This window comes from Ruditapes philippinarum, unplaced genomic scaffold, assembly GCF_026571515.1.
Source record: "Ruditapes philippinarum isolate M1 unplaced genomic scaffold, ASM2657151v2 ctg1149_1_1_1_1, whole genome shotgun sequence".
NCBI classification, from domain to species: domain Eukaryota; kingdom Metazoa; phylum Mollusca; class Bivalvia; order Venerida; family Veneridae; genus Ruditapes; species Ruditapes philippinarum.
Window position 1 is genome coordinate 230,005 of NW_026854950.1, and position 143,444 is coordinate 373,448.

Genomic DNA, 143,444 nt, shown 5'->3' on the forward strand with positions numbered 1-143,444 from the left:
ATTATAATTATGTTTGTATTCAAAAAGTTTGATGACAAAAAAGCGATTTTGATATGACGATTTTAACGATTTTTTAATAAAAATCAATAATTTACAAAGGAATTTTTTCAAATATATTTTTTATGAAGATCAAAGACATTAAATACACAAAATTTAAATAAATAACAATTATTACAAAACATAAGTTGGTTTAAATGACATTTATGGTAGTACCATGGAAATTGGCTATTTAAACTCATTATACACTTATGTTTTTAATTAATATTGAAAATACAACGTAAAACGAAACAAAAGTGTTGTCTATTTCAAGTATCTAAAATATTATAACAAGATATAACTGTAATTCTGTGACATACGAATAAGTCTGAGGAGATAACTTTGTGTATTTTTTTTACATTGATTATAATGTCAGTTTTGATTTTGACAATTCATAATATGTTAACAAGATATTGATTTATTTATAATTCATGAATTGAAAAGAATACTATATCGGAAACAGCAAATTGCAAACAACTTATATTAATTGTTGTTTTATTTGTGAAAATATCACTTACCTTTGTTAAATAATCACCAAAAGCTTTTATTACCTAGTGACTATATATGGTTAATGATAAGTAAATATTGAATTATTTCCATATCAAGCAAGACATGCAAGTAAATATTTGATATATTTTGTTATAAATCGCAATTCATTCAGACAGTTGGAAAATATTTTGTTCGAATGGGCTTACATTGTAAGCATCACAGGTGTTCTTGTTTCATTATTTTCTTTTTGTTTAGTAGATTCAGTACCAGATGAGGTTGCAAGTGACCCAAGAACAAGAGAACTCTATCAAAAAGCATTAGAGAAAGGCACAGAAAAAGACAACACTATTAGAGTTATGGTTATTGGATGTTTTGAACAAGGCAAAACGTCATTAGTTAGGAATTTATTAAAACAGTCAATTGATGGAGTTGAAACAACAAACGGTATTGAATTGCATAAATGTACGGTTATCAACGATGAGGAATGGAAGAAGTTAGACAATGAAGATCTTAATAAAGAGACAATTAAGCGCTTGGTTAATATTGCTCTAAAAGAAAAATATGACGAAACAACCTCAGTTGTTTCCAAAGAAGAAAAATGTCTGCCTGGCGAGGACACATTAATATCTAGTTCAACAACGGATATCTTAACAACAAGGAATGAAAGTGTATCTTTTCCAAAGAGTGGCCTCGAAAACAATGCTAAATGTGATGAGTACGATGGCAAAAGAAAGGAAGGAATTCAAGTTAGCAAATTTCAAATTGCTGTTGCTGCTAAATCAATAGTTAGGAATGAAAAAGTCAGTTACGAAAACTTAACTTCATTCCATACTGAATTAGAAATATCTGAATCCATTCAGGGTAAAATAAACCTTGAAAACAACGTCACGTTAAATATATGGGACTTCGGAGGACAGTTTGTTTTTTATGCTACTCATCAAATATTTCATTCACAACAAGCTGTTTATCTGCTTGTTTTTAATCTAAGCATTTCTCTTGACACAGTTATTGAAGATAAGGAGTTTCCATTACACAAAAAGACAATGAGAGACTATTTAAAATTCTGGGTTGCTTCTGTAAACTCTTTTGTTGGGAGTAGTGATGGAATGAAACCCGCAATTGTTTTAGTGGGAACGCACAGGGACAAATTGGATGCAGGAAACAATAGCGAGGACTATTTTGAGCAGGTAAGACAACTCTTTGACCACAGTATATGTATTAATCATATTCAGCCTGAGCACTTTGCTATTGCAAACACAAGTGGATCAGAAAGCGAAATCAATTCTTTACGAACATATATATCACGTTTAGGGCAACGACAATTAGAAACAATAATGCCGGCTAAATGGATTCTACTTGAGAAGGCACTTAAAATAAACAAACAGAAAAAAATTATAACAATTGATAAACTCAAACAAATAGACAGTGAAACGGATAGTCCAATACAAACTGACAACTCAACAGATACCATGGAACAGATCAAACTATTTTTGTCCTATCATCATGCAAAGGGAACATTCTGTTATTTTGATGAGGACAATTTGTCAAACCACGTTGTCTTAGATCCACAATTCCTTGTTGACGCTTTCAGGTGCGTTATTACATCTGAAAAGTTTTGCATAGTGCGTCCGAAATTGAGAAACGTTTGGAAGGAATTGTGTAATACAGCAATTTTACGCCCAGAACTTTTTGACGAGGTTTGGGGGCAAGACAAGGATAACAATTTTTATGAATTCAAACACTTACTGATAGAGTACATGCAAAAACATCATATTTTAGCTGAGGCTCTAGCTTATAAACTTGATTCTGAGCCGGCCGTGAGACGATTAGGGTATTTCATTGTTCCAAGTTTACTGAAGACATCATCATTATCTGATGACACTATCAGATCATATCTAGAAGGAAAACAATTGTCAACTGTTTCTTTGTGCTACAGGTTCGAAAATGAAACGCTGACCCCCTTTATTTTCCAGGCTTGTTTAGCCGGTATTATAGGACGATGGCCACTTGCAAAGTACATCAAAACCCATGTGTTGTTTGATCACGTAGCTGCATGTGATATAGAGCGAAGACATGCTGGTGTATTGATGCTGTCGGAAAACAAACTCGAGCTACTTGTTGTTAGTCTTTGTCCTCCCGACAATGTCAAAGCTGATGTCTGTGACATGTTTCGACGATACGTAGAGGTGGTTATGATGAAAAGAATGCACAAATTGCCTACCGATAAGCATGAAGGGCATTTTTTCAGTCGTCGGGCGAGGTGTTTGCATAAAGATCATGGAACCAAAGGAAGTCATGGAACATTTGATATTGATGCTATTGACAATATACAATCATGGAATGGTGAGAAAATACCATGTCCAGACAGAAACAGTCACTGCTTGCAGATGCGCAGTATTGTTAAGGAATGGTTCATGCTGAATATTGATCAAAATAAAGTTCCAAAGAGAAAATTATCAAAAAAAGAGTATAGCACTCTTGCAATGTCAATTGGAAACGGTTGGAAACTGATTGGATTGCAACTTGGTCTTGATAACATAATTTTAGATCATATTTGTATGAATGAAAATGATGCTTGCACGCGCATATATAACATGTTTTTGAAATGGGATAACATGGAGGGTGACCAAGCTACACTAGACGTTATTGTACAAGCAATAGAAAAATGCAACCCGGAACAAGTACATGTTAAATTGGATGTTTTAAAAAATATTATCAACGGCTTCTGAACCTATAAATTCGCAAAATTTATGTGTATAAACAAACCACAAAAATTCAAAATGAAATGTTTGTATCAATAACAAAATTTTATTGAATTTTCAATAGTGATTTCATACTACGTGATAATCTTATATATATATTTGTATGAAAATATCGGTGAAAATGATTACATACACGTTACTTTTAAACATGCATTCAATTCACGTTTTAATATGTTGATTAAATTTTTTTTCTTGTTTTTATTTTTTTGGCTGTGTTCAGTAAAATTTTGCAAAAAGCAAAAATTTTCCTAAAAACTCAAATATGTTTATTTTCAATGTTTTGACGTTATACCGTTGTAAGAATTGTGTTTTACAATGTAAATATAATTTTGTCTGAGAAAAAGACTTACTATATTTTTGAGTTGCAATTCTATATGGAAACACATCGTTTGTATCAGCATATCTTTGGTTGCTGATTACTTTAGCGGCTTTCCATACTTACTTGTGAAAGAAGACATCAAGACCTCTTTTTTCTTGAATATTTTTTAACATTTTTCGTTTTGTTTCGCATTACATCAACGGCCGGTCCATCTTAATGGCTCCCTTAATAACTAAACGGTAATTACTAACGTATCGGTAATGATCGTTTACTTATCCTCATTACTTAATCAGCCTAGAATGTGAGATTAGAAATCATGCATCATTCGAGAAATTGCTAATTGCAGGTTAGATATTCAGGAAGATCTGTCGACAACCAGCTTACAATTACTTAAAAAGCTATGTTCCTTATATTTTGAATATGACAAACAATCCACCATCTAGATTAGTGGATATATATCGGCTCCTTATTGGGTCAATTGAATTGATTACTAAATGATTGAAAGGGGTAATGTTTCAATCCTTTATTATTACAGTTATTATACATATGTATAAGTTTTGATATCATCACCTTAAAACAATTTTACATACATGTAGTGGAGAACTTTTAAAAGAAAACAATATCGCAGATAAACAAGAACAGTTTCTGAATAATCTAAATATACACAATGTTCATAAAGTTAGCCAGACATCTGTCCTGTCCGGCTGTTCATGCTAGCCGGAATCCGGTTCCGGCCTATATAGATAAACCTGTGCAAAATAGTTGGTCAATTCAAAAATGTAGTTTCAAATTATTTATCATCTCGACGTCGACATCCGCCTAGGCAGAATAGGGGTAATAGAAACGACTAATCAAGAGTGTATGTATGGACTTTTAATGGCCATAGCAAATCGTACCCAACATTTCAAGCTGGTCATTGTAAAAGTCCGGGTTCTATTCTGCAAAACATAATAAGTGGTGGTGGCTAGTGGTTTTGGTCATGTATACTTGTATGGGCCGGTTCGTCGGGAATATTCTGGTATTTTGCCGACGCTGAGTTCAATATCGAGCCGAAAATGGTCATTTCAGTTCATTTCTCGCCAATTACTGCTGGTCCGCGTAAAACAGGGCTCAATTCAAGATACCATGTATATGTTCGTGAAATTAGCTAGACAGCAGGTGCAGCCTGAAAACATTATTGGCTTTCCTGGCTTCTCCGCTGAACAAGCTTTTCAAAGATAATACAGAACAACTTGTGCAAAATACCATTGGTTTGTCCATAATCTACTTTAAAATTACTTATCATCTCGATCTCCGGATATTCTTGCTAGGCAGAATAAACGAAATCACGACCACTTAACATGAAAACGACGACAAATTCGAGAATATTAGCTGCGTCACATATCTAGACTAGATCTAGACTAGCATGCGTATCCGCATCAGTTTCTCTACTTGTTATAGGGTTTGTAAGCGAAGAGCATGGATCCTGATCAGACTGCCCAGATGCGCAGGCTGGTCTGGATCGATGCTGGTCGCAAACCCATTATGTTGGTTTTGTCGTGACGTTGCTCATATGTGTGCCGTGCATCGTGTGACCGTGTGACCGCTGGTGTAGCTGTGCACGTCGGGAAAACTAGTATTTTGCCAACGTTGAGCCGAAAATCGTAAATAGTACTGATCTTAGCCTTTAAAGGTAGATTTGAAGTTATGTTTACTATAAGTAGATGGTCATTTAGGCTGTTAGGACATCGTTTTAATCAGTCATAATTAAATTTATTTTCAAAATATGTCTTGATCTGTTCACTGTCTTGATCAAACCACGTCTTATTTTTTTTTGCATACTTTTTTATGTAATGAAATGATTTTATTCTCAAACAAATAGCATTCTGTAATTAAAAAAATGAATAATTTTACATTTGATTCTTTATCATCTATCAGCTGTATCAAAGCACCCATGTTATCCATTTCAAGTTATACACTGTAGATATTCGTTACAATTGGTTTTGATTAAAATTAAAAAAACAATGAACATAATTACTTCCTTCTTCAACCTATCTGTAGCTAACTTTAGGGTTGACAATAAAGGACCACTGGTCAAAGTTTCAAATTTCCGGACATTTCTAACAAATTCTTAGAAACAATAAAAATCAATTGTGTTCACTTATTCTGGTTGACAAATGTGAACTCATCACTACTGTTAGCGCTGTATAAACCACAAGTAAATGGAAATGCAAACAACCCCACGCACGAAGGACATCTCGCCACTTAAATAATCTAAATTTATTTCACTTTTGCAAAAGTCCCTATAATCGCTCTGGCACATTCTTTATATTGTTCACCTACTCGTTTGGCAAATGATATTGTATCAGAAATAAGATTATCCTCATCACTTCAACCAGAAAGTATATACGTAGTCTAGTTGGTAATTCGAACTATGCATGTTTTCCCTAAAAAGTACTTTTCCGAAATTAACATAACGCATATACGAGGTGAGTGCTAAAAGTTCAAGGAGACGTTTGCTTTCAATTTTTATAAAAGTTCATAAAACTAACTTGGTTGATATGAACCGAACGGGTGTCTTTATTTCTAAAAGAAGATTCTCTTTATTCGAACACATTTATTTCCTTTACGAACTATGTGCGCTTTAATAACCATGGTAATGCAACATCGGATTATGTCTAAATGTTCATACAACATTTAAATATCAACAACTGATGAATAAATTGAACGGTAATTTAATGATGAAAAAGCGGGTGAACATGTATTAATATTTGAATGACATAAATTTGAAATTTGCCGTCATTTGGTCGTTAAATAATTAAACAAATAAGTTTTAGCAATTAAATTGCGAAGTATGAAGCCCGTTTAAAAGCCCGTTTAAAACATAGAAATTCCATCTTTGGGAAAGTTTTGCCAACAAAGCTAGAACATTTCTTTATCTTCATGTGAGGTGGTTCAATTAACGGAGGGCAATGAATCGATGAGCAAGTCTCAGGTTTGAGGTGGCGCAAGCGACTCAAAGACGGCGAATACATGATCACAGACAGAAAAGAGGCAGTGAGAATTCGGCAAATTGCCAAGACGTTTTAAACGTCAATTGCACAAGAACTACAGGAAGATTGACAGCATGAAAGGTTTGCGAACGTCGCCCTAATTCCATAATGATGTCGTATTTTTACCATTTTGAGAAAATCGACTTCAAAGTTTTAACAGGCTATATCTTCACACTTACTCAACCAATTTTAATATAAAATATATCATAGAGTGCAGAATTATTTTAACTTTTACGCTTTTAATTACGAAGAAGTTCCTGTAGGTAGTTTTTTTAAAAATCAAAATAAAAAAAATGAAAAATCACTGAAAAATATATTTTATTGACAAAAATACAAGAACCAGAATGCTGTATTCAGTTACAGCAATGTGACCCTAAAATATCATTACGTTTAGGAGTTACAACAGTGTGAAATAATGACTATTTAACTGTTTTATACTGAAATTATATTAAATTTAGACGTAACTAGAAATTGAATGCTTTAACGAATAGTCTGGATCCACATTTATTTAGGCACCACAGAGCAGGATCAAAACAGTAAATTTAGTCTTAAAAGTCAATAATAGAAATCCAGACAATGCGGTGAAGTGTGAATAGCCACGAACAGGCATTTTAAGGTTGAAATTGAACTCGGGCTTCATTATCTTATGACCATTTACATGAAATAGTGAGCCTTGCAAATGAACAAAAAATAAGATATTACTGATTTTGTAAATGTATCACATTGAGTTAAACAAAACGAAAACAAAATTTAGAAACATCGTCATTGTATTGATATTTACCACATTAAATAGCAAAACTTTTATCATATGATATGCTATTTTTACATTAAGACTGTACATACACTATAAAATATTTGGAATTCAGATTTACTTTTGGTTTCGTTTATTATATCATTAATTCATTCCAAATTCAATTTTGAATACCTGCATGTAGCTTGCAGACAAACAGCATGTTGAACATAATTTGACTTACAAAACACACAAAAATGTTTGTAAGATGTAACTGTTTAAGCTTTGAAAAACAACATCAACAATGAGTTCCTTTCTCTGTAACATAAATAAACCTATGTATTTTACTTTTCGAAGAACAGCATTACTTAATGTTTTGTTTAAAAAAATGAAAAATATGAAACACAACTCAAAGCTCACAAATTTTCAAAGATGCTACAGATCTGGATATGGTGTTTCAATGAACTACTGTACTTCAATTACTACATGTATTTATATATAAAGTGGCATACAACTTCTTTACATACAATAACAATTAAGTATACGTTTGCTTTTAATGTTTTTAACTGAACTGTTTATTCGTATAAAAGCAATGCTCAATATCTAAGAGTTTCAGTCAAATGTTAATTCTATTTTACTTCAACAAACGTTTGATGAAACAAATATGACAATTTAAAGATTTCTTAATGTTTTTTATATGGTCTTAAGACTTGGTACATTTCTTCACAAAAACATTCTTTTCTACGTTTCAATCAAATGAAAATTTTTAACCATACATTTTTTTTCTTTTTAAAAAGTGTTTGTAATGGATAATTTTCAGTTCAAAGGTTCAAATCACTTGATATTTACAGGTAGTATTACCCTACGAGTTGGAAGTAGATATACAAGAATTAATTTTAACTTAGAAACTTAGATTAATTTTGCTTTGCATGTTCCAATTACATAATAGATTTCAGCATAAGATTGAAAATGATTATGTTGACAAAAAGGTATAGACTGACACCCTGTTGATTTATGCAAAATAGCTGAGTAGGTGGCATTTTGTATGATAAGTATTTGTTGTGCAAATGACGTCTCTTATTCAACGCTAAATGGTGCATCTGAGACAACTCTCAGCTTTTAAACTTTTGTTATAGGAATATTGTCAACTTTAACCCACCATATATAGTCTTTGACGTTTGAACGTACTGTTTTAAGAACACAAACGAGTGATGTAGGACTGAACACTTCTGCCATTTTAAAAGTGTTTTGTCTTTCTTTCTATATGACAGTGGGTATTGTTAACCAGTCTAGATTGCATAATGCCTTGGACAGCAAAACTTTTGATAATTGTGATCGTTATATGAAAGTGCAGAATTTTGAAATTATGAAAATTATGAAATTATGAATTATGAAATAAACATGAAGTAAACACTAATTTAACATCAGTTATGAGTGGTAAAGTTATATGTGTAAATTTTATTCGAATCACTTAGCACCAGTACGGTAATTTGTCTTATATAGTTAAAGACAAAATGTAACAATGGCAGTAGTATGTTTCCCATTTGATGAGTTTTGTTTGTAAGTTAAAAGTATAAACAATCTTATGCAAAACCTGATTGTACGTATTTAATCTGAATATGTACAAGGTAACATTGATCAATCAATCATATAATCAATCACATATCAAGTTATGAACAGCTGATACTTGTGAATATTGAAAGTTTGTATCATTTTATCCGATTTCCATGCTATCCGAATTTCATAACACAGCATGGTGCTTTGAATTTAGCTCAAGTGTTAAGAGTAGTTATTATTTATTGTTAAGGTTTGAAACAGTTCAATAAAATATTAATCTATAGATAATTAGATAACATCTAAAGCAAAACACTTACATGTTATCAAGAAATATAAAACGTTAAATGTCATTCCTGATACCTTGAAAAATCTGCCATTTTGTCAAAACAGCATCACGTGACTAGAATCTTAACAAACTATTGGTTCAGAAGTGGACTGTATTTTTATCACAATTTTTGGACTTACAGCACTCTGACCCATTCATTATATTGTTACAGGCAAGAACCAGAGTGATGTTGTTCTTACCATTAGATAGAGCAAAAAATTACGAACATTTTGATACCAAACACTCATTTTTTTCAAAATTGGAGTTACGACACTCTGGAATTACTGTTCGACATGTATAATTTCTGGGTCTTCCCATTCCGTTTTGACGAAACAATTGAATTAAAATAATATTTTATTTTACCCATCAGGATATGTGACTATTTACAATAAATAAATGTAGTTAATGTTTGTATTACATATTCCAAACATATTGTAATTTGATACTATAAATCACAAATTTCATTAACTATATAAGACTGTCCGTTAACTATCGAGATAAATCAAAAATCCCGATAAAGTGCGGAAAGTGGCCGGCTATCGAACACGTTTGTGGAGAATTGAGCGAAAAGGTGACCGTTTTTAATATTTTAAGAAAGGAATCGTGAATTTTCTATAAAAGTCACTGCCATAATAACGGATAGCAGATTCCAGAAATATCAATCGGAACACATCATAATAATCTCGGACTAAATACAGATTGAAGTATTTTATAGCGTGGCTAAAGATGTTAACAAGAACAGATGATAAAATACTTGTATAGTGTATGACGTATATATTTGAACTTAAAAGGATAGAAAAAATGTCTGACAATCATAATATACATAATAAAATAAACGCTCAGTCATACAATCATGTACAATTATAACCGAATTCCACACAGGCATACTTTTTGTACGGAAGGGCATAGAAGATGCGATTGAACAAATATTTCAATTTTACGACAGTTAACGGAACAATGGCTACTTTGTGGTAACTATTAGTTACCAGATCATAACCCGAAGTTTCCACGCCAGTCGTCATTTCATATAAAGTCTAATAACGTAATAAAGTAGCTGCAAAATTGTGGTACACTGTTCACTCGCTCATATAACTACGGTGTTCCGTTACGGCCAGCACGGTTTCGCGCTGTCGTCCTAAGGGCAAAATCGCGAAAACACGATGCATTGACTTGAAAACACGATGTTATAAGCGAAAACACGATAAGAGATCGCGAAAACACCATGCAAAAATATCGCGTTATCGTGCTATTAATATCGTGTTTTCGCTTTTTCGCCCTCGATCTCCCATCGTGTTTTCGCGTTTACGCCTTCGCAGTCAGTAGGGCGAAAACGATAAAACGCGGTATCAATGGCGCGAAAACGCAATATTTTCGGCATCGTGTTATCGCGATCTCATATAGTCTTTCGCGTTTTCGCCCTCTCAACCGCGAAGACGAAAGCGCGAAAACATGATGCTTTTATATCGATCTTTTGTCTCAATCGCAACTACTCGGCCCTTTCCGTCAGTCTTCGGATAAGGACCTCGAACACAATAGTATGAATACACAGAACGGATGCGGTATTTCGGTCTAACCTACGCTAAGAAACTGAACATGTAAACAAATAGTAATTTAATGCTGGGAGTTGTTTACAAGTTTATTTTCAATATATGTAGTAAAGGTTCACCTAAAATAAGTGATATCATAGGTACAAAAGCAAAAAAATAATTATTTATATATTTATTATTATGGTTGTAGAAACCGAAAGTACAAAAAACCAACCTGTTGACATTTCGTCAGATTTGTTTAAAATTGAACATCAGTGGGCATATTTAAAGTACAAATTGTTGTCAGACATATTTTCAAGCAAAAGAGTACCGAAACAGGCGTTAGATGTCAAATATATACATTCGTTTTACATTATCTCTGTTTTTGTTTACATCAGTAAACCACGTGGTAGAACTACTTTCAATCCGTATTGTTTCCGAGGTCAATATTGTAGATAATGGCCGAGGCAGTTCCGAATGCTTTTGTCTTCCGGTTGAACATTGGCCTGTTTAAAACACGGACGACTAAAGCGGACAATATAAACATTTTGAGAAAACGCCGACAATATAGACAAAGCGGAAAAAGGCGGACGATGTAGATAATTATATACATGTAGTGTAGACTGATTGATGATTATTTTGGGCATTCATGAAGTTTATAAAAATGATGTGTAATTGGATTTATACTTTAATATATAGAAAATATAACTAATTAGCAAATTGGGAGAAATATAAAAGTAATTTATGATTGAAAGTCAATGAATTTTATTACGTTCTATGACACATTTTTGGACTTTCTAAACATGGAAAACTAATATATGAAAAAAAATGGATCAAATGAATTTGTCTTAAAAATATAATGATTGTACTAAATTGACAACAGCTGTATGTTATTAAGTATGTGTATTTAATTTTGCTATGTTTTTGCCTGTCTTTATGTGCAGTAGGTGGACAAAATTTGTGTTTGCAAAATAAAAAAAAATCATCGGTATTTCAAAATCAAAATTTTGAAAAAGTATTTTTAAATCATATAGTCAATTGATATAATTAAATAAGTAAAGACAGGCTGTTGTTTTTTATTGATACAATATAGACGAACGCGTGCTGCAATTTAACGTAATTATAAAAGTGTGAACAACGTGCTACTTATTAATCGTGTTGGCACTTAGATAGAGATATCATGATACGCATTTTGCGGACAATATAAATATAACGATAAAGATATAGAGGAAAAAAGCGGGCGATATAGAAATTTAGAGTAGCCTTATTGATGATGAGGCGGGAATCAATGAACTTTATAGAAATGCTGTATAAAAGAATAATATACCATAATATTTATAAATTATTATATATTCATATACGTAAAACTTAATGGCAAATAGGATAATATATTTTTAAAAAATACGAATGATACTAAATTGACCACATTTTATGACAAAAATAAGGATAAAAAATTTTAATTCAAATTTGTACAATAATTTTTGGACAAAAACACTATCTTATTTATAAATTCAAGTGTTTAATGTAGTTGTAAAGTTTAAAGGTCGTTGATAAAAAGAAGTAAAAAGAAGGCATGCACGTCTACTGGTGTGACGGGCACGCGTTCGGCAAATTAACGACAATTAAGTGTCAACAACATGCTACCTGATTAAGCCTGTCGGTTCTTTGCCCTATAACATGATATGCATTTTGCGGACAATATAAATATATAGAGAAAACGCGGACGATATAGGTATAGAGGAAAAAAGCGGGCGTTATAGATTTAGAGTGTGTAGAATGATATGTGAAGTAACTGACATTGATAAAATTATAAAAGAATACATAATGATAGTGTATTGTAATAATTTTTTCGAGCAATAAAAACGAAGATAAAGAATGAACTTCATTGCAATTTTATTCAAGAAATATAACACATTCGGTACATGAATTTATTTTACACATAAAATAATAATAATTATCAAAGTAACAACTTAATATATGTATATAACTATAAAGAATATTACATTCATATATTTAACCGAATCCCTTAAGGTACTTAAGACAACCATATTAAGTGAGAAAATGTAATACACGTTTTAAGAAAAACGATGACAATATATACAAAGCGGAAAAAGCTGGCCAAAATAGATAACATTTAATTCATAATAAGTATATTTTTAAATATAATAACTATAATGAGATTGATATATTTTAAATTAAAATGATAAAATCAAAAATTATATTTTCAGACTGCAAATAAAATTGGTCATAATTGAAGTATTGTAAAATATATTAACAAATAGTTCGTTTTCCCTCTAACAACATAAACCACAATCAAAATCATTATCAATGGATGACACATCAATGGGAGTATTAATACAATTTTTATGGATCCATCTACAACATTGTTTGTTATGTCAGAATAGGGATTATATAATTTGCTTTCCTAAAGTATCCATTGTCCGGAATATTGTATTATTGTGTCATAAATATTGTCATCAAAGTAATTAAGAAATGCTTCACTCCAAGATTGTTTAAGTTCGTGGTATTTCGTATCAGATATTTGGCGCGATTGTAAGTGTAATAAATCTCGAACATGCGTGTCATATACTTTTTTATTATCGCTGGTTCCGCCGTGTTTGTTAACCCAAAAATTGATATCACTAAATATGTGGTTCCAGCATACAAGAATTTTGCTGTTTGGCAGACATTTTTCAAATGCATTGAGAATACGCTGTTCTCTGTCCATAATTATGTTCACCGGTTTTTCTTTTAGTTTTAGATTTTTGTCCTTAAGTATTTCAATAAAACTTTCATGACAGTTTTGGAATTTTCTCTCGAGCAACATACATGCTATTGGTACAGTTGGTCTTTCCTTGAACATAGGGTGCTGACACACTAGCGTAGAAACGTAGAAATCGCCTAAATTGAATGTAGTGTCATAGTTAAGCTCCACGTTTTGATCGTTCAACTGTAACAATCTATTTAATTAATGTAACATTTCACTATTTATAATATAACCTCAAGATCCGGGGTAGTCTTTATGCTTAATATATAATTTTCCAGTTGTTCAACTAAAATGTACTGTACAATGAATCATGACTTAATTTATTCTCAGTTCTAAGTTTTGCTTGAATATTTCTTATCTGTTTATCGTCCGCTTTCTCACTATATGTCTATATTGTCCGCGTTTCTGTAGCCACTTTATTAAATATACAAGAGTGAGGTGTATGATTACTTGAATTATACAAGTGTAGGTGCGTGATTAAGTCAAATACACAAGTGACACGTGGATACTTGAATCAGTTGTTTTTTTAGTTACTTAATGGATAAAATATCAATAAAACTACAAAAAAGCTAACATTTTAATTGATATAACTTGATTATATACATGGTAGAAGCCAGATTTTATTTTCTTTATACCAGTTTTCTATTCTCCCGTTTTATAAAATTAATTCGTCAAAGTTTTCCCTCTACAATAATATCGTCCGTTTTTCACTCTATGTCTATATTGCCGCGTTTTCGATATCGACTTGATAAAATATATTATAAAGTATCATGCGTATGATTATCTTATACATTAAAGTGCCACGTTCAGAACTAATTCTGTTTGAAATTCACTTGTATCGTGTTTGTTTTGCGGTCAGTACGGCGAAAACACGATACAAGATCGCGAATACACAATGTGAAAACCCTACTGACCGCGAAGGCGAAAACACGTTGGGATATCGAGGGCGATATCGCGAAACCACGATATTAATAGCGCGAAAACGCGATATTTTTCGCATCGTGTTTTCGCGTCAATGCATCGTCTTTTCGCGATTTCGTCCTTAGGGCGACAGCGCGAAACCACGATGGCCCTAACGAAATTCCGTATGTATTGATATATCGCTTTATACACTTTAAGAGAGAACTGCCCAATTAGTGTCCAACAATATTGACATGTCAATCTTTCATTTGATCTCATAGTCGGTGAATTCCGTAAACGTAAGTTCGATCTTCATGTTAATCAATGGATGTTTATTACCCTTCCAGATTTTTTCCGCCTTTTTGATTGGATATTGATCACCCGAAAGAAATTGATATTACCGAGCCAGACGGGTAATATACACACTAAATTTCCCCGTTGGGTACCCCTAGTTCTAAACAACATGCGCTGTGGCGATGCGCGTACGGTTTGATTTTACGCGATGTAAAGTCCGATTTACAAGCACTTTTTAACTGTCAAATGATAAATATTTACCAAAATAGAGTAATCATACTTATTCCCATTAGTATTGAAAACAAATATGACCTTGTGAAAGCTTGATATTAATTCCAAAAAAGTGCGTTCAACAGACTAATCCTTTTCTCTTGTTTACATTCGTTAGGTTCGAAAGAAAATACGTCATGTATTTATGTGACGTCATGTAGTGGTGAAGAGGTACACTAAAGGGAATCGTATTTTGACGTTTCTTTTGGATTAGCAATGATTTATTTTAAAATCGTTTTAACTCGACAGATGAATGGTAATAAAATTATTATTTTGGTTTTGGAGTGATATATGTGGATATATTACCTGCCAAGATAACATATCACACTCGCCTGACGGCTCGGGTGATGTAAAATCTTGACAGGTAATATATCCACATATACAGTATCACTCCAAAACCAAAATAACATATAATACAGGGGCGTACCTACCGATACGCCAATACGCACAGTCGTATAAAAAGAAAAGAGCTTCGAAAAAGTAAAATATCAAAAATGAAATCAATAATTTGGGCGTAGATTGATCAACATATTCGTAGCTGCTAATTGATTCTATAGGTATACTTAGGATGTTACCTTATTCGAATATGCGTTAACAATCAAGAAATCAATTATAAGAAAAGGGAGAAAGCACATATGAGCAAATTAAAATAAAACAATTGCTTCTGTATATCAACAGGAAGCCATTTTAGAGAGAATTATTCTATTGTTGTGTCAGTCTCGAATCCGAGAAATCAGTGTTTATAAGGGGGTATGGTTTGAATTATCTTTAAAATTTCAGTTTATACCACCCTATGCTAAAGATGAGACTCAGAAAACAAAATATTTGGCCTTTCAACAGAAACTTGGAGTGACGTACACAATGTAAATATATGATATAAACAATTTCTTTGGAATTTTCTTTTTTTTCAGATTGAATTAAGCTTTAAAGAATCAATGTTTTAATGCTAATAAACCTCGCCAAAATCAAAATTATGATAAGAAATTGTCCAATTTATTGCAATCATTTTTTTTCAGAAGGATCAAAATCAGTGAAAACTAAACATTTATTTAATGTTTTACATCTAGATCTATATGCAAAATTAAGATCTTGTCTGCAACTTAGAGTTTGCGGAGTTAGCTGTATGGAATTTACCTTGTAGCTATAAGCCAGTATATTATTTGTTAATTTAGTAACATTCGTTAATCATATATTCATTTCAAATTGTGTAGAATAGTTTGGGCCCTATGAATCAGATCTTTGCCAGCATCTGTCGTTAAAAACCGATTTAACCGTAAAAATGAATACATGTATTTATAAAATATATCACTACAGAAAGATGTTTCTACTGTATTATTTTAGTGTGTATAGAAATAAGTTGCATACTTCTGCAAACTATTCTTTAGTATACATAGTCTCATCTATACATATTTAAAACATAGACAAATATACAACGAACACAATGTATAGTCATATAAGACACATCATGTACGTCCCAATTCTTTTATTTTCAACAACTTTAGATAACGAGTTGGCGAGCTTCCTTTTATGTGCGTGAGGCATTTAACTTCCTGATCAAATATCTTAAATATTTGGAATGAAAACTGAAAGAGTAGAGTTGAGAATAAAAACTGTTAAAGACAATATTTGTTGTCTTCAACACTGACATAATACGCATTTAAAAATATTTTAATCGTGCGATACTACTTGTTAGCTGATTAATACTATAACATTTTGTTACACTAAAACATTAAAGCTGTTGTGTTTGTATTAAAGTCATACAAATCATTTTAAAGCAAATTTTTCCTTGATTGTATTTCATGTTAAGTTATGATGAAACAAAAGAAGAATAACAAAGAAAAAACTTGTTAAACATTTCTATTACAATAGAGTAACACATGGCTATGTTTTGTTTTTCTAATAGTAAATATCTTTTGAACTTTTTAAAACATTGTCAATCACGGTGCATATCCATATCGGTACCCTCTTTGCGAAATCTGCTCAAACGGGACCCTCTTTGAACATGCACAGGTCATTCTCTGCTAAAAACAAACCAGCGACGGATAACAATCCAGTAAAATTCCATGGTAATAAGGAAAGGAGGTATGACACGTAGTAATGTGCGTTAATTGCTAAGTATGTAATATTTACATAAAAGTAAGAAATATTACATACATACCTAACGATTAACGCAAATAAAAGCATATATCGTGCTTTGAGGGTACCTATATGTGTTAAAAAATGAGAGGGTACCTGTGATATAAAAATTCAAATGAAGAGAGGTAGCCCGTGCCGCTGCAAAACCGAAAGTAGGGTGTTTTTATGAATTTTACATTTATTTTTGACAATATACTGCCATTGAAGATGATATGTATATGAACATATTAAATATGTATGCTGCATATATAATCAAGCCACAGGTTCATTTTAGCCCGAAAAATATGTCGAGGTGATGGGCGAGGCAAGACATGTCGATTTTTTGTAGCTTATTGTGAAGTTGCAGTACATGAAAATCGGGTAATGACAAATCAGCACATCAATAAAACATTCTAGTGTTCCGTGGTATACATCTTTTCTACGTGTCATACCTCCATTCCTTATTACCATGAAATTTTACTGGATTGTTATTCATCGCTGGTTTGTTTTTAGCAGAGAATGACCTGTGCATGTTCAAAGAGGGTACCGTTTGAGCAGATTTCGCAAGGAGGGTACCGATATGGACATGCACCGTGTTAGACTTCGTGAAATATCTCTTACTTTCACTGCATGTACTTGATGTTAATTTCATAACTATAGATAAAGACAATAGAAGTACAATTAGCTTAGATGTCCCCTAAATCTCTTATTTTAGCACATCTAGCTATATATATTTTATATAATATATTATATCACTGGCGACCCTTAGGCCAAAGACCTGCACTAGGCGTACACTCAAAATAAGCCGAGGTACGCCCCTGTAATATAACAAGTTGTTAAATGGGAACGATTCAGAATTCCTCTCAGCGAAGTAGTTGAAGGTCTACCACTTCAGGAGTTCAAACCTAAACTCGGAGGTTTGAATCCTGAATCAGCCACTGTTATTTCTCTTCTTATTTTAAAATTGCCATTCTCTTAACGCTCGTGCTTTTTTGTGTTGTATTTTTGTGTATACAATCTATATAGTGTATTTACTATCTGCATACGTCATACACTAGCCATAGCTTTCGCAGAAGCAGTGGAACCATCGCAAAGGCGGTGAAATATTCGTCGCAGAAACGGTGGATGAAAATGGCCGTTTTCTCTATTGTTTATGACTGAATTTTACTTTATGTTTGAATGTTTTACGGAAACAGGAGCCCACATATATACTATTCCAACTAATTACACGTACACAGTGAAATTCATTGCCATTGCCACAAAACATTTCATGTGAGGAAGCTATCCAGCTAGCTTACGGAACGTCGGTGGTTCTACTCGGGTGCCCGTCCGTGCCTGAAAAATGCACCGAGGGGCACTTGAGGTATTTCTTCACGAGTAAAGCTGGAACGTCGCCAAATGACCTATGACGTAAAACCCAAATCAAACAAACAAACAAACAAACACAAAACATTTGTGCGCAAAACGACCCCTTAATACACCACGTCAAGAATCACATCGTATGTATGATACTTGCACAAAACAACCATATTTTGGGACTTTTGGAAATTGTTATTGCTTTTTTATAAAAGAAAAATGACAAAAAAATGATTACAGCGCAGACGGCGGTGGATTCGATTGCAACACAGTGCAATATGACCGTCTCGTAGAACTGGCAGGAAAATACAATTTTTTTTCTCAAATGTTAAATGCAAAACTTGTTAAATAAACCATTATGCTTAAAAGACCATGAGGCATACATATACACAAACATTATGACAGTCACACAGTTTATACAAATAATATATAACAATAATTTCATTAAAGCAATATATCTTGCAAACAAAATTTACTTTGTAGATAGATATTTTAATCTTATTCACCACAACCAATTGTGACATATTTCGAACTAAATTTCAGGTTACCTTATTCTTTACGATATATTCATTGTGCCAAGTCATGTTTATTATTTGAAAAACTGTGATGGCAATATGACTAAGATTACCTATAACCGAAACTGAAATCTTGCTTATTTCAGAGGTAGTGATTAACAAAAAGTTATAGTTTTTATAATAATTTCACAATACAAGCTATATATATATGTAAAGTGTAATCACGATAACGTCTAAACACTCAAACATTCAAGTGAGAAAAGAAGCAGTGTATATCACATTACTTCTTATTTAAATATAAATAAAATTGAATACCCAACTAAAAAGCTAAAACTAAAATATAAAATACTACTTGTAGCAAACCAACCAGAAATATGATACATGTAGTGACGTGTTTACTCATACGTAATATATATAAATAGAAAAAGTCCTGACGTGTTTGAATTTCATTGGTTTTAAACGAGAGATCTTAAATATGCTATAGTTTTTTGTACAGGATAAGCAAAAGATAGGATTTTTATTAATGATTATAGACATTCGTGTATGAATATTGTAATTTTTTGAGTGCTTATATAATGTGTAGTGACTTCAAAACAACATTTTAAAATTGACGTTTACAATTTGGGAAATGGCACATAGAATCAGAAGACATATATTACATTTGTATATAGATCTGTGCTAAAATACGCGTGGATCGGATAACTGTCCTGACGACGGTATTTTTTCATATATCTTTTTATAAATCTTTGGTAATGAGAAATGGGGTCTTTTGTGTATTGACAGACATACATATGTCACAGAGTGAGAAAAATGTGCAGCCTGACCGGGACTCGAACCCGGGACCCCCGGAATAACCGTTTCCGCCTGCTCTACCGACGGAGCTATCCCGTCGCTACATTTTTCCCCCTCCTAAATAAGTGAACAGTTCTGACCGTGGACATACTCCCCTGCTATAAATTGGAATTCTTCCTCAAATTTACAAAGTTACAGAGCAACGTAAATTAAACTCTAGCTATATCAGTCAACGTGGCCATGTTTTCCGCCACAAGGTGAAATAAATGTTGCAGCCTACCGGGACTCGAACCCGGACCCTCGGAATACCCTCCGCGCTCTACCGACTGAAGCTATCGGCCGCTCCCCTAATTAGTTTTCGTTTTTTTTTGTTTTTTTGGGGGGTTTTACGTCACATCGACACAGTATAGGTAAATATCGCGACGTTCCAGCTTTAACTGGTGGAGGAAGACCTCAGGTGCCCTTCCGTGCATTATTTCAGGCACGAACGGGCACCTGAGTAGAACCACCGACTTCCGTAAGCTAGCTGATTAGCTTCCTCACATGAAAGAATCCAAAGTCCCCTTCGGGATTCAACCCACAGCCGAGTGAGGGGAAGTGGTTTGAAGTAAACGACCTTAACCACTCGGCCACATCTATATAATCGTCTTTTAAAAAAGGAAATACATAGATTCGTGAAGACGAAACATATTACAATAACATGTTTTGAAACGGCAATATGAAATGCTGATGTTTTAAATGAGATTTTGCATGTAGTTGTCAACTTCTAATTGTTTTAAATTTTGACTAGACACGTTTTGCTTAGATGTCTGTCTTTCTGAAATATTATCATATAATTTTTTGCAATATTATCCAAGTTATATTCACGGGGTTAAAATTGACACGCTCCGCTTAGCACATACTTTGTAGAGATAATTTAAGCCCATTGTGCCTTTGAAATTCTATCATTTTAGTTTTCAGAAACCTTTTTATACTTGGAATCTTGTTACAGATCCGAAAAAAATCTCATTTTATGATAAAAATAACCTATCTTTTGCTTCTTTGCTTCTGTTTGCAATTAGTATAATTATAGCGAATAAGAATTCTGTATGTAAATCAAAATATTACTTTGTTTACATTTTGCTACCTTTACGATAAATCAGTGCATGGTAAACGCTACTTTCTTTGGTTGTTAACCATCTAACATGCAGTAAAGCCATTGTCAAATCATTATTAAACACATTTTTGACATTTCTATAGACTTCAAAGGCATAATGTGCCTTTAATATATGATATATAACTAATCATTGTTTCTCTACTATCCTCATATATCCCAAATAGTGCGCTGCTGAGGAAATTAAAGTATACGTCCAAAAATATATTCAATGATTTTTATAACACGGGTAAGATATCTTAATGAGAAATAATAAAGTTGACATTGAAAAATGTTTACTATCGCGGTTAATTAAACAGACTAGCCTGTTACAAAAAACAAAACATGAGCACCGAGAATGCATAAATGTAAAACGTGAAATTCCTCGTAAGCATGAATCACAAAAAAATTACACGAAAATCGCAGAGTCGGTTTGATGGGGGATAATAAAAAGGTGCAACATCCCTCACGCCCTCTAGCACCGGATTGAGTGGTATTAAAATTTAACACTTAAATTTTCCCGATGGACCATAAAAATACAACACTGAAGTGAGGTACTAGACAACTTATTACAGTTTTCAACAGTTTAACAGTCACCATGTCCCAACAATTTAATTAAACTTGTTTAGAAAATAATAGTGTCCGAAAAATAGTTACCGATCAGAAATACAATGAAAAATTGCACGTGTTAATTATATATGATATACATTTATACCTATATAAATAAAGAAGATTTACAAACTGCTTTGAAAATTTTTATAACAATTGTAGTTTTTGTTCATTTCATGCTTTTATGAATGCTTTTTTTGTAAATATGATTTTGCTTTATTTTTATTCTAATGATCTCATATATATGGTGGCTGATTTGTGCCATTCGTTTTTTTTACCTGCGAAAAGTCGAGAATTAAAAATTCAAAAATGCGGGGCCGCGGAGCGAAAACACACTTAATACCGGGGGCTGAGGGGAAAGTTAATAAATAAAACTTTGCCCCTTCGGGCGCGGAACGAGATTTAAGAAATAAAATTGCAGGGGCGCGGGGGAAATTCTGATACCCGCGAACCCCGCTAATAAGCGTGTTTTCGCTCTGCGACCACGCCAAAACACGATATTTAGCGGGGGCGCGGGGCGAAGTTTTATCTATTAAATGCGAAAATATAAACCGTATAAAGTTAACTATAAACACTTTATTGCAGGCCTCGGAAATAGAATAGTTATTTAGACTATAAAAAGATAAAGCCCGCATATACGAACACCTTCTCAAGTTTCTCAATTGTACACAATAACATTAAAAAAAAATTGTATCAAGTACAGAGCAAATATCTTGTTTCAGTTACCATAAATTACCATATATTATAGTTTATCTAAATCGTTAAATCATTGCAATTTTAGTTGCTGCTATTTAGCTGCAATAAAACAACGGTATCAATCAAACTATTAAATGATACAAGGTTAATAATAATAATAATAATAATAATAATAATAATAATAATAATAATAATAATTATAATTATAAAATTAATAATTAATAATAATAATAATAATAATAATAAAATAATAATAATAATAATAATAATAAATATAAATAAGAAGAAGAAGAAAAATAATAATAATAATAATAATAATAATTATAATATTTACAAAAAGTAACACATGATCATATATGCAGACTTGTAACACCTTATTTACAACGCTGCCTTCTATAAATATTAAAATGATATCATTATACCCCCGACAAACGACGTTTTAGATGTTTTACTGGAGTCATTTGGTGGAATGTCGGTCGGTCAGTCTGTCCAGGGCATGACTCAGAATGTACAAGAGATATCAACTTCAAATTTTGTAGGTAGACAGATCTAAATGAGTAGGAGTGTAGAGCAAAAGTAACATAACTATGCCTTACCTAATTTTGGAGATGTTGCCCTTTGCTTTATTTACTCTTTGAACCTTGTCCGGGACATAAAACGACAAGGGGTATTAACAAGAAACCTTGTAGGTAGGTAGATATCATTGAGTAGAAGTGCAGTGTAAAGGAACTGTTAGTCTGCCTTGCATAATTTTGGAGTTATTGCCCTTTGTTTTTTTTTTCACTCTGAACTTTGTCCAGGACATAACTCTAAACGACAAAAGGTATTAAATAGAAACCTTGTAGGTAGATATATCTCATTGACTAAAAGTGCAGTGCAAAAGAGCAAAAACTCTGCTTCCTTTTTTGCAGTTGTTGCCCTTTGTTCATTTTTACACTTTGATCAATTTCCGAGACATAACTTGAGAACTATAAAAGGTATCAACCTAAAACTTTGTTGTATATAGATCTCACCGAGTAGATGTGCAGCGCAAAAGAACTTTATATCTGCCTTACCAATTTTTTAAAGTATTGCCCTTTGTTTATGTTAACACTTTGGACTTTGTCCGGGACATAACTCTAAAATCACAGGGATATTATTAGAAACTTCTAGGTAGATAGATCTTCTTGGGTAGAAGAATGATGCAAAAGAACAATAACCCTGCCTTCCCTTATTTATTTTTTTTTTATATTTTTTTACGCTTTGTTCATTCTTACACTTTGAACATTATCCAGGACATACATGGTAACTTCAGAACTATAAAAGGTATCAACTAACAATTTGTCGGTATCTCACTGAGTAGGAGTGCAGTAGATAGGAACCGTAGCCCTTTCAACCCAAACTTTGAAGTTATTGCCGTTTCTTCATTTTTACACTTTGAACTTTGTCTTGGACATTACTTGGGAACTATAAAGAAGTATCAACTTAATACTTTGTAGGTAGATAGATCCCAACGAGTAGAAGTGCAGTGCATAAGTACTGTAACCCTCCCTACCTTATTTGGAGTCATTGCCCTTTTATAATGTTTACACCTTTACCTTTGCAGGCAGATACATCGGAATGAGTAGAAGAGCAGTGCAGAAGAACCGTAACCCCCACCACTTTCCTTAATTTATGATTATTACCCTTTGTTCATTTTTATACTTTGACTTTTGTCCTGGGCAGAACTTGAGAAATATAAAAGTTATCCACTTGAAACTTTGTAGGAAATTAGATCTCACTATAAGTAGAAGTATAGTGCAGAAGAACCCTAATACTCCCTTTGGAGTTATTTCCCTTTGTTTTTTTATTATACTGAACTTTGTCCGGGACATTACTTGATAAGTATAAAAGGTATCAACTGAAAACTTTGAAGGTACATATATAGATTTGAATGAACATTTTTATGCCCCCGAAGGGAGGCATATTAAAATCGCACCGTCTGTCTGTCCGTCTGTCTCTCTGTGCGTCCCCACTTCATTCGTGTCCGGACTTGGTACACAATGAGGAATTTTGAAACAGCTTGACACAAATGTCTGCCACATAAAGACAATGTGACGCGTTCTAGAACCACGTCCCTGCCTCAAAGGTGAAGGTCACACTAACATATGAAGTTTCACATTATCACAACTAGAGGTGAAAGGTGTCCGGACTGTAACTTTGTCATGCATTGAAGAATTTCAAAATAGCATAAATGTCTACCACATCAAGACGATGTAATGCGTTCAAGAATTACGTCCTTACCTCAAAGGTTAAAGGTCACACTACCATTTTGAAATTCACTTTATCACAATTAGAGTTAATAGGTACACACAATCGTGTCCGGGCTGTAACTTTGTCTTCTTGTATCAAAGGTTTTTATTACAACTTGGCATAAATGACTACCCCATCAAGACGATGTGTCGCGTTCAAGAGCCACGTCCCTACCTCAAATGTCACGGTCACACTAAGATTTTGAAGTTTCACTTCATCACACAATAAGAGTTTATATGTACTCACATTTCTTTCCGGACTGTAACTTTGTCATGCATCGAAGGATTTTAGAATAACTTGGCTTAAATGTCAACCACATCAAGACGATGTGTCATGTCTAAGTACCACGTACATACCATAAAGGTCAAGGTTACACTACCATTTTGAAGTTCTCATTATCACAGTGTATAGGTACACACATTGGTGAAGAATTTTAAAATATTTATGCATCAATCTCAACCACATCAAGACGACATGTCGCGAACAAGATCCCTGTCCCGACCTCCAAGGTCAATGTCAAACTTATAGTTAGAAGGTACTCATTCTCTCGAGAAGAATTTAAAGATACACATACATGTCCGAACTGTATGTTTGACATGCATGGAAGGATTTTAAAATAACTTGGCACAAATGTCTACTACATCAAGATGATGTGTTGTAACTAAGGCTCATGTTCGTCTGTCCGTCCTCACTTACACAGAAATCTTGTCCCAACTGTAACTTTGTCCTGCATTGAGGGATTTTGAAGTAACTATTCACAAAAGTCTCACATGACAATGCTGTGTCGCGTCCAAGAACCACGTCCCTTTTCAAAGGTGAAGGTCACACATATATTCTGAACGTTCACGCTATCACAATTAGAGATTATTTATAGGTACACACTTTTGTGTCCGGACTATAGCTTTGTCATGCATCAAAGGGTTTTTAAATAACTTGGCACAAATGTCAACCACATCAAGATGACGTGTGTGTTGTGTGTAAGACCCATGTTCCTACCTCCAAGGTCAAAGTCACTCTAATAGTTTGAAGGTACTTATGCTCATATGAAGAGTTTGTAGGTACACATTAGTTTCCAAACTGTAACATTATCATGCATTGAAGGATTTCAAAATAACTTGGCTAAAAGTGTCTACCACATCAAGATGATGTGTCGCATCCAAGACCCTTGTCCAAAGGGGTTAAGTTTGCTATAAAAACACTTTATTTCACAAGAACAGTATTAAGCAATTAGTTACTTTCATTCTCCTTTCGATCATTAAACCTGCATGCTTAAGAAAGCTTTTCAGGGGCATTCGTCACCTGTGTGACAGCTCTTGTAATTTGTCTTATTGATGTAGGACAAATAATTAAAAAACACTTGAAAAAATTAATAAACTATTGCATTCTCCCTTTGTGCAAAATTATTAGCTGAAATGCATGTTTTCTGACCAGCGCGTGTCGGGGCTATTCGGCACTTGTGAAAATTTCTATTTTCAATTGACAAAAACCCAGCGGTCAGGTCTCTGTCGACTTATACCTACGGTGACTTCGAGATTACATTTCTTCTTATGACTTGAAATGATTGTGATAACAACTTTATTTACTTTAAGAGTAATCAATGTCCTACCATTTGGTACCAAGATTATGAAAATTGTTGAAAAAAATGTTGGAGTTATGGAGTTCATATTAAGATGAGTGCTGGAAAATGAGCTGCGAGTTGCATAGCTTTACTAAATACATGTGTATTATATATATCATTTTTTTTCTATTTTGTGAGAAATAAAGGAAATTGAATTAAAAGCATATACCAAATATTAAAACATGTTTCAAATTAAAACTACTGCAGTTTATATGGTTTTGAGAGGTAAGAGGGTTGTAAAGTGGTTGAGGGGGCCGGGGGTACTGACCAATCCACGTGCCGAACACCTATGGTTGTCACAATATCATATCCCAGGAAAAGTGACCAATAAACGAACATCTTAATATGGTATTTCTATCACTTTCCCATTCTCTGTCGTTGCATTAAGTAACCCCCCCCCAAAAAAAAGTGCCAATCAATGGGCATGCTTTGGAGTGCGGGTTAGCTTTACCTGGACTCCAGTTAACATACTGTACATGTATATGTATAGGATTTAACGCAGACACATTTTCAACAGAAAAGTCCCCAAACTATGATACAAAAAATAGTTTTATTTATGCTTGTCTTGAGTATAATCATATTTTTTATAATGCTTGTCCGGGGTATAACCTTCTATCTGCAAATAATATCACTTATACTGCGGTATACCGTACCCCGGATATTGCTCGATATTATGAGGTAAGTTCAGCGACGATATTTTCCAAACTAATGGCTATTTCATTTATCTCAACGGGTTATATATATATATATTTTATATATATATATATATATATATATATATATATATATATATATATATATATATATATATATATATATATATATATATATATATATATATATATATATATATATATATATATAAACGTATTTATCTCAACGGGTTATATATATATATATATATATATAGACGTATTTTTTGTAGCTCTAAAAGACGTATAAGTATTACAGGTATTTGTAATATTCACAGTCCAAGTATGCATTGTCCAGTTTTTCTTTTAAGGAAGTATTTGCACAAAAACACCAAATTTGACTGATCCGAGCTCATTTATTACGTGTGCAAAGAGACGAATTCTACCTCCTAATTACATTTCAAAGCTTTTTCTCAACATTTTTGGGTTTCATCAACTAGAGAAATTATCGAAATATTTGTTTTTCTATGTAATTTATATCAAACCAATTCAAAATGAAATAATATCGTCACTGAACTTACCTTCTTTCCTCGTTCAAAGTCGCGAAATGGGATGAAAGTCATATCATCGAGCAATATCCGGGGTACGGTATACCGCAGTGACTAAGTGACAATTCATATATTTATAGAGACTTAAACGGGAAAGTGTGGTGTCATAGGGTTGTAAATCTAAATTACTTAGTCTTTTTATTTTCATTTTCTCCTTCTCCTTCGTATTTAAATATCATGCGTAATAAAAACACTTAATAATGCCTTTTACAATTTAGCTGAATTGATCCAACATGACTAACATTATTCATATTGATTATTCAGTTAAAAATTTCTTCTCATTTAATCTGAACTAAGGTGTCTTGTCTATTGTATCAAGGTCACTATGACTAAAAGTATTTTACAATTTAGCTGATCCAATTTAAATTAATTAATTGATGTCGTTTAAATTAACTTTCAAGATTTCAAGACATCTTAGGTAAACCTCTTACTTAAAATAAATCAAGAGGGCACAAAGGTAAATGTAATGTTTTTCACGTTTACCCCTACTGCCTTTATTAATAGACTGGTGTGCAAGTGACAATTCTAACACTCCACGTGATTTTGTCACTATGGACGCGGTGTCAAACTGCCAACAAACACTGGTTAGGGACTACTTGTATATGCGGCTGTTATGTTTTCACCCTCGATTATATTGTTTACCAAGCCTTTTAAAGAAACAATAAAAAGCATTTTTATTAATATTGTCAGTTCTTATAATGTTTATTTTTCATACAATACCGAAATAATATCTTACATACACAATTTACAATGATATAAGAACTGTTGTTTTTGGAAATGTTATTTCAAACAATTTATTTAATACAATGACAGACAATGAAAAACTAGTTTACCTCGTAAACAACCATCAAAATAAAGTTATTAAATTTATTGTACAAGCATATCTGTTAAGGAGAGATTTATTGTATAATAGATCATGATTAATTAAAATTGAACTGTCCGTAAATGCATAACATGTATTGATATGAATTTACTATTATGTTAATAACATGTTAAAAACTATAACACATGCTCAGAATATGTTATTTTGTTAAGGTGACTTATAGGTCCTATGGGCCGGGTGTTTATCTTTGTGTATTTATGTGTATGTATATACGTATAACACATGTCACTATAATAAAGAATTTACTTACTTACTTACTTACTTACACTAACGCCACATATTTGATTCATATGAGTTAATAAATATATAAAAAGCAGCGTAATGACGTCATCCTAAGTAAACAAATCATTCATAAACAAGCTGACGTTATTTCATACAAACAAGTACGATAAATGGGGCACTGATGTAAACACAATACGACGTAAGTTATTATTGTTGAAAACTTGATAAAATAACGTTGTTTTTTTTCTTATTATTTCTTTTGTTTAATAATTTCTATATCTTCGCATCATTAGGGTGCTAAAGCGTTATACGAAAATCGGCACCGGAAGTTATTTCCGCTTGAAAAAATAACATTAGTGACCTTCCGTCTTTCATCGTGTTAAAATCGAAAGAACATCGGCCTGAGAGGTGTATATCGGCTATTTAACACCGGTTTTGTCTTTTTAATGCGAAAAAAATAACCACTCAGGCCTACGGCCTTCGTGGTCAATTCCTACGCATCAAAACTCCAAACCGGTGTTAAATAGCCGATATACAAATCTCAGGCCAATGTTATTTTTAAGTGACAAATGTGCTTGTTGGCAGAACAGCAATCGCCTTTAGCTATAATTATCCTTTCCATGTTAGTCAATATTACAAAATTATCCTCAAGACAGGGTCATTTATTACAAAATTGGCAGTCGATGTATGATAGATTGATAGAGGTTTACTATTATTATTATTTAGGATATGTTGTTTCACAGAATGAGTTGTGCGCTGCATTTCCCTTTAAAAACTCCCTGTTAAGTATGTGACCAAAACTCACAGGCAAATTTTTAACGACACGATGATCTATAAATTTAACATTTCTAGAAAACGAGAAGTCGGTGCTACTTGTCAAATATAAATGTAGTTTTAATGAAGATATGTTAGATCACGGATTTATATTAATTTAAATCCGTGGTTAGATGTATTCATACATTTCTCTACAATTTACCTTTCGTCAAAAATGGAGATGATTCAAAACGGATCAATATAGAGTTAGATTCTCTGACACTGTAATTTTTGTCACTTGTCTCTGCAATTAGTTGAAATTTAATTGAACAAATCATAGATAAATGAGAAGTTATTACTTGCCCAAGCGTTTTACTTTATGGATACGTATATATGGATTATATATATGGATTATATATATATATATATATATATATATATATATATATATATATATATATATATATATATATATATATATATATATATATATATATATATATATATATATATATATATATATATATATATATATATATATAGGAATGTAGACCTAAAAGTTACACCTTTTTCTCACTTTTATTCAAAATTTCATAGTAGTTTTACGGACCTTTTTTATTTTAAATATAATTCAGAACCTGTTAGATATGTGAAGATGATTAATTAAAGAAATAGAACTTTGTCGTCTGCAAATATATTGTTCAAAAGTATTGATTTACCTGGAATTGGGTGTTATTGAACATGGCCATTTAAACTAGAACCTCAGGTGGTTTTTACTTGTTTATGTAGCATGTTTTCTAAGATAGCTTTAAACAACAGACAAAACTTTAAAACATATAAATCGCTGTATTATTTTAACTGCTGTGTTGCATAGAAAACAAATGTCTCTCTGATTTAATGAAGTAACATAGATGCCATACTGGTAAAAATAGACCGTACTGGAGGAAAATTATAAAGGGCCGGAAAACTGCTAGGGGCCAGAAACTGCTAGGTAACTAGTAGAACATCTTTAATTTCATTAATCTATAGATCTAAAAATATTTCAATCTTAAGTTTAAATCAGTATGCCGGTCCTTTATATTTGATGAACAAGAAACAAACTAATACATATTAAAAAATATCCGAAGAATCATGAAAACACGCTAATGTAATTTCACAGTAATTGTTTCTGTTTTGATATTCTATGGTTGTATCAAATATATCGAACATGGATAACCATAAAATATTCAAGGAATTCCGGAAGTCAAAGGCAAAACAACCTTCGACAGAGGTGTAGTATTTCTATGCATACCAACTATTAAGGAACAGCAATTATTTGAAACTGAATTATTTGATATTTCTATTAAACACTCCACAGATCTAAATGATCGGAAAAGCAGAAAAAATAATATAAACACTGTCCACGGCTTCCCAATCCTTACTTTTAGAACGTTGATTAATCGATTTTCTAATTACTCAAATAATTTGAATGGTTTATTTATTAATAGATGTGGCTATGACAAACATGTGACAAATCAAGAAGACTAAAATGGCATCTGGAGGTTCAGAAAATCGGATAAATCTATTCCGTTTGCAAATTCTAATAATAGATGGAGGCCTGCTTGTATTGAGAAGTATACATGATCAGACCATAACTGCCAAAGGCCTAACTCTAAGGGCATGTCTTAATAATGAAAGGAAAACAATTACACGATTGCATGGCCGCAACGTTATCACCCAGGATCAATATGACATTTTGTTTCCAGCGAGGGGTCAAGACCCAACTACGGCAAATATGGACATTACGCTTATCATTTGCCTTCTTGAAAACCTTAAATGTTTCGGATTGAATAAGAAATTTAAATGGAATGCAACACCTGCATCAACAGATTTATCAGTTGAGGCAGATATATGTCGTTTGAGAAATTTCCGGAATCAAGTAAGTATGATATGACAAAAGTTGTTGATATATTTGTATGAAATCTTTTGTGTAAACATGCAAAAGAAGCTGACAGCTGAACACCTCTCATACAACCCTATTTGACAGCATGTACGTACATGTTTTTTTAAGACAAGGACATAAAATCAATTATCCATTACTTTGTGGTATTTGTGGATTGCATGCAATGATGATAAGAAATCATAAACACCTCTAATACTTAAATGTTATTGACCTGAACGTTATAAGTTGATTGATGTTATTTATTAGACTTTCATTTTATTTTAAGTATAAATATATTTTTTAGCAATATTGTTGTTTTTATTTTATCATATATTTTGTGTCAACAATAATTTGTATACCCTAATACCTACAAAGTGAAGTTTGCACAATCCCCATTTCACATAAATTTAAAGAATGGTATCAATACATTTCGACTGAACCTGTTCCAGTCTTGTATACCAGCGGGGCTTTTTTCTGCATTACTGATAATTGAGTATTTATTTCAGATCTGTCATATGTCAACAACTACTGGAATAGAACAAAATGAGTTTACAACTTTGTGGAATGAAATCGAGCAGGTAAGCGCATAGGGTTTAAAACGTTGTTTCTCTCCTCTTAAAAACAATTCTAATGTATTCCTTTGAAAATTCTACAGAGTTTTATTTTAATTTACTTTATTCCTTTAATCAGAAAAAAAATGTTTTTACTGTTTATGGTATTTACTAGCTTTCGGGGTGAACTTTAATTGTATCAACTTAATTTATTTACATCATATGAGTATTTTCTAAAATATTCTTATAGATTTGTGAAAAAAATTATGTCATGAAGTATGTCATTAAAATTAGTTTGTGTCAAGGTTGTATTTATGAATATGGTTTTTTCTTCATTTTCTTCACCAAACTTATTATAAAAAATAAGTGCTCTCTTCATATGTAAATCATCTTCAAATAGTAAACGATGAAGCAGTAATATAATACAAATAAACAAAAACAATAACTTGAAGATAAAATTGAAAACCGGTATAAAAACAAATGCTAATTCATAATTCCAATCATATTCGGTTTTTAGATACTTATTCGACGAAGCACTCCTGGTCTTAAAATGCATCAAACAATTGCCGATTTCAAGTCGTGTTCCCTTGATCTAGAGGAAGAAAGAAGGATAAAGGAAGAAATAAAGAAGTGGAAGGACTATGAAGCAGGTGTTGATCGGCTGAAACAGGAAATGGGAGACGTAAAAGAAAATGTTACAAAAGCAAACACAGACCTTGATGACGTAAAAAGAAATGTTATGACTGTACAGGAAGACCTTGATGACGTGAAAGAAAATGTTACTGAAGTTAAGAGTGACCTTGATGACATGAAAGAATATTTTACTGAAGTAAAGAGTGACATGAATGACGTGAAAGAAAATGTAACTGCAGTGAAAGGTCACCTTGATGACGTGAAAGAAAATGTTGCTGAAGTAAAAAGTGACCTTGATGACGTGAACGAAAGTGTTACTGAAGTGAAGGGTCACCTTGATGACGTGAAAGAAAATGTTGCTGAAGTAAAGAGCGACCTTGATGTCGTAAAAGGAAATATTACTGAAGTAAAGGGTGACCTTGATGACCTGAAAGAAAATGTTACTGAAGTGAAGAAAGACCTTGATGTCGTGAAAGAAAATGTTACTGAAGTAAAGAGTGACCTTGATGTCATGCAAGAAAATGTTACTGAAGTAAGGATTGGCTTTGTTGACGTAAAAGGAAATGTAATAAAAGTACAGAAAGGCCTTGAAGTATTCAAAAGACGACAACTTACAGGTGGGTTATTTCATGAATTTATGTAGAAATAAGTACAAGAATACAAAGCGCTTATAATACATGTATATAATTTATTATAAAAAAACTTGTGTTCGTCTATCCTGCATCTTTGACAGCACACTTCCATAGAACGAAACTGATTGGAAATAAATTTTATTTAAAAGATATCGTTCCATTAATCAAACTCTTTTATTATCTCAAATTTCTTATCAGCATCAACTTAACATATAATTCTAGATCTATTTTGTTCAATTAGCGTAGATCAATAAATTTATACAATATGTACAATGTAAATTTGTGTTTGTTAAGTCATGGATCTGACTAAAACTAACCTATTATAAAAGATAGAGGAAAACTAGTATTAACTTATCTGTCATGTTCACATTAAGTCAACATTAATTCAGTTTGATCTGCTTATACTTAAAGATAACCTTTACTTAAACAAGAGCCACCACCGGTCGGGGCAACGCTAGACTTTTTTCCTATTTCAAAAAGTAAACAAATTAACAATTCCTACAAGAAAATAAGAGAAAGAAAAAAGTTTTCGTTCTTTTACTTGGTCTGTTAAGTCTGTCCAAGTATGAATCCATTCCATAAAAGATGACAAACTTGAGAAAACATAATAGAAATTCAACCATTTGAAGGGCAATGTAATTTAAAAGTCAAGGTCATATCTTGTTTTCGTATGCCTGTTTGGTCACAAGTATTGTTTTGTCCTTATAAGAATCAAAACAGTGCATAATTAACAAAAATTTCATTTCTTTGATTCTTGACAGTCAAGGTCATTCAAAGCTCAAGGTCAAAGTCATTTCAACCTTTTAGAATGTCTTGTCCAAAAGGTTGTTTTTTCCAAGTATGGAAGTAATCCATTGATTGATTACAAAGTTACAGCCAATTGAGAGTCCTGATGGCCCTGAAATCGCTCATCTAAATATAAAAACCCTACATGACAAGAAACAAGACTTTAGTAATACTTTAAACTATAAACAAAAGTAGATGTAAAATCTAAATCTTAAAATAATATAACAAAGTTCATATTTGCATCTGAAAAAGTGCATGTTAAAAACTATACAAGCTGCTAAAGTTGCTATAGTTTCAAAAGATTTGTACATATAAGGAAAATAAACGAACCTCTGGGGCAGGGACAATTTTGACGCAATGGTTATTATTTGAACAAACTTGGTAAACACCCACTTGAAGATGTTTCATGCTAATGTGGATATTTCAACAGAAGATTTTTAAGCTATTACTATACTAACATTGAGGAAATAAATGACCCAGGGCAGGGCAAATTTTGACCCAGGGCTTTTATTTCAACAAATTTGGTAGACATTTACTTGAAGATGCACTATAATTAATATCTAAGCTCTAGCTCTTTTGGTTTCTTAAAGAATGTTTTTTTAAGGTTTCACAAAGGACATATAAGCAAAATCATTGACTCCCGTGGTGGGGCCACTTTTGGCCCAACAACTTGGTAGACACTCATTATAAGATGTTTCATACCAAATATCTAAGTTCTAGCTGTTTGGGTTTGTTAAAATAAGATTTTTTTCTTCCTGTTGCCAAAACAACCAGAGTTCTGCTTGGAATTAAATTCTTTGAACAATTTTCAAAGGTTATCACCAAAGGAACATTCCTGAGAAGTTTGGATAAAATTGGCTACGTGGTTTATGAGGAGATGTCGTTTGAAGTGAAAGTTGACGGACGGACGGAAAAACGTCGAGTTAAAAATGGCAAATAATTATTTATCTACCGAACTTTATAAGCTCCGATCATCATGAAGGATTTGAGTTTTTTAAGTTAAATTTTACATAAATGGATACTGACCGTATTGTCTGTATATGATAATAATCAATTTAATATCTAATATAATATAGATTGATTACTAGGGTTTCTTTCTTAAACAGAGGGAGGTAGCAGAGAAGACTTTCCAATACAGACAGAGGAGGAAAAATATCACACTAGCAAGAACGGTAAGTTAATGGTGTTGTACGTAAAGGTTTGAAGTATCGTCCAGAGGCAGAATATTGAAATAATGGAAGTCACTGTTTAAAAAACACATACTTTCTAATTTATAATATATGAATATTCTTATAGACAATTATTGACAACTGTTTTCTGTCTTGGTCGATGCAATGCTAGAGGGCATGATCGGTTGCTTGCAGTTACCACTTCCGTCCATGAACAGGCTAAATCAAACCAAGCCTGCAACATTTTCATGTCCACTATGTTTGATTTTCTTTAAAGATTCTGTTATTCTCAAATTTGTTTGTATGCATGTAAGTGGTTTTCTTCTATTTGATTTTTTTACTTGAGTGGTTCCAGTCCTTTCTTTACTCCATCTTATCTGGACTATTAAAAACCTAAAAATTGTTTAGAAATAAATCTAAAGTGCAGAATTATTAAGCTTAATTAATCAATACTTACAAATTCTCTACACTTTATACAACATTGCCACATTAAATTATCAAAGGTAAATTATTATCTTTGATCCAAAACCATTTGCCAGAGAAAACATTATTTTTCTTGCTTTTTAGCTCGACTATTCGAAGAATATGAATGCTATTGTAGTAGCCCCGGCGTCGGCGTCGGCGTCAGCGTCCGCTTCGGCGTCTGTGTTGGTTAAAGTTTTTTGTAAAGTCAAATATCTGAATTATTGCTGAAGATATTCAATTGAAACTTACAATACTTATTTATAGAAACAAGGTTGACAAGTTGGATAACTCTGCCTACAATATTGACAAAAGTATGCCCCTTTTAACTTAGAAATTTTGGTTAAAGTTTTTTGTAAAGTCAGTAAAGTCAAATATCTCAATTATTGCTTGAGATATTCAATTGAAACTTACAATACTTATTTATAGTAATGATGTTAATCAGATTGACAAGTTGGATAACTCTACCTACTACAATATTGACAGAATTATGTCCCTTTTTAACTTAGAAATTTTGGTTAAAGTTTTTTTGTAAAGTCAAATATCTCAATTATTGCTTGAGATATTCAATTGAAAGCTACAATACTTTTTTAAAGTAACAATGTACATAAGTTTGCAAAATTGCATAACTCTGCCTGCAATATTTGCAGAATTATTTGCCCCTTTGAAACTTAGAAATTTTGGTTAAAGGTTAAAGGTATTCAAAGATATTTACTTGGAACTTTACACATGTACTTAGGGTCATAATTGGGGGGTCATTATTGTATGTCACTGACCAAGTTCCATAACTCTATCTTGCATTTAGGCTGATTAATCTCCCCTTTTCTACTTAGTCTCTTGGTTAATGTTTACATGCAAGTTTTACATATCTCAATAACAATTAAAGATATTTATTTAAAACTTCACATATATGCATTTAAAATCATAATTGTAGGTCACTGACCAAGATCCATAATTCTATCTTGCATTTAGGCTGATTTTTCTCCCCTTTTTATGCCACAGCAGCATCTGCGATGCGGTGGCATATATCGATTCACCTGTGTGTATGTGTGTGTATTTGTATGTTTGTGTGTTATATAGATTATATAGTGAACTTAAAAAATCTTTTCGTGAAAAACCATTAGACCAATTTCAACCAAACTTGGCAGGATTGATCCTTGGGTAAAGGGCTTCCAAAGTTGTTCAAAGAATTTCATTCCAATCAGAATCTGGTTGCCATGGCAACCAAAAGGAATTATAATAATAAATTTAAAATCTTCTTGTAAAGACCCAAAAGGCCTAGAGCTTAGATATTTTGCATAAGGCATTGTCTGGTAGACTCTTACCAAGATTGTTCATATTATAGCCCTAGGGTCAAAATCGGCCCCGCCCCGGGGGTCATTGATTTTCACTATATGTACATATAGTAAAAACTTTAAATACCTTTTTGTAGTTATTTTGCATAAGGCATTGTGTGGTAGACCTCTACCCAGATTGTTCAAATTATAGCACTGTGGTCAAAATTGGCCCCGCCCCGGAGGTCATTGGTTTTCCTTATATGTATATAGGAAAAAACTTATAGTAAAAAACTTTAAAAACATTTCTTCTAGCAATTGACAAATGCTAGAGGTTAGATATTTTGCATGAAACATTGTGTAGTGAACCTCTAGCAAGATTGTTCAAATTAAAGCCCTAGGGTCAAAATTGGTTCTGCCCCGGGGGTCATTGATTTGCAATATATACATATAGTAAAAAATAAAAAAATCTTATTGTCTGAAGGTACAAGGCTTAGATCTTTAATATTTGATAAATGATATCATCTATAGGTACTCTACCAAAGTTGTTCAAATTTTGCCTCTAGTGTCAAAATTAGTCCTGTCCCGGGGGCAATAAGTTTTCCTTATGTATATAGTAAAAACTTAAAAAATCATCTTCTCTAAATTTACAAAGGCTAGAGTTAAGATATTTTGCATGAAACATTGTGAAGTGAACCTCTACCAAGATTGTTCAAATTATAGCCCTGGGGTCAAAATTGGTTCCGCCCCGGGGGTCATTGATTTTCATTATGTTCATATAGTAAAAAATCAAAAAATCTTATTGTCTGAAGGTACAAGGCTTAGAGCTTTAATATTTGTTAAATGATATCATCTATAGGTACTCTACCAAAGTTGTTCAAATTTTGCCTCTAGTGTCAAAATTAGTCCTGTCCCGGGGGCAATAAGTTTTCCTTATGTATATAGTAAAAACTTAAAAAATCATCTTCTCTAAATTTACAAAGGCTAGAGTTAAGATATTTTGCATGAAACATTGTGAAGTGAACCTCTACCAAGATTGTTCAAATTATAGCCCTGGGGTCAAAATTGGTTCCGCCCCGGGGGTCATTGATTTTCATTATGTTCTTATAGAAAAAAAAATTGTCTGAAGGTTCAAGGCATAGAGCTGTGATGTTTGCTATATAATATCATCTATAGGTCCTCTACTAAAGTTGTTCAAATTTTTCCCCTGGTGTCAAAATTGGCCCTGCCCGGGGGCAGTGATTCTCATTATGTACACATAGTAAAAACAGAAAATAAAACAAATGTTTTCTGAATGGGAGAAAGCTAAAGCTTAGATATTTGACTTGAAATGTTTTTTGGTGGGCCTGTATCAAGATTGTTTTGAATTAAACCCTTGGGTCAACATTTTGCCTTGCCCAAGGGGAAAGTGACCTACTTTCTTGTTCTTTGATGTAGAGCAATGAAATTTTGACCATGTGCACAGTTTTAGTTGTAAAATTGAACTTTGATATCAGGTGACCTAGATTTTGATGATGTGACCTACTTGTCCTTTGATGTATAGCTATGAAATTAGAACAATGTGCACAGATTAAGATGTAAAGTGAATTTTGATATCAGCTGACCTAGATTTTGACAAAGTGTCTTACTGTGTTGTCTTTTGATGTAGTCATGAAATTTAGGTTGTGTGATGTTACTCTGATCTTTTATTGGATTAACAATAGATTTAACCACTAATCTGATAAAGAATTAGACAGGTCAGAGATCTATGCATTATGACAATCTTCAATTCGTCGCCCTAATTCCATAATGATGTAAGTCGTATTTTACCATTTTGAGAAAATCGACTTCAAAGTTTTAAAAGGCTATATCTTCACACTAACTCAACCAATTTTAATATAAAATATATCATAGTATGCAGAATTATTTTAACTTTTACACTTTTAATTACGAAGAAGTTCCTGTAGATAGTTTTTTTGAAAATCAAAATAAAAAAAATGAAAAATCACTGAAAAATAAATTTTATTGTCAAAAATACAAGAACCAGAATGCTGTATTCAGTTACAGCAATGTGACCCTAAAATATCATTACATTTAGGAGTTACAACAGTGTGAAATAACGACTTTTGAACTGTTTTATACTGAAATTATATTAAATTTAGAGGTAACTAGAAATTGAATTCTTTAACGAATAGTCTGAATCCACATTTATTTAGGCACCACAGAGCATGGAATGTGATCAGGATCAAAACAGTAAATTTAGTCTTAAAAGTCAATAATAGAAATCCAAACAATGCGGCGAAGTGTGAATAGCCACGAACAGGCAATTTAAGGTTGAAATAGATCTCGGGCTTCATTATCTTATCACCATTTACATGAAATAGTGAGCCTTGCAAATGAACAAAAAAATAAGATGTTACTGATTTTGTAAATGTATCACATTGAGGTAAACAAAACGAAAACAAAATTTAGAAACATCGTCCTTGTATTAATATTTACCACATAAAATAGCAAACTTTTTATCATATGATATGCTATTTTTACAATAAGACTGTACAATATAAAATATTTGGAATTCAGATTTACTTTTGGTTTCGTTTATTATATCATTAATTCATTCCAAATTCAATTCTGAATACCTGTAGCTTGCAGACAAACAGCATGTTGAACATAATTTGACTTACAAAACACACAAAAATGTTTGAAAGATGTAACTGCTTAAGCTTTGAAAAACAACATCAACAATGAGTTCCTTTCTCTGTAACATAAAAAAGAATAAACCTATGTATTTTACTTTTCTAAGAACAGCATTACTTGATGTTTTGTTTTGAAAAAAAAAGAAAAATATGAGACACAACTCAAAGCTCACAAATGTTCAAAGATGCTACAGATCTGGATACGGTGTTTCAATGAACTACTGTGCTTCAATTACTACATGTATTTATATATAAAGTGGCATACAACTTCTTTACATACAATAACAATTAAGTATACGTTTGCATTTAATGTTTTTATCTGAACTGTTAACATCAATAACTCATTCGTATAAAAACAATGCTCAATATCTAAGAGTTTCAGACAAATATTAATTCTATTTTACCTCAACAAACGTTTGATGAAACAAATATGACAATTTAAAGAGTTCTTAATGTTTTATATGGTCTTAAGACTTTGTAACATTTCTTCACAAAATCATTCTTTTTTACGTTTCAATCGAATGAAAATTTTTAACCACACATTTTTTTCTTTTTAAAAAATAGTTTTCGTAATGGATAATTTTCAGTTCAATGGTTCAAATCACTTGATAATTACAGGTAGTATTACCTTACGAGTTGGAAGTAGATGTACAAGAATTATTTTTAACTTAGAAACTTAGATTAATTTTGCTTTGCATGTTCCAATTACATAATAAATTTCAGCATAAGATTGAACATGATTATGTTGACAAAAAGGTATAGACTGACACCCTGTTGATTTATGCAAAATAGCTGAGAAGGTGGCATTTTGTTTAATAAGTATTTGTTGTGCAAATGACGTCTCTTATTCAACGCTAAATGGTGCATCTGAGACACCTCTCAGCTTTTAAACTTTTTTTATAGGGATATTGTCAACTTTAACCCACCATATAGCCTTTGACGTTTGGATGTACTGTTTTAAGAACACAAACAAGTGATGTAGGACTGAACATTTTAAAAGTGTTTTGTCTTTCTTTCTATATGATAGTGGGTATTGTTAACCAGTCTAGATTTCATAATGCCTTGGACAGCAAAACTTTTCATATTTTTGTGATCGTAAATTTCAGCATAAGATTGAACATGATTATGTTGACGAAAAGGTATAGACTGACACCCTGTTGATTTATGCAAAATAGCTGAGAAGGTGGCATTTTGTTTAATAAGTATTTGTTGTGCAAATGACGTCTCTTATTCAACGCTAAATGGTGCATCTGAGACACCTCTCAGCTTTTAAACTTTTTTATAGGGATATTGTCAACTTTAACCCACCATATAGCCTTTGACGTTTGGATGTACTGTTTTAAGAACACAAACGAGTGATGTAGGACTGAACATTTTAAAAGTGTTTTGTCTTTCTTTCTATATGATAGTGGGTATTGTTAACCAGTCTAGATTTCATAATGCCTTGGACAGCAAAACTTTTCATATTTTTGTGATCGTTATATGAAAGTGCATTATTTTGAAATTATGAAAATAATGAAATTATGAGTTATGAAATAATCATGAAGTAAACACCACCTAATTTAACATCAGTTATGAGTTGTTAAGTTATATGTGTTAATTTTATTCGAATCACTTAGCACCAGTACGGTAATTTGTCTTATATAGTTAAAGACAAAATGTAACAATGGCAGTAGTATGTTTCCCATTTGATAAGTTTTGTTTGTAAGTTAAAAGTATAAACAATCTAATGCAAAACCTAATTGTACGTATTTAATCTGAATATGTACAAGTTAGCATTGATCAATCAATCATATAATCATTCACATATCAAGTTATGAACAGCTGATACTTGTGAATATTGAAAGTTTGTATCATTTTATCCGATTTCCATGCTATCCGAATTTCATAACACAGCATGGTGCTTTGAATTTAGCTAAAGTGTAAAGAGTAGTTATTATTTATTTTTAAGGTTTGAAACAGTTCATTAAAATATTAAGCTATAGATAATTAGATAACATCTAAAGCAAAACACTTACATGTTATCAAGAAATATAAAACGTAAAATGTCATTCCCGATACCTTGAAAAATCTGCCATTTTGTCAATACAGCCTCACGTGACTAGAATCTCAACAAACTATTGGTTCAGAAGTTACGATATTATGGACTGTATTTTTATCACAATTTTTGGACTTACAGCACTCTGACCCATTCAATATATTGTTACAGGCATGAACCAGAGTGATGTTGTTCTTACCATTAGATAGAGCAAAAAATTACGAACATTTTGATACCAAACACTCATTTTTTTCAAAATTGGAGTTACGACACTCTGGAATTAGGGCGACGAATTGTATAGAAACAAAAAAAATCTGTTCCTACACTACTATTTAGTGTTGTGAGGGATCACTTTGTTTCCAGAATTTTGTACTTCACAACAGCAGGTGTCAAGTGCCGTGTGACAGCCGTAAAAAGTTGGCCCGTACTTCACTTCAGTGTTGTTATATTTTCTGGTCTTTCGGGATCATTGATGCCAACACTATCAAGTGTTGAGAATTGAGTACCGCTCAAGCCGGTGCAAGGGGGCGTGAGGGATGTTGCACTTATTCATTATCCCTCATGTACAGACTCAATCAAACCGAGTCTGCAATTCTTATGTTATTTTGTTGTGATTAATGCTTCCGAGGGATCACTTTGTTTCCAGAATTTTGTACTTTACAACAGCAGGTGTCAAGTGCCGTGTGGCAGCCGTAAAAAGTTGCCCGTACTTCACTTCAGTGTTGTTATATTTTCAGGTCCTTCGGGATCATTGATGCCAACACTATAAAGTGTTGAGAATTGAGTATCGCTCACGCTGGTGCTAGGGGGCGTGAGGGATGTTGCACTTATTCATTATCCCTCATGTACAGGCTCAATCAAACCGAGTCTGCAATTCTTATGTTATTTTGTTGTGATTAATGCTTCCGAGGGATCACTTTGTTTCCAGAATTTTGTATAAATGCGGTGGCATAGCATTTTTCTCAAATGCAATCTTGTTCAACTTAGAAATTATTGGTAAAGTTTTGCTTGTTAGCTGTTATCTCTATAACTACTGAAGGGTTTGTACTTTTTTGGGTTCATAATAATAAAGCAGTGATTTACTTGATAAAACATCTTAATAACAAGCCTTTGTTCTTTTTCAATCAATTTTATGTATTCATATGTAATTAGCATTACTATACTCAATAAAATACCCTTGTGACACTTTTTCGAATAGTCGATCCAACACTGTCCTCCGACAGTTCTTGTTATTCAATGAAGGCTTTCTTTACGAAATGTATCATTAAACAATATACACTCAGGACCTGTGACGAATTAGATTATTAGATTACATTTCTGTGAAGCAGATGTTGATCGGCTAAAACAGGAAATAGGAGACGTAAAGGAAAATGTTACTGAAACAGACAAAACTTGATGACGTAAATAAATGTTACAAAAGTAAACACAGACCTTGATGACGTAAAAAGAAATGTTGGACTGTACAGGAAGACATTGATGACATGAATGAAAATGTTACTGAAGTAGAGTGACCTTGATGACGTGAAAGATAATGTAACTGAAATGAAGAGTGCCCTTGATGACATGAAAGAAAATGTTACTGAAATGAAAAGTGACCTTTTTGACGTGACGGAAAATGTTACTGAAGTAAAGAATGACCTTGATGACGTGAAAGAAAATATTACTGTAGTGAAGAGTGACCTTGATAACGTGAAAGTAAAATGATACTGAAGTAAAGAGCGACTTTTATGACGTTAAGGAAAATGCTAGTGAAGTGAATAGAGACCTTGGTGGCGTAAAAGGAAATGTTAATGAAGTAAAGAGAGACCTGATCTTATCTAGACTATGAAAAACCCAAAAAATGTTTCAATAAATCTAAAGTGCAGAATTATCAAGCTTAATCAATTAATACTTACAAATTCTCTGCACTTTATACAACATTGCCACATTATATTATCAAAGGTAAATTATTATCTTTGATTCAAAACCATCTGCAAGAGAAAACATTATTTTTCTTGCATTTTATTAAATGAAGGCTTTCTTTAAGAGATGTATCATTAAACGATATACACTCAGGACCCGTGACGAAGTGTGTAAAGCTCTATCGTTTTTATAAGATTACATTTCTGTCAAGTTTGGTAACATATTATAGGCATTTGGAACTAATTGTGCACCCCTGATAGCTGATTTTTATTTTAATGTTGTTAAGAAAGGGATTTTATGTTAAGTCTCTTTCCTATATCACAAGAGGAAGTTATACATGCATATAATAACACTTCTAGCAATCAGCAATCTCCCACGCACTGATCTGCCATTACAGGACATCACAACATTTTAGTCAAGATTTTTGACGATATGATTTTTTTCAATTTTAAATCTATTTCAAAAAGTAAACACGGTTTTGCTAATGTTTCGAAACCGTAAGGTATTAGATGTGAACTAAAATAACAAATAATTTCGGAAACATAAATATTATGAAATGTTTAATATCGCAGCGTTTATTTAAAAAAAAAAACAATGGCCGCTTTCAAAATAAAACTATTGAAGTAATTAATTATTTCGATTCTACACTTAACAAAAAATGATTTTTTTTTCCGATCATATCGACATACTTCACACCAGTAGCATACCTACTGATACGCCAATACGAACGGCAGAGTAAAAATAATAATCAAAAATGAAATCTATAATTTGATATTCGTAGCTGCTAATTGATTCTGTAGGAATGTTAGGATGTTTCCTTGATCGAATATGTGTTATATCTTTATGCTCCCCGAAAAAATTCGGGGGAGCATATAGTCGCCGGGTTGTCCGTCCGTCCGTCCGCACTCACAGGACAGTAATTATGTGGCTAGAAGGACAAAAGGTAACTGTTCTTTCTCTTTGATGCAATTCATTCCGTAATGCTTTTATGTGGCTATTTTCTTTTGTGTGACTAAAAAGAACAAAAGAGGGAACAAAAGAGTAGCCACATTATTACTCTCCTGTTAGGACATCCGTCAGTCCGTCTGTTTGTACGTCCTGAATTCGTGTCCGGCCTATTACTTTGTTATTTGAAAACGGATTTTACATTTATTTCACAATAATGATCGTTATATTGTGACCGCGTGTCGCGCGCATCATTTGGGTCGCAACCTTCAAGGTCAAGGTCACGGTATGACCTTGAAGCAAATTCGTGTCCGGCCCATAACCTTGTTATTTAAAGTCGGATTTTTACAACTATTTCACAGAAATGATCACCATATTGAGTCGACATGTCGCGCGCAACATTTGGGTCGCTAACTTGATGGACAACGTCACAACATGATCTTGCAGCATAATCGTGTGTTGCCCATAACTTCGTTATTTGAAGTCGGATTTTAAAACTATTTCAAAGAAATGATCACCATATTGAGACGAATGTCGCGCACAAAATTTAGTCGCTACCTTGAAAGTCAAGGTCACAGCATGACCTTGCAGCAAAATCTTGTCCGGCCAATAACTTTGTTATTTGAAGTTGGATTTTACAACTATTTCACAGAAATGATCAGCATATTAAGACGACGTGTCGCACGCAACATTTGGGTCACTACCTTAAAGGTCACAGCATGACTTTGCAGCAAAATCGTGTCCGGCCAATAACTCCGTTATTTGAAGTCGGATTTTACAATTGTTTCACTGAAATGATCACCATATTGAGACGATGTGTCGCGAACAACATTTAGTCGCTACCTTGAAGGTCAAGGTCATGCTATGACCTTGCAGCAAAATCGTGTCCAGCCCATAACTTTGTAATTTGAAGTTGGATTTTATAACTATTTCACAGAAATGATCACCATATTAAGACGACATGTCGCACGCAACATTTGGGTCACTACCCTGAAGGTCAAGGTAACAGAATGACCTTGCAGCAAAATCTTGTCCGGCCCAAAACTTCGTTATTTGTAGTCGGATTTTACAACTATTTCACATAAATGATCACCATATTGAGACAATGTGTCACGCGCAACATTTTCGTCGCTACCTTGAAGATCTAGGTCACAGCATGACCTTACATCAAAATCGTGTCCAGTCCATAACTTCGTTATTTGAAGTTGGATTTTACAACTATTTCACAAAAATGATCACCATATAGAAACGATGTGTCGCGCGCAGCATTTTCGTCGCTACCTTGATGGTCAAGGTCACAGCATGACCTTGCAGCAAAGTCGTATCCGGCCCATAACGTTGTTATTTGAAGTCGGATTTTAAATTTATTTCACAGAAATGATCACCATATTGAGACAATGTGTCGCGCACAAGTAGGTAGTTATATCTCATTGAGTAGAAATGCAGTGCAAAGGACAGTAAATCTGCCTTGCCTAAGTTTGGAATTATCACACTTGGAACTTTGTCTGGGACATAACTTTGAAACAACTAAAGATATTCTTTTCTGTGTCCAAAATCTAGTCGGGGAGCATAACCCTGTTCAACCGGCTCTTGTTTGATAATATGTATCAATCAAAGGTTATGACAAAAGGGAGTAAGCACACATGATCAAATTAATTACAAGGATGGGACTTTGAAACTCAGAAACAAAATGACAGCCTTTCTACAAAGCCACGGAATGACATACAAAATGTAAAAAAATGATATAAACAATTTCTTTGGAATGTCTTCTTTTTTTCATAATGTGTTATATTTTGAATAATAAATGTTTTATTATGCTTATAAACCTCGTCAAAATTCAAACAAGGATAAGAAATGTCAAATATATTACAATAATCTTTTCAGAAGAATCAAAATTATTGAAAACTAAACATTTATTTCATTCCCCCTTCCTACTATTATATGCAGAAATAAGTCTTGCCTGCAACTTGGTGTTTGTAGCACAATGTAAGAGAGTTGACCGTATTGAAGTCTTTTTGATATTTTATCTTGTAGTTATAAGACATTACATACTTGTAAGTTAGTAACATTCATTCATCTTATATTCATTTCAAATTATGTACAATACCGGTAATTTTAGTCCTGTGAATCAGATCTTTGCAGTGAAACATTACCCGCATATATAGTCAAAAACCAAATTCAACTTTTGTTTATTTGATTGTTAATAAAATATATAACGTTAGAAATTTGTTTCTACTGTCTTATTTTATAGAAATTAATTGCAGATTTCTGCAAACCATTACATATATTCTTTATTATACGCAATATCATGTATAAATATTAAACACATGTATAAATATTAAACATAAAAGATTATACAACGAGAATAATGTATAGCCATATAAGACACTTCATGTCCCAATTTTGGTATTTTGTCGACTTTAGATAATAAGGTGACTTTAGATAATGAGTTGGCCAACATGTCCAATGTGCTTTACATTATGAAACAACTAAAATATTTCGAAAGAAAGTTAAAAAAGTATAGATAAGAAAAAAGCTGTTAAAGACAATACTTGTTATGATTTTCTTCAACATTTACATTATACACATTTAAAAGATAATTGTTAAGGGACCTAAATGATCGCGCGATACTACATTCAGCTATGAATACTATAACTATTGTTGCACTAAAACATTGAAATTATCGTCATACAGATCATGTTAAGCTATGTTGAAACAGAAGAAAAATAACAAAGAAAACGAGAAACATGCTAAAATGAAAATAAAACCCATCTTGATGATAAAACAGGCAAATAGAAAATAACTTTTGAACTACTTGTACAGTGTACACGTTAGGCATCATGCATATTCTCTAATATTCTATACTCGTACATGTACTTTCATAACTAGAGAAAACAACAATACATCATTGTACAATTAAATGTCATTCCATCGATTAGATATCACCTTAAGCCCTGATTCTCTTTGATATAAATCATTGGTGAACATTTGGTAAAAGACTCGGCGCATACTCAAAATAAGCCGATGTACGCCCCTGGCTTGACACCAGAGCTCAAGTTATAATGTCGCTGTTTATTGAATTGTTCATCGATGACTTTTGTTCTCTTTTGTCCCAGTGTACTGTTAGTTAGCTCATATACCTAAAATAGTTGTGCGTCCATCCTTGCGCTTTTCTTGTCCGGAACATAACTATGTAACAACAAGAGGGATCAACCTCAAACTTTGTAGTTAGATAGATCTCATTGGGTACATGTGCAGTGCACAAGATCCGTAACACTGACTTTCCTCATGTTGAAGTTATTGCCCTTTGTTCATTATAATACTTTGAACATTGTCCGGTACATAACTTTGAAACTGTAAAAGATGTCAACATGAAACGTTGTAGGTAGATAGATCTCATAAATATAACCATAAAAAAAATAACCATAACTCTGTCTTGCCTAATTTTGGAGTTATTGCCCATGTTCATTCTAACACTTTGACCTTTGTCCGGGACATAACTCTGAAACTGTGAGAGATATCAACATTAAATTGTGTAGGTAGATATATCTCATTGGGTACAAGCGCAAACGAATCATAACTCTGTCTTGCCTGATTTTAGAGTTATTGCTCTGTGTCCATTTTTAGACTTTAAACTTGTCCGGGACATAACTATGAGAGTATAATAGAAATGAACAAGACACTTTATAAATACTAGTAGATAAATCTAATTAGGTAGATTTGCAGTGCAGAAAGAACCGTTACTCTGTCTTGCCTAATTTTTGAGTTATTGCCCTTTGTTCACATTTACATTTTGAACTTAGTCCGGGACATAACTCTGACACTATAAGAGATATGAACAAGCAACTTTGTAGGTAAATAGATATCATTTGGTAGGTTGGGCAGTGCAGTTACAGTTACTCTGTCTTGCCTAAGTTTGGAATTATTGCACTTTGTCCAGGACATAACTCTGAAACTACAAAAGGTATACTTTTCTGTGTCCAAAACTTATTCGGTTCAACCGGTTCGTGTATTTGTCTTTTGACCTCTAATCTTTCAGGATTCATAAACTCTGATCCCTTTCAAAATGTGTCATTTTATTTTGTACCGCCAAATGTTTTAGGGCACAGGCATTGTTTTACTTGGGGCAACGCACCGCTCATGAAATGTCACACATTAGTGTGTAACAATGAATATGCCATGATGACCGCTGCATGAACGCGTCTGCTGATGTTTTTAAATTCAAAGTGTACCGTTTACAGTTTATGTACGGAATTGATTTATACTTGGACACACCAAAATTCGCTACCTATCAAACATATTGAATAATTTAGATGTGACATAGACCTTAAATTGACCTTGGCTGTCAAGGTCAATTTAAGGAAATTCCCTGTTTTCTTCTTTAAATGACCCTGGTTGTCATAGTCAGAATATTGAATTTTTGTGAAGTTTTGATAATTTTGTTATTTGTGTATGGATTTAATTCATACATGGACAAAACAACACATGTGACCAAACAGACATATGGAATAAGTAAGACACCTGTATGACCTTAACCTTTAAATGACATTGTCCGTCAATAATTTATATTTTGATTATTTTTTTCAGCTTTGTCATTTATTTATGGAAAGGATTCATACTTTTAAAAACCAATAAGTGTGACTAGACAAACTTATAAAGATAAAAAGGAAAAACTTATATTTTGTCTTTAATTTTCTTTTTTAAGATTCGGTTACACTGTTTATGTGTTGGCTTTTATAAAAAGTAAAAAAAGTTGCCTACGCCCGGCGGTGTCTTTTGTTTACCTAAGTAATTAAATTTTGAATAACGAATACAATTTTTAGATTTAAACATACAGCAAATTAATTATTGTATTAGCAGCAATATGTTATAAATAACGTTCGTCGATATACTCAGTCCTTGGATCTGGAACACCTACGTTAATATCGAAAGCAAATAAATCTGCAATTTACCAAGTAACCTTTATTGTTTTAAAATTATATTCTAAAAAAATCTCTTACCAAAGTTGACATAGCATAATTTTACCTTACACTGACGTATAGGCAGCGATATGGCTGCGGAACGGTATTCCGAGGGTCCTGGGTTCGAGTCCCGGACAGGCTGCACACCCCGTGGCATTAAACACTCAGCGTGGCACTGTGAATGCATATAGTTAATAGTTTAATTCACATTAGTTTTTGATGATCAAAATACCCGTGAAGTATGTCCCGGTTCAAAACTGTTCACTATTTAGGGAAGAAGATGTGTAGGTGGCCGAAGGGCAGTGGAAGGTTAGTTTTCGGTTCGAGTCCCGTTCAGGCTTCACATTTTTCTCTTCCAGTGACATTCAAATTAATTGAATATAATTATCATACAATATCATTATTTCTGAAATTAACAGGAGAGTTTAGAGTTTTTGATGTGGTGCATTTCGGTTTTTTATGCACATGAGTTTCTGAGATCGTGAGCGTTATTGGTGGTCTTGTTGTTTTAGGCAAAACTTATTATATACCATTCATCACTCAGTACATTTTTATGTTAAATAAGCAGTTCACAAGAGAATGAATTGAATTTTGAAAATAGTATTAACTGTTGTAGAGGAAACACGGTTCACTGAAAAAAATAACTTAAAACTAAGTTTTAAAAACTTCCTCAGATTATTTAGGAATAAGGACGAGTATACGTTTCAGAAATTGTTCTACTTATTTAAGAATGGTCAATGAGATATCCTGATTTCATTTCGCATTTTACGTTGAAAACATTTCAGCATGGCACTTCGGCCATGTTGATATAATAATATGTGCAAAGATACTGTTTATTTTGTCTTTTATAAAAACCATTAAACTTGAAAGGAAGATGCATAACATAATGCCCTTAAGCTGTCAAAACTTACTTTAAGTTTCGGCGTGTCATTATTTTAAGCGCTCTATGAGCCGTCAAGTTAGGTCAATAGGCACAGCTAGCTTTGGACAGTGAATGTGCCGACCCAGGATCGAATCCTGGATTGTGTATGATTTAACATGTGATAATTTCTACGGTCATTCGCATTGTACCCTTTCGTTAGTCTGTGCAAAAGTTCACAAACGTGTCTGCAGATTCTTCCTTGGTGTAGGCAAATATACTCCGAACGACGCAGTTACAGGCGACATGGGATGACTGCCCCTCGGACAAGACAATGGCGATCTACACTCGGACATACACGTAAATTACCAAACAGGGTCAAAATAAGCAAACATAGCCCTCAGTGGATTAGAAACGCTGTAGAAACATGGTGACAATATTGCAAGTTTAGACTTTAATCGCGCGTTACGCGTAAATATAATTTAATAACTTAAGTTGGTGGACAACGGATCATTTATCACTGAAAATATCTAAAATGAGAATTTTCTGGCTTAGTAATTTTATCAACCCTTTTGCCTGATCCTGAACACATTTTCGTAACCCCGTGATTTAAAATTGTTGAAGCAGTTATATCCAAAAAAAAAATGTGTTTTTTAACCGTTTTAACGGTATAACCCTGTACCATTCTTATCATGCTATCGCGTAACCCTGTCAAATCGAAAAACGCTCCCCTGTAGGCATCATGAGGAATCCGGTAGTTGCCATATATGCGTGTTGAATTACCGGTGTCCATACTGGGTCACATTTTACTACTCGTTTATTTGGTTTTTTAAATTCATCTGTATCGTACCATGCCCGTACATCTATTTTAATGAATATCTCTTTTATATTAAGCCTTTTTAATAAAATAAGGAAATGTCGGCCAATGTACGTAACACATAAATATTTTAAGCATAGCGGCAAATCGCACGACCACGCGGTTGATTAAAAAAAATATAGTTGCTTAAAATATCCATAATGTGTAAAAATAATTTGTCCTGTCCCGTTAATCTGATAGATATTACATTGAGTTTATGGAACTTTTGTACGGATTCAAGGTTTGCCTTACATTAATTTCAACTCCTCGTTTTTTTAAAACACTGTCAAGTTAAAAACGTAACAAAAACAGACAACATTTTTATGTGAAAGCCTATATAGACTTGTGGTAAGATGTCCCTGACAAATTTCTAAACCATTTATAGGTTGTCTAAGGATGATTATTTTCATGAATCAATAAAAAAAAGAATTAATAAAATATATTATCAGTGAATGCTTTGAATTAAATTGTTCACCCCAGTAAAATTGAACACAGTACTTTAATAACTAATAAACCTGGGACAAAGTATGGATTTTATTGTACACATCCCAGTATTTTAAGAAACTGGATATCTATGCCGTGCAAAGATGATACGTGTATTCATGATAATAGAAGTCAGAAGGTCAGATCATAATGATCGAAGTGATACCTTTTATTTCTATTTTAAAATAAGCATTCATATCAATTTGGAGGAAAAAATATTATAACATCCCGTCCTTCTAATTTGAACATCTACCATGGACTTTAAAAAAAAGACCGTGTGCAGAAAGCTCAGGTTTTTGTGAATTTAATTTATATTTTAACGGAATTTCATTACACGAATACACAGACAGAGTGACACTGGTATAAATATACTAATCCATGCTGATGATAATAAATAATAAACTTCAAAAGTTTGAAACAATTAATACCCCGCTAGCGGTACTGGCGCAAATACGTTCCATTTCCCCCCACCGAGTGCCTCAAATTTTACCGAAAGTCACGTGACATGTGCGACCGATACCAGACGGACGGTAAATCACGTTAAAGATTTGAAGAATTTTCTGTTTATAAACTGATATTAATCAGAACTTTTTTAATTGGTCAGATGTCACTGGTCATAAAATGTTGTTAGGGTATGAGTTACCGCAACTTGTGACCCTCTCTGGTGCGGATTATTTTGTGTATTATGCAATTATTTAGCGTGAAACGTAGGGGTCCGAGAGAGAGCAGCCGATTTATGACACTTCGTTTGATGCAGGTCGGACTAACTTTGAATCGGCATAACTTTTTTAATAATCAAGCAATTAACATGCGGTTTAAAGCACATTGAAAGGGGAATTCATTTACGAGGGAACCGTCGTCAGGGATTTTTTTTTGCTCAATCAGCGACTTTAAAATAACCTTTTAATTACATAATATGTATGGTGAAAAAAGTCGCATAAAACGTTTTGACGTTACGTAATATTTTTGTGGGAGAAAAGATAGAAAAAAATTTGAGACATGGTTCCCCCCAGATATTATTAAAGTATTGTTTATTTTCCAAAAGTTTGATGACAAAAAAATGAAAAAAATGAACTTTGATATGACGATTTTAAAAATTTTAGGATTTTTATTAAAAAATCAATCATTTACAAAGGATTTTTTTTTCAAATATGTTATTTTTTTTTATTGATGATCAACGACATTTAATGCACAAAGATTAAATAAATAACAATTATTACTAAAATAAGTTGGTTTAAATGACATTTATGTGAGTACCACGGAAAGTGTCTGTTGTCACCTTAATTCTAATATTTTCTCAAGTTAATATTTTTGACGTATTTTGACTCATCTGGAGGAATGCTGCACTGATGTTTAGTATTCTTTGTAAAATTTATCTTCGGAAAATTTCGGGAAAAATCAGCTTTGGACTTTTTCGCCGGGGTTGATTTCCCCCGGGGGGGTCTTTCGCATTAAATGTGTGAAGTGGGGAGGGTTTCCAAAAAACGCATTTTAAAAAAAAGACGTTAATTAATCACTAATTCGTTTAAAAAGGAACAATTTCTTTTTTTTTCAATATGAGATTTTGGTACAATCTTTATGTATTGTGAATTGTTAGAGCATTTAAGATGTCATGGATATATGATTAAAATTGTAATAAGTCTTAACTTGATATGCTGTCCATTATTTTTAATAAAAAATTCAATACAGGAATGTTGGAATTATCGCTAAGTGTATTCAATAAACAATATCTTGTTTAAAAAGTTGTCTCCAGTTTTGTTATATCTGGATTATTATGAGAATCATTTGCATTTTTTCCACTTTTAATTTCTTAGTAGTAACACTGATGTTTCGTAAGCTTGCTGAATAGCTTCCTCACATAAAAGATTCCAAAGTCCCTGGTGGGTTTTGAACCTACATCGTTGAAGAGCAAGTAGTTTGAAGTTAATGTGCCTGTTCACTCAGGTACGGACCTATCCCTACAGCTCATGATGATCCGTAAATGTTGATTGTTGCGAAAGCGATGTTCTTTAAAGTATTAAAAATAGCATTCCGAACAGTCTTCAGGCTTTACATTTTCTACTGATTTGTTGCTGTTTTTCTGATTTTTTTCAGAGCAGAACAGAAATTTAATTGCTTAGTTAAGTGATACAATCTCATGAATATAACATATACAAATACCACATATGACGCAGAGCAGGAACATATATTACCGAAAAGTAATAGTTCTCGAATGTGAGAATGTTTCATGAAACGGAAAATAACCTTACAAACATTTGAATATATAAATAATTAAAGAATTTTCAATATGTTTTAACTAACATTATAAATGTTAACTATGATTCATTTGGTTTTATATTGGGAGAATTTCAGAAATGCTAAACAATTTCAAACCGGCGATAATTTGACATTAGAAGGGGAATAACTAATGTAACGTTTTGCACAATGAATATTGTACATTTACCTCCATTTTAAAATTTGTGACAATGATGTATACGCAAATGTACATGATGTATGTACCAATGCATTTGGAAAAAAAATGAATAAATGTAGACGAAACTTTATAAAGATCAATGTTGTAAAAACATACAATCTATGTAGTTACATTGTGCTTCATTTAAAAAAAAACAGAGCCAAACACACACCTGTGTATTTGTTTGAGGATAAAAATAGTATTTATCATGAAAACAAATGAAAAAAACCTGATGAACCACGCTATATAGATTAATAACAGCAATTTCATTTTATTTATTCGGATATTCCACAATGAAAATATATTTTAGGATTGGAAAGCTTTGATGGAAAAGTTATAAAACCAAACGTAATTGATCAGTCCTACATTTTGGGAAAAGGCTTAAAGGCTCATTAAGAATAAAATCCGCCTCAGAAACCCGTTGTCCATATACCTGAGCCGTCTTTTGCATTTTAGCAAGTACCTCACTAGTAGTTGACTTGTGTTTGTATGGAAGTAAAAAGCCATTTTTGTTTCAAATTGCTATTTTTATCACAAATTAGTTCATGTTCAGTATATTCAGTGCTATATTTATCTGGTGATCTGATGAGCACACAAATGTTCTAAATCGTCTATTACAACATTCTACTAAAACTCATCAAAATACGAGTCGCATTTCCTTCTAGATTGTGACACTAGTCATGTTGTCGTTGTTTTGTGCGTGTGTGTGTGTGTGTGTGTGTGCGTGTGTGTGTGCGTGTGTTCAGGTATCATTCACAGGACCTGTGCGAGAAAAACTACCTACCGTATGAGGACGTGTTTGAGAAAGAGGTCTTACACACGAGTCCTCAGATGGTTTTCTTCGAATACGATTTCTGTTGTTCCTTTAAAAATTTGGAAGTCCTCATTTTGATAGGTCTTATAGGTCTTACAGGACTTCATACACACCGTATACACAATTGACTACTAACACGTGATGAGAAGTGTAAAATTTTACCCAATCAGTGATATAGTAACATTTACCGCGTTATTTTTGTCAATGACCTATGTTAGAAGTTATCTTATTGATTAATATTTTCACCAACAAGCCACCATTTTGTATCACGATTGTCAGGTAAGTGTGATTTTTATTTTCCTATAGAGGACATTTAACTTATCGAAAATCATTAAATCGTCGTCGGGAGAAGGTGCAGTAGGTTTTGTTTCAGCGGAAAAAAAACAAATGTTACGATTCAATTGTAGACTATTGTACATTTAACCACTTTGTTTATTTCCCGGACGTTCACAGCAAAAAAATATATTTTATTCACATATGATAGTGCTCTGAAAGTAGTTTTTTTTTTTTAATTAAAAATTTCAGATTTAAAGGCCGTATTTGTAAACGTTATAAAAGATAAGCAAAAAGGTGTGTGTGATTTTTGTTGTTGTTTTATTTTAGAATATTTATTTTCATATTCTTGCTGCAATAATAAAACGATTCGTCCCCATTACGGCTGATTCGCCCCCTTTTCGGCTCGTCCTACTTTTCAATTCGTGTAAGTCTATGTTTTGGGTACATCTTATGTTTATGGGTAAATCAGAAAATCAGCTAAACTATATAAACTAACAATTCTGCTAAACCATTATGTATGGTACCTTTAACTTACCTCACAGACCTAAGGCTTTGCATTTTAGTTTCCTTTCCTGGTTAAAGTAAACAATCAGCAGTATGCAGAAAGATAAATTTACAATTTTTAGTAGAGACATATATCTATAACATAGATGTTATCTTCATCTGTGGTAGAGCAAGAGCACCTTAATTCGACATACCCATTAATACGACACTTTTTTTACAAACATCATGAAATATTAAAATTAAGCATTTCAACTGATATTTTGATCGATATTTATGTCCATCATTCATTTGCATTCATTTGATGGCGTCATGAAGAAAATTCAGACCACATAGGCACTTTTTTCGCTGACATTGGTTAGTACGAAAGTGTGGCTCGAAAATTAAAACATAAAATAGTCGCTTCTTAGGGAAACGTGTAAGAGGTCGACATATATAACAGTAAAAATACTACTTAATTTTTGTCAAATTATGCTATTGTTAACTTTTTTAAACACACTTATTGAAGTTATTCTTCAAACTGGACCTTCAACAGCTTATCTAGAGTAAAATGTCCAACTGGCGTGAGTGTCGAACTCAGGAACCAAATTTTAAAGGAGGTTCGTTATTTCGACACATGTTTCAGAATCAAACCAATTTAGTACTAACTTAAATCAAACTTACCAAATATGACATTCCATGTACGTATATTGCATTTGGCTGTGGACGAATCAGTATTAGAGTATATAAATGTTACTCCGTTAACGATGTTCGTTATTGAGGTATTTGATGTCCCTAATGAATTCTCATATAAAAAAACATTCCATTAGTAACATGTAATGGAAATGTATGGTGATGTTGTTTATTCTGAAAAGCAGGTATACAATGTATTTGGTTAAAATGAACGGCAGCAATAGGTATTACAGTGTTTTAAATTACAAATTGAAGCCTAATTGTGTATACATATCAAGTCAATCTTATGAAAAGAAATATTGCAGATGTTCCCCATCCAAATTGATGAACCCTATTTCTATGGTTCAAATTGGTGTAATATTAAAGAAGATAAAAACGGCAATGATATTTGGCATACCGAGGAGTCTAAGCCATGACTCATAAGCTTAGTGGGAATGTAACAACTGGTTTGAATCCAGACAGTGCGTGCTGACTGCAACACTACATGTTACATGCTAATCTATTATAAAGTAAAAATAAACACGTCTTAGATTATGTATGGAAGAAAAACATTTTAAGAAGACTATTTACCTGAATAAAACATTTGCCGGTATCAGGTATTTTAATACTGGTAGGCTACACGCTACACCGGCTCGGTGGCTCCCTTAGTTAAGTGGCAGACTTACTTTGACTTTGGGCCATTAGAGATACATAATTAATTATTATCAATGACGAATATGAACTCTACAGATTATGTATTCAGAGAAGGACTATGATTTAAACTAATAGAACTAATCTTAAAAAGAAGTGTTTCCGCTATACAGCCTGTCCGTAGTACATAATGTGCACTGCTGCCAGGCGCAATTAAATTTGAAGTCACCGCTTCAATGATTTATAATTAACCTTTTTATCTATAATTAAACTATGTGTGTAAGACATACAAAAAATGTATCTACACATGCACATTTTTACTAATTAAAGAGATGAACTGATTGTTCTTTTTAATACAATATTCTTTCATAATTCTGTTTGGGTCGTAAAGTGTTATTAATATTGTTTGATTTCATTTACATTTATATTATTTGAAATTTTAATATATTTCTTAAACCTTAATTAGGGTGTCGAATTTAAGATCACCATGTCGAAATACCGGACCCTCAACAGACAAAGCTTATACTATTATTACATGGAAAACCTTAGATGCTACCTAAGAGGTAGTGTTTAAAAAGCGCGCGAGAATGTTGGATGTAAATGATCTTTTAATTTATTTATTCCACTCCGATCATGCCGTTATGAAAAAGCTTCATTTGCCGTTATGATTTTGTATTCGATTCATGTGCATAATTAACAAAAAAATGATTTAATAATTCATCTTTCATACAAATAAAACAAATCATAATTATGAAAAACAACGACGCTATAACAATAATTTTGACACTTTTATCAAGATTACAACGCTTGTAGATCTATTACCTTCGTATTAATTTTTTTACAAAATAGCGGAGCATCTTTATTAAAGTGAACGCACGAGGACAAATGCGGGGACTTGGTTAAAATCCGCGTTTAAAGGCACAAATAACATATGCATTTTCGACTATCATATATTTTTAAAAAGTGCCGTACGGTTACACAAGTTTTTGGATTCGCTTTGTGGCGTCAGTCCGTCTGTCTCCATTATCGTGTCCGCTCTATAAATCCTATACCAATTGAAGGATTTTCTTCAAACTTGGCTCAAATGTTCACCTCAACAAGAGGATGTGTTGAACCTATGTTCCCCATGTGTCAGCTCAAGGTCAAGGTCACAATTGATGGTATCAAATATAAGACAGTATGTCGCATCTGCTCTATAAATCCGATACTAATGGAATAATTTTCATCAAACTTTACATGTACTTGAATATTTCTGATACTAGCACAGGTATTTTCTTGAATCATCTTAAAAGTGTATGAGTAGTCACAAGTAAGATATGCAGGTCAAGTTTCATAACTCTGTATTGCATTTTGACAAAGTTATGCCCCTTTTTCAGATTAACATACATTCACTACAAGACAATATGTCGTTTCCGCTCTATAAATTCTATAATAATGGAAGGATTTTCTTCAAACTTGACTAAAATGGGCAATGTGCAGAACCCATTTTACCCTTTGCCAGCTTAAGGTCAAGGCCACACTTGAAGGTCAAAAATTGACTTAGAAAATGTTCTGAAATTTTAACAAGTACTTGAATATTTCTAAAACTAGAACAGATAATCATTTGAAACTTCAAATTGATACGAAGCGCCACAAGTAAGATATGCAGGTCAAGTTTCATAACTAAATTCAATGGGGAATAACTTTGTATTGTATTTTGACAAAGTTAAGTCCATTTTTATGTCTTTAAATTTATTTACTATAATATTTCTTAAACAAGAACAAATATTCACTTGAAGCTGTATAAAATATAATAGCTCGGTATGCAAAGCTTTTCCACTCTTAATTACATTTTGACATAATTATGCTATTTTCTTAACTTCACTGCTTTTGTCCATGGACGCCGATTTTTATCAATTAATCCCTTCGATTTTCAGCAAAACATTAATTCGGAAGCACGATTTCTTTTCGATTTCTATTTTATGTAAAATCAGATATTGGTCTCCCCTTCGGTGATTCGCAGCATGTCATATTAATGAATGAGAACGGGGGAAAAGCTATAAATAGATATGACCGTAACATTGAGAAAGTCCGAAAATCTATTTATAAAAGTAGTTTAATTAACCGCTATGGTAATTGAACGAACTTGAGAGTTTTGCAGAATAAAATGCAAACATATTTAACAATAAATTGCACCCTTTATAAATTATCGAAACAAAATTAAAGTAAATTAATAGCTCCCCTGATTATTTAAATCGATCCTGGTGTCCCGAATTTTTGCTATTAAAAGTTGATTCCATTTTATTTGAAGGGACTCGGTTTTATGGTGGTTTGAGTGGAATGTTGATTTGCCGAATACTGCAACAAGTATTTAAACAACAGAAACTTTCGTCGAGTTGTTATGGGTTTATTGATAGGAATGTAAACACACTGGTGGGTCAGTCGAGGATTTTGAAGCAATTTTAAATAATGAATCAATATATCAACATGCCAAGCAAATTTATTCATGATTTTAAATGTACCATTATTTTTGTTAACGCGTATAACAAAAAAATCCTGAATGTGGTATTTTAGAAATTCATCCGAATTTTTTTCATTCCAGTGTGTGTTCTTCTTTCAGTATTTTTGTGAGACTTAAAATATAGCTACTGTATCTTAAGTCCAATGCATCAAAAGAAACCATATTTCTTAATTTGATAGAAAAAAATGCCTGTTATATTACAATATTAGTCTCTTTTGTTACTATTTTTATATGTTGTTTGTATATTTGTTACAATTAAAATATAAAATAGATTTTGTTCAATTTGACTACTGTTTTGTATGTTCAAAAAATTTATTTTATATTTTTATAAGCAAGCCGACTAAATTTCATGATGAACAATGTCTTTCGTCCGTCCATTCATCTATGATATACATGTACAAATCTGGTAAAATTCAATTAACCATTGAAAAGTTTAAAAGAATATCTGGTCATCAGATGTCACCGTCACTTGCTGCATTTCTTGCTTGGACGCCATTTGATGCTTTGCATCAATGACTTTCTTGTTAAACATGATATACCACCGCGAAACATGTAACGGACATTTTGAAAAATAAAGTCGATTTGACTTATTTCATGTGGATTTTAATATTTCCTACAATGATTAGTTGTTGATATTTGTAGAAAGTGAGTAGCATTGTAGGTTTAAAAGAAAATATACATGCTTTGATATTTTTATCATCATAAATATGTACATGTATTTAGTTTTTCTGCTGGTCAACTTCTATCCTTTTCCTTAATCGGGGAGGAGTTTTACTGTCAGTGGGATGGTAAGACTCACTGGGTAAGATATGGTATTCAACATCCTATGAAGTTGCAAGTAGGATTTCTAATACTGGTTTGTTATTTTAAGAATGTGATCCGAATATAATTTAGTTTAAACTGATTTATCATCCACTATGAATTCAAATGTTAAAATTAATTGTTTGTATAAAATTAAAGCATTTTTTGATGTTATTAAGATAAATGCATGATGACACCGTGTTCTTGGAAAAAAGAAAATAAATACCTTGTTTTTTTGTGACTATGTTATAATACATTGCTACATATCGGTATATTAAGCATGCAGTTATTTTTAAGATATAATAATGTTTAGTAATGTACCAAATTAATTTGTACTTAGCAGTAAAGATTTTAATCCACATTATATTCACTTGTAGTTTTTGAATTATATTTGATGGTATTTTTTTAGTTGATTTATTATAATTTTCATTGTGTTGTTTATTCTTGGCAACACACTATTTACGCATAATTATTTCATTATCACACTTACACTGTTTTGATATCTGGACATTCTAAATGCTATAAAATAGGTATGGAAAATGAACTGTTTTTGAATGTAGATTATTTTTTTAAGAAAACTGTGATTATTTTTTTGAAAATGATTGAAATAAAGATATTGTCTTATAACCGAAGAGGGCTTAATGATACGAAAAAGAGGTCAGATGTGTTTATCTGTTTTAAAAGATCGCAAAGTAGATATATTTTGTTTACAAGGTTTGCATTTTACCGAAAATATGAAGAAACATTTATACAATCAGTGGAATGCTGAATGCTATCTTAGCTTCTATAAATCAAATGCTCGAGGAGTTGGTATTTTATTTAAACGAAAGTTAGACCTCAAAGTTCATCAATCCTTTGTTGATGAAGATGGAAATGATATTGTTTTAGATTTATCTGTAAACTCAAAACAATTTACATTAATTAATGTCTACGGTCCAAATACAGACCAGCCAAAGTTTTATGAAATTATTTTTCGCTTAAAAGATGATCTTAATAATAATACATTTATTTGGTGTGGTGACTTTAATCTAGTACAAGATATAGAACTAGATTATGATAACTATAAATCTATAAATAATAAAAAAATTCTATATCTGTATTGTTCAATTACATTGATCAAAAACGTCTCTTTGATCCATTTCGGGAATTAAATGGTAATTGCAGTAAGTTTACATGGAGAAGCACAAATCCAATTCAGGAAGCCAGATTGGAGTTTCTCCTTATTTTTGAAGATTTATTACCACATGTAAGAGGTTGTGATAAAGATGTAAGCTATAGATCTGACCATTCTATCATAATTCTTAAAATTGATTAACAAAATATTGTACATGGGAAAGGTTTATGGAAATTTAATAATTCTTTATAATGTGACTTAAAATATCTTAATTGTATTAATGATAAGAAAGATGATGTAATATTGCAGGATTTGTTGCCTGTATATAATATTGACTGTTTGAAAAATGTCAATAATGAAGATTTACAATTTAGTATTGATGATCAACTTTTTTTTAGAAACCCTGTTAATGGAAATAAGAGTCAAAACCATCTCTTTTTCTAGTTACAAAACCAAAAAAAAAAGAAATTCTGAAGAAAACAGTCTCCTCTATAAAATTCAAGACATAGAGACAAACATAGCTGAAGAATATCAGAAAACTTTATCTGATTTACATTCAAAACTGGAAAGTATAAGAACTGATAAAATAAGGGGTCATATGATAAGATCAAGAGCACAATATATAGATGAGGGGGAAAAACCAAGTGAATTTTCTTGTTATTTAGTAAAATATAATTATGCTAGTAAAATAATTCCATACCTACAAAATATAGATGGGTCTTTTATCTATGACCAGAAATCAAAATTAAATGAGACTGAAACATTTTACAGAAATATAGATGGGTCTTTTATCTATGACCAGAAATCAAAATTAAATGAGACTGAAACATTTTACAGAAATTTATATAGTAATGCTGTTGTTATTGGGGATAGAAATATTAATGATTTTCTTGACAATACAAATGATATATACAAATTATCAAGAGAACAATTAAATAGTCTAGACGGACTCCTATCTTTCTCTGAACTGTCAAACACTTTAAAAAAATATGAAAAATGACAAAAGTCCAGGCTTAGACGGTTTTACAGCTGATTTTAAAAAGTTTTCTAGTCAAATATTGGTCATTTTGTTTTGAGAGCAATTAATTTTGGGCTAAGAAATGAAGAATTGTCAGTAATTCAGAAGCAAGGAATTATAACCTGCATTCCAAAAGATAACAAGCCTAGACAAGTTTTAAAAAACTGGCGACCAATTTCCCTTTTAAATGTTGTTTATAAATTAGCGTCAGGATCAATAGCCATTAGGTTAAAAACAGTTTTAGACTCATATATTTCTTCTGATCAAACAGGTAGATTTATTGGTGAGAACATACGTTTATTATATGATGTCATGATTAACTACACAGAATAAAACATATTAAGATTCCTGGAATGCTATTGATGACATATTTTGAAAAAACTTTTGATACCTTGTCTTTTAATTTCATAAAAAAGCACACTCTCTTTCTTCAACTTTTGTTCAATGTTTAAACAATGGATAACTTTATTTATGAAAATTGTATAAACAGCTGTACAGTTAAATGGATTTCTCTCTGACTTCTTTGAAATAGGGAGAGGCTGTCGTCAAGTAGACCCCATCAATATTAATGATGTTGGATATAAAGTAACTCAGTTCTCTGATGACACTTCTCTATTATTAGATGGTTCAGAAGCTTCTTTGAATAAAACCTTAGATACCCTCCACACAAGTTCTAAATATTCTAGACTTAAGGTATATTTTGAAAAAGCACATGCTATATGGATAGGCTTACACAAATATAGTACTAGATCTATTAAACAAAGTGGAAACTAAACTTGGTTGCAGAGCTTTTAAATTGCTCGGTATAAATTTTCATGTAGATTGAGAAAAAATGGTAGATACTAATTTCACAGAAAATTTTAAGAAAAATAGAAAAAATTGCCTAAAATGAAATTCACACAATCTGTTAAATGCACTCTCTGCAAAGAAGAAAAAGAGACATTATGTCATTATGCCCCGCCATATAATGGCTGAGGCATATAGTGTTACTCTGTTCCGTCCTTCTGTTATTCCATCTTTCCGTCATTCCGTCCTTTCGTCATTATGTCATTCCGTCATCATCAGTTTCCGTGCATTATCTTAGTAACGGTTGCACACATTCAACTCAAATTTGACATATGGATATGTCATGAGAAGATACAGGTCAAGTTTGAATTTGGTCATAGTTCGATGATTTTGGCAGAGTTATGCCCCTTTTACTTTAAAAATAATATGAAATTTTCAGTTTCCGTTCATTATCTCGCAAACGGTAGTACAAATTCAACTCAAACTTGACAAATGGATATGTCATGAGAAAATACAGGTCGAATTTCGTTATGGTTTAATGATTTTTGGCAGAGTTATGCCCCTTTTACTTTGAAAATAATATGAAATATTCAGTCTCCGTTCATTATCTCCTCTACGGTATTACACATTCAACTCAAATTTGACATATAGATATGTCAAAGAAATGCGCAGACCAATTTTGAATTTATTCATAGTTCGATGATTTTTGGCAGAGTTATGTTACTTTAACTTTGATAAAATTTAATTTTCTGTTCCCATTTATTATCTCTCCAACAGTTGTACATATTCAATTTCGAATTTGGGCAAGGTTTGATGATAGCTGAGTTTTCCCTGTTGAACTTTGAAATATATCAGAAATTTTAAATTTCCATTCATTATCTCCCCCAATGGTTGTACACATTCAACTCAAATTTGACATATAGATACATCTTAGGAATAAGCAGTTCAAGTTTTAATTCGGTCGTGGTTCATTGCTTTTGGACAAAGTAATCTTTCTTGAATGTTGGAAAAGTTTTAAATTTTAAGTTTCAGCACTCATACTTTTCTGGAAATGTATGTAGCCATTATTTTGTCTACAAATATGCAATATGCAATTAAAAAAAGGTTAACACTAAATAGTTTTAGTGCCTTGAACTTTGTATAAAAATGGTTTGTGTTAACATTGAATAGTTTTAAGGGCTTTGAACTTCAAATGAAAAAAAAATAATTTGTGCAAACAAATTTGGAACTAAATGTTACAACATCTGAAATTTTGGCTGCATGCGGGGGCATCCGTGGCGTGACGACACATTTCTAGTTTAAATTCTGGAATTGTTTTGTTATAAGATGTGCAACAATTGTTATAAGGATATAATGTTGATTGGGAGGTTGATTGTAAGACATTCATTTTAGGGTATCAAAAAGATGACCAATGTCAATTTAATATTTTTTTGTCAAGAATTAAAAAGATATATATTCTTGTGCAAGAGGAGGGAGATAATACCATCTATACAAGGCCTCGTCTGCAATTTAAAGCTAGGATCTTTAATAGTTAGTTAAAGAAAAGTTAAAAAATCTATGTACTCATGAGTTGATATGTTAGCAAATAGATAGTATATTTTTGAATTAACTGCTTGAGTATATTATATCCAGTTTTTGTATTTGTGGAAATGAAATACTCCGAATCCCAAGAGAACATTTATCTTCTGTGTATTGTATATATTGTAAAATTATGTATGATATAAATGCCCGTATGTTTTTGTAACATTATAATAAATTGTAAAGTAAAATAGTGGATGGATCCCCGAATCTATTTTACCTATTACGGGGACTATGAACGAAGTTTCCTCTTTGTCTTCAAACAAATGTTGCACTACAGTCATGCCACTTAACATTTACAAGTCTTGTAAGTCTTGTTTGTATTTGAATTACATTCCTTACCAGGTAGGCATCAGTGAAAGCATTTTTTTTTAAATTTGATATCTGGCCCCTCTGTCATGGACAGTGCATATGATAAGTATAATTATGCAAATTTAAATGATTTGCAAAACATCCGAAATAATGCACACTACTCCTTAATCTAAATAGAAAATGATTTGTGCGCAGGAATGATTTGGTAAGGTATCTGTTATGTGCACATTTTTTGTACTTGTTTGTAACTGATTCGAACATGATTTGACAATATATATTTATACTATTACCTGTACAATTTGTCTTTTTTTACACCAGAGATAATTTCTTTTTATCTATATGTATTTGTGTATTAAAGTTATTCCCTTAACTACCTTTGCAAGTCGTCTTCTGTCAAGGACATTTGGTTATAAATCGCATTCAGCGATAGTTCTAGTTTTTCATTATTAATTTAGAATAAACAGTCAAGAGGAAAACACTTGAAATACAATGAGTATCTATATCCTTAGGTGGTTTATGTAGATTTTCATTTCTTTATTATCCCCCGCCGAAAAGGCGGCGGGGGATATAGTAATAGTCTCCGTCCGTCCGTCCGTCCGTCCATCCGTCCGTCCGTCCTTCCGTCCGACATTTTTCCGGAGCATATCTCAAAAGTATTTGAGTTATCAACTTGAAACTTCATAGGTGGATAGACCTCGTTGAGGAGGAGTGCGGTGCACAAGAATGATAACTCTATCCTGTATAATTAATTGCCGTTTGTTATTCTTCAAAATTAATTTTTGTCCAGAGCATAACTCAAAAAACCTATGAGATATCAACATGAAACTTCATAGGTGCATAGATCTTATTCAGGAGGTGTGCAGTGCACAAGAATGATAACTCTTCCTTGCATAATTTTTGAGTTATTGCCCTTTGTTATTTTTCAAAATTAATTTTTGTCCAGAGCATAACTCAAAAAGCCTTTGGACAAAATTGGCCCCATCCAGAGGGGAAGGGTCATGGTTTTTCCCTATATGTGTATAGTAAAAACTTAAAATCTTCTAAGAGCTAGAGCTTAGATATTTATCATGAAACATCTTTAAATGGGTGTTAACCAAGTTGGTTCAAATAAAAGCCCGTGGGTTAAAATTGGCCCCACCCAGGGGTTCTATATACAGGTGAGCGATTTCAGGGTCATCATGGCCCTCTTGCTTTTAGGTTTTCATTGTTTTTTTTGTGTGCTTATTTTTGTTGAATTGAATTCAAACTTGGAGAAATAACATTTCAATCAATTTTGGAACAGACTGTTGCACTGATATCTGTTTTATGTGCTAAATTGGATTTTGAGCTGTTATTATTGATTTGACCTACTTCTTGATTTCTTTTGTACAGACTTGAAATTTAGACCAGGTTTGTAATTTCTCATACCGAATTTGATTTTGATATCAACTGACCAACTTTTGATATTAATGAGATCATTTGACTATTCTGTTTTTTTATGTACAGACTTGAAATTTGGACAAGAGGTGTCATTTCTGATCCTGAATTGAATTTTCATATTAACTGGCCTAATTTTGATATTTTAGATATTTCATGACCCACTTTTTGTTTGTTTTTATGTACAGACTTCAAATTTTGACCATAGGTGAAGTATTTTTATGTTGAATTGAATTTTGATCAGCTGACCTACTTTTCATAATATTGACACATTTCGTTCTTAACAGACAGACTTTAAATTTAAAATAAACTATGGATATAATTTTTGATGCGGAATTGAATTTTGATATCAGCTGACCTATTTCTGATATTTATTTTTGATATCGCTTGATCTACAATGAAATGGGTCGGGAGAGCTATCTATGGACATCTTTGACCTCATGTTTTTGGTGTGTTTTTTAAAGAACTAAATAAACTGGATAGGTTTTAAGTAACGCAGCTTCCCATTATACACATAACAAATCTTTCAAGTGTGCACCATTTATGTCCTTACATTTTTTATTATTCATAATATTTTCACAAAATATTGTGTTCTGGCTATTGGCTGCATATCCAAAGTTTTTCCGTGCTCATTCTTTTCAATTGTAATGATACAGCTCGTCAAACATTGAACGAGCGAAATTCAAACAATGCATGAGAAAATGTTAGAAAGAGTGAAATAAAATTACACATGGTATACTCGGATACGATAGTGATCTACATATCACAAAAACCACCAAATGCGTACATTATCTGTAGAACAGCGTGAAATAGCCATAGTGGATTGGTCCATGCTTGTGTACACCAAACAGAGGTTGGTAACAAAATTTATTTATTTGGTTAAAGCAGCATGTCTCCAGATATATATATTTCTTCCAAAGTTTGAAAATGTATTAAAAAGCATAATATTGAGAAGTAACCAAAAGGAAGCAGTTAAGACATTATCAATGACACAAGCAACCCACGTAAATTACCAAAAACAGGTTACAATAGGCAAAAATAACCCTAAATGCGTTAGTAGTAGAAATATTGTAATAAATACTGAAAAATTAGTTGTAAATCGCACAAAACATGTAAATTATTACTTGAATCTTGAAACTTTTTTACCTTTTCTAAAATATATGTACATTTTTCTTAAGTTTGATCTTATTGACATACTTTTGCTCATCTGGAGGCATGCTGCTCTTTATAATTCTTTTAAATCTTTCGCATCGTAAAAGTCGAAAGTCATTAAAATTGAACTAATATCGCAAATGAACAAATAAATGCATATTTTATATTTAGTAATTACATGCCTGTATCTTTTGAAGGTTACGCAACACATGTATTTACAAGCAATACCATAAGAAAGTTTACTGTACCAGTGCCCAAGAAGGGTAACCTAAATGATGTCAATAATTACAGGGGTATCACCCTTACTAGTATATTTTCTAAACTTTTCTCAATATTGTTAGACATGAGATTACGTAAATGGGCCGAAAGTAATGAAATATTGAATGATTTCCAGTATGGTTTTAGGAAAGATAAAAGTACTACTGATTGTATTTTTGTTTTATGTTCAATTATTAATAAGATAATACGTCATGAAAAGAAAAAGGTATATGCATCATTTTTTGATTTCAAAAAATATTTTGATATGTTATACAGAAATGGAATATGGTTTAAATTGATTGAAGCTGGTGTATCATATAAAGTTGTAACAATGTTACGAAGTATGTATAATTGTGTGAAATCTTGGTAAGAGCAAATGGTTGCCTGACAGATAATTTTGCGAGTTATATGGGCTTAAAACAAGGGGAACCACTCTCACCATTGTTATTTATTTTCTTCGTAAATGATATGCATGAAAATGTACAAATAAATAATGTTAATACATTTTCATTAGATAATATACAAATATTTTTACTATTATTTGCGGACGATACAGTTTTATTCTCTAGTTCTAAGGAAGGATTGCAATGCCTCCTCAATAAACTTCATACATATTGTACTAAGTGGGTAATTGTGGTGAATGTAGAAAAACGGTTGCTATGGTTTTTAAATCTGGAAATAGAAATGAAAATGTAGAGGTATATTACAATAATGAGTTACTTAGCGTTGTTAAGTCATTCACCTATCTTGGTGTTAGATAATCGTCTAATGGGAATTTTTATCAAGCCCAAAAGGCGTTATCTAATCAAGCGCTTAAAGCACTATACTCTGTTAATTCTCTATTTGAATCAATTTCCCTTAATGTCACAGAAAAAAATCAAAATTTTGATAGCATGGTTTTACCGATTCTTATATATAGTTCAGAGGTATGGGGTTTTCATAAGGCACCAGACATCGAAAAGGTACATTTGAAATTTTTAAAACAAGTTCTTGGTGTACGTCAGCAAACTACAACATCAGCGGTTCTTGGTGAATTTGGACGATTTCCATTATTAGTTCTGCGAAAGTCAGAATTGTTAAGTACTTGTACAGAATCATGAAATCCCCAAACTCTCTTTTATACAAGTTGGTATTTTTAAAAGATTCAAATGGTAATTTGTTAAATAGCTGGTCAAAAAATGTTAAAAATATGGTGTCAGAGTTAGGTTTTTCATATCTATGGAATAATGATAATATTTCACATGTGCATGTTAATACTATTATACAAAGAATTTATGATCAGCAGCTACAGCAATGGTGTGCCGATCTTAATACTTTCTCAAAGTTAGAAAGTTATAATTTGTTTAAAATTGAATTTATCCAAGATAAATATTTAAGTTGTATTAATAATGTAAAACATCGTAAAATGCTATCAAGGTTTAGGTGCTCTTCGCACAAATTAGCTATTGAAGAGGGTAGACATAGAAATATTGAAAGAAACCAACGCCTCTGTACAAAATGCAATATGAAACAAATTGAAACTGAATATCACTTCTTATTAGTATGTCCATATTATAACGACTTAAGAAAAACATGTTTACCTAGATATTATTGCTCATGACCTTATTTAAATAAATTCATATCAATAATGAAATATACGGAAACAAAATGTAATTGTTAACTTAGCAAAAGTTGTTTATTCAGCAATGCAACTGAGAAATGAATCTACTTAATACATTTGTTTGAAATAATGTACGCTGATAAATAATTATGCATATGTATAATTTATCATGTATGTATCTTACTTTTCTGTACTTTGTACCGCCAAAATGTAACTTGGCTTACTTAAATTATTTGACTTGACTTGACTTGTAACAGACAGAGCAACTGACAGCGTTGATTACCTTCCTCGCCGACCACGCGAACGAATGAACAACAAACGCAAAATAAAATCTCATTGAACGATTCCATCTTCAGCAGAGAAGACGTACAGCTCTCATTACGGCCAGACATGCTCTGAACACACGGATGAAACATCTCTGCACAGGCCGTTAGAAAGCGCTTTCGATCGCTCGCCAATATGCTATATAGATAGCCCTTGTATTAATTCACTGGGCACCACACTATCAGGTTCTGTTTACAGATTTAAAGGGATTCTGCAAACAAAAAAATGACTGTCGTTCATGGGTGAACTGACAACAGGGACAGGGTTTAACGACATCTGCTAATCGAACGAGCTAAATATGGGGAGGGAAAGTAGGTAGGGCGGGTTTGTCCTTGCATCACAAATCTTAATTTGTGTTCATCAACCGCAATCGTACCACCGCTCTGTATTAACGCTAACTTCTCCACACTGAGGTAAAGCCCATGTTTAGAAACAACACATGGTTACGGTTGTTGCAAGATAGCGCACTAGCCGTCTCGACGAGAGCGACAACAGTCTTTGTTAACGCAAACAATATCAACGTGATGGAGATACTTCCAAAGTCTGCAAACCTAATTAAAATAGAAACGTATAGGATGAAGTGAATCGTCAAGGTCGAAGGATTTGTGCAGTGCCACAAGTATTGCCGAGTTATACGTGCAAAAAGTTTTAAATGGCAAATCTACCCCCAAAATTATCTTCAACGGTATGTAACATTGATGAGTAACGCTGCCATGCTATAATCAACTGTCAGGGTGGGCACACACGGTGTGAGAACATTATTTTGCAACATCGACTTTGGACATGCACTCACATGTTTTAGATATACGTCTTAAATTTGTATCTTGAATAAAATAACTAAATGAACAGTGATAATGTGTCTGTTTTCTTCATTAATTGAAAATCGGGAAAATATTGATATACCTATGACACCAATTGTACATGCACACTTACAAATTTTGTTAAGTATAGATTGTTTATTTTCTTATTCGAATAAGACATACATGTTTTAATCAAGAATTCCAGATTTATATAATTTTGTGTAATTAAGCGTTTAACCAAAGGATTAGCATAGGATATCTTTAAGTAGAATAGAAACATTTACACTAGATAAAATGATTGAATAGCTCAAGAATGGTATATAATAGGGAAAAAAACAGACAACTGGCTCAAGTTTACGAAATTCATAGAACGCACAGAAAAAGACCCCATCGTGTGCACCTTGTGTTCAAACATTATGGACGCATTTCATTGACTGAATTACATGCTTAGCCTAATCGAAAGCCTATTTGTCCAGATCAAAGTTGGAGAAAATAAGAAAATAACAGAATTGATTGTTCTTTGGGGCCAAGAACAATAATAAGCTTGTAATTCTCTTGTACGAGAAATGGGTCTGCTTAGTATCAACAAGCAATGGTTGCAATTTGAAAACATATGTGCTCTTGTTTTTTTTTTCTTCAATTATGAATACTCTTTACAATATTTATGTTGTCTTATGGATCTGTTGCTGGGTCGGGTGGGGGCTAAGTTCGTTGAACGCTGCCTTTCCTTGATGATCTTGTTTATCATATTAGACACAAATTAAAAAGTTCTATAAGCGGATTTTTGACAATTTTGTTTTCTTAGAAATGTTTGAATTAAAAATTACTAATTCAGCTTGAGCTTTTTATACTTAAAATCCCATTGGTAACAATGGGAAAATGTATTTTAATTTTGCTATGCGGATAAACACTATTATACCTTTCAGAATCTTGGGATAGATGTATTGAAAGAAAAAGTGAATCCGATGCAAACATATTACTAGAAAGGGAGATTTATCCGTTTAAAGGTGAACTGAACAAGGCATGTCACGTATTTGGAAGGGATTCAAAACTCATTTCACATATCTGCAATACGATTAGTCAACACATAAAGAAGCAATATAAGAATGTAATCGACGTACTTCCGTCTTACAAAGAAAAATTTGAATCTATTATTTTTCTAGTTATTGTAAAAAAGAAATCTACATTTTCCGTTTTCAAAGATTATGAATACTGTATTAGATGTGAAAATGATGTCAGTACTGAGGGTGACCTTGTTGCTAAATATGAAACAAAAGATGAAACAATGAGTCAGTTCGATAATGAGACTTTTGAAAAACTTAGAAAATGCATAAACGATAATGCTAAAGACATTCTCGAAAGACATAGTAACATTAATGTGATTTTGCCAAGCTTTGTTAAGTCCGTTGGATACGAGACAGGCCAACATAACATCAAACAAGTACCTTGTATAGCTTTATATGTAACAGTGAAAGGGTGTATACCTCTAAACGAGACACCTTTTGAAAAGAATGTCAATGGTTTCCCAACAGATGTTTTGGAGGGAAAATTCGAACCATTTATGAATGGACCAAACGAGTACCATGAACATCTTAAGATTGGTCTAGCAATACATGCTAACGTTTTAAGCACAAATGGTGTTTTAGGGGGTACTCTTGGGGGATTTATTGACCATTCAACGCATGGGTTATGTGGAATAACCTGTGCACACGTTGTTTATAGTCCTGCTGAGCTTATGGAAATGAAAGACAAAAGACAATGTTGTTTGAGAAAGAAGGTTTATCAGCCTATTGGTAAACGTTCGTCGGCGTTTGGTGAAGTTGTTCAAGCTTTTTACGACATAGGAGGTTCTTGTACATCTGGAATGGAAGTTGCACTCATAAGCATACAAAAAAGACAACCAAAAAGTGGAAGCTTTCCTGAGACATTTACAGATTTTGAAGCAGGTAAGAAGATTATGAAGATGAGTCATTATGATATGCGTAGATATAATAGCAAAATGCAGTTTTTGATATGCATGATGATTTTTTGGTTATGCGCTAAAGTTTCATTGTTATGCACTATGATGTGAGCAGTACCTCTTGGACTGTAGGGACTTAGAAAATGGAAGGTGCAGGTCTGGAATTGAGAATTTAAAATGAATTTAACTTTTTTATTTTATTATAATCCAATTTTCGAACTTCGATTGATGATTTACAAACATAGAACAAAATAACTATAGAATGAAATGACTACAAAGTGTACAATCATTTACATGATTATTAAACATGTACAAAAAAATCATGTTAACATTTAAAATAGTATACCAAAAATACCTTGAAATTACATTAATTAAAAGAACAGATAATTAACACATTAAAGGGGAATAACTATAGAATTAAATGAAACTACAAAGTACATTATTTTTACATGATTATTACAAAAGATTAATTAAGCATTTAAAATAGTGTACAAAAATTTATAAATAATACTTTATTAGTACCTGTTGACACTGACATATTAATTGATCTAAATTGAAACCATGGACAAATAAAATTGTAAACACAAATAGCTCCGTGCCTGTGGACAACAAGCAATAACCGACCTTTCTGGTTTACATAATGTGATTGAAAGAAATAAAAAGCACAAATGTCTATCTTTGAATGACCCGCCAAAAAGCTCAATGCAATTAAAAAGAAACACACAAAAAGGTTGTTATTCTTAAATTAAATTTTGTAATCTAATATTGTAAATTAAATTTATATATTTATTTATTTATTGCATTTTCGTCAGGGTTTGATGCAAGGAATCCATTATGTTTCAATTCTGGTGCAGTTTGTGAAACATCTGAAATAAAACGGAGGACTGAAGTGTACAAGTTTGGCATGATTTCCGGAATCACAAGAGGAAGCTTTGCCTTACAGGGCGCAGTAGTGCGTAAAAGTCAAATGCAAGGAGATTGTCATGGCTTTAGTTTTAACCTAATGAATCAACTGCTAGTTCTTCAGATAGGAGAGAAACCGTTTGCAGAACACGGAGATTCTGGCGCATTGGTATTGACTGAAGGAGGACAGGATTCAATTGCTATTGGTATTGTTGCAGGAGGTATGAATAGTCGCCGCGTGTTTGTCACGCCAATATGTGATATTCTAAGAGCTTTTGGTTGTACCGAATCAAAAATGCACCGATTCATACCGAAATGTACACAGCTTTCGCCGGACGACAATGGAGAAGACATGGAAAAATAAATATGTTAAATGCTTTTCTTTTTACTATAATTCTGATTTCGCCGTACCTTCTTTCCGACGGCCCAACGTAACTCAAACTTGGAAACATTATTAAGACCAGATGGTAAAGTTTGATAAATAAGGAGGTTGTGTTATATCTTTTTTGAGATATGTGTTTTAATATAAATTTATCTTGCATATTTTTGTTTTATGTCAATCTTAAACAATTAATGCAGACATACTTTAATGTATAATTTATCTATTAATCAATACTAACTTGACTTTCTGACCTAAGTTTCTTGTCTTATTTATTTCACTGTGTACTTGAATATTTTTATGTCTACTGTTGTGACATTTTACATTAATGTGTCAAGCTTAAATTATCTTTAAAATTGAATCTACAAATTAAAATGCAAATTTAATATATTCTGCTTAAAGGTAAATATAACAGAGGTGATTACAATACTTCTTGTATGGTCAAGGGAGTTTAGGCCCTTAGGAAATATTAGTCAGATATGCCATCATATATCCGTTGAATATGTTATTGTTTAATTTCATTTTTCTTTTCAAATGTGTCAATATCTTCCTTAATAAATAAATCTGTTTAACGTGCTTGTATTATAAACTGAACAGGGAATATTCTATCATGACTGTCTCAGAATAAAGTACTTTTGTTTTCAAATTTAAATCTTGAAACAGGTATGTTAAAATAATTTATCTTTCTGTCTTATATTTACCATTTTTTCATTAAAATAAATGTTTTTATTTAACTTAAACAGTTTCTCTCAAGTATTGGTTAATTTGCGTAATTTTCCATATTTTGCATATTAAATTAAGCATTGGATTTTTATTTAAACTTATTGTAATTTTAATAACAGTAACTGAGATCTTGTTATATTTTGTTTATTGTTGAAGTAAATTAAATTATAACATTATAATTATATAGCTGCATTCATCAAACGTCGTTTACCCTTGTTCATCATTTAATCAACATTTCATAACAATCGGATCTAAATTATCTAATTTATATAATCCAGTTCATAAATACAAAAATTGTATTCTTAGGTGTTATTTAAAATCTTATGGTATTAGGTGTGTAATGGACTATGTTATAAAAGTCATCTTAAACTTTATATTATTTAATTATGTCTTCGCCTTCTGTCTGTTTGTCCGTCCGTCCGTCAGGTCGTCCCCTCCCGTCTGATTTGTCCATTTGTCCATTCGTCCGCATTAAGCTGGTCCGGCATTCACAGGTCAAACTACTATTGGGATTTCCACCAAACTTTACAGAAGTGATCAGTACCATCCCTAGTTGTGCACATCACCAGCACGTTCCACTTTGACATTGGTAGCAGGGACCTGGATTATGTGCGCAATAAGTCTCACATTGGTGAACATTTGTGCCAAGTTACATTAAAATCCCCGATTAATGTAGAAGTTCAGCTCCGAACAAGCATTTTTCAATGACCTCTAAGTGTGAACTCAATCTTTAATCTAGAGACCTGATTCATGCATGTGACACTTCTTCTCATAATCGTGAACATGTCTATGAAGTTTCATTAGAATCCAACCATGCGTGTAGGAGGTTTGCTCTGGACAAAATATCTTTATTTTGATGAATGTTATTAAAATCCTTTTATGCATGTAAAAGTTTTGCTCCAGACAAGCGTTTTTCAATGACCTCTAAGTGTGACCTTGAGGTATGACATAGAGACCTAGTTCATGCGCATGACACTGCTTCTAATAGTGGTGAGCATTTGTGTGAAGTTTCATTGAAATCACTCAATCGCTCAAAATGTGACCTTGTCAGCAGACACCATATTTTTGCACGCGACACTCTGCCTTACAATGGTTAACATTTATGACAAGTAATATTAAAATCCCTCCATGTATGTAGAAGTTTTGCTCCGGACAAGCGATTTTCAATAACCTCTTAGTTTGACCTTGACCCTTAACCTAGAGAGCTGGTTCAAATGAGAGACATAGCTTTTCATAGTGGTAAACATTTGTATCAAGTTTCATTAAAATTCCTCCATGCGTGTAGGAGATATGCTCCGTGCATCAGGGAGGGGGAGGGACTATGATACGACCCGTTTTTGAAACCGTCGTATAAAAATCGATAATTTTCACTATTTTATGAACGGACTACAAATGTTAAAATAAGAATTAAAATAGGCGCGTCTAAAACTATACCGGCCATGAACCGTCGTTACTTGATGGACTTTATTTATTTTGTTAATTTACGTATTTCATAGCAGTGATAATGACAAGAGCTGTCAGAGGTAACAGCATGCTCGACTAACTAAAAATCAATTATGTTACAAATACATTTCTGTATCAGTATCATACGGAAGCGTCCTGCTGCCAATCCATTATGTTCTATAAAAATATAAAACCTAAAACGTAGGAGATATAAAAGCCTAATTAGGAGTTCCTTCGTAGGACTTCATAGCTCTTAGGTAAGAAGCATAATGAGGAGTTTTTAGTTCCTACGTAAGACTTTCTAAAATTAAACTCTGTACAAACTGGTACAATTCAAATTCAATCGTTTGCATACAGAATGCTTTGCAAATTTCAACATTCCGGACCAGTATATTGGCGATGGAACAAGACACTATACCCCACTCCCCCCCCCCCCAAAAAAAAATAAAACACAAGAAAACCAAGATTGCCCTATCGCTCCCCTGACCCACCGACCTCATACGAGTTATGTCTTAGACATGCATCCTGACCAAGTTTAATGACAATTGAGTAAACAAGAGCCACCGCCGGGCGGGGGCAACGCTCGTCTTTTTACTTTTTTTAAAAGCAAACAAAGAAATGTTTGAACAAATCTTAACGTTTCTTTTATATAAATGTAATCGGTGTGTCTTGTCACATTAGTTTTGTCAACGTATGAATCCTTTCAATATATATCTTTTTTCTTATAAATGGAACAACGTATATTGGAAAAAAATGCAATGAAGTCTTTTTAGGACTATCTCGATTCGTCAATTAAAGATCTATTTTTAATAACACAGATACTACTAAAAGCTCAGAAATACACCCAAAGGTAATAAATCTTTCTTCCACTATAGAATTATCAGAAAGTGAAGTAAAATTACTTAGCAAGGGGCTTAAATTTACACATAGAGAGGTCAAACTTTGTGTACAGGGACAATTTAGTCATCATTATTGATGGATTGTAACACAAATGATTAACTATCATGACTACAAGTGTGACACATGTAATTAAGGTTAATATTTGCAAGGTCAAGGAAACTAGAAATATCCAGATATTTTCCGAATCATAACTCTTCCTTGCCTAATTTTGGAGTTATTGCCCTTTGTTTATTTTTCTTTTTTTGAACTTTGGGACATTATGCTAAAATTATAAGAGATATCCACACGAAATTCCATTTGTAGATAGATCTCACTGAGTAAAAGTGCAGTATAAAAAAACATAACTCTGTTTCGCCCAATTTGTGAATTATCTCCCCTTTAAAAAACATCTTGTCCGGGAAATAACTCTAAAACTACAAGAGATATCAACATGAAATTTTGTAGGTACATAGATCTCAATGGGCAGATGTCCAGGACACAAGAACTTGAACTCCACCTTGCCAAATTTTGCAGTTATTGCCCTTTGTTCATTTTTACATTTTGAACTTTGTCCGGGACATAGCTCGGAAACCATTCTATAAGAGGTATCAACAAGAAACTTTGTAGGTTGATAGATCGCATTGATTAGAAGTGCAGTGCAAAGAACAGTTACTCTGCCTTGCCTAATTTCGGAATTATTGCACCAGAGACATAACTCTAAAACTTAAAGAGGTGTTCTTTCCTGTGTCCAAAACCTATTCGGGGAGCATCACCCGGCTCAAACCGGGCTCTTGTCTGAAACGTAACATATTTTATTTATTTTATTGACAGCAGCGATGAATATAGTGTACATATAAACATCATGATTATCCAATGTAAAGTGGCATTTCATGTGTTTAGTATTTTAAAAATTAAACTCTATATTTAAGTTACTATTGATTTATTTTTAGCTTTAACTAGAGTATGTTTTATATTATTTGTAAATAATCATTGTTCGGAGTGATGTCACTTTAAAGCTGCATGCCAAGGACTACGAGGGTTATTCAATAAGTTCTGATAATGACCTTATTGTAAGAAAACTATAAACTGTATTAAATGAAACAGCAGATTCACCACAAGCTTCACATAACTGTTCATGGATTTCCTTTTCCAGGTTTCTCTCTCAAAAACTTCAACTTTATACAAACACATTGTTCGTCCAGGCTTACCGCGCCCATGACGCTTGAGCTACGATCAAATGTTGTCATATATGTGACGTCATATATCGCACGGGAACGTTTTTACCTAAATTAGTAGCTTAATAATTGTGTGTCACTCATTCAAAGTTTCAACATTTTAAAAAGAAAGACAAAAACGTTATGGGGTCATTATTAGAACTTATTTAATGACCCTAGTAAATAGCTAGAATATTGTACAATTTTGAAATAAATTTGATAACAATGTTAGTAGACTTGAGTATTTTAATGACAATTATGTAACATAGTTCACTTCTGAACAACAGCATTCGCAATATCAAATTGCACATTTATTCTAAACTGTACATAATTTTTGAAATGGGTAGATATGATAAGAATAGCATGCTTTTCCAGCAGTGTGCCTTCAGATTCATGAAAATTTTGAAAATGGATTTTCAAGTGAACAAAGATTGTAATTTACACATTACAAACGGTGCTTTAATACAATCCATGTAAATTACCAAAAAGAAGTCAAATATGCTGAAATGCACCTTAATGTGTTGGTAATACAGGAGAAGTATGGTCGTGTTTTCAATAAAAGTGGCCATTATTAATCAAAACATGTAAATAATCAATTGAATCTTAACTTCTTTTGATTTATTAAAATTGTATATTTAAGCATGCATGTATCTGTCAGTTAAATGAATTCTTTTGTTTTTTATTATGCTGGAAAACATTAAAAGTGACACGCCTCCAGATGTTTATCTATCCCCATATTCCCCACCTTTATCTGGAGCGTAACACTAAATGTTTTTGAAATATATAATAATATTTGAAACATCATTGGTTGATATGTATGAACTATACTAGAACTTTGTGTTGCTGTCTGCTATGCACGTGGCTAATTGTATGTACTGCAATTAACATGTATTATCTCTCTCTTGTATTTGTATATATGCAAACTGAGAATATGTAAATGAAACTTGAAACTAATGTGTCTCAATGAGAATTCAGGAGGAGTTTCATTTCTACAAGAAAACTGTAGTTGTAAGATAACTGTATTTTGTCAAATTTGTTATAATAATTATACTGTAAGTGTTAGATTAAGTAAATATGTAAACAACATATTTCAATGACTGATGTCTTATAAAATACTGTTTCTAATATATCTTATGATAATAAAATTATGAAACAGAGTCGAATTTTGTATAATTACTGCCTGTACTTACTATGGTGGCCTTAACTTTAGAATACCTGCACTGAGCCCTGGGTCACCCTGGGTTTGAGATTTGCTGGTAGAAATTAATATTCTATGACATCAGTACTCGGGTTAGTCCAGTAAATATTATAGTATAAACAACATTGAGACAGAGTCTAATGTTTTCAAATGGCCTTGAAGTAAAGAAGTCTTCACCGTATCCAGTTTTCATGTGTTCTGACTGGGGGAAATTATCTTCAAGATAAAGAAAATACTATCTAAATCAATTGCAGGAGTAACAAAAAATCTATCTTTAATCATTGGTATTTAAACATTTGCATAATATATTGGTACACAAATTTGTGCAGCATAAAAAACACCAATCTGTATAATCATATACCAGTTTATGCATCATGCTAATTGGGCAATACACTAGACCTGATATAACATGATGTACACCTATCAGAATCTAACGATAATGAGTTAGATGTGATCTAAATGATACCTCTGTCTTGAGCAGATAATACTCCATGATTAAATAAAATGAAATAATCTTTATTCTTCTAAACAAAGGATTTTACTTTTTCATTTCATTAATTGATAATAATGCAGTAACTTAAAAAATATTGGGAAAAATCATTGAGGGAGACCAGAAACCATGAACATGACATGCTTGTATTAACAATCTGTATAATATAAATCAGGGCTGACATTGTTAGATTAGGTGTGTTTAAATAAATATATTCAGAGCCACAAGTTACAACTGCTTTGAAACATTACAATGAAGCTTTTAAGACGAGCATACAGACACTGAAAGACCATCAATAAAGAGCACGTGATATTCTCATGAATGGCAAAGACTGTATATGCTGTTTGCCAACAGGTTATGGGAAGTCTCTTGTGTACGAACGTTTACCATTTGTTGGCCAAGGTTGTCTTGTAATAGTTATTGTGGCCTTAAATACAATACTTGAACACCAACTGGAAACATTTTCAGGTTACTTTATTACTTTATTATTACTGTTCTGGAAAATTTTACACTCATACTTTGAAGACTGGAAAGTTCAGCTTCATATTTTGTCAGTCTGAAAAAATTGTAAACAATAAAAACAGTCCAGTGAGTATTTTCTTCTGATACATATATGTCAGTATATAGTAGTAAATGAGGCCTATTGAATAGGGAGAGGATTTTAGAAAGGATTATCAAAATTTGTATCAGCTACGCTCAATATTTGACTTTTTTAAGGACTTTGTGAAAATTACGTGATAGTCCAGCTCAAGACAATTTTGTGCTTGTTGTTGAAAATAGTCAAAGCTCTACTGCAAACGGTTGTAATCCCCATCTCCATACAACTATATCTTTGAGCCAATGCTGTGTAAGTTTTTAGAGGAATTATATCATTTTCCGATCATATTTTTGTATTGAAAAAAACATTTCAATGGCTTGGTTATGGATATGAGATGACAAGAAGGGTCCTAAGAGATAAATTATATGTTAACAACAGCAGAAGCCCTGAAAATGCTCTTGTTGTAATATACCATTCATCTGTGGAGGAAGAATCTGGAGAGGTTTACAAATCACACGTGTCATCAATGTGCGCCTCAATTATTTACATTTGCCTGACCCGAACACATATTCAGGAGCAGGTAATCTAGAGTATTATTTATTGATGCATACCTTGTCGCATAATACAATTAGTTGGACTACAAATAGGCTTAGTCCAACTAATTGTACTACGCAACGAGATATTGCGCTGTTTTGTAAGTTTGTTTGTTTGTTTGTTTGTTTGTTTGATTAGGTTTTACGTCACATCGACACAGTATTGGTCATATCGCGACGTCCCATCTTTACTGGTGGAGGAAGACCTCAGGTGCCCTTCCATGCATTATTTCAGGCACGAACGGTCACCTGAGTAGAACCACCGACGTTCCGTAAGCTAGCTGGATAGCTTCCTCACATGAAAGAATCCAAAGTCCCTGTCGGGATTCGAACCCACAGCGGTGAGGGGGCAAGTGGTTTGAAGTCAACGACCTTAACCACTCGGCCACGTAAGTGGGCAATATCTCGCCTCTACGAAAAAGCGAGATTAAGACCATGAACGATCTAGCTGGCACGTAGACTTATACATATTGACTACAAATAGGCTTAGTGACCCTTTGGACGCTTTGCAGTTCGAAAGTCCAGAATCGTGAACTTTGAATTTTGATAACAAATATAATTTACATATGACTTTTGCAGGTCAAATACGGACTTTCGTTGACTTGCTTGGTAACAGGATGACCGTTAAACTTGTTGGATTTTTTCTACTTGGAGTATTTTTTAAGCTATTATTTCAGATTGTCTTGTACTTTTACAACAAAATTTGCCGTGTTCGGAATATATGTGAAGACCGAGAACTGGAGTTTCTGAAAGTTGCAATTGTAACATTACCACAAAATTTAAAGTTTTCTGTTATATCTGAAAATTAACAGTAGATCTACAGATCTACAGGTCTATAGGTGCCTTCGGTTTTGTTCATCAGTACTTGCCTGTTACATACATCAGGGTATTTCAAATAGATATCTATTTGAAAGAACCTGCATACATGAAGATTTGACTCAAGGACATAACTGGACGATAATTATGGTATTGAAATTTAAAGATTCATGTACATGAAACTGATTTGTTATGTTTGACTCATTAGAAATACATTGTACATTATGTTAATAATACATTAACACGATGTAAGCTAGGTTGAAAATAATTGTAAATTTGAGATGTGTGTCACAAACTTGGCCACACTTTTCAATCATAAAAGCAAATGATGCTTGCTGTATTATAAATTCGTTATAAAGATTGCTGACAGGTTATATGGCCGTTTTGCAATATAACCCTCGCCTAGCGGCTCGAGTTATATTTACGAACAGCCGTTTATATAGGGCCATATAATTAACATGTCAACAATCTTTATAACTAATAATACATACGCGTGATACACGTACATTTTCTACTACATCATATAATATTAAATGGCAAGTAAAATAACTTTGAATAACAAATATTTTAACAAAAGAAAGTTAGTTACATTATTATGTCATACTGTAAAAATCATTATTATTCAATGATTTCTTCTTTTCGTGGATAGGTCAATCTACAAAATCCAACAAAATTTGAGTTTGTTAAGTGTACGATTATTGTGCATAGAATTATTTACTTAATGTGTACCTTCAAACTCTTCTTCTGTGCATATGTATACCTTCAAACTATTAGAGTGACCTTGACCTTGGATGAATGAACATGGGTCTTACACACAACAAGTCGTCATGATGTGGTACCAAGTTATTTCGAACCCTACAATGCATGACAAAGTTACAGTCCGGACACGAATGTGTATCTTTGAACTCTTCTTTAGAAAATGAGTACCTTCTAACTGTAAGAGTGATATTGGAGGTAGGGGCATGGGTCTTGAACACAACATGTCATCTTCATGTGGTAAACATATATGCAACGTAATTTAAAAATTCTTCCGAGCATAAAAAATTATAGTCCAGGCACAAATGGTGTACATTTGAACTCTACTTGTGAGAATGTGAAACCTTCAAATTGTAAATGTGACCTCGAATTTTGACTAACGGACATGGGTCTTTAATGAAACACGTACATCACTATGACGTATTTTACTTTTGTGCCAAGTAATTTTAAAATTCCTTCCATGCATGACAAAGCTACAGTTTGGACACAAATGTGTACTTTCAACCTCTTTAAGCGTAACCTTGACCTTTTGGTAGTGATATGGGCCTGATCCGCGACAAATTGTCTGGATGTGGTAGACACTTGTGTCAAGTTATTAAAAATCCTTCATTGAACAATAAAGTTATATATGTATATAGTCCGGACAGGAATGTGTACATCCTTCAAATTTTAGGTGTGACTTTGGAGGTAGGGACATGGGCCTTGGACCGGACACAAATGTGTGTGATAGCGTGAACCTTCAAAATGTAAGTGTGACCTTCACCTTTGAAGAAGGGATATGGTTCTTGGATGCAACACAACGTAGTGATGTTGTAGAAATTTGTGCAAAGTTATTTCAAAATCCCTCAATGCATAACAAAGTTACACTAGGACACGGTTGTTGTGTAAGTGGGGACGCACGGACAGACAGACGGACATGAGCCTTAGCCGCGACGTATCGTTTCAGATGTAGTAGATATTTGTGCCAAGGATTTTAAAATCCTTCTATGCATGACAAAGTTACAGTCCGGACTGACTGTGCACGTATCTATTATCTCTATTTGTGATATAATGTAAAACTTCAAAATGTTAGTGACCTTGACCTTTGATGACAGGAAAGGACATTATTCTTGGACGCAACACAACGTCTTGATGTGGTAGACATTTATGCCAAGTTATTTTAAATTCCTTCCCTCATGACAAAGTTATACAGTCCGGACACGAATATGTGTGTAACTGTCAACACTGTTATAATGTGAAACTTCGAAATGTTAGTAACCTTGACTTTTGAGGTATGGGCGCGACACATCGTCTTGATGTTGTCGACATTTACTCCAAGTTATCTTAAAATCCTGCTATGCATGACAAATGCACAGTCCGGACATGAATGTGTGTACCCATCAACAATGTTATAATGTGAAACTTCAAAATGTTAGTGGGACCTTGACCATGATTCTTGAACATGACACATATCGTCTTGATGTGGTCGACATTTACTCCAAGTTGTTTTAAAATCATTCGATGCATGACAAATATACAACCCGTACATGAATGTACGTGTGTACAGTACCTATTAACTCTAATTATGATGATTTGAAAGTTCAAAATGCTAATGTGACCTTAACCTTTGAGATAGTGTGCAACACATCGACTTGATGTGGTAGACATTTGTGCCAAGCTATTTCAAAGTCCCTCAGTGTATCACAAAGTTACAGTCCGGACACGAATGTAGCGGGGACAAACAGACAGACGGACCTAGATAATGTTGATGTTTACAGTTGAAGACTATATATAATTCACCAAGAACAGAGGACTGATCAATTGTGACTGATTTACTATAGAACAAAGGGTACGAAAATAAACTGGGCCGAGACCATAAAAAAATACTGTACATACGGATACTGTACGGCACTGTATGAGATATATCCAATCCATTGTTTACTTTCACTTTGAAATTTGACGACCGGCAAACGCAATGGTAAATATAAACTCGTTTTTCCTTTGTTTAAAAGCAAAATTATATTATTTATATTCTTTATAAAAATGTGTATCATTTTATTTCTATTTGAGTTACTAAAATCGCTTACAGAACAAAATTATATGCTGAAAATACCGTAAAATGAATGAAGGATTCGTACCCTTATATTTTCGATCTTGATTGTATGTTAAGTTTTTTAAATGTTGACTTAATTTCAGTCGGTTACATTCCATACCGATTTAGGTGATTTGAAGATAGAACTTTTCTGTGAACAAGTTCCCATAGCTAGTGAGGTATGTGTTCTTTTTTTTCTTCTTTTTTTCCTGGTTTTGTTTTCTGAGACTGCTTAATGACTACATGCATGGGGTGTTACAAAATTAAAAGATTGTACAGCCTCCCAAGCCCAAGGTACACAACTCACCCAATAGAATATAAAAAATGTTATTTTTAAACATAAAAAAACTCGATTGATTCAATTTCATCTATTTGTGAAAGAGTCTGGTGATTATCTTAATCAACATTAATTTTAGGAAATCAGAATAACTAGAATAAACAGTTATCCCTGTTTCTCATAATATCAGGGTTTCTCATATTATCAGGGTTTCTCGTCTTATCAGGCTTCTGGGTTTCTTGTATTATTGTAACATACTTAAAACAGATAAAATTGGCACTTTGTAATCCAATAACGTGTCTACAAATTGTAGGGCTGATTATACCATTAGTCAACATAAATGTGACATATGCAAGTAAAATTATTGATGTTTTATAAAAATATCAGTAAAATACCAGAAAAGTATTATAGTTCAGATATTTTTGTACATACAAAAACACAAATATTTTCTATGATGGGTCAGTATTCACAAATCAAGAAAAATGATTGTGCTTTTTTCACATATGTTGTTTCCTTTCTTCGTTATGTCTAAAACTTAAAGGGATACTTTTCTGTGTTCAGGGTCAAAAATCACTGTCTTGAAATGTTATGTAAATTCATCTATGCCAGTTAAGGCCAATACAAGAAAACAGGTTACATAAGGGTGATAGTGATAAGCTAACTTAATATTGCCATAATCCCACATGTTGTAATTTTGGCCCAATGAATTGTTACATGCATAAAAAGGAAAATCAAGTTTTTACTAAAAATACAGGATTTATGTTCATCAAGTGATAAGAAAAAACGGTTAGATAATTGATATAGAAAAAAGAAAATTTATACAAAATGTATGCATTTGATTTCATCAATATATCTCAATATTTCATTTATGAGTATAATATAAACTTAAATAGATAATTTATGATGTCTTGTTGGCAAAATATTACATTGGTAATGAGGATATAAGTCACTGATGCAGAAGAGAATATATTTTATTATTTTCAGAATTTTCTTGCATTATGTGCCAGTGACTACTATAACAACTGTAAATTCCACAGAAACATCAAAGGCTTCATGCTACAGACAGGAGATCCTACAGGTATTCTCACTGGTTTTTCTTACTTAATTGGAATTAAAGAGGCATTTTAAGCCTCTTGATTTTAAGAAAAATATAGCTATAATTTGCTTGTTTTGGAAGTAAAAAAATTTAAAAAACAGGGTAAGTTTGTTTTTTTGTTGTTTTTTTTTTGGGGGGGGGGAACTATGATTTTTAAAAGAATTTGATTGGAAAAAGGACTTTTTTATGGGCCTCTCTTTCTGAAAGTAAAATAAATTCTGTGTTAGCATGTAAGGTAATTGTTCATCATAACTGAATGTGTTTTATAGGTACAGGTAAAGGTGGTAACAGTATATGGGGACGTAAGTTTGAGGATGAGCTAAGAGAAGGTCTTAAGGTAAGGTATCTGTTTGATATGATATTTAAGCCGCGTCATGACAAAACCAACATAGTGCGTTTGCGACCAGCATGGATCAAGACCAGCCTGTGCGGATGATCAGGATCCATGCTGTTCGCTTTCAGTTTCTCTACTTGTAATAGAGTTGGTGAACCAACACCATGGATCCTGATCAGACTGTGCGGATGCACAGGCTGGTCTGGATCCATGCTGGTCCCATACACACTATGTTGGTTTTGTCATGACGCGTCTTATTTGTAGACATTGAAATATATTGAAATTGATCTTTAATAGATGTATTCTTATCTTTAGTTTTTATATCAAATCAAAACCAGTGAAAGAATATAGTTCTTATACTTTTATGCAAAACATGCTGGGAAGAAATTTTGTCAGTCACACAAGGATGGCTTATTATTTCTTATTATAGAGTTTTCAGATTGCCTTCAAATTGTATAACATTTTAATAGTGACTGATTTTGCTCATGCACTTATGAAATTTTTTCAGATTGTCTTCAAATTGTATAACATTAGTGACTGATTTTGCTCATGCACTTATGAAATAACATGTTACTGCTAGTAAAGTGCCTTAATTATGAGATCTTTTGGTGCTCTAGAAGTGTCAATCATCATTAATGGGCGGTCTTATCAAAAATGCCGACATGCGTACATGACATACTGCGAGGTAATTGTAGGCAGAGTTATTTAGGCAGGCAGTCATTGACAAATTTGCCAAGCATTAGTTTTGTCAACGTATGAATCCTTTCAATATATATCTTTTTTCTTATAAATGGAACAACGTATATTGGAAAAAAATGCAATGAAGTCTTTTTAGGACTATCTCGATTCGTCAATTAAAGATCTATTTTTAATAACACAGATACTACTAAAAGCTCAGAAATACACCCAAAGGTAATAAATCTTTCTTCCACTATAGAATTATCAGAAAGTGAAGTAAAATTACTTAGCAAGGGGCTTAAATTTACACATAGAGAGGTCAAACTTTGTGTACAGGGACAATTTAGTCATCATTATTGATGGATTGTAACACAAATGATTAACTATCATGACTACAAGTGTGACACATGTAATTAAGGTTAATATTTGCAAGGTCAAGGAAACTAGAAATATCCAGATATTTTCCGAATCATAACTCTTCCTTGCCTAATTTTGGAGTTATTGCCCTTTGTTTATTTTTCTTTTTTTGAACTTTGGGACATTATGCTAAAATTATAAGAGATATCCACACGAAATTCCATTTGTAGATAGATCTCACTGAGTAAAAGTGCAGTATAAAAAACATAACTCTGTTTCGCCCAATTTGTGAATTATCTCCCCTTTAAAAACATCTTGTCCGGGAAATAACTCTAAAACTACAAGAGATATCAACATGAAATTTTGTAGGTACATAGATCTCAATGGGCAGATGTCCAGGACACAAGAACTTGAACTCCACCTTGCCAAATTTTGCAGTTATTGCCCTTTGTTCATTTTTACATTTTGAACTTTGTCCGGGACATAGCTCGGAAACCATTCTATAAGAGGTATCAACAAGAAACTTTGTAGGTTGATAGATCGCATTGATTAGAAGTGCAGTGCAAAGAACAGTTACTCTGCCTTGCCTAATTTCGGAATTATTGCACCAGAGACATAACTCTAAAACTTAAAGAGGTGTTCTTTCCTGTGTCCAAAACCTATTCGGGGAGCATCACCCGGCTCAAACCGGGCTCTTGTCTGAAACGTAACATATTTTATTTATTTTATTGACAGCAGCGATGAATATAGTGTACATATAAACATCATGATTATCCAATGTAAAGTGGCATTTCATGTGTTTAGTATTTTAAAAATTTAAACTGTATATTTAAGATACCATTGACTTATTTTTAGCTAGTTTATGTTTTATCTTATCTGTAAATAATCATTATTGGGAGTGATGTCACTTTAAAGCTGCATGCCAAGGACTACGAGGGTTATTCAATAAGTTCTGATAATGACCTTATTGTAAGAAAACTATAAACTGTATTAAATGAAACAGCAGATTCACCACAAGCTTCACATAACTGTTCATGGATTTCCTTTTCCAGGTTTCTCTCTCAAAAACTTCAACTTTATACAAACACATTGTTCGTCCAGGCTTACCGCGCCCATGACGCTTGAGCTACGATCAAATGACGTCATATATGTGACGTCATATATCGCACGGGAACGTTTTTACCTAAATTAGTAGCTTAATAATTGTGTGTCACTCATTCAAAGTTTCAACATTTTAAAAAGAAAGACAAAAACGTTATGGGGTCATTATTAGAACTTATTTAATGACCCTAGTAAATAGCTAGAATATTGTACAATTTTGAAATAAATTTGATAACAATGTTAGTAGACTTGAGTATTTTAATGACAATTATGTAACATAGTTCACTTCTGAACAACAGCATTCGCAATATCAAATTGCACATTTATTCTAAACTGTACATAATTTTTGAAATGGGTAGATATGATAAGAATAGCATGCTTTTCCAGCAGTGTGCCTTCAGATTCATGAAAATTTTGAAAATGGATTTTCAAGTGAACAAAGATTGTAATTTACACATTACAAACGGTGCTTTAATACAATCCATGTAAATTACCAAAAAGAAGTCAAAATATGCTGAAATGCACCTTAATGTGTTGGTAATACAGGAGAAGTATGGTCGTGTTTTCAATAAAAGTGGCCATTATTAATCAAAACATGTAAATAATCAATTGAATCTTAACTTCTTTTGATTTATTAAAATTGTATATTTAAGCATGCATGTATCTGTCAGTTAAATGAATTCTTTTGTTTTTTATTATGCTGGAAAACATTAAAAGTGACACGCCTCCAGATGTTTATCTATCCCCATATTCCCCACCTTTATCTGGAGCGTAACACTAAATGTTTTTGAAATATATAATAATATTTGAAACATCATTGGTTGATATGTATGAACTATACTAGAACTTTGTGTTGCTCTCTGCTCTGCATATGGTTAATTATATGTACTGTTATTGACATGTATTATCTTTTGTATTAATGTATGTATGCAAACTGAGAATATGTAAATGAAACTTGAAACTAATGTGTCTCAATGAGAATTCAGGAGGAGTTTCATTTCTACAAGAAAACTGTAGTTGTAAGATAACTGTATTTTGTCAAATTTGTTATAATAATTATACTGTAAGTGTTAGATTAAGTAAATATGTAAACAACATATTTCAATGACTGATGTCTTATAAAATACTGTTTCTAATATATCTTATGATAATAAAATTATGAAACAGAGTCGAATTTTGTATAATTACTGCCTGTACTTACTATGGTGGCCTTAACTTTAGAATACCTGCACTGAGCCCTGGGTCACCCTGGGTTTGAGATTTGCTGGTAGAAATTAATATTCTATGACATCAGTACTCGGGTTAGTCCAGTAAATATTATAGTATAAACAACATTGAGACAGAGTCTAATGTTTTCAAATGGCCTTGAAGTAAAGAAGTCTTCACCGTATCCAGTTTTCATGTGTTCTGACTGGGGGAAATTATCTTCAAGATAAAGAAAATACTATCTAAATCAATTGCAGGAGTAACAAAAAATCTATCTTTAATCATTGGTATTTAAACATTTGCATAATATATTGGTACACAAATTTGTGCAGCATAAAAAACACCAATCTGTATAATCATATACCAGTTTATGCATCATGCTAATTGGGCAATACACTAGACCTGATATAACATGATGTACACCTATTCAGAATCTAACGATAATGAGTTAGATGTGATCTAAATGATACCTCTGTCTTGAGCAGATAATACTCCATGATTAAATAAAATGAAATAATCTTTATTCTTCTAAACAAAGGATTTTACTTTTTCATTTCATTAATTGATAATAATGCAGTAACTTAAAAAATATTGGGAAAAATCATTGAGGGAGACCAGAAACCATGAACATGACATGCTTGTATTAACAATCTGTATAATATAAATCAGGGCTGACATTGTTAGATTAGGTGTGTTTAAATAAATATATTCAGAGCCACAAGTTACAACTGCTTTGAAACATTACAATGAAGCTTTTAAGACGAGCATACAGACACTGAAAGACCATCAATAAAGAGCACGTGATATTCTCATGAATGGCAAAGACTGTATATGCTGTTTGCCAACAGGTTATGGGAAGTCTCTTGTGTACGAACGTTTACCATTTGTTGGCCAAGGTTGTCTTGTAATAGTTATTGTGGCCTTAAATACAATACTTGAACACCAACTGGAAACATTTTCAGGTTACTTTATTACTTTATTATTACTGTTCTGGAAAATTTTACACTCATACTTTGAAGACTGGAAAGTTCAGCTTCATATTTTGTCAGTCTGAAAAAATTGTAAACAATAAAACAGTCCAGTGAGTATTTTCTTCTGATACATATATGTCAGTATATAGTAGTAAATGAGGCCTATTGAATAGGGAGAGGATTTTAGAAAGGATTATCAAAATTTGTATCAGCTACGCTCAATATTTGACTTTTTTAAGGACTTTGTGAAAATTACGTGATAGTCCAGCTCAAGACAATTTTGTGCTTGTTGTTGAAAATAGTCAAAGCTCTACTGCAAACGGTTGTAATCCCCATCTCCATACAACTATATCTTTGAGCCAATGCTGTGTAAGTTTTTAGAGGAATTATATCATTTTCCGATCATATTTTTGTATTGAAAAAAACATTTCAATGGCTTGGTTATGGATATGAGATGACAAGAAGGGTCCTAAGAGATAAATTATATGTTAACAACAGCAGAAGCCCTGAAAATGCTCTTGTTGTAATATACCATTCATCTGTGGAGGAAGAATCTGGAGAGGTTTACAAATCACACGTGTCATCAATGTGCGCCTCAATTATTTACATTTGCCTGACCCGAACACATATTCAGGAGCAGGTAATCTAGAGTATTATTTATTGATGCATACCTTGTCGCATAATACAATTAGTTGGACTACAAATAGGCTTAGTCCAACTAATTGTACTACGCAACGAGATATTGCGCTGTTTTGTAAGTTTGTTTGTTTGTTTGTTTGTTTGTTTGATTAGGTTTTACGTCACATCGACACAGTATTGGTCATATCGCGACGTCCCATCTTTACTGGTGGAGGAAGACCTCAGGTGCCCTTCCATGCATTATTTCAGGCACGAACGGTCACCTGAGTAGAACCACCGACGTTCCGTAAGCTAGCTGGATAGCTTCCTCACATGAAAGAATCCAAAGTCCCTGTCGGGATTCGAACCCACAGCGGTGAGGGGGCAAGTGGTTTGAAGTCAACGACCTTAACCACTCGGCCACGTAAGTGGGCAATATCTCGCCTCTACGAAAAAGCGAGATTAAGACCATGAACGATCTAGCTGGCACGTAGACTTATACATATTGACTACAAATAGGCTTAGTGACCCTTTGGACGCTTTGCAGTTCGAAAGTCCAGAATCGTGAACTTTGAATTTTGATAACAAATATAATTTACATATGACTTTTGCAGGTCAAATACGGACTTTCGTTGACTTGCTTGGTAACAGGATGACCGTTAAACTTGTTGGATTTTTTCTACTTGGAGTATTTTTAAGCTATTATTTCAGATTGTCTTGTACTTTTACAACAAAATTTGCCGTGTTCGGAATATATGTGAAGACCGAGAACTGGAGTTTCTGAAAGTTGCAATTGTAACATTACCACAAAATTTAAAGTTTTCTGTTATATCTGAAAATTAACAGTAGATCTACAGATCTACAGGTCTATAGGTGCCTTCGGTTTTGTTCATCAGTACTTGCCTGTTACATACATCAGGGTATTTCAAATAGATATCTATTTGAAAGAACCTGCATACATGAAGATTTGACTCAAGGACATAACTGGACGATAATTATGGTATTGAAATTTAAAGATTCATGTACATGAAACTGATTTGTTATGTTTGACTCATTAGAAATACATTGTACATTATGTTAATAATACATTAACACGATGTAAGCTAGGTTGAAAATAATTGTAAATTTGAGATGTGTGTCACAAACTTGGCCACACTTTTCAATCATAAAAGCAAATGATGCTTGCTGTATTATAAATTCGTTATAAAGATTGCTGACAGGTTATATGGCCGTTTTGCAATATAACCCTCGCCTAGCGGCTCGAGTTATATTTACGAACAGCCGTTTATATAGGGCCATATAATTAACATGTCAACAATCTTTATAACTAATAATACATACGCGTGATACACGTACATTTTCTACTACATCATATAATATTAAATGGCAAGTAAAATAACTTTGAATAACAAATATTTTAACAAAAGAAAGTTAGTTACATTATTATGTCATACTGTAAAATCATTATTATTCAATGATTTCTTCTTTTCGTGGATAGGTCAATCTACAAAATCCAACAAAATTTGAGTTTGTTAAGTGTACGATTATTGTGCATAGAATTATTTACTTAATGTGTACCTTCAAACTCTTCTTCTGTGCATATGTATACCTTCAAACTATTAGAGTGACCTTGACCTTGGATGAATGAACATGGGTCTTACACACAACAAGTCGTCATGATGTGGTACCAAGTTATTTCGAACCCTACAATGCATGACAAAGTTACAGTCCGGACACGAATGTGTATCTTTGAACTCTTCTTTAGAAAATGAGTACCTTCTAACTGTAAGAGTGATATTGGAGGTAGGGGCATGGGTCTTGAACACAACATGTCATCTTCATGTGGTAAACATATATGCAACGTAATTTAAAAATTCTTCCGAGCATAAAAAATTATAGTCCAGGCACAAATGGTGTACATTTGAACTCTACTTGTGAGAATGTGAAACCTTCAAATTGTAAATGTGACCTCGAATTTTGACTAACGGACATGGGTCTTTAATGAAACACGTACATCACTATGACGTATTTTACTTTTGTGCCAAGTAATTTTAAAATTCCTTCCATGCATGACAAAGCTACAGTTTGGACACAAATGTGTACTTTCAACCTCTTTAAGCGTAACCTTGACCTTTTGGTAGTGATATGGGCCTGATCCGCGACAAATTGTCTGGATGTGGTAGACACTTGTGTCAAGTTATTAAAAATCCTTCATTGAACAATAAAGTTATATATGTATATAGTCCGGACAGGAATGTGTACATCCTTCAAATTTTAGGTGTGACTTTGGAGGTAGGGACATGGGCCTTGGACCGGACACAAATGTGTGTGATAGCGTGAACCTTCAAAATGTAAGTGTGACCTTCACCTTTGAAGAAGGGATATGGTTCTTGGATGCAACACAACGTAGTGATGTTGTAGAAATTTGTGCAAAGTTATTTCAAAATCCCTCAATGCATAACAAAGTTACACTAGGACACGGTTGTTGTGTAAGTGGGGACGCACGGACAGACAGACGGACATGAGCCTTAGCCGCGACGTATCGTTTCAGATGTAGTAGATATTTGTGCCAAGGATTTTAAAATCCTTCTATGCATGACAAAGTTACAGTCCGGACTGACTGTGCACGTATCTATTATCTCTATTTGTGATATAATGTAAAACTTCAAAATGTTAGTGACCTTGACCTTTGATGACAGGAAAGGACATTATTCTTGGACGCAACACAACGTCTTGATGTGGTAGACATTTATGCCAAGTTATTTTAAATTCCTTCCCTCATGACAAAGTTATACAGTCCGGACACGAATATGTGTGTAACTGTCAACACTGTTATAATGTGAAACTTCGAAATGTTAGTAACCTTGACTTTTGAGGTATGGGCGCGACACATCGTCTTGATGTTGTCGACATTTACTCCAAGTTATCTTAAAATCCTGCTATGCATGACAAATGCACAGTCCGGACATGAATGTGTGTACCCATCAACAATGTTATAATGTGAAACTTCAAAATGTTAGTGGGACCTTGACCATGATTCTTGAACATGACACATATCGTCTTGATGTGGTCGACATTTACTCCAAGTTGTTTTAAAATCATTCGATGCATGACAAATATACAACCCGTACATGAATGTACGTGTGTACAGTACCTATTAACTCTAATTATGATGATTTGAAAGTTCAAAATGCTAATGTGACCTTAACCTTTGAGATAGTGTGCAACACATCGACTTGATGTGGTAGACATTTGTGCCAAGCTATTTCAAAGTCCCTCAGTGTATCACAAAGTTACAGTCCGGACACGAATGTAGCGGGGACAAACAGACAGACGGACCTAGATAATGTTGATGTTTACAGTTGAAGACTATATATAATTCACCAAGAACAGAGGACTGATCAATTGTGACTGATTTACTATAGAACAAAGGGTACGAAAATAAACTGGGCCGAGACCATAAAAATACTGTACATACGGATACTGTACGGCACTGTATGAGATATATCCAATCCATTGTTTACTTTCACTTTGAAATTTGACGACCGGCAAACGCAATGGTAAATATAAACTCGTTTTTCCTTTGTTTAAAAGCAAAATTATATTATTTATATTCTTTATAAAAATGTGTATCATTTTATTTCTATTTGAGTTACTAAAATCGCTTACAGAACAAAATTATATGCTGAAAATACCGTAAAATGAATGAAGGATTCGTACCCTTATATTTTCGATCTTGATTGTATGTTAAGTTTTTTAAATGTTGACTTAATTTCAGTCGGTTACATTCCATACCGATTTAGGTGATTTGAAGATAGAACTTTTCTGTGAACAAGTTCCCATAGCTAGTGAGGTATGTGTTCTTTTTTTCTTCTTTTTTTCCTGGTTTTGTTTTCTGAGACTGCTTAATGACTACATGCATGGGGTGTTACAAAATTAAAAGATTGTACAGCCTCCCAAGCCCAAGGTACACAACTCACCCAATAGAATATAAAAAATGTTATTTTTAAACATAAAAAACTCGATTGATTCAATTTCATCTATTTGTGAAAGAGTCTGGTGATTATCTTAATCAACATTAATTTTAGGAAATCAGAATAACTAGAATAAACAGTTATCCCTGTTTCTCATAATATCAGGGTTTCTCATATTATCAGGGTTTCTCGTCTTATCAGGCTTCTGGGTTTCTTGTATTATTGTAACATACTTAAAACAGATAAAATTGGCACTTTGTAATCCAATAACGTGTCTACAAATTGTAGGGCTGATTATACCATTAGTCAACATAAATGTGACATATGCAAGTAAAATTATTGATGTTTTATAAAAATATCAGTAAAATACCAGAAAAGTATTATAGTTCAGATATTTTTGTACATACAAAAACACAAATATTTTCTATGATGGGTCAGTATTCACAAATCAAGAAAAATGATTGTGCTTTTTTCACATATGTTGTTTCCTTTCTTCGTTATGTCTAAAACTTAAAGGGATACTTTTCTGTGTTCAGGGTCAAAAATCACTGTCTTGAAATGTTATGTAAATTCATCTATGCCAGTTAAGGTCAATACAAGAAAACAGGTTACATAAGGGTGATAGTGATAAGCTAACTTAATATTGCCATAATCCCACATGTTGTAATTTTGGCCCAATGAATTGTTACATGCATAAAAAGGAAAATCAAGTTTTTACTAAAAATACAGGATTTATGTTCATCAAGTGATAAGAAAAAACGGTTAGATAATTGATATAGAAAAAAGAAAATTTATACAAAATGTATGCATTTGATTTCATCAATATATCTCAATATTTCATTTATGAGTATAATATAAACTTAAATAGATAATTTATGATGTCTTGTTGGCAAAATATTACATTGGTAATGAGGATATAAGTCACTGATGCAGAAGAGAATATATTTTATTATTTTCAGAATTTTCTTGCATTATGTGCCAGTGACTACTATAACAACTGTAAATTCCACAGAAACATCAAAGGCTTCATGCTACAGACAGGAGATCCTACAGGTATTCTCACTGGTTTTTCTTACTTAATTGGAATTAAAGAGGCATTTTAAGCCTCTTGATTTTAAGAAAAATATAGCTATAATTTGCTTGTTTTGGAAGTAAAAAAATTTAAAAAACAGGGTAAGTTTGTTTTTTTGTTGTTTTTTTTTTGGGGGGGGGGGGGGAACTATGATTTTTAAAAGAATTTGATTGGAAAAAGGACTTTTTTATGGGCCTCTCTTTCTGAAAGTAAAATAAATTCTGTGTTAGCATGTAAGGTAATTGTTCATCATAACTGAATGTGTTTTATAGGTACAGGTAAAGGTGGTAACAGTATATGGGGACGTAAGTTTGAGGATGAGCTAAGAGAAGGTCTTAAGGTAAGGTATCTGTTTGATATGATATTTAAGCCGCGTCATGACAAAACCAACATAGTGCGTTTGCGACCAGCATGGATCAAGACCAGCCTGTGCGGATGATCAGGATCCATGCTGTTCGCTTTCAGTTTCTCTACTTGTAAATAGAGTTGGTAACCAAACAGCATGGATCCTGATCAGACTGCAGGGATGCGCAGGCTGGTCTGGATCCATGCTGGTCCCATACACACTATGTTGGTTTTGTCATGACGCGGCTCATTAGTAGACATTGAAATATATTGAAATTGATCTTTAATAGATGTATTTCTATCTTTAGTTTTTATATCAAATCAAAACCAGTGAAAGAATATAGTTCTTATACTTTTATGCAAAACATGCTGGGAAGAAATTTTGTCAGTCACAACAAGGATGGCTTATTATTTCTTATTATAGAGTTTTCAGATTGCCTTCAAATTGTATAACATTTTAATAGTGACTGATTTTGCTCATGCACTTATGAAATTTTTTCAGATTGTCTTCAAATTGTATAACATTAGTGACTGATTTTGCTCATGCACTTATGAAATAACATGTTACTGCTAGTAAAGTGCCTTAATTATGAGATCTTTTGGTGCTCTAGAAGTGTCAATCATCATTAATGGGCGGTCTTATCAAAAATGCCGACATGCGTACATGACATACTGCGAGGTAATTGTAGGCAGAGTTATTTAGGCAGGCAGTCATTGACAAATTTGCCAAGCAAGCAGCAGGGGTAAAAACAATCATTTAATTGACAGAGAAAGGTCACACATATTATACATGTACCAATCATTGGATTAGTGTCAACAGTTCTTGTGTATTACTAAATTGTCAGGGGAAAATCGTTCTTTCAATTGGCAAGAATGATAAACTTACAAATTTAATTGCATAAAATTGGAATCGTTCTTTTTGCAAATAAGTTCCGGATTTCTTTTTTTTACCCCAAAATTTTTCTCCGGAACGACTGTGGGACAGCCAGTTAATTTTCTTGACAATCCTGGACATCCGGGACATTATGGCATGTATGCCCATTACCCAGAATCTCAGTTTTTATAGTTTTATCTGCAAGATCTGTTTGTAACTGCTGGATTAACATTTACAGTTAATGCTACACCAGTCTGCACATGCATGCTATCTGACAAGGTTTTATACTGTAGGTAGCTCAATTTTTGTATAGAAATCCATTAATCTTTAATGGACTGTTTTAAATTCAAAGCTAGACAACTGTTATGCAAATTCAGAAGGTTAAAGGTCAATATTGTCTTGTTATTGCAGCACAATGTAAGAGGAGTTGTATCAATGGCGAACAATGGGCCGGACACCAATGGTTCCCAGTTCTTCATAACATACAGTAAACAACCACATCTTGATATGAAATATACAGTTGTTGGAAAGTAAGGGCTATACATGTATTTATATAATAACTTTCAAATCATGTACCATTGTTTCTTTTTAGCTCACATGTCACAAAGTGACAGCGTGAGCTTTTGTGATCGCTTTTGTGATCGCTTTTCGTCCGGCGTCCGGCCGTAAACTTTTACTTTAAGTGACATCTCCTCATAAACCACTAAGCCAATTTCATCCAAACTTCACAGGAATGTTCCTTTGGTGGTCACCTTTAAAAATTGTTCAAAGAATTTAATTCCATGCAGAACTCTGGTTGCCATGGCAACCAAAAGAAAAAACTTTAAATATCTTCTTTTAAAAAACCCAAAGAGCTAGACCTTAGATATTTGGCATGAAACATCTTCTAGTGAGTGTCTACCAAGTTTGTTCAAATAAAAGCCCTGGGGTCAAAATTGGCCCGCCCCAGGGGGTCATTGATTTTCCATATATGCATATAGTAAAAACTTAAAAAAAATCTTCTTTTAAAGAACCCAAATAGCTAGAGCTAAGATATTTAGCATGAAACATCTTCTAATGGGTGTCAACCAAGTTTGTTCAAATAAAAGCCCTGGGGTCAAAATTGGCCCCGCCCCAGCGGGTCATTTTTTCCCTATATGCATATAGTAAAACTTAAAAAGTCTTCTTTTAAAGAACCAAAAGAGCTAGAGCTAAGATATTTAGCATGAAACATCTTCTAATGGATGTCTATCAAGTTTGTTCAAATAAAAGCCCTGGGGTCAAAATTGGCCCCGCCCCAGGGGGTCATTGGTTTTCCCTATATACATATAATAAAAACATTAAAAAATCTTCTTTTAAAGAACCAAAAGAGCTAGAGCTAAGATATTTAGCATGAAAGATCTTCTAATGGTTGTCTACCAAGTTTGTTCAAATAAAAGCCCTGGGGTCAAAGTTGGCCCCACCCCAGGGGGTCATTGATTTTCCATATAAACATATAGTAAAAACTTAAAAAAAACTTTGTTTAAAGAATCCAAATAGCTAGAGCTAAGATATTTGGCATGAAACATCTTCTAATGGGTGTCTACCAAGTTTGTTCAAATAAAAGCCATGGGGTCAAAATTTGCCCCGCCCCAGGGGGTCATTGATTTTCCCCATATGCATATAGTAAAAACTTAAAAATCTTCTTATAAAGAACCAAAAGAGCTAGACCTTAGATGTTTAGCATGAAACATCTTCTAATAGATGTCTACCAAGTTTGTTCAAATAAGAGCCCTTGGGTCAAAATTGGCCCTGCCCCGGAGGACATTGATTTTCCTTATACGAGTATATTCTTCTTTGAAAAAACCCGAATATCTAGAGTTTAGATATTAAGCATGAAACATTTTCTAGTAAGTGTCTACAAAGATTGTTTAAATAAAAGCCCTGGGGTCAAAACTGGCCCTGCCCCAGGTGTGTAATTGTTTTTAACTATATGTGTAAAGAAAAAACTTAAAAAAATCTTCTTTTAAAAATCCCAATGAGCTAGACCTTAGATGTTTAGCATGAAACATCTTCTAATGGTTGTCTACCAAGTTAGTTCAAATAAAAGCCCTGGGCTTTAAACTGGCCCTGCTCCGGGGGCCTATGTACAGGTGAGCGACTTCAGGGCCATCATGGCCCTCTTGTTTAACTCCCCATAGAAGGATGAAAATTGTTTCAAAAAATAAAGATTTTGTCAAGTTTACAAATATAAAAAGTGATTATAACTCATTATGTTATTACATTGAACAGAATTCACCTATTCTGATTCTGTATTGCCTTAGATATGACTGACGGATTTCTTAATTAAAAGCTTTCATAACTTTAAAAATCATTGTAGGTATAAACGTAATATTATTTTATGAAAAGCAAAACTTTTTATGACACTAAATTTGTAACAGACCAATGTTGTTTCAAACAGAATTGGATGACAAAGTAATAGAGTTCCAAACAGTGAAAAAGAGTCTGAAATAACTAAACAAGTTTAAAGTATGCAGACTGGACTGGCTCTATTCACAACTGCTTGTGTTGGTCTTTCTATTTAAGCCACTCAAGTGATGTTAATTAATGTTTGATTCTTTGATGTAAAGTTTTGTTACAATGTTATACCAATTAAATAATTCTTATTACTTTTTTAAGGGTTATAGATGGATTTGAAACGTTAGACGACTTTGAGAAACTTCAAGTAAATGAGAAACATCGTCCGGAGCGAGATATCTACATACGTTCAGTCACAATACATGCAAACCCAATAGCCGATAAAGACTACAAGACGCAGAGATGACACGCAAAATTGTGACTTTTAAAGCAATGCTAGAAAGTGTATCATGTTTAGCAAACTGTGGGGAATGATTTGGGATCTTGGCACGCCAAATTAAACATGTAAATGGACAATAATATGGTGCACTTGATAATGACTGGTGGTGAATCATTATTATATTGCATGTTTGTAACACCAATTCTAATTGGACGATTGTGATGTTTATATTATCAATATACTCTGCTGCTGTTAATTTATGAATTATCTTCAAGTTTGATAAGGCAGTATAATAAATTGGTTATTCAGAGTTGATTGATTATATGGCCATCTATAAATGTTAGTTTGCTATATAACTTTTGTTTAACACCTTAGATGATTATATGGTCATCTTTAACTGTGAGTTTGCTATATAACTTTTGTTAAACACCTTAGGTGATTATTTGGCCATCTTTAAATATTAGTTTGCTATATAACTTTTGTTTAACACCTTAGGTGATCATATGGCCATCTTTAAATATAAATTTGCTATATAACTTTTGTTTATCACCTTTGGTGATTATATGGCCATCTTTAAATATTAGTTTGCTATATAACTTTTGTTTATCACCTTTGGTGATTATATGGCCATCTTTAAATATTAGTTTGCTATATAACTTTTGTTTCTCAACATAGGTGATTATATGGCCATCTTTAACTGTTAGTTTGCTATATAACTTTGGTTAACACCTTAGGTGATTATGTGGCCATCTTTAAATGTTTGTTTGCTATATAACTTTTGTTATAACACCTTAGGTGATTATATGGCCATCTTAAATTATTAGTTTGGTAATATTTTTTGTTTAACACCTTAGGTTATATAAGCTCACAATAGTTAATGTTGAACTACATAACCTGTCGCTCTGCAACTAGTAAACAAGTGAATGGTGAATTTACTATGACATGCATACAAAACTTTTTGATATATATTGTAAATTCAGCAGTAACTTTAAGGCTTTGTGTATTTAATTAGCAATGAAATAAATGTATTATATCTGTGAAAGTTGACACTGTTAAAAAAGTTGATTACTATGCCAAATGTATCCAGTCATATCAAATGGGTTAAAAAAAGATTTTGATGATATGAACAGCTTACAGTGAATGTAAATTGATTAACAGAATCACTATACCATGTTTGCAAGGCTATATACAATAAGAACGGACCGCATATTGTGGTGTAAATTATATATCCTGTACCCACTTTGCATAATGTTTGTGCAACCTTTGATATACTTTTTGTATTATCATATTGGGTGATCTTTTAAACTAAATCTCAATTTTATTTACATGTAATCTGCTAGTGAAAAATTGATCAGATTTCAAGGTGTATTGAAGGATCATAACACGCGTTTTTATTTAAGTGTCAAATTTTACCAGATTGTTTTGCATTAATATTATTTTGATAAGATATAATATGACATGATATTTATAAATTGGAGAATTATTTTAAATAGTCGTTACATTACCAGAAATATAAGCCGCAATCTTCAATCCTTTAAATTTCCCAAAGTTCCTGTGAGCGCATCACAAAAATGTACAATGCTACCATGGACATGTATCTTCCTTGGGAATCTATATATTTTATCTTAACTTTTCATGTGTAAACTGGAAGTACTACTTTATACACTGTGAAATTATTAAATGCAATAAAATCAGAAATACAGCCTTGTTGTTTCTGAATTCTCCCGTTGTACTCCTTATTTTAAACTTCCCATAGTTTACACTTTGAATGCTGGGAAAATGTTTATGCTGTTCAAAGTGCCGTCTGCTTTTTGAATTTTATTATTTTTCTCAAAATTTAAAGCAAAATTTAGGTGGCTTAAACAAGGGGAAGAAGTACACCTGTATGATATCTTGCCAAGCTGTTATCAAGGGTACTAAAGTTTCGTTGTCAAACTTCTAAAATTTAGCCGACAATAATATACAGTCACTCATTCAAGACATCATTACTTACGAAGGGCTAACATTTCCTTTTAAGCATGGTGTATTTTGTAGGAAAGATGCAACATTAAAGCTGGTGGAAGTAGAAAGGGTTAAGGGAATTACATGTACATGTTGTATCATAAAATTGTAATTTATCTCTTACAAAACTCGGACGAAATATCATGTTGTTTTACCTTGCTGTATTTTCTGCTGATTATTTATATACTAACTAAATATAAAAGGGAAGAAAAGAAAAAGTTGATTCGCTTGGGGTTTGAACCCATGCCCTCCAGTTTCAATGCAGTCAACAGTAATTCTAGGCTTTCTAAATACTCATCAAAGCTTAGGTAGTGCATTAGGGGAGTCATACCTTAATTGATATACAAAATCTGGGGGGAGGTTAACATTGTATAAGTTTTATGGGTTCATGACCTCAAAAGTCTTATCAGCAGGATAGTATTGAAACTTTGAAGTTCATTTAAACATCCCTAAAGTTCACTTTTAAGAACTAACCAGTTTTAGTGTAGCATTCTAGGGAGGCTCTAACGCACAATGTCTGGTATCTGGGTTGACATATGTTAAATTTCGATAAAAACCTGAGCCTGGTACAAACTTGATGCATTAATATTGCAGTTAAAGGGGGTTGGGGGTGGGGGGCTGAGATTATACCTGTTCTTCATAATTTCCCATAATATCCAGCTACGATATTGGTAAATATGTTTAATAGAAAAAACAACACTTTCATAAATTTACACTTTAATCACATTATTATAACAAAACCTGTTGTTTTTTTTCTCCAAAGCATTATGCATATTTGCATAAGAAAACTACAGTCACAGCTATGTTAAAATAATGAGTAACATTTTGCTTTACATGATATATAAAGTTTGCAATACCCCAGATTAGTTCAAATCATATTTCCTGTTTCAGCGCCACATAACCTATATTGTGTTGGTGTGCTGTAAATCAAAACTAAACAAAAAAAGTTACTGATATAGACTTTCATGACATCAGTGGTTTAACAATTCATGATGTCACATGGTAAAATCACTTTTCAGCCAGTTGACATAACCAAACGGACATCATGCACATACTGGGTGTCGTTTTTGATTAAGAAATGTCCATCTTGAATATTGATATGTTTGGTTATAATGTAATAAACATCCGAAACACAGTGTTATAGAATAAAACGTTCACCCAAGACATGTCCACAGAGTTGAGTTTTTAATTGAGGTGAACATTGTATTGTCAAGGAAGTGAATATTTTGTTCTATAGCCTGCGGTGGGATATAATATTATAATAATAACCACTGCCACAACCACGAAAGTTTCATAAACATTTAGTTAAAAAAAATATATGGAAATCAACAACCATATTTAACTTCAATGATCTCCCGAGAAATGCCCAATGTGATCTTTATATACTTGAACCTTTAGGATGACTGTACATTATGTTACAATTTACAATATTCCATAAATATGGTATGAACCCATTACCTGTATATCTTGTAATGGATTTGCCCTGATTTATATTTGGGACAGTCCATTAGGATTTTCAGGGATTTCAATATCAACATACATAAACAGACCTTGCTGCTAACATTGTAAAGCCTGATCAGATTTTCAGGGTTTCCTGGCTCTATACTGATGGAAAATGCTAATCACTTTCATTGCCAGCTGATTAAGTGTTTAAGAAATGCAAAAAATTATTTTAATCCAAATAGAAGTTGATAATCCATGAGATTGTCTGCATGTTTTAAGCAAGAATTTATTTCAAGCCTACATTTTCCAAATATCTTTTTTATTGACTTACATGTAAACAATGCTTTCAAGGATGTCAAGGCAGACTAACAATTTAGTTACATTGAAAAAAACATACTTGTATGTCAAAGCTCAGGCATTTTAATTGACTTGTATGTATTAAAAAAATCCCAGGATGTCCAAGTTATCTGAAGGATAAAAGAATATTTGAGACGCGCCAGTCAAAACCAACATAATGGGTTTGCGACCAGCATGGATCCAGACCAGCCTGCACATCCCTGCAGGCTGGTCTGGATCCATGCTGGTCGCAAACCCATTATGTTGGTTTTGTCGTGACGCAGCTCATTTATTTATATTATAATCATTTATGTTGGTTTATAGCCTTAAGTGATAAGTAACAAAGATATATCGAACACTTCCTCTTTTACAATGAAAGAAAATTAAAACCGATATAGCCCCGGGCATGATTTTACTGGTGATTTTTTTTAATCAAATGATTTGATGATGTAATATTTGACATAACAAATGACATTTTAAATGATAAAAGGCAGTATTCAGTCACAAAATTATGAACATGTTATATTTATATTCATTTAAAATAAATATTTTTTTGCTGATTTGACAACATACATGTAGATGCAATCAATAACCCGATTTTTGCGACGGACGCGCCCTCAGGCGCGTTCAGAGCTAAGTCATCTACACACGGGATTTCGTCTGCTACAGTCGCGCAATGTGTCCTCAACCGATTAACAGCCCAAGAAATAGTACATGAAATTGATCCTTTAAAACTCCCATACTATGTCGGGATATCTTAAAATCTTCCATATTTAGCCTTTTCAATTTCAAATTAAGTTATCCAAGTTAAAATATGAGCGTTTATGATTGATTAAAACGTTGTAGTCCCGTAGTATTATTGCGCAATATGCAAATTACTGCCGAAACGATTTACCGCTGTCGAAAAAGTAGGACAGCAAATTATACAATAATAAAGGTGTAAGCTCTGAGTTCCAAGAAATTATTAGTAGGAAATAAATATTTTACATTATACAAAACATTATTATTAACAAATCAAAAGTTTTTCGTGACTCTAGAATAACTCGCGCATTAATAAAACAAGAACTATTTTCGTGACTCATACCGCGGGTTTAGCTGAATATTCAGCAGTTATTAATAAATTAGATTCAGTACAATGGTCAGTATAAATATCTATTTTTGAAAATTCATGTAACAAGAGAGTTTTTCAACACTTTACCACCATGTAGTCTTTCATGGTAAACTTTATTGAAGTAACTTATAATATCAGTTCTACTTCTGATTCTTGTGGTTTGTTTACATATTTTTCTAGGTCACGATATGAGTTTACCTTCGCTATTCTATAAATAGATTCTGCTTTACCTGTGCCGATTTTCGGACAGTAGGGAGTACACATTATACATGTTATAAACCAGCGGATACTTACTTTGTTCTTAGAAATTCTATACAATTGTAAGAAGCAAACAAGTTGAAAATGGAATTTAGTGTGAAAATGAAAAGGACAACTAAACACTGTAGTGCTTAAGTGACATTTAAATTAAAATAAAAACGATGTGCTCTGGCCTTTGTAAATAAAAAAAAAAACACTAAAAAATACACTATTAATTGCTGATGATTTTAACCAAAAATATTTTTAATGAGACGTACATATCCAAGAGAAATAAAAAATACAAATGACTTATATTTTATTGTCTGTATGTCCACTATGTTAAAACACGAAGCAATTCTAAATAACATTCTCACATGTATAATGTATTATGCTTGAAGTTTATTTGCATCGTTTTTTAGAAATATTTCGTTGACAGTTTTTTTTCTATTTACATATCATTTCTTGGAATAAATCGATAATGACACTGATTTACAAGTTTGACCAGAGTTTTTAGGCATAAATTTCATTCTGTATTTAAATGCTTGAAAAAAGAAAATCTGGATTATATCAGATTGGGACACAAAATGTATTGCTCTACAAATCTCGAACTTGTATGGAACAAATTTTCTCTGTTATATATTTTTTTTTTTTTTTTTTTTTTTTTTTTTTCTAAAAAAAACCCCTAAATGTCTCTCCGGTTGCATGTCCGTCGCATTCAGTGCTGCAGCACTTTGATTGTTTTATGGTAAATGTTTGTTTATGATAAAGGTAGAAATTATCTTAAGGTGAGATATTGCCAATATTTGCTAATTTCACTGGAAGAAATATAGAAATAAAAGAAACAGAAATATTCCTATTGTTTTTTGGTAAATTAAATCAATGAAAAACAGGGCTTGTAAATATAAGGAATAAAGCCAAATTTTTAACCTTTAACCATTAGCTTGATTTCTAAATGAACTTGACCATCTACTATTTTTTGGAACTGCCCATTATCATTCACTCAAGAAATCACGATGAATATTAATAAGATTTGTCCTGTTTAATGTTAACTTTACAGTGAATTTTCATCTTAAAGGAATTAATTACTAATATTAAGTTATCTTAATTGAACAGTTAAAATCTGTAGTCATTAGGGAACTGTACAGTGTAGCCTAAATTTATACTTTTGCCACAATGCCAAGTTTTTATAAGTGATAGTACACATATAATTATGAAAGAAATCTGTATAATAATGACAAATAAACTCTGATTATATAATGTGTTAACAATAAAATTAAAAATTAACATATAAAATAGCAATTCTATTTTTCAATAAAACAAAAATAACATTTTATATCATAAGGAACTTTTTTTTGGAAAAGGATTAGGTTATCATAAAGAACTGTTGTTTTTTTCTGGAAAAGGAAATACTGTTGCCATTGACAGTTTATTTTGGGGGCATTTTCATAATTTCCAGACACAAATTAGCCAAAACTATCATTTTTTTCAAATATACATCAACTATTGATCAACAGAAAAATATCAAAGAAACAACCATATGGTTTCTTGTGATGACAATTTATTATATACATATGGATATGGCATCCAATACAGTGTGAAATGTCATGAAAGTTGTCAGGCAGTACAAATCTATTTCTATGGCAGTAGTTGAACCCTGACATACTTTTCATAGACAACTAGTATCATTCTATATAAATAAGTCATGGCATATAAATGATCACACGTTTTAAGGTTAAAAATATGGCTTGGTAATTTTGCACAAGAGCTTTTAAAACAGAGTCCAAGAGCTAAAAATACCTAGACCTGAAGAATAAATACAGAAAGACTTTTAAACAAAACATTCAGCTGATACTGATGTCTCTGATCATTCCAGCACAATGGAAACATATGTCATGATAAGATGTACAAAATGGGACCATAGAATTTGATGGATGGACGATTGATGAAAATGTGGGCACAGTCTAAAACATGGCAGCTCATTTTGTAGATAACCAGTCCAGTAACTGAGGTGTGTAGTAGGAAATAAGAATATCAGCACCTGTAAACAAAACAAGTTATGATTATATTTTATTTGATAATGCTCAATGAGTCATACTAAAATTCAACAGTTAGATATAATTCATATCACATTGTATGAAACCTAGTGATATATATAATTTCTGTCCCCAATATATTCATTGAATGACGTAGCACCACAGAAAAACATTATGGATAAAGATCTTCATGACATAATTGCAAAATTATAAATCAATGTCTATACATTTCAAAGTTTACATATTAAAACTTTCTCAAATTCTTAAATGATGTCAAGATTTGGTTTTAGAGATTTTTCATTTTGGAAACAAAAGCAAGGAATATCAAATAAGTATTAACAAACTTTTGAGATTTTAAATTAATATCAAGACAAAGCGTGTATAAATAGAAAGAGATAACTATAATTCATTCGAGAAAATTGTGTTACAAGGTCTTGGATCAAATAATACGGTCAATTAGTGTCCATATTTGTCCTCCAAAGAAAATGCTGTATTTCTAAAAAATCCTGTACGTTAATTTTCATAGAAGAACAAAAGTTGATACTATATCAAATTCTGTTCATAGCCAACTTCTATTTTTCATAGTACTTCATAGAACCGCAGAGAAGTGATAATGTGAATAATAATGAGGCAAAATAAAGCTTAACACTAAGTATGTTAGTACATATCTGTAGCTGTTCTACAGAAATTAGAAACATTCTCCTGTCGCTATTGCTCCATTCTTAAAATATTCACAAATGACTGCCATAAAGATAAGCACAAACAATACATACCTGCACGCCTCATACATGATAGAACTTCTAGAAGTGTGGTTTGTAGGTTAAATGCCCCAGCTTTAGCACCGTGATATAACATAGCATATTCCCCGGACACTTGGTAAATGGCCATTGGATGTGTGGGATACTGTAATAAACCAAAGTAAAGATTATAACACTATTATGATATGATTTATGTTATTTTTTTTTAACTTGGTTTTTACGCCACACCAACACAGTATAGGTCATTTGGCAACGTTCCAGCTTTACTGGTGGAAGAAGACCTCAGGTGCCCCTCCAGGCATTTTTCAGGCACAAATGGGCACCTGAGTAGAACCACAGACGTTCTGTAAGCTAGCTGGATAGCTTCCTCACATGAAAGAATCCAAAGTCCCTGTTGGGATTCGAACCCACAGCGGTGAGGGGCAGGTGGTTTGATTTATGTTATAAACCAGAGTAAAAATTATAACACTATTATGATATGATACATATTACCTCTAACATTTCAGAAATAAATATCTGGTTCTTGTTTATTTCAAAATCTAAATTCATTTTGAATAGGTCCTATTTCAGAACACAGAAATTCAGTTCGATTAATTTTAACTTTATTGAGATGTGAAGTACATAATCTTATGACAAAGTTTTAATGTATACGAAATTAGATGTTATATAGAATTAATAATTCTTATTGACTTGTGTTTAATTTTTATATAAAATTTTTCAATCACGTGTTTGGATACCTTTGTTTTTATGGATTTTACAATGTCTAAGTATGCAAGGCCGGGTTTAACCATCAGAATATCAGCACCTTCTTGTACATCTCTGTCCTGTAAAAATATTACACAGAAATTTTTATATGTGTGATATTGATGAAGACCATTATTAATTGAAACATAAATCTCGAAAAATATTCCCAAACCTGTCATGTCAAAAAAACCCTTTAAATCATGTTCAATTTGTAAAATACATAGTGAATGTTTTTACTGCATTTTTCAATATGTGATATTCTTGTTATTTTAATTGTTACTTTTATAAAGCAAAACTGTTCATTTAGTTATATCCGTACTATTTCAGGCAGTTCCTAAACTGTGTTTCAAATTTAAGTAAAAATCTAGAGGTATGCTGCCCAAACTGACATGGAAATAAAACAATGCCTTTTCATATAATGCTTGATAATACTTTTGCTATGTTGCTTTTCATCTGATAACGAGGTTTGTATAAACAATATACATCACTGTTGTCAGTTTTTGAACTATTTCCTGTTTTTTTCGGAAACAAAGGAAGTTTTTTGTATTATTATTTATTTTTGTTATGAATATTTTTGACAAGCTATAAGACCGTATATATATATTTTTTTTGTTATGCGTTTATTTAAGGTAGCCGCTGGAAAGCCCATATGGGCGACCGTACACTCAAGTCGGGCCATCCTAGAGTGTCCTGCCGAGATTTTTTCGTCGATTTTTTTCCAGCTTAATTGGTGGAGGAAGACCCCAGATGCCTCTCCTGCCATTATTTCAGGCACGAGCAGGCACCTGGGTAGAACCACCGACCTTCCGTAAGCCAGCTGGATGGCTTCATCACATGAAAGATTTCGACCCAAGTGAGGATCGAACCTGCAGCGGTGAGGGACCTGTGGTCTCAAGTCAGCGACCTTAACCACTCGGCCACGGAGGCCCCATAGACCGTATATAAATGGTTGATTGCAATATATGTACAAACATCTGTTTATATGAAGCCATACAACCTGTCGAAAAATTTTATATCTAATAATTTAAACAGACAAGCCACATGTATATACAATAAATGGTCACCTTGGTGCAGTAAGAGGTTAACTCCTATTAGGTTAACCCATTACTACACGACAGTGATGCTCATTATTATAACATAAATTTATATACCACAGCTCTCTCTGCCAGACCACTAGATCCAGGTGGGAGCTGATAACATCTCCTGTCTCCGAAACTTGGGGCCGACTTTGCAGCATCTCTGTAAATTAAACAAAATTGTAACACTCAAATAATGATAGGCTTAAAGAGCAAAAGTCTACCCTTATATAAGGGCATCAATGTTGTCTTATTCATCAGGGATCTTATTAAAGAGAGCAATATGCCTTAGAAATCAATGTCAAACAAGTGTTTAACAGTATTCAAATAATGGATACAGGGCATGTAAGTTGTTCTACAACTGAAGAACAAAGTGCTGAGCGTGAGTAATGTGTCATAAAGGTTACTAAGCAAAAGGTAGCAAAATGTAAACAAAGTAGTATCTTGACTTCCATACAAAATACTAATTCACTATGATTATATCAATGGTAAAAGAGCTATACATGCAAAAGATAGTCCATGTATATATGGCAAATGAGCATTACTTTGTAAACTGTGACAAGATAGTACCAAAAAGTAAGAATAAAATTGGTAGCATTTCTGAGGCATAATGGACCTGTTAAACAAATATTGTTAAAAAAAAAAAACTGCAAAAAGCTAAAACATACTATATGTCACAAAATATATGAGCTGCATCACAACAAAACCAACATACAGGGATTGCCACCAGCATGGATCCAGACCTGCCTGCGCCTCCGCGTAGTCTGATCAGGATCCATGCTGTTCGCTATCAGTTTCTCTACTTGTAATAGGGTTTGTAAGCAAACAGCATGGATCCTGATCAGAGTGCGCGGAGGCAGTAGCAAAGTCTGTTTCATGGAACTATTAATTGAAAGTATTTTATAGCAGTAATCTTTCATACTTGCAGAAGTTGCTAAGTGAATAAAAGGTGAATAATCAATTTTAAACTTGTGGGTGGAGTGGACACCTAGGTAGGACCATCTCCACATAAAAAATTTTATACCATGGCGTGATTTAAATTTATGATGGAGAAAGGAAAATGAGTTAATCAGATTAACCACTGAATTACAGAACTGAAAAGCAAAATTGAGGTAATTAAATTGAAATTATACCTGAAAGGTCCGTAAAAGCTGGATGCGAACTTGGCACTGTAGCTCATCACCGATACCTTACTACCATAACCAGTCTCAGCCAGGGCTTTCTTGATGGCACCAATTCTTCCATCCATCATATCTGATGGTGCGATAATCTGACATCCTAAAAGTATTAAAATAGTCGTATATCAATGATCCAGAATTTAAACATAATTGAAGAAGTGAACTTTGTTTTTCAATGTGTCATCAGATTATATTACAGTTGATGATGACTAAGACTTTTAAATGCATTTAATGGTATGTGTTATCTAAGAACAGCTTCATGGTTTCAATAGCCATTTGGTCTGAATTTAATATTCACTCTTGAATAAGTCAGAATGATGGGCTTTCAGCAAGGGTCAGGGTTTTAAATGTTTAAGGTTGTTTAAAGAGTCTTTTAGCTCTACTCTGGACATACATATCCAGGTTATGTAAAGAAGTGAGGAATTCACTCAAGGGTCAGACCGTCAGAGACTCTCTGTATATCAGCATTATATTTTTCATAAAAATACATATAATTCATACAATATCATAAAAATATCACAAACATATTATTTCAAGAAAAGAAAGCTTAATATTGGAAATACATTTCTACCTTAAACAAGTAAAGGATAACTGACCCTGCATTAGAGAACTTTGAATGTTCATGAATTTTAACCGAGTTACACAATGTATTTAAAACTGAAGAAAATATGTTTTATAAAAAAAAAGGTTTTACCTGCTTTTGCGTAACTGACACTGATTTCAGCGAGTCTGGCTATACTAGCCTCATTATTTAATGTGCCATCCTCGTACAATATACCTGTGATGATAACACAGAGGAAATAAACAGACATGAAAAAGTATACACTCTTAATATGCCAATACAAAAGTGGGTCTTGTGTTTTATATTGCAACAGATTGCAAGAAAAAATACTAAATGAAAAGTCATAAATAGTAATAGGGTATATAAAATAAATAATAATCAATCTGGTTTCAAACGTTTTTAACATATTAGAAAGAATGCATCAAAACCAATTTTGTATCCCAATTAACAATGAACAGATTTTTTATAAATATCTGAAAAAAAGTGATCCCTCAGAGCATTAAAAAACAGTAAATTTACATGAAAATTTCATGTTTTATCTCTGATTGCTAGTTGCCGAGTGACTTCTTCTAAAGTATCTACTCACCACAATGGCCGTGACACGTGTATGGACACAGACACACATCTGCTGCTATAAGTAGATCCGGGAACCACTGTCGTAACATCTGTATTGCCATCATTGTTGGTGTGTTTGGTAGATCAGCCGCCGTTCCATTATTATCCTGAAATAAAATCATAAAAAAACGTTAACTACCACATGATATAGCATATATACTTGTAATGGAATAATTACACGTATCTTTTTTAATTTGGAGCAGTATATTAAAATTCTTAGATAGATTTTGTATGTTTAACTTTTATTACAAGACATGCATAATACTAGTAACTTTTCAACTCAGATTATGGCTTTTGTGCCAGTATTCATCCTCTTTTGAGTTGTGATTCTACAAGTTAAGTATTTATAAATTAAATCTTTATCAATGAATAATGATATTAAACTGCAAATAAAACAGTAGTGTTATTTTTTAATACATTTTGTGGGGTAATTTAAGGTCTATCTAGTCCATTAATAGGTTGGCAAGTTATCATGTCACATTTTATGAATAAACATTTAACTGTGAAGAAAATTCCTGGAGTGTACTCATTTCACTAAAGGCAACTTTAAAATATGCTTTTAAGAGGCAAAATATTAAAATATTATAATTAGAAAGACTGATCAAACGTGTAAGATATTACCTTTTGGATTTTCTCTGGCACACCAAATATAAGTACAGTTTTCAAGCCTTTCTCCACCAGAGGCTTTAAAGCTTCCCTTAGTTTGTTTATACCATAACGTGCCTGGCCCGGCATGCTGGCAATCTCCTGTATAGCGTCGTCATCATCTCTAGAAGAAAAGAAAAAAGAAAATTAATGTGTGTACTTTAACTATTATTCCTTTATAACATTCCCTAGGCTTTATATATCCCTGACACCAAAATATTGCAAATTTTAATCTAAAAGTGAAAGTAAAACAAAACTTAGCTTGAGAATGGTATTAAGTAGATCAATATCACTAACCTTGCTAAATAACTTTACCCTTACCACTCTTTATATCAATCTAAACTGTTACCACACTAAATATCTTTACCCTTACCATACTAATTATCTTTACCTTTACCATACTTATTATCTTTACCTTTACCACACTAAATATCTTTACCCTTACCACACTAAATATATTTACCCTTACCACACTAAATATCTTAACCCTTACCACACTAAATATATTTACCCTTACCACACTAAATATCTTTACCCTTGCCACTATAAATACCTTTACCCTTACCACACTAAATATCTTTACCCTTTCCACTATAAATATATTTACGCTTACCACAATAAATAACTTTACCCTTACCACTATAAATATCTTTACCCTTGCAATACTAAATATCTTTACACTTACCATACTAAATATCTTTACCCTCACCACAATGAATATCTTTACCCTCACCACAATAAATATCTTTACCCTTACCACACTTAATATCTTTACCCTTACCACACTTAATATCTTTACCCTTACCACAATAAATATCTTTACCCTTACCACACTTAATATCTTTACCCTTACCACACTAAATATCTTTACCCTCACCACAATAAATATCTTTACCCTTACCACACTTAATATCTTTACCCTTACCACAATAAATATCTTTACCCTTACCACACTTAATATCTTTACCCTTACCACACTAAATATCTTTACCCTCACCACAATAAATATCTTTACCCTCACCACAATAAATATCTTTATCCTTACCACACTAATTATCTTTACCCTTACCACACTAAATATCTTTACCCTTACCACATTTAATATATTTTACCCTTACCACACTAAATGATTAAAGATCTTAACACTTGCTACTCTCAATATCTTTACCATAAACAACAGTGAATGATCTTAAATGGACTTGTCATTTTACCGTAACCATTCATCTTTTTTAGAGCCTGGGTTAAGACAGCAATTTAGCTATGGGTTAAGAATTATTAACTATTTTAAGAAAGAGGGAGACAATTATTGATGGAGTTTTAAATTTCTGAATTCTTTGAATATGGGAATTAACAACACTTGAATTTGTGAGGTATTGAAATGAATTGAATTAGTGAATATAAAATCATCAAGAATAAATTATTTTGCTGTTAACCCTGCTTCAATTTATAATTATTGTTTCTGCTTTGTCAGTTTTGCTTGTCAAACACATTTTAAATGAAATGAAGCAAATGCAAATTAATATAATTTACCTCTCTATTTATGATAATCTCACAGTGCTATATAGCTGACTTGCTCACAGATGTGACCAGACTCCCTGATCCATACACTACGTGATATCTACTATATACATGTATTTTTCTAATTAATGCACACTGGAGCCTTTCATTTCCAAGTGGGGGACAGGGGAGTCGGAGGTTAAATTACAGCAGGACTTCTCTTAATGGAAGGCTTGTGACTTCCAAAGTCTAATACTTTTTCTCTCTTTTACCTAAATAACATGAATTTTTGCAGTCTCTGAATTCCAAATTTTGAAACTTAATTGAGGCCCTGTTACAGTACAATTTTTTTCAAATATCATCAAAATATAAAGGATGATTATTGTTTTTGCATCATTTTCTAATTAATTATAAATTCTTAAAGCATGTGCTGGGTTATAATGTGTAAAAATCTTCTTGGAATTATAGGTAACAACTATAATGTCTTGCTTAACTCAGTTATCAGTAACAGTGTTTGGTTTTTTTCTAAGTTTAAGGGATAAGATCCTTCAAGTTCCTGTGAAAAAAATTCTGCAGGTGTCACAACCAAGGCTCAATTAATCACTTTTAATAAACAAATTCTCAGTCAAAGTTTACTATAGTTAGTACTAGTTAGTACTAACAGAAAATAGTAATTCAAAGTACACTAAAAATTGCATGACTCATGATGAATGAAGACATGTGTTGTTTTTAGTTTTATATCATCAGACCCTTAACATATACACAGAACATGATTCATGTCTTAGGATTGAAAAGTACCTGTCAAGTGCTCAAAATTAGGAAAATATACATGTGGTCATTCTTTTTGTTCTAAGTAACAGTGCCCTTAAAGTACATGTACTTAAAAACAGCACATCACATTTCACAAGAATAGCCAAGAATGTTCCCCAAAACTGTTTCAATTGGATACATTGTATTTTTGTCTTAACTATTTTGAAAAAAAAATAAAAAAAATCAGTGTTCGAAATTAGCAGTAGTCCTATAGCCCCTGACTTACTGTTCATTTCTCCTCGGGCTACCAACTTTTCACAGTAACAAGCTCGACCAGGCTACTGTATTTTCAGAGGCAATATAAACAACTGTTTTGAACAAATGAATTGTGCTAGTGAAAAGTCTTTTGGGCTAGTGAATATTCCAATCTGGTAGTCCTACCAGCCTAGTGGATTCAAATCCTAATTTCTTACACTGTAATATTAATGTTAAGTCCAATTTTAAAGAAGCACGCCTAAAGATTAATGCTACATTTCATGAAAATTTTGAAAATGTATTTGAATTTGTAATATTGTGAAGTAACCAAAAGGAAGCAATTTACATATTATCAATGGCACTTACAAATTACGTAAATTGCGAAAAATTAAAGTGGTCAAAATATGCATTAATAGCCTTTACTGTGTTAGTAACAAAGTAGAAATATAAGAGTAAATACTGAAAAATCAGTCATTAATTGCACATAATATGTAAAATTTTACTTGAATCTTGAAACTGTTTACTTTTCCTTACATTTTAGTACATTTTTACAAGTTTGATTTTATTGAAATAGTTTGACTCATCTGGAGGCATGTAATTAGCTTTAAGTAAATACCTATAAGTAATACATAAAACAGAATGATGAGCTCTGAAAAAATGAAATTATTCACCAATTGGCAACCTACTTGTTTATAATCTTATCTACTCGACAATAAATCTGGTCATACATAAATAGAACAAAGTCAAGACAAGAGACTTGTAAATTGTAATCATCTTTGATATGAGGAAATGTCCTACATTTAACATTACATTCAAACGTCATGTTCTTAAGCAGTGATTTTTTTTTATTTTCAAAACAACCTGTGACTTTCTGAAGGGGAAAACACAGTATGATAAATTAGAAAAGGAAAAAAACTGAAATCAAATTCCAACAACTGAGAATTCAGTTGACCCACACATTTTATAAAATTTTCAATGTCAATTCAATTTGACACGCATTTGGTAATTATAAGAGACAGCTTTCCATCTTTCAATTAATTTCATCAATTTTAAGCTGATACAAGTAAGCTTCTATTAGTTACTGTTGGGGCATTTATTGGGGGAAAATATAGCATACATGTACCTATTGATATTACTACCGTATTTATTCATAAAGTTTTTTCCTTAGACTTACCTGTCCTTTAAAAAAAATCTTCAATTTGTTGTTTAAAAAGAAAACTTTTATAAAATTATTCTTATAGCCACTCATGAAGCTTGGTCATATCTGATACATTTTAAACTACATGTAATCACATTACATATACCTTAATTAAAATATCATTATTAAATGACAAATATTATATGTATGACACTGATATGAGGCTGATGATTTCAATGTATAAGCTGAATTCAAATCCCTCAATATTATTTATAAATACAAGTTTGATCACTAATAAACATTTGCATAATTATTTGTATGTCACATTTTTCAATCAATGATAAATAGAAGAAAAAATATTTCAGATGATCTATGCTAAAAATTACCCTCAATATAATATTCTTGCAGAAAAGTTGTTTTTTTTTTAGTTAAAATCATCAACATAGCAAAAATTCAAGTGTCATAATATTGTACTGCCCTCAGGGAGCCCATTCAAATTTTATGAATTTATTGTACCATAATTCATCAGTACAGTCCAACATTATGTGTCATCATTACTAGTAGTCATTCAAAATTAAATACCAGTATTTGGGTTTCTTTATATCATATAACTTATAATTTAGGAAAACAAGAGCTCATCCAGGATTTTTATTAAAACAGAGTAGCACAGTTAAATTAACAAAAGGTATAACACGTCATATTCCAGAGTGAGTTTTACTTGTTTTCCAGAATAGGTCAAGAGTCAATTTTGTCTGGATTTCACTATTTTTTTTTATATTACTAAACAATATGTAAGTTTGTATAAAAAACATCAAAGTCCGAGTGGTTTGACATTGGAAATTGTTAAAATTTTAGCCAATTATGTAACCAAATATTGTTAAGGGCAGAGTGGGCCAAGAAATGGCATTTGCAAACATGCATCCTAGGTAGTAAAAATCTACTGAAAAGTACAGACTTTATACTGGAAATATCTGAGTTTCAGTACTGTGTATCTATTACTGTGACACTAGCCCACAGGGTGGTAGCAAGGCTTGCATATTGTACCACATTTTAAATGGTTTACGAGAAAACAGGATACCGTGACAAGCCCCTTTTCCATGGAAATCAGATAAATGTCATTTTATCTGTTACTATTTTATTTTAGAGTATATGATTTTAAAGTTTTACAACTTCAATCATAACAGCAAAGCAGAGATCTATGTCTCTGAGCAAAGTGATGTCATCCTATCAAGCAGTTTCATTCTTTAAAATGCTAAAAATACTAACATAGCCAGTAAATTAATTTATTAGCATTATGTTCTCCAATCTCCTGGAATAGAACCCTACATGTATGTTAATATCATTGTATACATGTATATTATAAATTGTAATGTACTACAAATGTTATTATAATAGTATGCCAACCGACCAGATATACCACCACTTTAATTACAATTATGTAATCAAAGCTGTGTTAATATAATTGTGCTCTGGTAAATGCAAATTGTATGACTTAGTACCGTGTTCCAAACAATGGAAACTACCAACATCACCAGTGTGACCACCTGAAGGTCTAATCCAAGGACCAAAAATTATAGCTGGTTAATGTAATGGATCAAAACATTCACATATAAAATTTTAGTCTTATCTTAAAGGTTCAAGTCAGTGTTATGAATTCTAGTCCCGGGGCTCTGTTGCAACTATGTGAACTGACTATATAAAACAATGTCATTTCATCTGTTAAAATGTGTCACATTTGATTATGTTTATATTAATAAATTTGTATGCATTTTAATCTTCAAAGAAACCAAACGGTTTTATCATGAATTGTTCTATTCCAACAGGAAATAATAATACAGGTGAGATTTTTTCGTACCCCACCCACCTATCAAAACAGAAAAACACAACTTGTTTACTTACGTAATGAATATTGGATAAATAAGATTTTCTGCCGTAATTGTTGTATTTGTGGCCTGCCATGACCTCAGAACTGGATGATGATATCCACTATGAAGTAAAACATGGTCGCACATCTTCAAAACAGATGGTAATTCAATAGTTTAATGTCACGTTCTAAATATCACGACTTCAGCGGTGTTCCTAACCTGTCAAAAGAACGACCAATCAGCGTCGAGTAATTGACGTCATAGATAAATTACAAGGAAAGCCCTTAAAATTATGTATGGTGGGGCGTAAATACTATCATACATGTACAATTCTTATTTCGTGTTAAATTTCAATGTTTCTACTCTATTTACTTAGATATTTCATTTGCACCTTTACTGTGTTACAAGAAATTACTGCAAGACTTATGCCCCCATAGAGGTACCGCTCACTATAATCTTAAAAACTATTTATAAATCACAAAGTCTACATATTTCACATATTGATGAGTTATACAAGTTTGCTTCTTTAAAAAGAAGCCTGCGAGAGGTCTTTTTGCTGCTGTGGAAAATTTGTTTAATTCGAAAATATTTGGAGATATTTTTGCATAACAGACACAATGAATGTTTATAAATTAGAATTATTAAACAAAATATAATTTATTATATATATTGCAATGAAAGTTTGTTTTACATTTCATCTTTTTTAATGTTTTAAAAGATTATATGCCGGAGAAATGGACTTTTTTCTTGGCGCATTAGGGACACTTTTTCTACAAAAAAAAATAGTAAAATTACTTAATGTAAATTAAATGATATATATCATTTACATTTGTATTTTAAATTCAGTTCCCTTTGTAGAAAAATTATATATATATTAAAAGTTTTTTCAAAATAAAAGTTTCTTGTAAAGTTCAATTAGCAAATTTTCGGTCACTGTTTTGTTAAATGTAAGGAAGCATTTCTTCTACATTTTCCAAAACGAGTATAAAGTATGTTAATCAAACAAGTTTACATAAAAAATGTTGATATCATTTGATTGGAATAAACAGTTAATACTGTTATATACTGTTATATACTGTTATATACTGTTTATTGGAATAAACAGTATATAAAGCTGCATGCCTCCAACCACAATATTATAAGAAAGTCAAACTTGAGATAAAATTTGTGCCATTTGCCCCAAAAAATCTCCCTTTGCGTTATTTAGATATACCGGTTCAATACACGGTTCACTCGGTCATATAATATGTTTGTTTGTTTCATTGTACGCCTTTTCCCAACAGTATTTTAGTCATATAGGCGGGTAGTTTCCTAACCATCGTTCCTGGAGAGTAACACCAGTACTAGACAACCTTCCTCCGCGCTTAACTAACAAAAAAAAGCATCGCCCGGGGATCGAACCCACGCCAGAGAGTTTACTGGATTATAAGTCATCGACTCTAACCCCTCGACCACGAGTGCATGATGATATTATAGCTATAATGTCCACTGTAACTATTTATCAGAACATGAAATAGTAAAACGTTACTCAGAAAACAATACGGTAATCGATTTATACAGTTACGAAATGAAGCATCCATGCACGTAGTGTTAAGTAACGTAAATGATATTTTCCGATTTTTCTATGTACCGATTTGTTCACTTCGATGTTAATTTTTCGTTTAAGTTAAGCCGTGTTTTGAAACGGGGCATGCGCAAAACAATTTTTGTAGACTGCTCCTAATGATTTTACGCTTAAAATGAGATTCATTCACTGCAACCAGATACGCAAAAATGGATGCCGCCAGCAATCAGTCTGAACACTATGGAGAGGTCTGATGACCTCTCCAATTATGTAGTAGATGACCCCAATTGATTTTGGGGTCTCTAGGTCAAAGGTCAAGGTCACAGGGACTTTAAATGTTAAAATGGTTTCAGGTCATTGTCTTGAAAACTATTTATCACAAAATCTTCATATTTCGCATTGATTCTACTTATTGGTCCTGACTAACTAGAAGATAATCCCCATTGAAATTGGGGTCACTAGGTCAAAGGTTAAGATCACTGGGTCCTTAAATATCAGAATGGTTTCCACTACTATTTATCACAAAGTATTCATATTTTATATAGATCTACTGATTTGTCATAACTAGCATGCAGATGACCACAATTGATTATGGGGCACTAGGTTAAAGGTCAATGTCACAGAGACCTTAATGTAAGAATGGTTTCCTCTCATTATCTCGAATTTTTTATATCACATAGTCTTCATTTCTCACATGCTGATTCGGGTTATAACAAGATGACCACTATTGATTTTGTGCTCACCGGTCAGAATAGTTTCGTTGCCCCTCAATATTTTGGAATTATTCATCACAAAGTCTTCATATTTCACATACTGTTTGTAATAATTAGTTGATGATCACAATTGATTTTGGGGTCACTAGGTCAAAGGTCATGATCACAAGGGGGCTTAAATGGCAGAATGTTTTGTTTCTGCTCATTATCTTGAAAACTATTTATTATAAAGTCTTCATATTTCACATATTGATTAGTCATTATGCAGTAGACACAAGTTCAAAGGTCAAGGTCACAGAGGCCTTTAATGTCATATTTGTTTCCACTCATTACCTTGAAAACTATTTAATACTAAGTCTTTACAATTTACATATTGATTTGTTATAACTAGTAGATGTTTCCTATTGCGATGATTATGGTTTCTTCAGTTTAAAGGTCAAGGTCACAGCTAGGGACCTTAAATGTCAGAGTGTTTCCACTCATTATCTTCAAATTTAAACTATTTGTTAAAAAGTCTTTGTTTTTCATATTTGAAATCATCACTTTTAGATGATTTTGAGGTCACTGGGTCAAAGGTCAAGGTCACAATTACCTTGAATGTAAATAATGGTTTCCACTTATTCTCTTGACACCAATTTAGTTACATGTACTACATGTAAGTCTTCGTATTTCACATAATTATTTGCCACAGTTCAAGTAGATGACCTTTTTTGATTTTGGGGTCACTTGGTCACAGGGGCTTTAGTAATTTACATGTCGAATGGTTTCTGCTCATTATCTTAAAAACTATCTATCACAAAATCTTCATATTTCACATGTATTGAATGGTCATAACCAGAAGATGACCTTTATTGATTTCAGAGTCACTTGGTGAAAGGTCAAGACTACAGTAACCTCAAATATAAAAGTACAGTTGAGTTCACACTAAAGGTTACACAAAGTGCACTAGGAGTGCACTAGATGTGCACTACTAGTGCACTACAAAGTGCACTAGTAGTGCACTTCATAAGTGCACTTTGTAGTGCACCAGACCTATAATATGTATTAAGCAGTTACCTTTTATTTCACTGAATAGCAATTTGACTTTTACAAAAAGATAGAAAATATAGATATCTGTTTAATAGTTTTTCAATAAAAATTTGAAATTGTGATTATTGGATTTTGTAAAATATGGCGTAAAATATTAGAACAATAAATTTCAAAGTCATTAATTTTACTGATTTTGTACTTTAAAATTTAATTGTTAGAATAAGTAATTTAAATATAAATAATTATAACTTTAATGTTGATAAGTGCATAAACAAACTTAATTGATATTTAATATGATTCTATTTTATTATAATCTGGTAATGAAATATGAAACATTGAAATGCTAATCAAACAAAATTAAGTCAGTTCTTTTTTGGGGGGAGGGGGAATTATACCGTAGTATTAGTTATTTTTCATCTTAACTTATGGTTGTTTTAGTTATAGGTAATGATTTAAAGCATTAATAGCCTTTAATACATTAAAGAATTAATATGTTTATAATTGGCCTAAATTTTGTCAATTTTATTTCATTTATAATCTCTCTTACCTTCTCAAACTGAGATTTACCTTGAAGATTAATATAAATGATATATATTATTCTGAAAATAAATTTTTATATATAATGGTGGTATGTTTTGATATGTGTGGATTAAGTATTGATATGTACCTGTGGGATACTAGTATACTTAAACTGACATGGATATTAACAAAAAGATTAGAAAATCTGTCAATTCCATTTTTTGAGACGACACCAATCTTTTTTCCTTTTTTTATGCATTGTAACATTATTATGAAATATGATTAATTTTATGAGTTTATTATAAATTGCAAAAATATTCATTTTTCTTTTTGTACTATTTGTAATGAAATTTATTTGCACCAACATATCCAGAGAATACAGAATTTACATCGCCTAATCTGGCTTATGTTATTTACCCTGAGGGACTCTCTTATCAGCAGGGTACTATATCAAAACACCTATACACAGCATGACTTTTGACACTTTAATCTCCTGTATCTGTTTTCTGCTCATATTATGATATTAAATTTAAAAAACAAAAAAACAAAAAAAAAACAAAAAAAAAAACAGATCTGCATTAAAGTGAAAAGGAAGTTGCAAAAGTTTTAAAATCATGTATTTAAATAATATTTTCTTTAAAACATATTATCTTCTAAATGCGTAAAAACTGACAAGGCAAATTTGTCAAATCTATAATAGAAAAAAATAACATTTCCCAGTTCAAAAACTAAAAGATGCTGCAAATTTTAATGCAGAATTGCAAGAAATGTGAAAAAATATTGATACAAAGTCTTTGTAGAATAGTTAACACTGATACTGGTTTTAAACCAGTAGTTTTTTATAATAAGATTAGAAAATTCCACTTCAAAGACAATAAATGACAATAATATCTAACGTGCGTTTATGACATTAAGATTATTTTTTACATTTGATTATACAAAAAGTATAGTCATTTATCGATGACTTACATGTATTTTGGGGAAAAAAGGAAATTTTCAATAAATATTGCATACATTTGCATTTTTGTTATTTACCCTGAGGCCCTCTTATCAGCAGGAGACCAGTGTAATGAAAACAGTCGCTCTCAAAAAAATACCAATACACAGCATGACTCGAGACTTTCCTCTTGTATAAAAACATTCCCTTTATACATTACATTTTTAATGTAGAAATCTTGAATAAAGTTATCAATTTTATTTATTTTATGGAAAAATTTTAATTATGTATATCTTTAAAAAGTATGCAAGCATTTTATGGTTGAAAAACATAATAATACAGTGTATAAAATGTTTTAAAAATCAATGAATTAATATTCTCTTTCAATCTTGAACATGAGGAATTGCCTCTTAAGTTATATATTATCACGGATTTATATTAATAGTATATATAGTAATATAAATCCGTGATATTATTATGCAGAATGGCAAGAAATGTGGATAAATGGATACATATAGAAAAATTCCGCTTTAGAGACAATAATATCAGAGACATGGATAACATCTATCTATGTCTCTGATAATATCTATTATGCATTTATGCCTTTATGTTTTTTTTTTGTATATTTGATTATACAAAAATTATGGTCATTTACTGAGTGCCAACGCCTGATGAATCCCAGGCTTATGTCTAACATGCATTTTGAGAAAACCAGGGAATTTGAATGCATTCTTATAAATCTGCAAAATTGACTGTTCTTTGTTATTTACCCTGAGGCCCTCTTATCAGCAGGAGAGTGGTATATTGAAAACAGTCCCTCTCAGAAAATACCAATACACAGCATGACTTGAGACTTTCCTCTTCAATAAAAGTATTCCCTTTATACATTAAATTTTTAATATTGAAATAATGAATAAAGATATCAAATTTATTTATTTTATGGATAATATTTAATTTATTTGCATAAACATATGCAAGCATTACACAGTTGAATACTAAATTATCACAGTATATTGATTGTTTTAAAATCAATGTATTAATATTCTCTTTCAATATTGAACATGATGAATTGTCTCTAAGTTATATATTATAGAAATAATATTTTAGCTTAAATATAACCTTTCCTTGATTTGTTTGAGCTTATGAAAATAAGTTTATGATGTAGCAAACTAAATTAATTGGGCCAGAATTATCACATTGATTTATACCATTTGTGCACTAGAAAAATTGAAATATATGGCCATTTAAAAACACTTATTTAATTATCCATTACGGAGCATATTTAAATTTAACCTTATTAATTCTATAAATTTGATTTTAAGGGGTATTATTTTTCACTTACAGTTAAATACTGGTTAATAAAAATATGATTACAATAAGCTTCAACATGATAATCACCTAAAATGTTAAAACTGCTGATTTTAAAATTTACTTATTTATATTCATGAATAGGCCATATATATATTTTCCCAATTTTTTTTTTTCATACAGCAGCGTAACAATGGATGCCCCCCCCCCCCCACTTGATATACAATTATCCAATAAACCATTTAGGTGTCACCTTCCCTGGCCAGCCTGGTCATATGGTCTAGTGCACTAGAAGTGCACTTCTAGTGCACTTCTAGTTCAGCTCTAGTGCACTAGAAGTGCACAAGGGTGGGAAGTTTAGTGTGAACTCGACTGTAGTTTACAATTAATAACTATTGAATGGCAAGTCTCAGAAATGTCAAAGTTGATTGGTCACTTCCATGTTTCCAATTTTGGCATGTTACCAACAATATGATTCAAGGGCTAGAAAGGGGCCATATTAACAATTTAGTCAGAATCTGCGCTATTTTTCTACACTTACAAAAAAATCCTGCTCATTTACATATTTCATGCCAAATTTCGTCCTGCTATGACTTTCTGCTGGTTAATATCACATCATATTCAATGGCTCACTAATAAAAAATTGTATTGTTTGTTTGTTTGTTTGTGTCATTTTACGCCTTTTTCCAACAGGATTTCAGTCATATAGGCGGGTAGTTTCCTAACCATCTTTCCTGGAGAGTTACACCAGTACTTGACTACCTACCTCCGCGTTAAACTACCAAAGCATCTCCCGGGGATCGAACCCACGCCAGAGAGGTAACTGGATTAGAAGTCATCGACTCTAACCACTCGACCACGGAGGCGGTCAATAATTGTATAATAATGCACATGACTGCCCTATTTGTTTGATAGGTGTATAGTGGGAGGCATTTTAGAATATTACCGTATAATTATTAAGACTGTTGGGCCTACTTATAAAAATTTACACATGCTGATATTTATCTTTTCATACTCATTATGTTACTAGTATATATCATAAAGGAGTGTCTCCCAAAATTAAAAAGATTCAATTTGTAAGATTCAGGTTAATATATTTAACAAGAAAAAACCTGGGAAAATGGATAAAACCGGACAAGTCCTTCTTTCCAAGTAAAATTGACTTTATACTATACATAGTTCTATAAGACATGTAATACCACTTAGAAAAGATGATGCCCTCTCACTGAATCACTGATTTCTGAGAAAAGTTTTATAAATTATACACTTCAGTCCATAATAAATAGTTCTTAAAATATAATAAATCATTCAAGTTGACAAAATTAGTATAATGCTGACTCATGACATAATTATATATTAACACTTAATATGAAATGTCATTGTTTTAAAATCTGAATTTTGGTGACTCAAAACAAATTTGTTTATTTCTCTACATGCTAAAATTTTTATTTAAGATCCTGTATGTTGTAAGGATGTAAGTCAACACTTAAAGGGACTCCACTGAGGTTTAAAGGCCTAAAAACATAACATTTAAATTTCTTATATTAAATAAAAAATATATGCAAAGATAGTTAAGAAATATACTTTGAAATAGATTGAAAATCGTATTTTCATGCTTTTCTTAGCCCGATCTGAGCGAAAAGCTTTTCATTTTTGGTCATATTTTTACAATTTGAATCAATTATTGTGGAAAAACGAAGTGCACAAATGATCTGAAATTTTGCACAAGGATTAGTGGTCTAAACCCTACATCAAATGGTACATTTATCTGGAAAAAAATATTTTCAGTCCCATCATGTCAAAAAACCTCAGTGGAGTCCCTTTAAGTGAAATTTTATATATGTGCGACCGGGGACTGCCTAGGGGCTGGGGATTGCTGCTGCTACACTGTGCTGGGGTTGCGGCAGCCCTTTCTGCATGTCACAACTTCTCCACTAATAACAGCAACACTGTATGGGAACCTAGACCTCCGGTAGAGCTATGCGGTACCGGTTGTTTAAGCTGTGGGGAATTAGCCGAGGTCTAAGCTGAGTCCCGATACAAAATATAAAGTGTCCACCCCAAGCAGTTGGTCACGTAATAACTCTACAATCAGTATGTAGAGTGTGATAGTAGATAACTTTGATGAAATGAAGATGAACACTAATGTTCCTAATTACTTATTCAATTTATTGATTTTATTAATGTCAAAGTTTAATAATATAATATTCCATAAAAAGTTTCTAATAGTTCACTTTTATTAAAATATATTAAGTCCACACTGTTTCTTATCAAATGTTTCTAAGATACTTTTAACACACTTTTACATTAATTCTGATTCCTAATCTGTTCCTAACAATTCTTAAAAATTCCAATTCTAAATTCTAATCATTCTTAATTCTGTCACCCTAAAGATTCTAATTCTTCATACTGTCTTAACTTATTTTTGTCTCTCTTTATATATTATTCTCAGGTATTATTAATTTAAATAATTAATTGATTAACCATTATGAAAATAGAAAAATATTGACCAATAAAAAATAATAAAACTAGACCTATCACTGAAGGTGATTAATACCCCCACCAGCAACTTTTTGAAAAATAAGTAGTCTGAAGAAAAATTTCCACACAAACTATCAACTGTGTACAAAGAAATATTTCAATTAATTGTAATCCCAACTGGGGTCTCCAAATAAGCTTGCTTTTCACAAAGTTTGATTATAATATCTCATTCCTAACTCTAGTTATTGTCCCGAAACCATTTTTCTATTTTTAGGAATGGTGACCTTGACCTTGACCCCAGGGGGTCCAAATGCAATACCAACCCAGGTCTTCATATAAGCTTGCTATACACCAAGTTTGATAACAATATCTCATTCCTAACTCTAGTTATTGTATGGAAACCATTTTTCTATTTTTAGTAACAGTGACCTTTACCTTGACCCCAGGGGGTCCAAAAACAATAACAACCCAGGTCCTCATATAAGCTTGCTATACACCAAGTTTGATTACAATATCTCATTCCTAACTCAAGTTATTGTCCGGAAACCATTTTTCTATTTTTAGTAACGGTGACCTTGACCTTGACCCCAGGGGGTCCAAATGCAATACCAACCCAGGTCTTTATAAAAGCTTGCTATACGCAAAGTTTGATAACAATATCTCATTCCTAACTCTAGTTATTGTCCGGAAACCATTTTTCTATTTTTAATAACAGTGACCTTGACCCCAGGGGGTCCAAATGCAATACCAACCGGAAACCATGATGTGGACCGACGGACCGACCGACCGACCAACTGACAAGCTGACTCCTATATTACCCCCCTAAACTTCGTTTGTGGGGGTATAAAAACATTAACCAATGAAAAATAGAAAAATATTACATGATGCTTAATCTGGATAAAAATTATCTTATGAAAAAAGGTATAAAACATATCCTGTAAGTTACATAATTTTGAAAGCTACAAAGTATTATAAATGAATAGCACCTAAACCAAAAGGTGTTGATAAGAGTAAAAGATTTCTAAAAGTGAAATAATCTTCTTAAGTGTCAAAAGACTGACATATGTGATATTTAATAGATAGATAGATAGATAGATATAATTTATTGACGTATACATATTTGTACATAGTCACAATAAAAAACACGTAATACATAAATCATAAGTCATGGTACGATCATATTGAAAACAATCATTGTTAAACAAAAGTATATATGGAGAATGTTCTTAAATCCATATTTAAACAATACAAAGTTGGCATTACTCTTATTAAAAATTGCAAAAATGACTTTCATATATTTAATACGTAGTGAATCAACGATTAAAATTACATGATAAATACCATACTGTCGCTTTTTAATGAGCAAAATTATCATGCGCATACTGGTAAAAATAGTCTTTAAATGGTAATATTAATAAGGTCATATCGACGCTTAGTAGCAAAGATGATGTATTTAGCAAGTCCAATTAATTCGTATTTATTTTTAGACTTCAAAAGCTGCAAAAATTTAAACATACTCGGCCTTCTGTAAAAATATGGCTTAATGAACTCCCTACGTAATGCAGTATAACAATTGCAAATGACAAGAGCACCGCTAGGCGGAGCATTATATGCCCGAAAGTGTTTTTTTTTTTTAGTAAAGATGAAGCATTTGTAAGACATGGGACTAAAATAAAGTTTTACCTCCTTCAAATAACAATCCTCCTTTGAAGTTTCAATATTGTGGTCCAAATGGAACTTTAAGTTATGTCCCAGAAACTGTTTTCAATTCTAAGGTAAAAGTGACCTTGACCTTTGACCTTGTGACCCCAAAATCATAAGGGGTCTTTTACCCAATATGGACAATCATACTATGAAGTTTAAACACAGTAGGCCAAATGATACTTAAGTTATATTCCGAAAACTGTTTTCAGTTTTAAGGTAATAGTGACCTTGACCTTGTGACCCCAAAATCAATAGGGGTCTTCTACCCAATATGGACAATCATCCTATGAAGTTTGAATATTGTGGGCTAAATGAAACTAAAGTTATTCTCAAGAAACTGTTTTCAATTTCTAAGTAATAGTGACCTTGACCTTTGACCTTGTGACCCCAAAATCAATAAGGGTCTTCTACCCAATATGGACAATCATCCTATGAAGTTTGAACACTGTGGGCCAAATAGAACTTAAGTAATGCTCCGGAAACTGTTTTCAGTTCTAAGGTAATAATGACCTTGACCTTTGACCTTGTGACCCCAAAATCAATAGGGGTCTTCTACCCAATATCGTCAATCATCCTATGAAGTTTGAACACTGTGTGCCAAATGGAACTTAAGTTATGCTCCGGAAACTGTTTTCAGTTTTAAGGTCATAGTGACCTTGACCTTTGACCTGTGACCCCAAAATCTAAAGGGGTCTTCTACCAAATATGGACAATCATCCTATGAAGTTTGAACACTGTAGGACAAATGGAACTTAAGTTATGCTCCGGAAACTGTTTTCAGTTTTAAGGTCATAGTGACCTTGACCTTTGACCTTATGACCCCAAAATCAATAGGGGTCTTCTACCCAATATGGACAATCATCTTATGAAGTTTGAATATTGTGGGCTAAATGGAACTTAAGTTATGCTCCGGAAACCAAATTGCTAACGTTTTCAGTTTTAAGGTCATAGTGACCTTGACCTTTGACCTTATGACATCAAAATCAATAGGGGTCTTCTACCCAATATGGACAATCATCCTATGAAGTTTGAATATTGTGGGCCAAATGGAACTTAAGTTATGCTCCGGAAACCAAATTGCTAACGGACGGACGGACGGACGGACAGACGGACGCCAGGGGGTATAACATAATATGTCCGAAATTCTTTCGGGCATATAATAATAAAATGAAATTCATCCTCAATTTCTTGAAGATTACATAATTCACATTTTCTTTCAGAACGTGGATTTCTATTAGGACCATACCTCTCTGCCTCTATCTTTAATTTATGAGAAGATAATCTAATAGACTAAATACGAGATAAAATTTTTCTGTAGGATTTAATGAATAAATTATCAAGATAAAAAATTAATGCAGGTTCAAATTTGTCAATCAAATGTACATACAAATTAGACAAAAGTGGACTAGATTGAATGTCTGCATTTACCTTTTGTATAAAACAATCAACTAATCTACGTTTGAATATTTCAACAAACTCTTTTGGGCTTTGTAATGGGTTGAGCCATACATCTGTGAATCCATATTCATTTAAAAATAGAATGAACCTTAGCTGCCCAAGAGTTATATCCATTATCATGAAGACTTATTGATGAATAAAAAACAGACTTTAAGATATTATTATTTGAATGAAGAATATGTAACCAGAATCTTATTATTTGAACATATCTTTGAACATAAAGAGGATATCGGCCTAACTCCGAATAAACTGCTGCAGTACATGTACTGTGTTTTACGCCTAAAAATGACTTGCAGAATTTCAAGTGAATCCTTTCTATATCCTTAGATTTTGTAAAACCCCATATTGCACAAGATAATTTAGTGTTGAGGAAACAAAATGCATCAAAGAGTTGGAGTGAAACAGAAGGGGTCACATCATATTTGTTAATATTATGAAGTAAAACATTTTGGGCTTTCATAGCTTTTCCTATAGCATACTGATTATGAAGTTGAAAAGACCCTGTATAATTAAAGACAGTTACACCCAAATAGTTGAAGTTATCAACAGTCTCTAATAAAGTATTGTCGTATGACCATTTTTCATTTTCTCTGATGCTTCCCCTCTTCCTAAAAACCATTGTTTTAGTTTTATCTGTGTTGACCTCTAGGCCCCATTTATCACAATAAAGCTTTAAATTATTTAGATTCGATTGCAATTCTTCAATTGACTTTCCAAATATGACCATATCGTCGGCAAAAAGTAAAATAATCATACATATATCATAAAAAGTGAAACCCTTATCGTTATTACTATCATCATTCCTTAAGTTTTGTTCCAGATCTTCCAGAAATAAAGCAAACAAAATCGGTGAATTATTTTGGCCCTGTCTTAGACCAATAGAAATATCAAAAAAGTCTGACAAAGTATTACAGTGCTTAACACAGGAAGACACCGAAGAGTACATATCTCTAAAAATCCTGATCAATTTACCATCTAGTCCGAGATTAAAAAGTCTATGTGATATTTAATTACTAAGATAAATTTACTAAAAACAGTGCAATGGATTTTTACACCTAAACAGTAAGTTAATGAACAATATGATTATGATTTCAAAACATTATATTAAATCTAAAAATAAAGTATTTATCATAAAACATTATAATAGATTTATAATACATACACACTCACATTCATACATGAAAATATTATTATTATTTGCATTTTCTTTTCGTCATTTTATAATTTCATTATTTTTACTTATTTTATTAACATAAAAACTGGGGTCATATATGCCTTTAGTGGCATATGTATATAATTATTCTTCTAAAACAATTTCCAAATATCCAAGAATACGTAGTTTTAAATAATTATGTACAGTACTGCAAATGTTTATACACATTATAAAGTAATAATTAAAACGTACGCATTCATTTCTTACTGAAAAAAATTGACTCAGACTTTATAGAAAATAAATTTCTAATAACCTCCCTTTATTAACATGAAATATCCTTACAAATAATGCATTTTGGAACTTACAATATTGATAAATCTTCATTTGAGCATCTGAGATTTATGATATAAAATCATAAAAAAATGGTTACAGTATAAGGATAAGTCAGAATACTTATCCGAAGACAGACCTCAGTTGCAATTGACTTTACTCAAGTTGAGATAAAATTCTGTGGAAGTCATGTTTTCTCAACACTTAACCATTACTCTGCTTTAAGGACCAAAAGAAATTAGCCTTTTCAACCAGTATAAGCCAGCCCAGCCTTCACACTCTGACATATTGGGCCCCAGACTGTTTTAGTTGGGTTTTTTTTGTATTTTGATATTGAACTCCCTTATATTTTGAATGTACTGTTCCAAATTCAAAGCCGGACAATTAAATTTAAACTCCATATAATTTTGATATAATAAAAAAATTTTTTGGATAAAAACAGGTCACGGGAGTGGAAACAGATAATTTTAAGGCTTGCCCTAGATGACCTCTTTACCCGGGTGTAGATTTTCCGAGGTTTGTGAAAAAAACCATGGAAACTGCTTCAAAAACCTTGGAAATAAGCCAGTTTTACAAGGTTTTTTTTCAATTCCGAGGTTTTTCTTAAAACCTTGGAAACTTTATCCAAGGTTTTTGGTATAAAATCCTTGGAAATAAAGAAAACCTTGGAAACTATCTCGGAATTTAAACACTCTGCCAAAAATCAGCTTGGAAAAAGCTTGGAAATGAAGAACTTTGTCATTTTTTTGCTCGGAAAAGAACTAAGAAAAAATTTACGTAAATTTGTTGGAAACACTTTGCCAATATTTAGCTTGGAAATGACCTCGGAAATTTGTACTTAACTAAATTTCATCTCGGAAAATGTTAAGCCATAATGGTAATCATGATTTAACTTAACAAGGGCATCAAAAGCAATGATCAACAGTTAAAGCTGGCAGATTTACTCAAACCAAGCTACCAACCCGGCTGTAGATTGCCCATGGATATTTATTTAATCCATGGTCAGAGCAAACAGTTGTCCATGGTTAGTCCATGCAAGACAGCATGGTCCAGGGAAATCAATTTTCAGTATGGACATTGTCAATGGCCAACAACCTTCTCAATAAATTTTTTCTTTAAATTTCTGAAGCAATTTATTTGGGAAAAATCAATTAAAAAAATTAAAGTGTGAAAACATGGAATATTTAAATCAATTCCTTGTTGACATAAAATACATTTATTAATGGCTATAAATGTATTGCATCTAATGATAATAAAAGAAAATACTATTCAAATAACTGATGATCAGAAAGACATTAAAAAAAAAAATTGTCATATTTTTTTTATTATTTATAATTATCGTTACTAGATATCTTCTCCATTTTTAAGAATAGATAAAAGAGCAAAACTATAATACAGAAAGAAACAATCAGTATTTATGTCTATTAGTTTCCAAATGCATCAGTATTTTTCCTAAAGTTTCTTTCTATATATAGACTTAACTTAGGGTTTAAGCAACACTGAAATAAGAATGCTATATAATCTTTAATCTATGTTTTATGCCATATAAAATAGTATATTCTACAAAAAAATCTGTGACATACATTCAGATTACAATTTACTCTGCCATTAATTTATGTGTACAATAAACATACATAGTTATTAATTGTCCTTTAAATATAATTATGTACAATTAAATGTCTGAAATATAATAACCAGTATGCTTGTTAATTTCTTATAATTAGGATAAATAAATACTGCATCCACTAAGATTTCACACACAGAATATAACACACTGATCAGATAAAACTAATGGCACCCCAGGTGGTTTCCTCTATCTTAAAGCATGATCAATCTTCTCATTGGGCATTCTGGGATAGACCAGATTGTTCCATGTGATTATTCAGGGGGGAGTCTGGGTTTTTATACATTCCAAAACAATAAGTCTAAAATGACATTGCAACAGTGATTCTCTTTCAAGAACTTATTAAAATTTTCAACTTTTACATTTATTTATCATTTGATATATTTGTACCTTCAATAAATGTAAAATTAAAATGATGGTGGCTTTGATATTTTGGGATCACCCCTGTTTCACATTATAATAAACCTATCCGACATACTGTTGAAAAATTTGAATCTCAGACATTAATGGGTCAAGTGGTTATAGTTGGAAATAGTGGAAACATGGATTTATTTAAGCAATTTTGGAGATATCTTGTTTTAAATGTTAGGGAGCATACTATGGAATTTTCAAAGAAAACATTTATCTAAGTGTGACAAGATTCAGGAAATGTTTGGTTGTTGTAATTGAACCTAAAGATCAATGACCTGAGACAGGAAGATAAACAAAAGAAACATAATAGTAAAAAGGTTCAGGTAAATGACTTTTAGATACATTTATGCTGAAAAACTGTGTTTTTTTCTTCAAATAAGTATTAAATACAAACTATTTTAGATCTATATTTTTAACCTTTGTAAGCTAGTTTAAATACAATTGTTTAGAGGATATTTTATGAGTATGAATGTTATGTTTGTCTATGATTGTATTAACAAGATGAATGCATGAAACTATGATGACATTATTCATAAACTTTCATCTTTCATCTATTATTTGAATCTACAAATGTTTAATTGCAGAGTCAGCTTGAAAGCAAGTTTGCAGGTGTTCCAAACTACAAGAAGATGGCAATCCAGTCTCTTATCATAGTATAAAGCAGAGGAATATACTGGAAAGTCATTGGCATTGGCACAAAGGTAACCAACTGTAGACCAGGAAAGGCTTCAAGGAATAAACTAAAGTATGTTTTTGTTTTAAAACTAGGTTTTGAAAGTTTCAATTTGAAATTTAAATGAATGATGGTTTCTGGAACTGATTTTTTTATTGATACTTGAAATGCTGTAAATGTAATATCAGATGACTCTTCAGCTTTATTGCTGCAGGAACACATTTCATGCCCCTTTGAGCAGACAGATACAGTCAGTGTAGGCTATCAGAATCACCTTATGAAAAGCGTTATTTTTTGCAATATTTTTAGAGTGCTTTAGGTTAGAACATCCATATGACATAATCTAAAATAATAGTAAAAGACGTTGCTTATTTTCTAAACATTGCAGAATTGTCACACTGCTAACAAAAGTTTTTTCTTGAAATCTTGACACTAAATACGGATGAATAAAAAATAAAAATCAACATGAAAAAAATTAAATTCATTATTTCAAAACAAATAAGACAAACATTTAAAGTTACTACAGAAAAGTTCATTTGAAAATATTAAAGCCTTCATTTTAAACAATAACTATCTAAACAACTTGTCATTAAAGTAGTTTTGGATCACTCAAAAGATATATTTCCTTTAATACACAAGTGCTGATCTTTTAAAACAATATATCAACTTATATTTTTGTCTATGGAAACATAAGGAACGTATTAGTTTGTTTTTATTGATGAATAAAAAAGAAATTAAATGATGTAATTCTGATTGCCTACATATACTGTACTGTCCCGAGTATAACCACAGGTAATCCCTAATCCTGGGCTTGATAGCTCCCTCAGAGGGAAGAAGCCCATCCTGGCTTCAAGAGTCAAAAATACAATGTTGTAAGGCAAGTTTGAAGTTGTTGAGCCTGGACCACATGGAGAGGGAAGTGCCCAGTAGTGATTTTATATAATTGTATTTTTTTTAACTTCTTTCAATGGCTGTACTTTATTAACTATTAAATATTAACTTTATTTATTTCAGGAATTGTATCCAAGCATTTTCCACATGTGACCCCTGTGACGGTGAGGGAAAAACTTGGGGACACTTTAAAATCATGAAGAGTGAACAGGACTTCAATAGATTAATATTTGAATACATAAAAATTTGCCGGGTACCAAAAAAATTATAACTGAACATTGAGTGTAATATTTACCATTAAAGACTACTAACTTAAATTTTCATTTGTAGTGCATAACTATTTACTTAAATGTTTCAGTGAGTCATGTGATCATTTTTTGCTCTGTAGTATTGTTATAAAGAAATTTATTAATTCTTTAAAAGGACAATATAATTGCTCTTTTCAGAATATTTCATTGGTTGTTATATTTTTTATTTTCCATGGATATTCTAGAAATTGCCAAGGTTTTTGCTCAAGTAAACCTTGGAAAATGATCTTGACGCTTTAGTAAGAATCCTCAGGGAAATATTACAGTATTCCCAGTTTTGAGAAACTTTCCGAGGTTTTCATTTAAAAACCTTGGAAAACAAACCACGGAAACTGACTTTAAGAATCCTTGGAAATTGTTCCAATACTCCGAGGTCACTCATTTTACAAGGTTTTCTAAAAAAATCCTCGGAAATTATTTTACGAGGTTTTTATTCTGAAATCCTTGGAAATCGTTCCAATACTCCGAGGTCTTACTTTTTACGAGGTTTTTTTTAAAAAAAAACTCGGAAATTTTTTACAAGGTTTTATACCCTCTCCCTATTTTTCCAAGGTTTTCTTAATAGCAAAGTTTTGCATTTTTTCGTTCCAATACTCCAAGGTTTTTTTCCAAGGATTTTGAGCCAAAAACCTTGGAATATCTACACCCGGGTAGTTAGTGCAGAAATGAATGAGGGATTTCAGTGGAGCAACATCCACATTGAGCCATGATGATTATTAAATTTACCATTATAATAATTATCAAATCATTACAACTATTATAATTTCAGCAATAATACCGATACCATTAAGATCATAAACCAACCTTAGAAGAATTTTATTTGATCTTGGCAAGTTAAGTTGTACTCAAGACAATAATCTTTGTCTTCCATTGGTGATCTCGACAATGATTTAAAATATATCAATGTTTGTGTTAAAGCAGGGTCTTTCAAATAGAAAAAAATATCAGACAGAATTATCTACTGTTTACACCGGTGCTAGAAAAAACCTGTCTTACATCCCAATGTTAAACACGTTGTATGACATCATTTTTATGACCTCATTGTGCCTTTATGAATCGTACACTTTCAAAAAAACATTAATTTTCATAATTCCATTTTTTTATAACATAAATTTGTAATATGAAAGAAAAAGAATCAAACACTGCAGGCTGTCGTCACAGACACATCTATCTGTCAGGTAACTGTTTAACAGAAACTCGGCAGCTGGTGTAAGACCATTATATTTGGACAATAATTATTTACCTTAATCGACTTTTACATATTTTTATAAAAAAGGTTTATTAAAGGCCCATTATTTCTCAAAATAATTCCTGAATGGTCAAAGAATTCTAATATAGTTTATTCTTTATATATATAAATGCTTATAGTAAGCTCCATGATTATTTACACAAGTGATAAACAACAGTTAGCGTCGTTACAAACCATAATTTAGAATAATATGGTTTTCTTCAGGCTGTTAACACATAAATTCACCGTGGCCCGAGGCTGTCGCTTAGGAAGCGAGAGGTCTGGAGTTCAAATCCCAGTTACGGCAACTCATTTTTTTCTTTCAAATAAACATTGGATTGAATATCAGTGTTGCAATTAGTCTTTTAGCCAATTAACTATAATTAAAACGCTGCAAAGCATTGGTTTCACTATACAAAAACAAATTGGTTTTTAATCTCACAACTTTCACCTTTCTGAGATTCCGAGACCCAAACAAATTCAGCGCCTTCTGTGCTTGATTTATTATGCTACCTCTACTACACAATACTGCACACTCAGCGCTAAATTTTTTCAGCTGTTAAACATCCAACATACTCTAAATCCATTCTTAAAACTTTATTAAACATATGTTTGACATTTCTAAAGAATTTAATGAATTTGGTTTTCTGAGACAAAATGTAACATTTTTCTTTGAAGGCAAGATAATAAAAATCAATCAATTTCTTTTTATTAAGAAATTACAAAGAATGATTGAATCAATGCAAAGAAAAACATTTTCACTGGAAAGGGAATTTTGTAGATCCAGGTCCTTTAAGACTGGCATCAACTAAATATATAACAACTTATAATGGAAATACACAGGTTCCTAAATTTCATTATGAGAGAAAGAAACGAAAGAACAATCTGTTTCAACAAGAATGGTAACTTTATTCATGAACTTATAAACTATACAAATTTGATAACAATTTTACATAACAAATTTCCAATATAGTAACATAGATACAGTGCAAAGACAAAAAGAAACAAATGACAGTGGAGGCAACTGAACTATTTTTATCATAAACCACGGATTTATATTACAAATATATATTATAATATAAATCCGTGCATAAACATATAATTAAAAGGAACAAGATACTTCACCCCCTAGACATGTCACCTCTCTAATTTTGATGATACTTCACTCCTCAAGACACTTACATGTATAATTATGTACTTGTAACATAATTAGAGTGTAAAACATTATATATGACATCACCAGGGCTGAAAAATTAAAATTCCATGGCAAGAATTCCCAACTAAAGGGTAATTAAGGTATTAGCACCCTAATGCAGTACCTCCGCGTTGAAGAGTATTCAAATAGGCTAGAACTACTGTTAACTACATTGAAAATGAGGGCCATGGGTTCAATCCCCAGAAGGGTCAACTTTTTTTTTCTTTCTTTTTTTCTTTTAACATTATTTATGTATCTCTCATGTCCCATTTGGAAAGAAAAAAGTGTTTAATTTTGATTTTTTAATTTATATAGGTATTTATTGACTAAATTATGCTAAATCTAGTAATAAATATGATACCTGATATTTTCAAAGTGTAATATAATCAAAACTAGACGGTAAAAGAATTTCATATTTTACAAGATCAACCAATTAATATACTTTTTTAAAAATTTAGGGAAACTTTGAAAACAGGCACTCGTTTGGGTAAATTTTAAGAATTTTTTAAATTAGCCTCCCTAAGTAGAAAAATGGTCAGACACGTGGTAAAAATGGGTGGGGTAGGGTAACATTTTTATACAGATTTCATAAATTTTATGTAGAAACCATAATTTTGCTTATGTGGATTGTTAGCTGAATGGTACTTTTTGTTTCTTACCAAAAATTAATGGGAAACAATTTTTCATTAGAAAGTTATTGCAGATTATTTAAAGGTTCCTCATTTCTAAAAAAGGGCCCTCATAACATCCTAGCTTGAGTTCAGAAAAGTGGCCATAACTTGATTTCCGTACGTTAAACTTTGTTTAAATTTTGCATACAGGTGTACTTAAAGGTATACATCTGACCTATGATGTCAATTTTTCAGTTCCTTATAGTGCCCATTAGGGTCCTAATACCTTAAGTAAATCAATTTTTCCCTATAGTCATCCTGCAGTACAAGTAATAATTTTTTACAATACTAAACAGTCTAATCAGGATCCATGCTGTTAGCTACCAGTTTCTCTACTTGTTACAGGATTTGTAAGCGAACAGCATGGATCCTGATCAGACTGCGCGGATGCGCAGGCTGGTCTGGATCCATGCTGGTTGCAAAAGCACTTTGTTGGTTTTGTCATGACCTGGCTTTTTATTATCTTAATCTGAAATCATAAGACTTTGTCTTAGTAAGGTAACATTTCTTGCAATCTGAACCAAAACCATTCATCATTTTAAGGGAAAAATATTTGAGCCGCATCACGACAAAACCAACATAGTGCATTTGTGACCAGCATGGATCCGCGCAGTCTGATCAACCCTATTACAAGAAGAGAAACTGATAGCGAACAGCATGGATCCTGATCAGACTGAGCGGATGTGCAGGCTGGTCTGGATCCATGCTGGTCGCAAACCCATTATGTTGGTTTTGTCGTGACATAGCTAATTTATTGACTGAATTAAAAGCAAACATTGCAGATTACATGGGTCTGTTGATGCCAGTAGATAAAGGATTAAATTAATAAACTAATTAAAATGTGAATCTTCTGATAAGAAAACTAAAACAAAAAACTTAAAAAACACCTACATGTGTTTTAAGAGCTCAAAAAAATCTGAAATTTGGTTTTAAAAATTCTATTTAACTTTGCATGACTTATACAAATCATGAGCACACATAAATGTGATAACTAGCTTACTGCAACAATGAGTGGCCAAAACTGGATGTTTATATCCACTCAAATTTCACCAGGTGTGCAGCAAATTTGAGTATTAATACATTACCCTAGAAATGTACTTTTATGATCTTATTCATGGTTAAAATTATTTTATTACCAAAATAAAAAGAGAACAGAATCGTATCTATAGCCATAAGTGAATATAAAACAGTTACATTTCTTTTTTCTTAGTTTGCATATATTGAACAGTTGAGTTTCTTTTCAGACTTTCAATCAATCAAAACACCAAATTTTGTCATTTTTCACCATCATTGTGATTTGTCAAACAGTTCTTGGCAAGCAGTTTCTTTTAAAACATGCTAAATTAATCATTTATGATAAAAAAAGACAGTAATTTTACTCTGACAACACAAGAAGAACAAGAGCACCGCTAGGCGGAGCATTAATCATGCCCGAAAGTGGTTTTTTTTTTTAGTAAGGATGAAGCATTTGTAAGACATGGGAATTAGCTGTTCATCCTATAAAATTTTACAGCTGTAGATTGATTAATACTTAAGTTATTAAAAATGACTTAACCTTTGACCTTGTGACCCCAAAATAGGGGTCTTCTACCTTATATGGACAATCATCCTAAGAAGTTTGAATATTGTGGGCCAATTGGAACTTTAATTATGCTCTAGAAACTGTTTTCAGTATTAAGGTAAAAGTGACTTTGACCTTGTGACCCCAAAATCAATAGGGGTCTTCTACCAAATATGGACAATCTTCATATGAAGTTTAAATATAGTGGGCAAAATGGAATTTACGCTATGCTCCAGAAACTGTTTTTGGTTTCAGGTAATTGTGACCTTGACCTTTGACCTTGTGACCCAAAAATCAATAGGGGTCTTCTACCCAATATGGACAATCATCCTAAGTTTGAACATTGTGGGTCTATTGGAACTTAAGTTATGCTCCCGAAACTGTTTTCAGTTTTAAGGTAATAGTGACCTTGACCTTTGACCCCAAAATCAATAGGGGTCTTCTACCCAATATGGACAATTATCCTATAAAGTTTTAACATTGTGGACTAATTGGAACTTAAGTTATGCTCCGGAAACTGTTTTCAGTATCAAGGTAATAGTGACCTTGACCTTTGACCTTGTGACCCCAAAATCAATAGGGGTCTTCTACCTAATATGGATAATCATCCTATGAAGTTCAAACATTGTGGGTCGAATGGAACTTAAGTTATGCTCCGGAAACTGTTTTCAGTTTTAAGGTAATAGTGACCTTGACCTTTGACCTTTTGACCCCAAAATCAATAGGGGTCTTCTACCCAATATGGACAATCATCCTATGAAGTTTGAACATTGTAGGCTAAATGGAACTTAAGTTATGCTCCGGAAACCAAATTGCTAACAGGCAGACGGACGGACAGACAGACGGATGCCAGGGGATATAACATAATATGCCCTTTCGGGCATATAAAATGACTAAAACAAATTTTTTAAAGCAAATGTGAAAAGTGACATTTCTTAGTTAACATGCAAGAATAACTTGAGCTAACAACAAGGGGCATTTGTTCCATTGAACGCTAGTGTCTGAGGGACAGGTTAAATCATTTAAAGTTACAGAAATTATTTTTTTCATTTCTAGCTCTTTAAGAAAAGGCAAACATGAATTTGCTTTCAAGTTTTACCAAAAAATGTAAATGGTTTGGTCCAAATTGAAAGTTTAAGATATTTAGCATGGTTTAAGGCACTTGGGGTAATATAATAATACAATTTATCATTGTTTCAATATATCAAACAATAAGACAGAAAAACAAATAATTTGTAACAACATTGTCAAAACACAAAGTGCATTTCATAAAAATTCAATAAAATAAATATACATGTGTATGTAAAATACTGACAACTATTATAGCTACATAATGTCATTTCTCTAAATAATGACAATTATTTTCATCTAAAACATGTATATACATTCATATTTCACAATTTCTCTTTTTGAAATGTACTAAATGCTGTACAGAAAAAAGCATCATAATTAAATAACATTTAGGTACACAATATTGTTTCGTAATTTTAAGATAAATTTAGAAATATTCAACAAATTTGGCAATAAACTTGTGTTCAGATTCAATTTTGTGAGAACGGCATAATTAAAATATGTGTGAGTCCAATTATATACAAATGTTTTAATATGACAATTTCTTAAGAAATCATGACTTCAGATAAATCACGTAATAAATGCTTAATTAGGAAAGAAAGTAAACAAAAACTTGAGCCAAATTTCTAAATATTAAGAGCTGCTGTAAGGCAAGATTCAAAATGAATCTAAATAAATTCCTTCATTCAAAATGAAAATCTGTATCAGGTTACTAAGGTTACATATACAAGTAAATAAGCTTTTTAATGAGATATTGAAAATTCTAACACAACCCGCATTTTTCCCTATTGAACATAGGAGAACTGAAAGTGTGTGTTAGTATGCAATAAAATCACTGTTGACTTTCTATTTTTAGATATGTGACATAATAATTCTACATGTGACGTAACCACTAAAAATGTGACACGCTTCATATAAGATATACGGAAACAAATAAGGCACAATTTAGGTTAATATCAGGTATGGTAGCATTTATGATGCGTTAGAAACGAAATAATACGTCGTCCGGATGCACATCATAGTATGACTACGCCCTGTGATATAATTCTTGGCATCCAAACTCTAAACAAAGATTTTATTGAGCAATAAAATCACTGTACAGGATATATTGTTTCTTAAATAACAATTATATACAAGTGATGGTTGTACACCAGAGCACAATTAATGTTATGATGACTTTCCAGGAAGACCTGGAGTGCATTTCATGCATTATTTTCAGTCATGTGCAAAGCACCTGAGTAGGACCATCAACCGTCAGAAAATCTGATGAAGAACTTCCTGTGAAAGAATATCTTAAGTCCTTTTACAGACACAAATTGCAGAGAGGTGATTATAAAATTGGTTAAAAGTTGGCAATGTTACTCTGTTTCCCAATAAGATAAAGTCATATCACACTGTCTGAACTGTCCTATACATATAATGCTAAAATATTTTAAGTGATAAACATTTTAATAATCAGTTCATTGATAATATCATATACATCTAATCCGCAGGAAAAAGTTCCCAATTGAAAGTTACAGAATAAAATTTTTAATAAAAAACCCTAAATCTTTGAGTTCCCAGGATTTTGTGAGCATGACCCATACCCATGGAATTGAAAATTTCAGCAATGTTATTTGTTGAAAATTGGGGAAAAATACATGATGAAAAATTGCAGTGATTGCAAATACATTTGTTACTAGATGTAATGAATTGAATTTGTAATTTCTTACATTCATTGCATAATATATACATTTAGCAATAGATATTACTTCATTTATTATTGTTGATGACATGAGAGAATAAAATAAATGGTGGGAATGATGATGTAACCATGTATCTTAAAATAGCATCTATGTATGTTATTATTTTCATATATATCAAGGGTGTCACATTTTTTCTGTTAACAGCATTTGGTTGGATTTTAGCCAAAAAATGGTTTTAAAATTCAAAAACCAGTAAGTTTTAGACCAACAACACAAAAAGGTTTAGATTGATTTTAAAATATTACCTAGCTTTCTTTTACTTTGAAAAGATATGACATTTTGTTTCTAATGAAGTTGTACACACTGGTAATTTTTTCCAATTGCAAGCCATCTTACATTTTCTTGCATATCAAATTTTGTGATTTCATTAATTTTTAACCAACACCTTCAATATATGATCACCTGATCCCATTTTATCAATGAACCATGTTGAAATGATGCCACTTTTTGACGCATTTTGGACATAGAAGGAAAATAATCACAAAGCATTTAAAAGATAAACACTATAATACAGTAAACTTCACATATTGCGAACACGGTTATAGCGAACTACCGGTTATGAGGAACAAAAAATATTGGCCCAGATTTTGCCCTTCTTTATTTAATATAAAAAAATACGGTTACAGCGAACACTTTTATAAGGAA

The 143,444-nt window shown here is 32.3% G+C and overlaps 4 protein-coding genes across 4 annotated transcripts; 3 read left to right on the forward strand and 1 right to left on the reverse strand.

The window, feature by feature from the left end:
• Positions 1–19,491: 19,491 nt before the first annotated feature.
• LOC132741571 (uncharacterized) lies at positions 19,492–74,363 on the forward strand. Its single transcript, XM_060729774.1, has 7 exons — positions 19,492–19,709; positions 30,697–31,127; positions 31,637–31,708; positions 32,199–32,931; positions 34,839–34,904; positions 71,287–72,306; positions 73,133–74,363. Exons 2-7 carry the CDS (start codon positions 30,738–30,740, stop codon positions 73,585–73,587), a joined length of 2,736 nt encoding a protein of 911 aa, XP_060585757.1. The 5' UTR covers positions 19,492–19,709; positions 30,697–30,737; the 3' UTR covers positions 73,588–74,363.
• A 9,763-nt stretch (positions 74,364–84,126) lies between these two features.
• On the forward strand, positions 84,127–86,159 carry LOC132741564 (peptidyl-prolyl cis-trans isomerase-like 3). The gene is made up of 4 exons (XM_060729765.1): positions 84,127–84,209; positions 84,428–84,502; positions 85,585–85,678; positions 85,966–86,159. Exons 1-4 carry the CDS (start codon positions 84,207–84,209, stop codon positions 86,130–86,132), a joined length of 339 nt encoding a protein of 112 aa, XP_060585748.1. The 5' UTR covers positions 84,127–84,206; the 3' UTR covers positions 86,133–86,159.
• An 8,236-nt stretch (positions 86,160–94,395) lies between these two features.
• On the forward strand, positions 94,396–101,026 carry LOC132741572 (peptidyl-prolyl cis-trans isomerase-like 3). Its single transcript, XM_060729775.1, has 6 exons — positions 94,396–94,521; positions 94,740–94,814; positions 95,895–95,988; positions 96,280–96,347; positions 97,638–97,756; positions 99,864–101,026. Exons 1-6 carry the CDS (start codon positions 94,519–94,521, stop codon positions 100,006–100,008), a joined length of 504 nt encoding a protein of 167 aa, XP_060585758.1. The 5' UTR covers positions 94,396–94,518; the 3' UTR covers positions 100,009–101,026.
• A 4,983-nt stretch (positions 101,027–106,009) lies between these two features.
• On the reverse strand, positions 106,010–118,468 carry LOC132741573 (delta-aminolevulinic acid dehydratase-like). The gene is made up of 9 exons (XM_060729776.1): positions 118,260–118,468; positions 112,697–112,844; positions 112,047–112,182; positions 111,593–111,676; positions 110,854–110,998; positions 109,796–109,883; positions 108,638–108,724; positions 107,916–108,045; positions 106,010–107,147 (listed from the first exon to the last, which is right to left on the reverse strand). Exons 1-9 carry the CDS (start codon positions 118,370–118,372, stop codon positions 107,086–107,088), a joined length of 993 nt encoding a protein of 330 aa, XP_060585759.1. The 5' UTR covers positions 118,373–118,468; the 3' UTR covers positions 106,010–107,085.
• Positions 118,469–143,444: the final 24,976 nt, after the last annotated feature.

What these genes read in the sequence shown, in the direction of transcription:
- LOC132741571 (XM_060729774.1), top strand. Translation starts at nt 30,738, where the DNA reads ATGGCATCTGGAGGTTCAGAAAATCGGATAAATCTATTCCGTTTGCAA. An exon ending in CAAAAGACGACAACTTACAG is followed by an intron (nt 32,932 to 34,838) that starts GTGGGTTATTTC and finishes TTTCTTAAACAG; the next exon opens with AGGGAGGTAGCAGAGAAGAC. An exon ending in ATTTACAGATTTTGAAGCAG is followed by an intron (nt 72,307 to 73,132) that starts GTAAGAAGATTA and finishes CATTTTCGTCAG; the next exon opens with GGTTTGATGCAAGGAATCCA.
- LOC132741564 (XM_060729765.1), top strand. An exon ending in AAGTTCCCATAGCTAGTGAG is followed by an intron (nt 84,503 to 85,584) that starts GTATGTGTTCTT and finishes TATTATTTTCAG; the next exon opens with AATTTTCTTGCATTATGTGC. An exon ending in ACAGACAGGAGATCCTACAG is followed by an intron (nt 85,679 to 85,965) that starts GTATTCTCACTG and finishes TGTGTTTTATAG; the next exon opens with GTACAGGTAAAGGTGGTAAC.
- LOC132741572 (XM_060729775.1), top strand. An exon ending in AAGTTCCCATAGCTAGTGAG is followed by an intron (nt 94,815 to 95,894) that starts GTATGTGTTCTT and finishes TATTATTTTCAG; the next exon opens with AATTTTCTTGCATTATGTGC. An exon ending in AAATATACAGTTGTTGGAAA is followed by an intron (nt 97,757 to 99,863) that starts GTAAGGGCTATA and finishes TACTTTTTTAAG; the next exon opens with GGTTATAGATGGATTTGAAA.
- LOC132741573 (XM_060729776.1), bottom strand. Translation starts at nt 118,372, where the DNA reads ATGTGCGACCATGTTTTACTTCATAGTGGATATCATCATCCAGTTCTG. An exon ending in TGCCAGAGAAAATCCAAAAG is followed by an intron (nt 112,183 to 112,696) that starts GTAATATCTTAC and finishes ATTTTATTTCAG; the next exon opens with GATAATAATGGAACGGCGGC. An exon ending in CACGTGTCACGGCCATTGTG is followed by an intron (nt 111,677 to 112,046) that starts GTGAGTAGATAC and finishes TTATCATCACAG; the next exon opens with GTATATTGTACGAGGATGGC.